Here is a 144,179-nt window from a genome sequence, read left to right as displayed (position 1 = left end):
ACAAAAGTAAGATAAAGGAAGCAAAATGAGTTTACTTACCAGGTTGAAAAAGAGGGATCTGATGATGGGAAAGTGGCAGCCAAATCAGTCTTCAGAAGCAACGAGAGAACAGCAAGAAAACAGAGAGAGAAGATGAAGAATGGAAGGTGAATGATTCAAGAAACAGAAAGGTTATTTTGTGAAAGAGGAGAGAGAAAAAAGCGGCAAAAAGGGGCGGGACTGTTCAAAAAGTTCGAAGTACGAAGGCGGCGTGATAACAGCTCACAGCCTATGGGGGCGTGCCACGTGTATACAGAAAGGGAAGCGTTACAGTCGTGATTGAAGAGACGTTTTAACCAAGCAAAGTGAAGCCTGAAGTAAAATTAGCTCGGCTTGAGTGCCCGAGAGTTTTTTGCTCGGCTGGAGAGGCTAAAGGATTTTTAGCTCGGCTGGAAAGGCTTAATCGACTCTAGCTCGGCCAGTAGACTGGTAATCTCAATCATGTTGTGCAGATGAAATTAAGGGGCAATTGAGAAGGTAATTTTTGGGAAAAATTGGGCCGAGCTGCAAGTTGGGCTCTGTGGCCCAAAGTGTGAAGGGCCCAGAGAAAGCCGTAATGTGATTTCGGCCCAGTAGAGGTATAACTACTCCGGCTCAGGAGAGGTATAATTATTTCGGTTCAAGAAGATGTAGAGTTACTTCGGTCCGAAAGCAACTTGAAGTTAGACCGGTCTTGGAGTTATACCGGTCTTAGAATTATACCGGTCGCGAATCGTTAGTTCGGTCCAGACATACCACGGGTTGAACAGGAGAAAACCGAGGTAAGGAGTAGAGGGAGAGCCGAACTAAGTATGGCTCGGCCTACTCTATGGCTCAACATAGCCAGTTTTACTTCGGTCAAGTAGTAGTTCGGTCAAAGTGAAAACCATCCCACTTGGTTTAAGCAGTGAGGGAGGGTGTAAAAGGATAAGCATTATCCTTAGGAGTATGAATCCTAGGAGGACTCTGCATGGAGAAATAAGAGTCCCACTGGGATTGTGCCACTCGAAATCTATAAAAGCCCACAAGCAACACCTTGGAGGGGGTAATTCAATTTTACTTTCTGAGAACCTAGAGCTTTGTCTATTTGTCAAGCTTACTGACTTTGGCATCGGAGAGGTTTCCGGCACACACCCGCCGGCTAGCTCACGTTTGTGTTTTCAGGTGACAAAGCGACGTCGTACGGAGGAGCGTGGACTTAGTCAACAGGATTATACGAGGAGAATTATTTCATAATATTTGTAAATATGACTTTTAAATAATTGACTCAAAAAAATTCAAAGACCCATTTACAAAAATATCTGAATTTAGGACAAAAACAAGTAACTTATACATATGTGCATGATCAATCTGAACAAATAGAAATTGAAACAGACTTTGGAAACCTGAGAGTGACACCTCCAAGACTGACGAAGCTGAAGGACATACTTACCTAATCACATTAAAGACAACCAGAAAACTACCTATCTGTATTCATTTGTTGCCTGCAAACTATATTCCAAAGATTTTTATTTATATTTAGGAGTGGTTTGGGAACAAGATTTTTTTTGGTGATTTTTTAATCTGAAAATTTTACTTATATCACAATTTTATTTTTTTACATCTATTTTCTCATTACACTGTTAAAAAATAATTAAAATCCTCATTACATCTTTTATAATACCAAAACTAACCCTAAATTAAACATTTTCAAAACTCCTAAAGATTTTTCTTATTACATCTATTCCTTTTGAATTATTTCGATGTTATGTTACTAAACAAACTATATTTGTCCAGACATCTTTTGTCGCACATTTACAATTTTACTTTCCTTAAAACATCAAGCATCCATAAAAATATGAAATGTACAAACATTTATAAAATTTGTCAATACAAATATCTTCAAATTTGTCAATATAAATATCTATAAAAACACACTGAGATGTTATCAAAATCCATTTATGTTGATAGTTTTGGTAATTACTACATTAAGGCTGACAATCGTACGCAATTGATCAATACAAATAGTACATGCTCTATCCCATCCATTAGCACATTGATAATGAAAACAAATCCAATTACCTATTTTTTGGAGGTACTAGATGAGTAGAAAGCATGTAAATCTAACAAACCATTAACCATGCATTACTAGCTTGCTATAATGAATAGAAGTATAATCTTTCAAAGTAAAAGAAAATAAATGTCCAAAAAACAAAACTGAAAATGTTTAGTAGTGAATTACCGGGCATGTACTTTTTGTTTGGTAATAGGTTACTGAACAAGTATTTTTTATTTGGCAATAGGTTACTGGATATGTCTTTTTTGTTCGGCAGTGTAGTTCCAGGCTATTTGATTTTGTTCGATTTTGGTACACCGAACAAAAGTCAAACAGTCCTCTTAAAAAAACAAAACAAGAACATAAAAACAAAGAAAAAAAAACTCACCATTTTCACTTTTTTGCTGGTCTTTCATCGCCATTTCTTCGTCCATTATTTATTTTTATTTTTTTATCAAAACATTATATACTTTTTAAAAGTAGATGTATAGTGGAGAAGAAGAAATGAGAAAGGAAGAAAAGAAATATGGATTGAAGTGTAATGGGTGTAAAGAAATAATCAAATCTGCAAAATCTAGAAATTCCCTAGATGTTGATTTGTGATTATGTATCAATTTTAAGCAGAATATAACAATCCCAATCAAACAATCAAGACAAAGAGACACAACGATTTTACGTGGAAAAAAACCACAATTGGACACCTCCAACTGTGATAAAAAAACCACGGGCAACAGCCACAAAAACAATCCACTAAGAAGAATTAAAGGAATTACACAGGTATACTCTCAATTACCTAGCGAATCCACGCCTAATTGAACCAACCTCTATGTGCCTCTTCCAACTCGTCTTCACCTCGGAATTGTCTTTACGATGAGCCACCTCGGAATCCACCAAAGCTTCAGGCTCGAATTCTTCAGAATCCACCGAAGAATAACTCTCTCTTTTGTAGAACAAAACACAACCTTTGATGTACTCTCTTTAAACCATGAGTTGAATACTCAATAAAACATCAAAGAAAACTCACAAAGTATTCCCAGGGATTCTCCGCTCGAGTGCGGGTATGTACGCTCGAGCGGACAGGCAATTTTGAATGCATTTTTGCATTTTGCTTCGGGGGCGCTGCCCCTCGACCCCGCCGCGGCGCTGCCCCGGACCCGCCAAGGGGCGCTGCCCCCTGGACCCCCGCGAGCTGACCGGGCAGCTCGATCCCCGTCATAATCAGCGAAGTGGCAATCTTGAAAGCATTAGCATCACAAACTTCTCTGAATGGCACAATTCGGGTTGGATTCGCATCTAAACACTCAGAGCCTCACTGAAATAAAAGTGCGAAAAGAAATACAACTGAAAGGAGTTTTGTCAAACGAGATTGCCAAGAATAAAACCTAACAATCTCCCCCTTTGGCAATGCCGTGACAAAACACACCTAACAAATAAAATCCTAAACACCCCAACCCATTACAGCCAACAAAAGCCAACTTCTTTCTCAAGGTCTTGATCTGCAAAACAGTTATTAGTGCCACAATCTCCAAAACAACTATTAGTCCCACAAGAGTATATGAAAAAGTAATAGACATATGACACGATTATCTTGAAGCATGAGATGGAAAACATGAATAGATGAAAACTAAGACTCATGAAAAACAACTCTCAAACAACAAAAGCAAGATCATAAACCACACAAGCAATGATATGACGATGTAAATACCATGAACATACAAGAAGGGCAAACAGTGCATAGTAACATGCAAAACATATAGCCAATCTCCCTTACCAAACATATCAACGTGTTCATGCTAAACAAACTCTTACAAGGATAAACCAAACTCCCTTACCAACCCAAAACAAGATAAACCAAACTCCCCCTTACTAAAAGCAACCACAAACACTGAAAACAGTGCAAAATAAAAAAAATAAAAAAATATGGTGGAGCAAGCAAAAAATCTCAGATTTGTACCTTAGAACACACAAGATTATCCAAGAAGCACAATTACCAATAAATACAATGTGCACAGTCTGTAGAAAATTTCTCATGAAAGAAAGTGATGCATTATGTGAAAAGCATAGATCCCATGATAAAAAGTGTGTGTGTGACTCTCGGAGTTTGACAAACACTAGATTCAATCCTAGTAGTGATCTGAAAGCTGGACCTCCGACAAGAGAATCTTAAGCACGACAAAGGAAAGTCAAACCACTAGGAATCAAGGGGTATTTGGTGAGTAAAGGCGGAGGCTCCCCCTCAATCAATGAATCTTTTTTTTTTTTTTTTTTTTTTTGCACATTTTTTCTTTCTTTTGCATATTTTGTCTTCTTCTCTTTCTATTGCTTTTTTTTTCTTTTTCTTTTTCTTTTTCTTTTTCTTTTGCACAATCATTGGGGGCTGACACGCTCAAGAGTATGGAAACCGAACCAGAGAAGCATGGATATAATAAGGATGGCCTGGTTGGTGACTCTGAGGTAGCCTTTTCCTCATGGCTAGACTGCAAAGAATTAAGGGGAAAGCCATGGAGATGCAAAAAAGATGGTAGGTGGTTAAGAGACTCAACATCACCCATGATATGCTAGTCTAGGTCAATTCCTCTAGAAACACAAAAGATCAATGACAGAAGTCCATAGAAAAAATAATCACTAGGGCGGAAGACTCCAGAATTTGCTAATCCAAGAATGTGTACAGAATGAGATATACTAATCAAAGAACACACACTCCAAAATGAGTAATGACCACAGAAAGCACACACATATTAACATGTAATGGATTTTCTCATCAATTCCAATATGTACCAAGGACCACTCAAAAATTTCAAGCTTGCAAAACCATACAAAGAAAATCTTTTTGGATTTTTTTTTTTTTTAATTTTTTTTTCTTAACCAAAGCAAGACAAAGAATAAACAAGCACACATTAAAAGACCCCAAAAAAAAAAAAAAACACACAAAAACCTATAAACTAAAACGACCAAACAAATTAACACAAGTCAACTTTTCTCACCCAAACCGCTTTAGTATGAACAAAGTTGTAAGAATTGCGGTTCTTGGGTGGTGTCTTGACATTGTGGTTCCTTTCCCCTGTAATAGGAACCCGTCTCGACATGGTTTCCAACTTCCAAGTTTTAGGTCTAGGCAAATACACCGTCCCATGCAACTTATAACAATAAGGGCGAATATGACCATGCATACCACAATGATGACAAATAAAAACAGGGTGTCCAGGGTGTACCTTTTTTTCTTTTACCTTACCAACTCTAGGAAGTTTGAGAAGTCCATCCTTATGTTGAAATTTTTGTTCCCTCCTCTTTCCTTGAGTTCTTGCATCATGAGATGTAGAAGCACTCTGTTTTTTGCTCTTTGTTATCACCAAAGCCAATGCCACTCTTGTCACAACTCATTTGTTGAGACCCAATGATATCCTCCAAAGTCTTTGATCCTTTGTTCCAAAGACCAATAGTAGCCATAGCACACTTGAGCTCTTTCTCTTTCTTGATCATTAGTTCTTCCAAAGCAACTTGTGATATCTCGAGAGATTCAATCTTTTCTTCATACATGGCATGGGTTTGCAGCAGCTCATTCCTCTCTGTCTCACAAGTCAACAATTTTGCACAAAGAACTTGTCGATCATCAGCTACCTTGATGGCATTAATCCTGGCCTCGGAAATCTCCTCATTTAGTTTGACATTCTCACTTTCACATGTTTTGAGTTTCTTTGTGATTTTGTCATTCAATTTGAACAGATTAAGAGACTCCTTGTACAACTTTTCATAAGCTTGCTCAAGCTCTTCATGATCACTCTTCGAGGATTCATCATCAGTGATATTCTCAACTGACATCTTCGGAGAATCTGTTTGTCCTTCAGCTTCGGAAGCCGCCATGAAAGCAAGAAATTGTTTATGACCCTCTTCGCCTTGATCTCCGTTGTCACTTTCATCTTTATCATATTCTGATTCATCATCCCAAGTGGTAGTGAGGGCTTTCTTCTTCCTCAACCGAGTGGGACATTCTTGAGCAAAGTGGCCAAATCCTTGGCATTCATAGCATTGGAGTCTTTCAGAGTTTCCTTGTATCTTTCCTTTTGTATCTTTCCTTTCTCCTTCTGCTATAGAATTAATTTTGAGTTTATCTTTGCCTTTAGATTTATGAGAATGAGTAGATTCCAAAAGATTAGGATTCTTTTTCAAAAAAGATTTTTTAAATTGTTTAACAAAAGCAGCCGTAATCTTGGAATCTATATCATAATCCTCATCAGAATCCTCTCTAACTTTATGAGCACTACTAAAAGCAATATCTTTTTGTTTCGTTTTGAAATTCCTGTGTGCCTCATAAGTTTGGAGATTTCCAACCAACTGATCCAGCTTGAGGTTGTCAACATCTTGAGCCTCCTCAATAGCCGTAACTTTTGGTTGAAACCGATCGGGCAAGGATCTCAAAATTTTTCCCACAACTTTGGATTCTGGAATTTTTTCACCTAAATTGAAGCTGGAATTTACAATGTCACTCAACTTCACATAAAATTCATCAAAGGTCTCACTATCTTTCATTGAAAGGTTTTCGAAACTAGATGTGAGCCTTTGAAGTTTTGAGCGTTTAACAGAAGGAGTGCCCTCATGAATAGTTTGTAAGATATCCCAAGCCTCTTTTGCGACTTCACAATTACAAATACGACTAAACTCTTCAGGTGTGACAGCGCAAAAGAGTGAATTGATAGCTTTACTATTCCAGCTACTATTTTGGTAATCAGTTGTGTCCCACTTATCAATTGGTTTGGGGATTGTAACTCCATCAACGGTAATTGTTGGTTCAGTCCACCCATTCATGATGGATTGCCAAACTTTTTCATCAATAGATTTTAAAAAAGATCTCATCCGAGCTTTCCAAAAAGAATAATTGGATCCGTCAAGTAGGGGTGGTCGAACCATAGAATTTCCTTCACGAATTGTATCCATTATCACAAATCAAACAAGATCTCGTTCTAAAAGAATATTTTTTTTAAAAAAAAAATAGAACGACCTGCTCTGATACCAATTGAAAAATCTAGAAATCCCCTAGATGTTGATTTGTGATTATGTATCAATTTTAAGCAGAATATAACAACCCCAATCAAACAATCAAACAATCAAGACAGAGACACAACGATTTTACGTGGAAAAAAACCACAATTGGACACCTCCAACTGTGATAAAAAAACCATGGGCAACAGCCACAAAAACAATCCACTAAGAAGAATTAAAGGAATTACACAGGTATACTCTCAATTACCTAGCGAATCCACGCCTAATTGAACCAACCTCTATGTGCCTCTTCCAACCCGTCTTCACCTCGGAATTGTCTTTACGATGAGCCACCTCGGAATCCACCAAAGCTTCAGGCTCGAATTCTTCAAAATCCACCGAAGAATAACTCTCTCTTTTGTAGAACAAAACACAACCTTTGATGTACTCTCTTTAAACCATGAGTTGAATACTCAATAAAACATCAAAGAAAACTCACAAAGATTTGAACTAATATATATATATATATATATGTGATAGGTTAGCGACGATTTGAACTAATATGTATATGCGATAGGTTAACCCATCACTAATAAAATGCAAGGAAATGATGATTAAATTAGCGACGGTTTATTATTGTCATACTAAAATTATTTTCATAAAATAAATATATATTTTATTAATTCATTCCATGTATAAATTATTAATATTTTCTAAAATAAAATACATCCACATCCACATCCACATTCACATTCACATTCACATTCACATTCACATTCACAAAATCATACAAATAATAATATATATGTACCTTGTAACAATTGTCAAACAAATATTCTTTACAAAATATCAATACTAATAATTTTTAATAATTCAAGAACTCAAATTTTTGTATCTAAAACAAAACAAAAATATCGACAATACAAATAAAAAAACATATATATTATGGCATGTTTTAATATCAATAGTAAGCTCCAATATCGATATGTGAAAATGTCATAACATACTCAAAAAGGTTGCATCTGCCCAAAAAAAAAAAAAAAAAAAAAATCATTTACAATACAATTAATTTCAAGCTTACAAAAAATGCAAAACATTTTAGATTTATTTCAAAAATAAATAAATAAATCAGATTGTAATTTTGTGAATTGTGAATTGAATTGAATCGAGAATCATTAAAATCATTACAAACTAAAAAAAAAATATATTAAAAAAAACTAATAAAGAAAATAAAGAAAATAAGATGTTAAGCAATCATATATATGAAACAGAATGAAATAAATTGATTTCGACATATGCTATGAAATAGTTCTTATGTAAGGACATAATTACATAGTTTAGTTAGGAAGACGTTACCTTCATAGCAAGAACTTTCAGTGTTCAATCTCTAACTCACCGTAAGTAAGGTTTGGGGTTGACAGACCGAAGCTTGCTAATGACTTCTAATACAGTGTTCAAAAAGGGAACTGAACCAATATAACCTACAGATACACTAGTCAGACTTGATAACACATAAAATGGATATGATAGAATCAAAACAGGAAAAAAAATGGACATACAACAAAAATGCCAGTTTGCAAGAAAAAAAATGCAGAAACTAATATAGAGGAGCAGATTCATCAAAGATTCAAAGTAAAACAAAAGGATTCTAAAGACAAGTACACTTAAGCTGAGTTTAATTGACAAAGAAAAAAAAAATTCATTCACAAAATGCACAAGTGGTTGTTGACAAAAGAAAGTGGGTCCTGCCATAAGTACTATTTTGAAGGAAAGATTTTCCCTCAAATTTGCCTTGCATTTTATACATGATTATGCATTGCAGGAAAGGGTAGTTTTATTTTCTCAAACTCTCCAGTAAACCAAATGAATGGGAGAGTGGAAGAATTACAGTAAGGCAAGGAGCAAATGCTTTGGATATGCAACCACTCTAATCAAAAGTTTGAGGGATTGGGACAAATGAGTGAAGGTTCGACATCAACTCAGTTTCCCCGAACCACATAATTACAAAACACGTTAGAAGATCCAAATCAAGCAAATAAAGCATATAAAAGAAAATCAAACCATTCTTGCAACTTGGGTATTTGTCTTGTATGGCAGATGAACTTGTAGAATGCAAGTATGGAAAAGGGTTTAGAAGCAATGTGATCCTTATTTAACCCATATATAGTGTACCATTTATTTTTGAGTAGGGAACATTCAAACTATTTAGAAGCAATGCAAGCAAAAAACAGTAAGCCGTCATTTTTTTTAGTCTTCCTCATTATCTAATCAATTAATAAACATCATAATAAATAATTAAAAAAATGATTGGTTGCTAAGAGAACATCATATCATGAAAAAGAAGAAATGCCGCAGCACCCAAAAAGGGGAAGAAAAAAAAAGAAGCATGGTCTCATTCAGAGTTTCAAATTCAAACAAATGGGAAAATTCGAACATACGAAAGTCTGGTGCTGAAAAATCTAATTTAGACTATGTGATCTCATTTAGACTATCTAGGGAAAAAGGATACTACTATTTAGATAAAGATAAAAAAAGGTTTGGGAGGCATCCATTGCCACTGGTGGCAACAACAATAGCAGGTAAGGAAGGGGTTGCAGCGGTAGTTGGGATACAGATGAGGCACTTGTGAGGTGGACAAAGTTGGTGATGGCTTAGGGTGAATAGCGGTGTTGTAGGCGTAGGGAAAAATGAGAGAGTCTCGATAGAAGATTGAAGAGGTATGGTGAGAAAGAAGAAATGGGAACAGTGAGAGAGTGAAAAAAATCTCAACCCTTCACTTTTTAGTTGGGATTATCTAAACCATTCTAACCAAACATAAGAGAGAAATATTTTCAAAATCTACTATAACTATAAACTGAACTAACTAAACAAAAATCACCTAAATGAACATCTATTAATCTAGAAACAATGAATTAAATGCAAAAGTTAAAAATCAAACTCATCAATAATGAAAATTTAGTGTTTGATTTTTCCTTGGACTTGCAAGTACCTTATTCACAAATCACAATGCCATTTTGATCTCATTGAAGATTTTGGGTCTCCAATGCATCCCATCGAAGTAGGGAATTTGGATATCTAAATATAACCAAGACATACTTATATGTGTTTCTTACTTATCATAGATGAAGATGTATAAGCATGTAAATTTCTAATAAAAATAAAAGAACCAATGAGTGAAAGAAGATTTTGACTAATAAGGAACAGATGCACATGGGTCACAATTGTAGGATTTTCTAATCATGACATGCAGTCACATAATAAGAAACACAAAAACAAAATCATTCGAAAATACAAAGTTTGGTGAATGCCAATGAACCTATATAAGACCAAACTTTTTTATCAGATCATTTGAACACAATTCTCAGAGTTCGTATTGAATGGATCTTGGATTGATTTTAGTCATTGGATTGATCTTAGTGTGTATATAGTCTATTAAAAATAAAAACTTTAAATTAAAGTATGAAATTAACAAAAAGGACCCCCTAATAGTTAGCTTCAAGGAGCTCTCACAAAATTATATTGAAAAATATTAAGCCATGACTATTTACGTGAAATAGATAAAATATGTTTGAATATAGATATCAAACTTTTCTCAAGTATACAAAGGTTCTAGAGTCCCAAATAGGAGACATGTTGCCTATGATAACACATCTGTCAGCAAATGATCCTTCTAACTAAGTCTTTTTATCAAGCATTTCATATGCAACCAGTTGTGGCTAATGCAAAACACATGGAAGGCCAACCGAATACAATAAAATAAAATAAAAAAAACATCATCAGGAGAATTGTAATTGTACGGGAAAGAAATAAACCTTCTCGTATAATCTTGTTGATCAAGTCTGCGCTCCTCTGTACGTCATCGCTTTATCACCTGAAAACGCAAACGTGAGCTAGCCGGCGGGTGTGTGCCGGAAACCCCTCCGATGCCTAAGTCAGTAAGCTTGACAAATAGACAAAAGCTCTGTGTATTTAGAAAGCAAAGTTGTGTGTTACCTCTCCAAAGGTGATGTTTGTGAGCTTTTATAGTTTTCGTGTGGCACAATCCTAGTAAGACTTCTACTTCTCCATGCAGAGTCCTTTTAGGATTCATACTACTGAAAGATAATGCTTATCCTTCAACACCCCCCTCATTGCTTAAACCAAGTGAGATGGTTTTTACCATGGCCGAACTCCAACATGACCGAAGTAATCATGGCTATGCTGAGCCGCAGAGTAGGCCGAACTATCCTTGGTTCGGTTCTTCTTTTCGCTACAACTTATCTTGGTTCTCTCATGTACGAACCATGGTGTGTTTAGACCGAGCTACCGAGTAGTAAGGTTCTGAACGTTCTAACCACAATACGCCATGACCGGACTAACTCTGAGACCGGTCTAACTCCAAGTCGATTCTGGACCGGAGTAACATTACATTTATCTCGGGTCGGAGTAATTTTGTACCTCTCTTGGGCCGGAGTAACTTTACGGCCTTTTTACTCAGCCCTTCGTATTATGGGCCATAATGACCATCTCCCAGCTCGGCCCAATGTTCACAAAAATTACCCTCTCAGTAATAGAAAAAAAGTAAAACTCACAAAGTTTTGAGGTTGGGAATCTGTGTTAATATTGAAGGGATAGGGCCATTCAATTGATTGTTCTTCAAATTCCTGCATTTACAGAACTTACTCAAGCCCTTGGTTGGTATAACAAAAAACTTATCTATCTTAAACAATCCAGCATACTTAGTTAATAGTACTTCACTTCAGGTATTAACTTACAATAATTCAAGCTGCTTAAGCTTGGATATTGAGATTGGTATATCTCCATACAGTAAATTATCGGATAAATCCCTGCATTACCCAACCATTAAAATAAAGACTAAAAATCTTAATCACCTAAGGACATAAGAAGATATTAACACATCCACATATATGTAAATAAAATCGCAATGAAGAAAGAAGATGAAATTTTACACCAGCATCAGAGAAACACAGTTGCCTATCTCATCAGGAATTTGACCAGTTAATTTGTTCCCCTGAAAATCCCTGAAAATATTTCAAATATAACATCTATGTTAACCTGGTTACAATGAGCAAGAACACCAAATCAACAGGATTAGCAAAGAAAACATACATGGACTGTAAATTCTTCAGGTCTCTAATGGCTGGTGAAATCTCCCCACCCAAGTTCAAATTTGACAAATTCCTTCAACAAACAAATATAATAAAATATATATATATATATATACATTAAAAATTAAAATTAAAAAAAAATTAAAAAACTCTAGTAGAATCAAATGGAAAAAGGAAAAAGAAAAATAAGCATGAATAGAAAACACATACAGAGAAACAATAGATAGGGTGACATTGTCACAGAAGACGCCACGCCATGAATAGAAATCATCGTTGTGAACAACATCCCAGTCCAGCAACACATTTGCTATGTTGCTAAACGACGCCTTAATCGACATCAATGCTTTGCCTGTGTGAAGAGAGCACCATTCTCTCATCATCACAATAGCTTTCTATTATGGTATGATTTGCTTCACAAATGAAGGGAAAGCAAATTCTCTCCCTAGTAGCAAAAAAAAAAATGTTGCTTTAAAAATCCAAGCAAATGGGGGAGAGAAAGACAAGAAAAACAACAATGTGAGCAGTGCTGCCAAATAAACCTTGGGCCTTGAATCATGTTTGCCAGTAAAAATTTTTGAGTGAAAAATGAAAAAACCTACACACCATAAAATACCATTAAACTAATGGAACACATACTTGAGTCTCAGTGGCATAAATCTGTCTCATAAACCATCATCAGGAGTGGCCGAACCTTTTTAGGCTTTGTTCTAATTCGCAGCAGTCTCAACACAAATCTAGCAAGCTCTCCATATAGAAATCCCGATCGATCCAACAGCTGCACATGATAACTCCACGAGTTATTTAATTAAACATACCTATCAAATTATAACGACCAGACTCAACAATTTTATCTTGCAAATAATCAAATGGGGACACAAGGAAATTAAAGCACTTGAAGAAGAGCAGTAATGAACATGTGGAATGCCTGTGTATTCTGGTCTATCAGTATTGCAACCCGACCAAAGAAGGTTACAACACCTTCCAACTGCAGTCATTGTAGAAAAAAAAAATATACATTATGGCTACGAGAAATAGCATCAGTTCCACAAGTTTGTTAGCTGATGGTTGTAGTATACCTTCAGGGAAGAATCTGTCTTAAAGAGGTATTTTGACAATAATTCTCAAACAATCAAACATATTCCTTCTACCCAAATGATAAATATGACTAAATAAAATAGAATAAAGATTGCCCAAAGATATAATGGTTGATAATAGCCCAAATTAGGGTGGATAAATTAATGCAAATGATGAGTATTCCTCGGAATTATCTATCACATGCCCAACAATTTGCTGGGTATTATAAATTCAATACCATAACAGTAGCCGTCAAGAGCTGAAACTATGAGGACCAAACTTCACAATGACAAGAATGTATTAGACTATTAGTATGTCGAGTGTGATAACAAGTCATATAGCGATCCTGGTTTTTCCTTTATTGTTTATTGTATTCCGGACTCGGTTCCGTGGTTGAGTGTTGTTGTTGTCTTTATTGCATTTCCTTTCTTTAACTCTTTGTATTTGAGTTTTGGGTTGTATTGGGTAGGTTTGAAACAGGTTGGTTGTATTTAGAAACAAATAGTTAATGCCCAGATTTTGGCCTTCACGCTCGAGCGGGGCTTTTTACGCTCGAGTGGGCCCTTTGCTTTTGCTCCTACGCTCGAGCGAGCAGTCTGACGCTCGAGCGGGATTCTTCAGTCTTCAGTATTTTTCCTGCAGGTCATCGGGCGCTCGAGCGTCCACTTTTACGCTCGAGCGGGACCTTCGTCTGCAGAACTTCTGGAAATGTGCATTCAACCCTCGAGCAGGGCGTTCCACGCTCGAGCGGACTGTGATGTATATCAGTCCGAGAGAAGCCATTTTTGAATCACTTTTCGGCCCTCTCTCTCTCTAGCTTTCCAAAACCCTAATTTGAGAGCTTCTCTCCCTAGAGTACATCTTCTCTCTACAAATACATCTAGCTCTAGTGATTTTCTACCCTAGTTCCTTTGTATAAAGTGTGGAGCTTGGTGTGATCTTCATTTTGATCCGAAAAAGTTGGTGTTTGGAGCATCTTGGGTTTTCATCTTCATCTCCTATGAGTCTCTTCACTTGAGGTAGGGATAACTACTCATATTTATGGCCTTTGACATAAACATGTAGTCATTTTGATTTAATGTTGAAGTTGGGAAATTTGGGGGTTAGGGTTTCAAAGCTTGAAATGTATAAAGAGGGGTTTTGTTCCTTTGAATTATACATGTGTATATGGGTCTTAAAATGAGGTTATTGATGTTTATTGATGGTATTTGGGCCTTTGGGTCAATGTTGAGAAAAATGGAGAAAATGCCTTAGTTGGGTTTAATCGGGTCATTGTGTAATAAATGAAATTTATTATGGAAATATGAAATTGGTTTGGAAGTAATGAAATTGGGAAATTATGTGATTGAATGGTGTAGTTGGATTGGTTTATCACTCACCTATGAGAATGTTGAGAAATTATCTATTTGATGAATTTATTATCCGTTTAGAAACAAATGTTTTGGGCTATCGGTGGAGGATAGTCTTGATTGTTGTAGACACTGCATGATGATTAGGTGAATTAAAACTAATCAATTGAGTATGTCATTGAATATGACTGTAGCTCGGCTTTCCGCACTCCCTTTCGGAAGAATGAAATAGCCCTTACAGTTCGGACTCCACTTGTGTTGGTTCTGAATCTAATTTCACAAGTGCAATGTGAAATAGTGGAAACACGAAAAGAGTCCAAATTCGACAATTGCTTTTGGAAAATCAATGTTTTGAATTAAATGCCAAAAATGGACTGCTTTGCCAGATATCAGAGTCGCCACCTAAATATTTATTTTGGGAAATTTAGGAAACCTGCGACTCGTGCCAAAGGCCATCAGTCTTTCATTACCAAAGTGACTTGGTTTGGGAACTTAGGTATGAGAGGGGAAGGTCAATAATGAGCACACCACTCACCCGATCAAAAATCGGCCTCTACTAATTATGATGTGATTCTTATGTACAGTATATGTTCTTATTTTATTTTTAACATACAAGTATAGACTAATTTCACTAGAAGTTATAACGTTTGATTTCATGTTTGTTTTGAAAAAGTGTTTTGAATATGTACCACTTGAAAAAGTGATCTCATATAAATACATTTAATCAAAGTATCCCAATTTCAGTGAATAGTCTTCATCCACAAGCATTCAAGCAGTTTAACAATTAAGCATTTAGCCTTATGGTAGTATGTTTGATATGACAGCAATCATACTTATGCAATATGCTAAAGCATAAAAACTTACCTCGTACTCCAAGCCAAAAAAGGAACTAGTTAGAAAAATGCATGATCCAACTATGTAATATGGCTAATGCAACACATACAATATGCAATTAATAAGATCGGCTACTAGAATGGCATGAGCCAATTCAAGGCGTGTGATAGCGCACGTATTCAAGTAAAGAGTTTGAATTTGACATTTGAATAATATGATGAGCCGAACTTTTATGCATGCAATACAAATGGATGCAAACATGAGTATGCTAAATTAAACATGATGTCCTTAAACTAACCATCATAAGTTGGTAAATAAAAGGGAGAAAGATATGGGGTTGGAAGACATACACATTATTACATATTTGTCCTCGCAAAGGAGGGTCCGAATGTCCAAGTGTCTGAATAAATAAATATTACAAATCCGAATGAATAATAATGAAAAGGGGCTGTCTAATTTATTACAACAAATAATATGTAATGATCGCGCGATGCTCTTCAGGAATTACTCTGTCTGCCTTATTTAGATTTGTTCTGTTTCACCTTATCATTGCTTTTGACCAAAAGTATATATTTATTGGAGCCTTGCCGACTCAAAACAAGACTTAGTCGAGCCCCAAATAAATCCAAGCATACCTTGTTTTCTTTGCAGAAATCTTTTTTTTTTTTTTTTTTTTTTTTTTGTGCCTGAGGTGAAACAATGCAAACATGCAGACAGGGTATTCCTAGCCATATTTGTCTCTTCTACTCTTCTCTATCATGGAAAATACTCAAGAGAGGAGCGAACTCGGTTCCCAAACCATCTATGGTTGCAAGTTGGTTTGCAAGATGATTTTGGACACGATAGGACAAAGATCAATAAATGTAATGCATAATGACCACCCCTCCCCTCCTATCATGAAACAAATTCAAGAAAGGAAGTAGAGACGCTTCAAGATTCATCAAAACATTATGGACTAATGTAAGACAAGCCTTGACACAATAAACTCGGTATAACGTCCGACCGAATTCAATCAATCATATTGGTTCTTTATGTTGGTTGATTCATTTTAAGCTCAATTTTATTAGCCTCTTTTATATTATCTTTCCTTTTCTTTAATCCATTAAGTCCACGGTGATATTTACATCCACTAAGTCCGAAATGCAATAAAGGAAAATAAGTGTCGACTTAACCCGAGGAAATAAACCTTATTTTATTCGGGAAAATTACAAAGGAAGAGTCAAACTCATTTACAAGCGATAAGGGATTTCAAGTCAAACTCAAGATGCGCAACAAGGACTAGCCAAACTCAAAAGAGTGATAATGACTTAGAAAAACCCACCGTAAGTGATAATGACTTGAAATCCAAACCTGATAATAAGTGATAATGACACTTTCCTTGGTGATTTTCAAGGGTCAATTAATCCCTTAAAAGTAAACACACTGATGATAAATTCTTCGAGGGAAATTACAAAAGAAGAGTTAAACTCATTTACAAGCAATAAGGGGTTTCAAGTCAAACCCACGATACGCAACAAGGACTAGTCAAACTCAAAAGAGTAATAATGACTTAGAAAAACCCACAGTGAGTGATAATGACTTGAAATCCAAACTTGATAATAAGTGATAATGACACTTTCCTTAGTGATTTCCAAGGGTCAATTAATCCCTTAAAAGTAAACACACTGATGATAAAGAGAACTGGAAAATAAATGATCGTGCTTTAGTATAAGAAAGTTTTTATGCCTTTAATAGTGAACCTCCAAAGAGATTAAACCATTAAGCATGAGAAAAATTTATTTCTTGTACTTGAACCACAATCTTAATTTTTCATAACTCTTTAATCAAAATAATCAAAGAATGGAGGGAGGTTGCAGAGATAATTATGTAGAATTGATTAATTGGTTAATATAACACAACATAATATTTAAAACAAAATTATTGAAATAAATTAAACAACCCCCCTGTAGACACCCCATTTTTGACCGACCTTAAGACTCAGACGTCATCGATTGAGCGCTCGGTGATGGCGCATGTTGTGCTCGTTCTGAGGCTTTAGAGTTTCAGCTGAGAACCTTATCCCCGGACCTCGGGACCCTTTTGTGCTTTGCCTCGGTTTGCGGACTAGGTCTTGCTTTCTCTTCCCAGAGGGAGGGAGAGGTCTTGTAGACCATCTCTCAGTGGTCGTCGGCTACTTTTCATGGTCGTAGGCCAATTTTTCCGTTTGGAACTTTCTCCGTTTGGCACGATTTTTGGCACACACCTTGTTTCCTCTCTCTAGAGGGACACTGTGGCCCGGGAGACCACCTTCGTGGTCGCACGCCACTCTCGATGCTTAACATCCTGTTTTCGGGGCACCTGGCTACGCGTTTTAACCCCCAAACCTTCGTTTTGCATCCGTATTGGTTCATTTTTGGCATGGACCTTGTTTTCATTGTTTGGGAGGTGGTACAAGCGTGGGAGACCACTTTTCTCTAGCCAGTCGATTTTCTTGACAGGAAGCTGGTCTCCCTGGTCTTTGAGCCACATTTACTGGTCTCCCACCATATCACTAGCTTACATTCAGTTGGGAGACCACCAAATGGGCTGGCCGACCACCTTTCTTTGAGTTGACCCTTTTGAATTGGTCGGCCGACCAAGGGAAGTGGTCGGCCAACCACCTGAACTGGTCAGCCTGCCTCCCTCAGTCTTGTCTCTGTGAGTTGTTTCCAGCTGTGCCAGCTGGAAGGCACAGATTGCATCCTCCACACACGTGTATGGAGGATCTTTGGCCTTGGTTTGTAGCCTCTTTGAGAAGCTTTGGCCTTGTATCTCTATAAGAGAGGCCCTTCTCTTCCTTGTAAAAGGTTCTGAATTTGGCAGAAGCATACACACATACATCCCCCCCTTGTCTCTATATTTTGTGTTCAAAAGTGCTAAGTTCTTGCCCCTTTGCACACTACCTCTTAGCCTAACACCTCTAAAACCAACCTAAGCTTCTTGGAGGGTCTTGAGAGGTCCTAAGGAGCTGCATTTTTGGTCCATAAGCTACTAGAGTTGCTGAGCTACAAGGGTAACACCCTATTTCCTCTTTTGAGTTTTATTTTGCTCCATCTTTTAGCCATACTTGAAAGGATTTTTGAGCTTTGGTGTAAACTGAAAAAAGTCTTATTTTGAGGTCCTTAACATGTTTGTTTAAGATCATTTTTCTGTTGGGGGTCATCTACCCCAGTGCATGCTACATTTCACCTTGTTTTGAGCCATGCATATAGGCCTTTGTTTTGAGCTTTGTTTTCCCTTTTGACCACTGAAATCCAGCGGATCTTCAGTGGTTATTATGTGTTTTTGAGAGCTAAAATCAGAGAGGGGTGACCCTCTCTCTCCTTGTTTTGATTTCTAGCATATTTGGCCTAACAAAGAAGCCCTTATTTGCATGCTTCCAAGCCATGTTTCAGGCCATTTTTGATGAGTTTTAGGACCTGTATAGGCTCTTTCCAGAGCTTGTTTTTCCATATCGGATGTCCATCTTGCATGTGTAGAATAACCCTCTTCATAGCATTTCAAAGGAGCATCTCATTCTTGCATGCATTAACAATGTTTCAATGGATTTTTAGGCTTTATTTGGCATGTCATACTTCTAACTTTTGCTGGTTTAGTGGCCTCTTGATTGCCTCACATGCTTGTAGTGCAAATCCTCTTTACTAGCTTACATTGCATGCTATTTTGGCCTTTGATTCTAGCACTTTTTGGTCGTGCCTTAAACTGATTTTGTACATATTTTGAACTGGCTTAGCTCTGTTTTGGGGCCTCATGGTTGAATGATGTTTGCTATGCATGGTTGTAGTTCAATACCCTTGCCTAGTTTTGAAGTCTATTGCATGCGTATTTTGAGGTGTTTCCATGTCTTGGCATCATTGTGAATCATATTTCAGAGCTTATATGTATGCCATATTTCCATATTTTTCACTCTTTAAATGTGTTTGAGAGTTATGCATGAATACCTCATTTTTGGGCCATTGCATGAGCTTCATTTCCATGCTTGGCGAGCCATCATTTTTAGTCCATATTTGCTATTGTTTTGGCCTGCATAGGGACTGTTTAAGGCTGGTTTGGCCATTTGAGTATTGCTTTGCATGCCTATAGTGTAATCCACTTCACTAGTTTCGGTATTTCGGCCATCTAGTATGCATTGTGTGAGGTGTTTGCATGATTCGGGACCATCTTGCATGTCATTTCAGAGCTGGAAAATGTGTGATTGTATGTGTAGACACCCCATTTTTGACCGACTTTAAGACTCAGACGTCACTGATTGAGCGCTTGGTGATGTTGCATAATGTGCTTGTTCAGAAGTCTCAGAGTTGCGGCCGTGAGCCCTACCTCCGGACTTCTGAACCCTCTTTTGTACTTTGCCTCGGTTTGCGAACCAAGCTCGATTTTCTTTGTTTCTTTCCCTGAGGGAAGGGAGAGGTCCCGTAGATCATCTCTCAATGTCCGTAGGCTACTTTTCGTGGTCGTAGGCCATTTTGCCCATTTCGGAGTCCGGTTTCCGGTTTTTCGGAATCGTTGGCCGTGCGCCTCTGTTCGGGACCGCCTAACCATCTCCGTTTGTTCTGATTTTTGGCATACTTCCTATTTTCTCCCTTTTGAGGGACACTGGGGTCTGAGGAACCCACTTCGTGGCCGGATGCCACTTTCGGTGCTTAACAGCCCATTTTTGGGACCTCGAACTGCGCGTTTTGGCCCCCGAACATTCGTTTTGCAACGGTTTTCGTTCATTTTTGGCAGGTACCTCTGTTTTATCACTGGGAAGGTCACTGAAGGGTGGGAGGCCAGTAATTGTTGCAGCAACCAGTTGAACATCCTCCGACGCCCTCCGGCGCCCGTTTTTCACACTTCCGGGCTAATGTTGAACACCTTGGGGCCACTTTCTTGAACTTTGAACCACATATTTGTGATGTACACACATGAGAGGACCCTAAAAGTTCATGGCCGGCCAGTAATTCCACCTGACCCTTTTGAACCCCTCCTTTCGGGCCAATGTTGAACACCTTGGGCCACTTTCTTGAACTTTGAACCACATATTTGTGTTGTACACACATGAGAGGACCCTAAAAGTTCATGGCCGGCCACTAATGTTGCTTGACCCTTTTGAACCCCTCTTTCCGGGCTAATGTTGAACACCCTGGGCCCTTTTTCTTGAACTTTCAACCACATATTTGTGATGTACACACATGGGAGGACACCATCATGTGGTGGCCGGCCACTAATTATTCTTGACCCTTTTGACCTCTAGCCGGCCGGCTAGGGGGTGTGGCCGGCCGGCCACCTGCAACCAAAATAACTGGCCGGCCGAGATCCTTGCACTGTTCACTTTACAGCTGTATAGCTTTATCCCCCAGAAAATATCAATATCCGGGGGATATTTTGTGGGGGAAAGTTGCCCTCCTTTTCCCCCACCTTTACAACCCCTTTTTGGCCCTTATAACCAGCAAGCTATATCACATTTAGGGGTTAGAAATTTTGTTCTTCAAGCCTCAAGATCCATATCTCCCTCCATCCTTCTCATTTTCCTAAAAATCCTTAAGTCCTACACCTTGTGTTCTTCATCACCACCAAGCTCTACCATCACCACCTCATTTCCAGCAACAAGGAGAGCTTCTCAAAGGCTAAAGGAGCTGCAAATTGGTCTAAGAAGCAACAAAAGCTTTGGTCTTCAAGGGTGAGTGACATTTCTCCTCTTTTGTCCCTTTTTCTTGATCCATTTGTAAGCCCTATATGCTTTTTGTTTCCAGCTCCGGCCCTAACTGAAAGCGGCCCTCTTTTGAGCTCATTTTCACTTTTTATTAAGGGCTCAACCCTGTTTGAGCCCTCCATGATGCACTTGCTTCATTGATCCTCTTATATGTCATAATCTTGCATGCTATTTTTGGCCCATGAGTAATCTGTTTTTGAGCATGATGTAATCTGTGAATATGCTTATTTTTGGCCCTTCTTCAACATTGTTGAAGGGCCCCTCACCATTTGATGCCTCCATGTTATACTTGCCTTTATACTCCCTTTTTGGTCCCATTTTTGCATGCTATGGCAGCCTGTTGTGCTTTGGTTTTTGGCCATTTTACAGTTCTAGAAATAGCCTTATTTTGGTCCATTCTTCATGTTTTGTTTAGGGTCTTTCATGGTTTGGGACCTCCATAAGCCACTTCATGTTATATCTCACTTTCGGTCCGTTTTCTTGCATGTTTTGTTAGCCTACCATGCTTTTGTTTTTGGCCATTTTACAGTTCTAGAAATAGTCTTGTTTTGGACCATTCTACATGTTTTATTAAGGGTCTTTGGCCGTTTGTAGATTATTTTGCATACCTCGTGTTATAGCCTCTTTTGAGCCTTATTTTGCATTGCATTTCTAGCATATTTTTATACTGTTTTGGCCATTTTACAGTTCTGGAAATATGCTTATTTTTGGTCCCTCTTCAATGTTGTAGAAGGGAATTTTTCAGTTTGGGCTTTGCATATACCACTCGCTTCTTTGGCCATCTTTTAGTCCGCTTTCTTGCATGATTTGTTAGCCTACCATGCTTTTGTTTTTGAGGTTTTTACAGTTCTGTGAAAGTGCTTATTTTTGGTCCCTCTTCAATGTTGTTGAAGGGTCCTAACCTGTTTGAGGACAGCAGCTATGAGTTACTTCTTAATCCCATGTTTAGGGCCATTTTCGCATGCTAATTTTGCCCTATCTTTGCTTGCTTTTTGGCCATGTTTTGTACTAGTAAAATGCTTATTTTGGGGCTGCCTTGCTTCTGCCTTTTCATTCCATGTGCCAATTATGCATGCTTTGTATAGCTGTAGTTCATTCTATGCGCCTAATTTGCATTTCGGGAGAGATTCCATGCATCGGGTGTGTTTTCGCCTCATTTCGGGGCTGTTTTCCCCCACATTTCAGTGCTTAAACTCCATTTTGCATTTTATATGCCATTTTAGCCATATTGCATTGCGTATGCCATTGCCTCGGTTTGCGTGCCCGTGTGCACGCGTTTCGAGGCACTTCATTTTTCATCCATCGGCCTCTTATGTGAGTGTGGCTGAGGCTCTCTCATGTTAGTATAAGTCCATGTTGCATTCTATATGCCATTTCCATGCCATTGCATTGCGTATGCCATTGTCTCGGTTTGCGTGCCCATGTGCACGCATTTCGAGGCACTTCATTTTCATCCATCGGCCTCTTATGTGAGTGTGGCTGAGGCTCTCTCATGTTAGTATAAGTCCATGTTGCATTCTATATGCCATTTCCATGCCATTGCATTGCGTATGCCATTGCCTCGGTTTGTGTGCCCGTGTGCACGCGTTTCGAGGCAATTCATTTTTCATCCATCGGCCTCTTACGTGAGTGTGGCTGAGGCTCTCTCATGTTAGTATAAGTCCATGTTGCATTCTATATGCCTTTTCATGCTATTGCATTGCGTATGCCATTGCCTCGGTTTGCGTGCCCGTTTGCACGCATTTCGAGGCATTTCATTTTCATCCATCGGCCTCTTATGTGAGTGTGGCTGAGGCTCTCTCATGTTAGTGTAAGCCCATATCATATTTCCATGTCATTTGCATTGCGTATGTCATTTTCTCGGTTTGCGTGCCCGTGTGCACGCATTTCGAGGCATCTCATTTTCATAGCATTGTGCATGCTAGGCTGTATCTTAGTTGCATTCATGCATATCATGCATATTGCATCGTGTTCGGAACAGGAGTTAGCCCGGGCACGGGAAATGAGGTGCGTTTCGTACTCCGAGTGACGGAACGCGTCTCAATTCCCCAGTCACCGACACTCCGGATTACCCATGATGGAGTTAGGTTTTGTTATGTTTATACGTACATTCATTCTACATTGAGTTGCACAATTCGATTCCTCTGCCATCATGCATCGATATGCGTGATTGGTGGCACGAGGATCGAGGCATGCATATATTTGTGAAATACATTGCTATGCCCCTTTCCTGCTCTCTGTTGCAGCAAAATGAAGAATCAGCAACTTTTCGGAGTCTGGCACGCTTTACAAGAATAACTGCTAAACAGAGGCTAATTGGGGCATCCCGGTGGATTTCCGCGCAAGGCAGCCCAGACATGCCTCATTCATCAGAAGCAAGGCAGTCTCTGGCTTGCATGCCAGTTTATTTAATTTCTTAGTTAAATTGATTAATTAATTAAAAATTTGTATATTATTCGGAATGTAATATTTGGACTGTAATATTCTTTTATTCGGGACTGTATTATTTATTCGGACCCTCTGCGCGAGGGCACAACTGTAATAAGTGTGGGTGAGTGTGATGTATGTCTTCCAACCCCACGTCTTTCTTCCCTTTTATTTACCTGCTTATGATGGTTAGATTAGGGCATGTTTCAATTAGCATACAGTATGATAGCATGTTTGCATTCATTCATCGGTTTTGCATGCACCGGGCTCGGCGCATCATACTAACTGCATTGTATTTTCAATTTCAAATTGAATACATGTTAGCTGTAGCATTTCATATGCCATGTTTAGAATAGCCGAGCCTGCTATAGTTGCATTCTTGCATGTGTTGCATTAGGCATTTCTGTATATTTAGGATCATGCATGATTTCTAACATAATCTCTTTTTTGGCTTGGAGTACTCGGTAAGCTTTATGCTTTAGCATCCTTACATGCGTGTGAGTGACTGCCATGAATAGCATGCTTACCATGAGGCTATTTGCTTATGTGATATATCTGCCTGAATGCCTGTGGGTGAAGGTTGGGTTATCTGAATTGGAATAATTCATCAAATGTTTTGTTCCAATTTGGGCGGCCCGGTCTATACTTATATGCTGTGTGCATCACATAGTAACCTAGGCTAATAACCGGAATAAGAATACACAATGTTTTCAAAAATTGATATCATGGTTAGTAGAGGCCGATCTTTGATCGGGCGAGCGGGGGTGCTCACGAAGTGACCTTCCCCAATCGTACCCAAGTTCCCGAGCCGAGGCAACTTTGGTGATGACGGACACGTGGCCTTTGGCACCGAGTCAGGGTTTCCTAAATTTCCCATTAAAAAAACATTTAGGTGGCGACTCTGTATCTGGCAAAGCAGTCCATGTTTGGCACTTCTTTCAAAATCTATTTTCTTAAAACGATTTGCCGGATTTGGACTCTTTGGTTCAGACTTAGAACCGTGACACAAATCGAGTCCGAGCTGTAGCGAGGTCCCCCGCGGACTTGTTACAGTATGCCATATTTCATCCCTTGCCATGCTTTGGTAAAGTTGCATTTGGTGCCTTAGGTTTGGTCCCTTGCATTTGTGCATGGTTGCATGTGTGTTGTTGCTTCATTTTCATCATGTATGGCCACTGATTTGAGTGTGGCTGAGGCCCATTCATTTTAGTTTAAGTCCATCTTGTATTGTGTATGCCATGTCCATGTTGTCCCATGCTTGATCGTCGCATTGCGTATACCTTGATTATGCCTTTGTGTATGTCCATCGTCATATGTGCATTGTGTATACTATATAGCGTCATGTGCATTGAGTATGCCATTCATAGTTCATAGCATTGCGTATGCTAGTTGCACCTTTGCATGTCATTCCTTGCATGTTTGCATGTCTTAGTTACATTTCGTTTAGGATTGCATGCTAGTTGTTGCATTTGTATATGCTATGCCATATTATTTGTTGCATTGTGTTCGGGATAGGAGTTAGTCCGAACACGGGAAACGAGGGATGTTTCGTACTCAAAGTGACGAAACGTGCCTCGATTCCCGGGTCGCCGACACGTTTGACTACCCATGATAGAGTTGTTGGCTTTAGGTGCTTACATGTGCATTTATTTCACATTGAGTCGTGCAATTCGACTCCTTGGCCATCATGCATCGAGATGCGTGATTAGTGGCACGAGGATCGATGACTACACTCCCTAGAGCTTGTGCAATGATGGAGAGAGTGGTCATGCACACATATGTTGAAAATACTTTGCCATGCCCCTTTCTCGCTCTCTGTTGCAGCAAATCGGAAACCAGCAACAAAAACTGGTCAGCAGCCTTCTGGAGCTTTGGACAGTGTTCTGAGACCAGTTGCAAACAGAGGCAAATCGGGACATCGCGATGGATTTCCCGACAAGGCGACTTGAGCATGCATGCATCCCTATCATTCGGAACAGAGTTGAAGCAGTCCATTTCATCTAGCTTGCATGCCAATTTATTTGCTTCCTTAGTTTAATTTCTTAATTAACTAATGCTGTGTAATATTTAGCTGTAATTCGTTATTCATTTCGGTTGTGTAATAACTAGTTTAATTAGCTTTGATTAGCTAGTTGGTTCTGTATTATTTATTTGGACCCTCCGCGAGAGAGCGAACTTTGTAATAAGTGTGCGTGTGTGTGATGCATGTCTTCCAACCCCACGTCTTTCTCCCTTTTATTTACCAGCTTATGATGGTTAGTTTAGGGCACGTTTCAATTAGCATACTTATGCTCGCATGTTTGCATCCATTTATCTGTCTTGCATGCGCCGGGCTCGGCGCATCATACTAACTGCATTGTATTTCAATTCCGAGTTGAATACGTGTATCAGCTGTTGCATTTCATATGCCATTTTAGAATAGTCAAGCCTATCTTAGTTGCATTTCTGCATGTGTTGCGTTAGGCATCTCAGTATAGTTAGGATTCATTCATGTTTTCTAATTAGCTTCTTTCTTTGGCTCGGAGTGCTCGGTAAGTGTTTATGCTTTAGCATCCTTGCATGTGTGTGAGTGACTGCCATGATAACATGCTTGCCATGAGGCTAACTGCTTACGTGATATACCTGCCTGAATGCCTGTGGGTGAAGGTTGGATTATTTGAATAGGAACAATTCATTGATTGCGAGTTTTAAGCCCACTTGAGAGTGGCAAAATCATATTTTCCTAAGCCCACTTGAGGGTGGCAAATCCACATCTTAGCCTACTTGCGAGTAGCACCATCAAACCATCTTTCAAATAAACAACACATGAAATGTTTTGTTCCAACTCAAACGATCTAGTCTATACTTGTATGTTGTGTGCATCACATAGTAATTCTAGGCTAATAACTGGAATAAGAGCACATAATGTTTTCAAAACTCGATATCACGGTTAGTAGAGGCCGATCTTTGATCGGGCGAGCGGGGGTGCTCACGAAGTGACCTTTCCCAATCATACCCAAGTTTCCCAACCGAGGCAACTTTGGTGATGACGGACACGTGGCCTTAGGCACGAGTCAGGGTTTCCTAAATTCCCCCAAAATAAAATATTTAGGTGGCGACTCTGTATCTGGCAAAGCACTCCATGTTTGGCACTTCTTTCTAAAAATCAGTTTTTCAAAACGATTTGTCGGATTTGGACTCTTTGGTGATTTATCAATCTCGTATTGCATTTTGCGAAATCAGATTAAGAACCGTGACATTTGAGTCCGAACTGTAGTGAGCCCAATGAACAAAACGGGATTTCCCTCCCGAGACGTTCGAACTATAAACACAGTTTAGTAAATACAGTTCGGACTCAAATCCCGTTTTGTTCATTGGGCTCACTATAGTTCGGACTCAAATGTCACGGTTCTTAATCTGATCTCGCAAAGTGCAATATGAGATTGATAAATCACCAAAGAGTCCAAATCCGGCAAATCGTTTTGAAAAACTAATTTTTAGAAAGAAGTGCCAAACATGGACTGCTTTGCCAGATACAGAGTCGCCACCTAAATATTTTATTTTGGGGGAATTTAGGAAACCCTGACTCGTGTTTAAGGCCACATGTCCATCATCACCAAAGTTGTCTCGGCTCGGGAACTTAGGTACGATTGGGGAAGGTCACTTCGTGAGCACCCCCGCTCGCCCGATCAAAGATCGGCCTCTACTAACCGTGATATCGAGTTTTGAAAACATTATGTGCTCTTATTCTGGTTATTAGCCTAGAATTACTATATGATGCACACAACATACAAGTATAGACTAGATCGTTTGAGTTGGAACAAAACATTTCATGTTTGTTTATTTGAAAGATGGTTTGATGGTGCTACTCGCAAGTAGGCTAAGACGTGAATTTGCCACCCTCAAGTGGGCTTAGGAAAATATGATTTTGCCACTCTCGAGTGGGCTTAAAACTTGCAGTCAATGAATTGTTCCTATTCAAATAATCCAACCTTCACCCACAGACATTCAGGCAGGTATATCACGTAAGCAGTTAGCCTCATGACAAGCATGCTATCATGGCAGTCACTCACACACATGCAAGGATGCTAAAGCATAAACACTTACCGAGTACTCCAAGCCAAAGAAAGAAGCTAATTAGAAAACATGAATGAATCCTAACTATACTGAGATGCCTAACGCAACACATGCAGAAATGCAACTAAGATAGGCTCGGCTATTCTAAAATGGCATATGAAATGCAACAGCTGATACACGTATTCAACTCGGAATTGAAATACAATGCAGTTAGTATGATGCGCCGAGCCCGGTGCATGCAAGACAGATAAATGGATGCAAACATGCGAGCATAAGTATGCTAATTGAAACATGCCTTAAACTAACCATCATAAGCTGGTAAATAAAAGGGAGAAAGACGTGGGGTTGGAAGACATGCATCACACACACGCACACTTATTACAAAGTTCGCTCTCTCGCCGGAGGGTCCAAATAAATAATACAGAACCAACTAGCTAATCTAAGCTAATTAAACTAGTTATTACACAACCGATATGAATAACGAATTACAGCTAAATATTACACAGCATTAGTTAATTAACAAATTAAACTAAGGAAGCAAATAAATTAGCATGCAAGCTAGACGAAATGGACTGCTTCAGCTCTGTTCCGAATGATAGGGATGTATGCATGCTCAAGTCGCCTTGTCGGGAAATCCATCGCGATGCCTCGATTTGCCTCTGTTTGCAACTAGTCTCAGAACACTGTACAAAGCTCCAGAAGGCTGCTAACCAGTTTTTGCTGCTAGTTTTCGGTTTGCTGCAACAGAGAGCGAGAAAGGGACATGGCAAAGTATTTTCAACATATGTGTGCATGACCACTCTCCCCATCATTGCACAAGCTCCAAGGAGTGTAGTCATCGATCCTCGTGCCACCAATCACGCATCTCGATGCATGATGGCCAAGGAGTCGGATTGCACGACTCAATGTGAAATGAATGCACATGTAAACACCTAAAGCCAACAACTCTATCATGGGTAGTCAAAAGTGTCGGTGACCTGGGAATCGAGGCACGTTTCGTCACTTTGAGTACGAAACATCCCTCGTTTCCCGTGTTTGGACTAACTTCTATCCCGAACACAATGCAACAAATAATATGGCATGGCATATACAAATGCAACAACTAGCATGCAATCCTAAACGAAATGTAACTAAGACATGCAAACATGCAAGGAATGACATGCAAAGGTGCAACTAGCATACGCAATGCTATGAACTACGAATGGCGTACTCAATGCACATGACGCTATATAGCATACACAACGCACATATGACGATGGACATACACAAAGGCATAATCAAGGCATACACAATGCGACGATCAAGCATGCGACAACATGGACATGGCATACACAATGCAAGATGGACTTAAACTAAAATGAATAGGCCTCAGCCACACTCAAATCAGTGGCCATACATGATGAAAATGAAGCAACAACACACATGCAACCATGCACAAATGTAAGGGACCAAACCTAAGGCACCAAATGCAACTCTACCAAAGCATGGCAAGGGATGAAATATGGCATACAATCACACATTTTCCAGCTCTGAATTGACATGCAAGATGGTCCCGAATCATGCAAACACCTCACACAATGCATGCTAGATGGCCTAAATACCGAAACTAGTGAAGTGGATTACACTCTAGGCATGCAAAGCAATACTCAAATGGCCAAACCAGCCTTAAACAGTCCCTATGCAGGCCAAAACAATAGCAAATATGGACTAAAAATGATGGCTCGCCAAGCATGGAAATGAAGCTCATGCAATGGCCCAAAAATGAGATATTCATGCATAACTCTCAAACACATTTAAAGAGTGAAAAATATGGGAATATGGCATACATATAAGCTCTGAAATATGATTCACAATGATGCCAAGACATGGAAACACCTCAAAATACGCATGCAATAGACTTCAAAACTCAAAGCTAGGCAAGGGTATTGAACTACAACCATGCATAGCAAACATCATTCAACCATGAGGCCTCAAAACAGAGCTAAGCCAGTCCAAAATATGTACAAAATCAGTTTAAGGCATGGCCAAAAAGTGCTAGAATCAAAGGCCAAAATAGCATGCAATGTAAGCTAGTAAAGAGGATTTGCACTACAAGCATGTGAGGCAATCAAGAGGCCACTAAACCAGCAAAAGTCAGAGGTATGACATGCCAAATAAAGCCCAAAAATCCATTGAAACATTGTTAATGCATGCAAGAATGAGATGCTCCTTTGAAATGCTATGAAGAGGGTTATTCTACACATGCAAGATGGACATCCGATATGGAAAAACAAGCTCTGGAAAGAGCCTATTCAGGTCCTAAAACTCATCAAAAATGGCCTGAAACATGGCTTGAAAGCATGCAAATAAGGGCTTCTTTGTTAGGCCAAATATGCTAGAAATCAAAACAAGGAGAGAGAGGGTCACCCCTCTCTGATTTTAGCTCTCAAAAACACATTCAGTGGTCAAAAGGGAAAACAAAGCTCAAAACAAAGGCCTATATGCATGGCTCAAAACAAGGTGAAATGTAGCATGCACTGGGGTAGATGACCCCCAATAGAAAAATGATCTTAAACAAACATGTTAAGGACCTCAAAATAAGACTTTTTTCAGTTTACACCAAAGCTCAAAAATCCTTTCAAGTATGGCTAAAAGATGGAGCAAAATAAAACTCAAAAGAGGAAATAGGGTGTTACCCTTATAGCTCAGCAACTCTAGTAGCTTATGGACCAAAAATGCAGCTCCTTAGGACCTCTCAAGACCCTCCAAGAAGCTTAGGTTGGTGTTATAGGTGTTAGGCTAAGAGGTAGTGTGCAAAGGGGCAAGAACTTAGCACTTTTGAACACAAAATATAGAGACAATGGGGGGATGTATGTGTGTATGCTTCTGCCAAATTCAGAACCTTTTACAAGGAAGAGAAGGGCCTCTCTTATAGAGATACAAGGCCAAAGCTTCTCAAAGAGGCTACAAACCAAGGCCAAAGATCCTCCAACGTGTATGGAGGATGCAGTCTGTGCCTTCCAGCTGGCGACAACTCACAGAGACAAGACTGAGGGAGGCAGGCCGACCAGTTCAGGTGGTCGGCTGACCACTTCCCCTGGTCGGCCGACCAGTTCAAAAGGGTCAACTCAAAGAAAGGTGGTTGGCTAGCCCATTTGGTGGTCTCCCAACTGAATGCAAGCTAGTGGTATGGTAGGAGACCAGTAAATGTGGCTCAAAGACCAGGGAGACCAGCTTCTTGTCAAGAAAACCAGCTGGCGGGAGAAAGTGGTCTCCAAGGAGAAAAGGTGGTCTCCCACCCTTGTACCACCTCCCAAACAATGAAAACAAGGTCCATGCCAAAAATGAACCAAGAAGGATGCAAAACGAGGGTTCGGGGGTCAAAACGCGCTGCCGGGTGCCCCGAAAACAGGCTGTTAAGCATCGAGAGTGGCGTGTGACCACGAAGGTGGTCTCCCGTGCCACAGTGTCTCTCTAGAGAGAGGAAACAAGGTGCGTGCCAAAAACCGTGCCAAACGGAGAAAGTTAAGCGGTCCCGAACCGAAGCGCACGGCCGACGACTCCGAAAACCAGAAACTGGTCTCCAAATGGGAAAAGTGGCCTACGATCACGAAAAGTAGCCTATGACCACTGAGAGATGGTCTACAAGACCTCTCCCTCCCTCCGGGAAAAGAAAGCAAGACCTAGTCCGCAAACCGAGGCAAAGCACAAAAGGGTCCCGAGGTCCGGGGGTAAGGCTCTCAGCCGAAACTCTGAAACCTCAAAACGAGCACAACATGCACCATCACCGAGCGCTCAATCGATGACGTCTGAGTCTTAAGGTCGGTCAAAAATGGGTGTCTACACCCCCTAAATAGCATAAAATAGTGTTGAAATTAAGCTAACAAAAGTGAACAACTATGAATAGATTAAAGCTAGTGAACAAGTTTAAGGAAGGGTGGCTAACCCCTCCACTTTTGGGACTTCTAAACCATATTTTAGCCTCTGAAAATAGTCCAAAAACAGCCCCAAAACAGTGTATAAAACAAGAAAAAGAGAGGACAAGAGTAAGAGAAAATTGTACTTTTGAAAGAGAGGTAAGCTCTTAATTAACAAACTTGATTCCAACACCCTCAAGCTTCTTCGAAGGAAAGATAAACTCCTTAGTTTACAAACTCCCTCTTGATCACCCTCAAGTGTAGGAAGTGTGTTCTCAAATCCTCACTAGCTATGGAAGTTTGGAAATATTTTGGCTCAAAATTGAAATGTAAACAAAATTAATCTCCTTTCTCTCAAACTCACTTGAATCCTCTCTTATCCTCCAAAAAAAATCCTCTCTTATAATCAAAAAACAAAAACCTCTCTTCTAATCAAAAAAACCTTCCCGGTGATTATCACCTTCCCCTCTTTATATAGCCAAAAATATAGAATATAATAATATATGCTTAATGTATAATAATATATCTTATATAATATATATATATATATAATAACATATATAATCCTAAGGTTTGATGTCAGCAGCCAAGGGCTGACTGACATCAAACAATTTTTTATTATTTTATTTTATAATATATATAATATAATATATATAAAATATATAATTTATACCAATTTATATAAAAACACCAAAAAATATATGAACAAACACATAAAATTATGCAAATTTTCAAAATACTAAACTAAAGAAATATTTAGTAGTTTAAAACAATTTGGCCATAATGGTAAAAGTTGGGATTCAAGTTCAAATTTTATCTCTCTTACTGAAGATTCTGTGAGAAATACATTCTAATTGTCATTATTTGGTAATAAAAAAAAGCGCCCAAGTTTAGGGCTGGTCAAAATGGGGTGTCTACAATGACGAATGGAATAACACGTTGAATATGTGCTATGCTTGATCATTGTATATGATAAGTGTTTAAATACATTGTATATGTATGTTGTTTGGGAGGAGATAAGGGATGTACTCCACGGTTTGGGAGGAGATAGGGGATGTACTCCTAAACCGGATTTGGGAGGAGATAGGGGATGGACTCCAGTGATAACTAAGTTGGCCAGAGCGTCCAGGGTGAAAGTCTCGAAATCCTAATTGTGTTTGTATAACGTAGATGAATTGAAGTATTGAAATGATGATAACATGAGTTGTAGTCTCATTATAAACTGTCTGGTTGAACAAAGAACCATAACCATAAATTGGTTTAGATAATGACATGGAAAGGAATTTAATGTATTTGTGAATAAGGATTGGTTATGAAAGGGATGTATGTTTGTTTATATGAGTTAAACATTTATCAAATGCTAATGTTTAGTTATTGCTCATATTATGTTTAGCATATCTCCACTGGGCGTTGGCTCACCCTATATGGGACAGCATTTTCAGGTGCAAGTGATATGCCGCCACCAAGGTTGTAGCTTGGGAGGTTGTAGAAGCTGAAGGCTTATTTTTGGTGTATTTATATTTGTATTACATGTAAATTCAAGCCAAGGGCTTAATGTGTTTTGAGTTAGCACTCTTTTTTTTTGTAACCAAGTGTTGACTTGAAAAGTTGTAAGCCCGTTAGGCATTTACTTTTGTTGTCAATATGTAATACTTTTGTAATGAATATTCTGATATATGGAAATATGCTTTATTTTCTTATGTCTATGGATGTCATAATAGTTGGGTTTATATGTATTATTTTGAGGGTGTTACAAGTCATTATTACATGTCAATATTAAGAAAACACCTTTATGCAGCATCAACTGTTCTTGGGACCAATTGACCAAATTCTAAGCTCAATTCCCCTCAATGCTTTCTGGAGGTGGTACCAGCATACCATAGGTAATTCCATTAACTCATCAAAGAAAGTTTGTAAATAAGTCATGGACTGCTAATTTGTTCTCATAGTAGAAAATCTAATCCACATCATGAGGAATGTGTATTTTTATTCCAACTATGACTCGTTTAGTAGTACTAAATGAACTTTCCTTTATCTTTCATATTAAATTAAAACATAATTCTGCAAAAGAAGATCCCTACAGGCTCAGTTTCTCCCTGTATTCCAGTCTGCCAATTTCCTATCAGTGCTGTAATTTTGATTTCGAACTGAATTCTTCATTTAATTGAATTGAATTAATTGATTCCTTAACCCAGTGAGTTTAACAAGTGCTGAGTACATGTAAATCACATGGGATTTCATTATATTTTCTTAAAATTTTCTGGTTTAGCAAAAATTGAAAAACATAAAAGATACATTACTAGAAAACAAAAAGATTTTTTTTTTTAATTTTTTTTTATAACTAGAGCATATGCTAAACATCAACTACACAATACATTAATTAAATATATTCTTAATCAAAATTATTCAATCAATTAAACCAATGAGAAGAGCAGAGGAGAAGACAGTCGAGGAGACTAGAGGAGAGAAGAGGAAAGTAGAGGAAAACTATACATAGATGCCGGAGGGAGAACTGGTGAAGAAGTTGAAGCCGTTCCAACTACAGACAATCTGTGAGGGTAACGCGAGAGTGAGAGAGAGATTGTGAGGGCCAGCGCGAGCGAGAGGGGGATTACTTGGACGAGCCCATGCTGTTGTTGTTGCTGCTACTACTGCGAGAGAGAGAGAGAGTGAGTGACGATCAACTGGCCGCGAGAAAGAGAGAGTGATTCTGTTCAAGTAAGGTCGTAAAACAAGATCTTGTTCAAGAGAGAGTGATATTAGGGAAGAAGATTGAACGGGTTTAAGATTTGCAACGATGTTAACGACCGTCACCATTGATTGAGTAAAAATAAAACATTTTGCGACAGACAAACAAAGAGCGTCGCAAAAAAAAATGAATTTTTTTTTTTGCCTCAGTTAAATAACCGTCGCATATAATTTTACTTTTTGCCACGGTCTTAGATTTTCTGTTGCAAAAAAAAATAATTTCGCCGCGGCTCTATTTGCCGTCACAAAAAACAAGCTTTTGCGACGATTTTTAAACCATCACAAAAGCTTCCGTACCTTATACCCCTTTTTCTAGTAGTGCCACCTCCATTACCACCCATTCATCTTCCCCAAATCCCACCCTCAAAACCTTGAGAACCCTCTAGCGGCAATGGTGGCAACCATTCAATTACACACTTCTCCAACAATGGTAATGAGTGGAAATTTTTTCGGCAATCACAACTTCATAAGACGAGAGGAGTATGACGATGTAAATTTAGAGGAGGTTCATAACTTTGAAGGTTTTTCTGACAACCATAACTTCATTAATAGGATTAGTTCATTTACCTAAAACTTCTGTACTTTTTAGAAAGTCAATGGTTTGAATTTTTCCACTTACAAGTGAATATTTTTTACCATCTATGTGTTGAGGGTTTCTCTCTTTTAATTTGGGAGTTTTTTTTATATTCATTATGTGTTGTTGTTGTTGTTGTTGTTATTATTATTATTATTATTATTCATTAGATTTTATTATAATATTATATAAAAATCAATTGTTTTGAAAAAAATTGGAGATGCAAGTTTGTGTTATAATATAAGTAAAAATTATATCATGACTTTATCGGAGCACATAACCCCCTTGTATCTCTACAATTTTGTAATTATTTTTATTTATTCTTCGTCATTTTTTTTTTTAAATTTTTAACTAGTATTAATAATATTGTCACATAACATCATTATTAGGAAGGTGTAACTCCTTGTGTGGTGGGATGCAACTCAAAGGCTGTGAGGGTTGCACCTCTCTATGTCTCTGTAATTTTTTTATTATCTTTTCACTGATATATAATCCTTCCAAATATATTTCATTAATGTGGAGTAGTGATAACAAATAACAAGAAAAAGTTAACTATCTTAAAAAATATAATCCTTAAATTTATTGTTAATGATATGATAGGTAGTTGGGTCTTAAAGTAGTTGATTTTTAAATCAATCAATAACTACTATAGTGTAGGCTTTTTTTTTCTTTTTTTTTTTTTGTGGTTAAATCTGCCTATCATCTTTTAAGAGCCTTAAAGTTTTGAGAAATGGTACGGACCTACAGTTTTAGTTTATAAATACATTCATAATGACAATCTATATAATTGAGTTTGTGACAAATGAAAAATTTATACATATCATGTCACATCACTGTAAGTAAAACTAAGGGAGCTCTTTTAAGGCCTAAAACATTTTCGTAAATAATGAGTGTAAAAGAAAATATGTTTAGGGGAATAACAATTTAGCATGTGTAATAAAAAATATCTACAAATTCATGACATTTTTGGGTAAGTCATTTCTTGCACTCGACACATTCCTACCAATTTGTAAATCTATAACCCATTTTAGTGGGTGGATTTAGATAGATGTTGATTTCAAATCAACGAATTTGATCTTAATTATTCAAAGAAAATAATTCAAATTTAGATATGATAATATATTTATTTTAAGATTAAATTAAATAGTTTTATCATGATGAATTTAAAATCACTATATAAACTAGTTATTTGAAACCAGAATTCTGTTTTTTACTTTAGGGATCCTACTAAAATATATATTTTCTATCTCAACAACTTGTTTAATTATTTTTATATCCATTTAACCTTAAATTTTTTAATTTAAAATTCACAACTACCCAAGCTTACCCAAAATGATATTTTCCCAATGGGAAAATGTTTGGGACCTCATTTGGGAATGACCCCCACACCCCCCAAAGTTATCTTGCCCTCCATGTATGTGTGAGGCCCACTCATGTATGTGTGGAGTCCACATCATGAGTGGTCTAAATTTGTAGAGATCTTGTAAGAGTGGGGTCTCAATCATTGCTCTTTCCCAATGTGTTTTGGGTTGGTGAATTCATCAAGAGGTTGTTGGGTGAAATTGAAGGATTGTATATTGAATGGTATCTTTTTCTTTCCACTTGAAGATGTTTTCATTTCTTCTCTTAATAAATTCTAAGCAAGTTGAATTTTTTCTTTTTTAAAACAAACCTATATCTATCTATCTATCTATCTATATCTATATCTATTTATACTATATATTAAGTAAAAGGAGATTTTTAACCCCCAAGGCGTGTGGGAGCTCCAATATCCCAATTTGAATTTTTAAAATTTTTTATTTAAAAAAAAAAACTCAGCATTTATTGATTTGGTTAAAATTCACTGATTATCATTTATTAACTTTTTTCAATCCACGTATCTTTCCACATGTCTGCATTTATTGGTTTGGTTTAAATCCACTGATCAACATTTAAAATTCCCTCATACAAATAATTATAGATACAACTCGTGCATAGTTATTGCAGTACCCTTTTTAATTTCTCTCTTACACTATGGTTAGTGATAAAATTGTTAAATTATTTTTATAAAAAATTTTAAAAAACATAATTTATATATTAAAAAAATCTAAAACAAAAATAAATATCTATAATTATCCCGTTGTTGGGTGAAATTGAAGGATTGTATAATGGTCATCTTTTTCTTTCCACTTGAAGATGTTTTCATTTCTTCTCTTAACAAATTCTAAGCAAGTTGAATTTTTTCTTTTTTAAAACAAATCTATATCTATCTATCTACCTATATCTATATCTCTATCTATATATTATATAAGGAAAATGAGGTTTTTAACCCATGAGCTTTGTGGGAGTTCCAATATTCCAATCTTAATTTTCTAATTTTTTGATTTAAAAAAAAAAAAATTAACCCCAGTATTTATTAACCTCTCTCAACCCATAAGCCTTTTTACTTCTCTTATAATTATTGTAGCACCTTTTTCAAAACAAATAATTTATATATTAAAAAAATATCTAAAACAAATATAAATATCTATATCTACATTTATCTATTTATATATTATATAAGGAAAAATGAGTTTCTAATGAAAAGCCTCTTAAGAGTTCCAAACTTTCATTCTAACATTATTGATTTTTCCATTTATAAAATAGATATTGGCTGATTTACTTATTTATTTATTTTAGAAATAATAATTATCCATTAATTTATGGATTTCAAATGGGAAGATAACAAAAATATTTCATAATCTCTCTCACCAATTTTCAAAAAAAAAAAAATATTAAAAATTGCATTCATTTTCTCTCATCCAAAAAAACAGATAATATTTTTTATGAAATTTGTAAAAATCTATCTATATAACAAAAAGAAAGAAAAACTAAAAATCAAATATACAAACAGATAAAATCAATAAATTTGATTTTTGTTTATTCAGTTAAAATATATCTTTTACATCTCAATATCCAATTTTGAATTTTAAAAATCTTTAAAGTTTATCTAAACAAATCTAATTTGAAAATATGTCCCACCATCGTACTTTAAATCAATAGAAACTCACATGTCTATCACATATCTAACTCACATTATAACTTACCTAAGTAATAATAATTAAAAACAAATAGAACCACAGATAAATTAAATTTTTTATATATATATAAAAAAAAGTAGAAACCCACAACTCCATCTTAAATAAATTGAAAAAAAAAATAGAAACCACAAAAAAATAAAAAAGATAACAATTTGGATATGGATCTCAAAAAAAAATGACAATATCTAAATTTGAATTATGATTTAGTAATATAATTATCTATATTTTCTGATGTATATCTATCAAAATTTTAAATCATTTAATGAGACAAATTAATCAATTTTCAAGTCTTACTTGAAGAATAATTTGATTAGGGCACTGGCAGATGAGCTAACAAATTGGGTTAGGTGAGGTCTAAGTTGTTGGAGGTAACATTCTCCCACACCATAAATTTTTTTATTTTTTATTTTTATTTTTTTCCCTGTGTGATCATCTTTTTCTGCTGTTAGTTTCAGTTTTAGTGAGGTTTATGTGTTTGTTTACATGTTTGCATAGTGGAGAAGAATTATTGGTGATTATGGTTGCAATCGAAGTATCTATGCCCGTTCTATGCCAAGGATTTTGATCGAATTTTATTTTTTTCAATGAAGACCATAAAATTGAAATAAAAAATATTAGTATCAATTTTTTTTTTATTGTCATTTTATTTTATAGAAAATATGAAAATTTATTAAAAATTCAAGATTTTACTATAACATTAGATGTTTGTATAATTAGATAAATTTAAAAATTTTAATATCATTGTGATCTTTATTTTTATCCTCTTTCTATTCTATTATATCATTACTGCTATTTGTTAGTTTCTTAATTATAATTCAATTAATTAAAAATGAAAACTTAATATAACTTTTCATATATATTATAATTAATTTGTTACGGCTATAGTTGTACATAATAGTATAATATATAGGGATAATTTTTAAGTATACTTTCTATTTTTTTTAATGTGATTAAATAGTCCATCTTAAATAATATATAGAAGAGTTAGATACTTTTATCTCTAAAAAATCTCAATCTTTTTTTTTTTTTTACCTTTTAATTTTTTAAATTGAAACGTCAATTGTTTATATCCATAAAACAAAACTGATAAATACATATCTAAAAGTTACACATTTTTTTTTTAATATGTAAGATATTTACAAATGAAAAATGTTTGACACCTCAAATTTTTTTTTTCATAATCTAACTTATAATGATGCAGTCATAAATGTCAATTTTTATACAAATATGAGAAGAAAATTAATTAAATTATATATTTCAACCAACCACATACTCAAACCTTAATTATTTCAAAATGTTATTTCACTATAATTTCAATTAAGAGAATTTTCAACCCTTAATTTTTTTTTTATCAAATTATAATTTGATAAAAATTTCAAAAGATGAAACATTGAAAATTATTTTTTTTTTCCATAAACTTGGTGAAACGACAAAAAAAAAAAAAAAAAAAAAATTAAGATAAGAATGAAAGTTCTTTTAAAAATTGGTAAAAATTTAATGAAAAAGTTAAAGTAATTCATATTAAATCAAAATTTTTATTCACTATTAAAATCAAATTAGATAAAAAAAAATTAAAAGAAAATGATGAAAGTTTGAAAATATTTTGAAACCTTCTTATTCTTAAAGACTAGAAATCCGTATGTGTATTATATTCATATTGTATTTTTAGTTATGAAATTGAAATTAAAAAAAATGTAACTTAAATTATTAGATTAATAATAGAAACATCATATTAATTATTGTTAAATATGATTTCACTTCACATTTAATAATAAAATTGTATATTTGTCTTAATTATAACTTTTAAATTTGTGTATTTTCATAACAAGAAGAGGTAAGTCATAACTCATTTAATCTCATCTTATTAGGTTTAACTTTTTTTTAATACAAATTATCAAAATTACACTAAATAGATTTATATATATGTTTTAATTTTTTAAAGTAATAATTTAAAAAGTTATAAATATAAAAGTTAACTTATAAATTTCATATATAACACAAGACAAAATATTAAATTACTTCAAGATAATTATAATTATTTTTTAAAAAATTTATAAAGTCCCGTGCATAACATGGGTTACCACTAGTTATGGTTATAGAAAAAGGGTAAATTATCCTACATAATTATACTAACATCCCTTAAGGTTTCCATTTACATAACAATTCTTTTTCATCAATAATTCGTTAGTCGTATGGAAAAAAAAATATTGTCATTTTTTATCTAATAAAATGTATATGTATCTTTATTTATTTGAATATTTGCTATGTGCATTAGTTTCAGTCAATTTACTCTTACAAAAGAGTGGTTTGTCTAATTATATAAAAAAATATAAAACTAACTATATTTTTCAGGTGAGTATAATTTACCCTACAAAAAATCACTCCTCCAAAAAGTCAAAATAAACTTAGTCATTATACTCTTTGAAAAATATATTGAAAATAAGAACATCGTTTCGTTCAACTCATTCAAGTACTTTCTCTTTTTTTTCTTTTCCCTACCATAAATTTTAACAATTGTTTTATTGGATCCTTTGACTCACTTTCTTTGGCATAACTGATCGAGTAGATAAATTTAGTTTCTCGTTATCTTATTTTTATGAAGAAATGTATTTTCACTCCAATCTCTATAAATACGTTTTAAAATTTGTCTTTTAAGGTGAATTAAGATTTATGTCACGCATACTTTATACAATAAAAACAAATTTTGATATGCATTTATAAGGAAGTGTATATAAATTTCAATTTTCAAGCACATGTCATGTGAGCTCACGAGTAGTTTGATTGGCCAGAACTTCTGTACCTTACTTGGAGATAAGCATGTAAATCTTTCCTCTTGTATTTATTGGGGTTTCATCTCCTACTTTAAGTGTGTTAATTCGCTCCCTATAGATCTTTTATCATGAATAAAAATATATTTTTGGTAAACTACTACCCCTTAAGAGTTTTTAGAGAGAAGATGATTATTACTGTTATGGTTGTTTTGGGGGCAAGGTTAATAGATTTGGTCTAATTTGGGACCACAACAATTATTAAATTGAACCAAATTCGAATATGTTGGATGTAAAATTGATATAATTAAAAATACATAGGTCTAATTGATTTTTTAAAAAATAATTTGAGGATACAAAGAAAAAAATTTCCAACAATATTAGAAACACCTCAATTTTTATAAAGGTGTGATTAAAAAATGAAAACAACAATGATTCATCCCCCCTTTTCCCCCCACCCCCTTTGACCCCCACTCTCTCTCATTGGTTACATCTTCTTTTTCTTTTCTTTTTTTTTCCTGCTCCTCCAATCACCACCCGCCACGTGGCAAAGGGGGGTCCCAAGTATTATTCAAATGAAAAATGCTTGGTGGCCCGAATGGCTCAAATGTGTCAAAACAGCGCCATTTTGAGACATTCGAGCCATTTGAGCCAAGAAAATTCGGGTCACCTAACATTGTTGTTAAAAAATTTTAATTTTTTTTTTATTCTAGATTTATCAAATTAACTGATATAGTTTCACTTTTCTATCTCAGCTAAATAATCATGGTGGATACTTAGGGTGCATTTGATTCGTTGGATTAGGGAGGGATTATCCACTGTTGGGATTGTAATTCAGGAAAAACTTTTTATCCGGCGTTTGTTTTTGTTTTTTTAGTCCTCCGGATATGGAGTCTGGCCGGACTCCTTATGCCCCATCTGTGGGATTATACTATCCGCCGGGGAGGGGGGAGGGACAATTTTCGTCAAACTTTTTATTGTCGGGATTGAGTGGTGAAATGATCATATTGACCCTCTACTATTTAATTATGTATTATATTTAGTAAAATTCAATAAGATTTAAATGTCTCAATTTTAAAATAAAATAATTTTATTTAACTTTTTATTGATGTTTTATTTATTTAATTTTTTGAAATAATTTACTGATGTTTTATTTTAAAATTTTGTTTATATTTTATTTAATTTCATTATTTAAATTTTAATAGATGTTTTATTTAATTTCATTATTTTTTATTATTATTTTTAAAAATAAATTTATTTAAATTTTAATTAAAAAAGTAACACATATTTTTATTGATATTTTATTTATTTAATTTTTAAAAAATAAATTTATTTAATTGTGTAAAAAAATAAAATAATTTTTATTTAATCTAGCTAAAAATAATTAAAATATTAAAGATATGTTTAATATTGCTATTACTTAGTAAACAATTAAAAAATGAAAAAATAGTCTTTTGCTCATTTATCATATCCAGTCCGTCTAACCAAACATTTGATTCATTAAAAATAATTCTTTCCCATGAGAAAACAAACACGAGAAACACATTTAATCCAACCAAATAGTCCGGAGGATTTACGGTTCCAGGATTTAAGTCCGATGGATTCTAATCCTCTTTATCCAATCTGTCCAATCAAACACACCCCTATGTTTGGAAATCTAAGAGAGAAAAGAAAAGAAATTATTACTTAAATTATAAGAGAAAAGAAAAGAAAAGAAATGATTGTGATTTCTCTCTTTTTTGTTTGGCTAAAAAAGAAATAAAAGAAAAGAAATTATTTTATGTTATATTACTAAAATACTTTTTTATACTTTCAATCATTTTATTCCTTTTATTTTTATGGGGACAAAATTGGCATTATGAAAATAGTGGTTTCTTTTCTCTCCCAATCTCTCCACTTTTGGAAAGATTGAAAATGAAGCTTATAAGATAAATGAGTTTCTCTTTATTTCTCTCAATTTCTTTCCATTTCTCTTCACTTAAGTTATCCAAACAAGTTGGAAAAATATATATCTCTCAATTTCTTTTCTTTTCTCTCCAAATCACTCAATCCAAACATATTCGAGCTTCACCACTGCATGATGCAACTTCTTTGTTCTATTTTTTCTATTGATTGTAAAAATAAAGACAAATTATACTTTGCATTATTATATTTTACACCTTATTTCATTTTGATCCCTAATTTATTAATTGTCTCAATCAATTCCCAGATTTCCAATCAAGTGGCGATTAGGTTCATTTAGATATCTCTATTTCGAAAACTAACAGACAACAATCATGTGGTAATATTAATTATATTTTGTTGTCCTGCACTTTTATTAAAATCTCTCTTTAGTCTTTAGTCATTAACACTCTTGTATTTTTATCAAATCTTCTTTAGTCTCTCCGTTAATTGTTGAAACAGCTTTATATGACTGAGTTTAAATGTAACTAGACTGGAAATTTAAGAAATTGATTGAGACAATTAAAAAATTAAGTAACAAAATAAGACTGAGTATAAAATACAAGAATAGAAAATGTAATTTATTCTAAAAATAATAATAAATTCAAGCATTATCACAATGCACCTGTTAGATTATTCTTTATCCATTGCAAAATTTTCAAACTTGAATTGTTAGTGGGATTATGATTTCACTATGCATTTGTCACTTGTGCTTGGGGTTCGCCATAAACAATTTCTTGCTATATGCCTTGGAGATGCTACTTTTGTCTTTCCCATGCTAAAGAGACAAAGCACCAATGGCATTTGTTCTATGTGGCAATGGTAATTTCAACTAGAACTATGATATAGTATAAAATAATTCAACGTGGCACTCAATTATGCTTTCTTCTTTTATTTTTCTTTTTGGGGCAACGTGGCACTAAATCCGACCCTTTTGTCTTTGTGTTTGGATTTTGTACTTATTTCGATTCATTTTGACCTTTCCTTGTTGAATTTGGACTTAGGAACACCTTGGGTTAGTTTGGAACAGCAACCCAATTTTTCTGCCTGAGCTTGTTCATGTTAGGGAAAATAGATGATTTTCTATAAGTAAATCAATTAATGACAATAAAAATTAATACAAAAAAATTAAATCAACAACAATACAAGAATTTTTATGTGGTTTCCTCAATATGAGGTACGTCTACAGGATTGAAATCCGAGTCTACTATCAACCAAAAGTTTTCAAACGATTACAAACAAGACATGAATAGTCTCACAAACCACTTTTAAGTGAATTTCAAATAATCACAAATAAACAAGAGGAAAGACCTCACCAAATAAATTAACAAAAGTCTTCAAAATAGAATTGTAGAAGATCCAAAATAATAACCCAAATCAGCTTCAAATCAGAAACAGCAACAGCAACAGCAACGAACCAAGCACAATGAACCCACTGAATTTGATCAGAAAAGCTGCTGCTACTCCACCAAGCCAAATGACTGCTCCACTTCTGAAAAAAAACAAAAAAAACAATACCAAATATATTGTAGACTTTTGGGCTTTTTTTTATCAAAACCCTAGCTATTACCAAACAGATTATTAAATGCCCATTGAGCCTCCAAAAGTTAGATATAATATATAAAAAATATATTATAACCAACACCAAACTAAATTTAATTCTTTTAATAAACCAATTGGGTCTCATACTCCAATAAGAAGGTATACCCAACAATTCTCCCCCTACTGACTTAGATGAAGGCATCAACCATACCCGCCAAAGTTCGACACTTTAAATATTTGTCTCTCGACAACGTATTAGTCAACATATCCGAAATATTATCATCTGTGTGAACCTTTTCAAGTTGCAACAATTTCGAATCTAACACATCACGAAACCAATGGTATCTCACATCAAAGTGTTTCGATCTCGAATGAACGGTGGAATTTTTACTCAAATTAATAGTACTTTGACTATCACAATTAAGCACATACATTTCTTGCTTCAAATCCAACTCTTACAAAAATTTCTACAACCATAACTTTTCTTTGCAAGCTTTTGTAATGGTTATAAATTCAGCTTCGGTAGTTAAGAGAGCAATACATTTTTGTAATTTAGATTGCCATGCCACACCTCTCCCTGCAAGAGTCATCAAATACCCTGAAGTAGATTTTCTAGAATCAACATCACTGGCCATGTCGGAATCTGTGAACCCATCAAGCATCAGCTTTCCATTCCCAAAATATAAACACACATTCGAAGTCCCTTGAAGATACCTTAGAATCCATTTTACCACTGCCCAATGTTCTTTACCCGGATTAGAAGGAAATTAACTCATCACACCAACAGCGTGAGCAATATCCGGCCTTGTACAAACCATGGCATACATCAAGGAACCAACCGCTGAAGCATAAGGAATTTTTAGCATCTTGTCCTTGTCTTTCTCACTTGTAAGACATTGGTTTGAACTAAGCTTGAAGTGACTCACAAGTGGACAACCAACTACCTTTGCTTTATCCATGTTGAACCTCTCAAGAATTTTCTCAATGTAGCTTTCTTGAGATAACCAAATTAGCCCTTTTTTGCAATCACGAACAATTTTCATACGAAGTATTTGCTTTGTCGATCCCAAGTCTTTTATAGCAAACGACTTGCTCAACTCTAATTTCAACATGTTAATCATAATATAATCTTGATCCACAATTAACATGTCATTAACATAAAGTAAAAGAATAATAAATTTTCTATCTGAAATTTTTTTCACAAACACACAATGATCTGAAGTGGTTTTAGAAAACTATTATTCATCATGAAAGAGTTAATTTTTCGCGTTGCTTGCTTGTGGCCATACAAATTTTTTTTGTTTCAATTTGCAAACAAATTTAACTTTCCCTTTTTCCACAAAACCTTCCGATTGCTCTATGTAAATTTCTTCTTCAAGATCACCATGAAGAAATGCAGTCTTCACATCCTGTTGTTCAACTTCAAGGTTCATACTTACAGCCATGCCAAGTACAACCCGAATAGAAGACACATTCACAACCAACGAGAAAATTTCATCAAAGTCAACACCTTTTTTTTGCCCAAAGCCTTTCACAACAAGACATGCCTTGTACCTTAGATTCTTGCCATTATTCTTCAATTTGAAGACCCACTTTATTTTTCATAATTTTCCTCCCCTTAGGCAACTTTACCAAATCATAAGTGTGGTTTTCAAGCAAGGAATTCATTTCATCTTTTATGGCCTTTTTCTAATCACTTTTCTTTGCATGCTCAATTGCTTCTTGGTAGCTCTCAGGCTCCCCTTGATTGGATATCAACACAAACTCATTGGGAGATTCTTTTTAGAAGGTTGTCGGTTTCTTGTAGATTTTCTCAACTCAAGTTGTGGTGGCGATTCTTGAGTTGAATGCTCTTCTTCAATTTCGGGCTCAACTTCATTAGGATTAGCATCATCCTCCTCATCTTCAATAGGTGGCTTCATATCTCTCCCATTTTCATCATCAACTGAAGATGAAGGAGATGGATCCAGGTCAATGAGATTACTAGTTTTTGACTCTGGTTGATCACCTTTGTCAAAGTCTTCAATTGTTTGGTCTTCAAGAAACACAACATCACGGCTCCGAATAACTTTCTTGTCGACCAAATCTCACAATCTATAACCAAACTCATCACGCCCATAGCCAAGAAAAATGCATTGTCTTAACTTGCTATCAAGTTTGGATCTCTCATCTTTTGGAATGGAATAAAGGTTCGACAACCAAACACTCTCAAGTGCTCATAAGACACATCTTTGCCAGTCCAAACTCTTCCTAGAACATCACCATTCAAAGGACAGGAGGGAGACAAATTGATCACATCAACCGCTGTCCTCATTGCCTCACCCCAAAAGGATCTTGGCAATTTAGCATGTGAAAGTAGATACTTTGTTCTTTCCACAATGGTACGGTTCATCCTCTCGGCAACACTATTTTGTTGATTAGTCTTCTTAACTGTCTTTCGATGACAAATACCTTGGCTGCAACAATACTCATCAAATGGCCTAATGTATTCACCACTATTGTTTGTTTGGATTCACTTCAATTTCTGCCCTATTTCTCTTTCAACCATGGCCTGAAAATGCTTAAACACGTTTAGAACTTGATCTTTAGTTTTTAGTGCAAAAGCCCAAATTTTCCTTGAATAATCATCAATGAAAGTAACAAAATTAAGTGCACCACTACGTGTTCTAACTTTTAAAGGACCATAAACATCCGAATGAATCAACTCCAAAACATTTTCTTTTCTAGAAGTAACGTTTTTATGACAAGAAACTCTATCTTGTTACCCACCAAGCAATGAACACAAGTTTTAAGATGTGTACCTTTCAAACCGGGTAGAAGCTCCTTCTTGAACAAACCTTGCAGCCCCTTTTCACTCATATGCCCAAGCCGTTTGTTCCATAATTCGGTAGAAGTATCATATTTAAGTGAATTGACAGCACCTTCACAAATTTTTCCTTGCATCGAATAAAGTTTGTGAGTCTTCTTGCACTTAGCCACTACCAAAGAACCATTTTGAACTTCAATTTTCCATCACCAAATTTGTTGTTGTAGCCTTCATCATCTAGCTTTCCAATAGAGATAAAATTGAGGCGAATGTCTGGAACATGCCTCCCATCTTTAAGCAACAACTTGAAGCCCAAATTTTTTTCCAAGAAAACATCACCCATGCCAAAAATCTTAGACAAACCTTCATTATTCATTCGAACACAACCATAATCTCCTTTTGGTGTAGGTAGTGAAGAAATCAAATCAAGAAGTCACATGAGAAGAGGCGCTGGAATCAATCACCCAATTGTTCTCTTAGCCCACAAAATTGACACAATCATCTTCTCAAACAACCATGAGATCACCATTGGTAGTAACTGCCGTTGTGTCTTCTTGCTTCTTATTCACACTTTTGTCACGCATTTTCTCCTTGTTGCTAAGCTTTCGGCATTCCCGCTTTATATGCCTTTTCTCGTGGCAATAATGGCACTCAATGTCTTTCTTTGAAAAAGAGCCATCTCTTGATTTGTCACGACTTTGATCACGACCATGAAGAGTCTTACTCCTCCTGCTTGTTTTGCTTCGACCTCTCACGACAAATACCTCTGAATGAGAAGATCCCATTGATTTTCTTTTAGTTTCTTCATTCAACAAGCTCCTAGTGACTTGGCTCATTGTGATAACTCCATCGAGCGCCAAATTACTAACCGTCACAACCCATGTCTCCCAACTTTCAGGCAAAGAACTAAGTAGCATCAAAGCCTGCAACTCATCATCAAAAACAATTTTCATAAAAGCAAGTTGGTTAACAATACTCTTTATTTCATTCAAATGTTTTGGAATGGAGCTGCCATCTTTATATTTTAAATTAACCAACTTTCAAAACAGAAAAGCTTTATTTGTGGCTGATTTTCTATCATAAAGACCTTCTAATTTATTCCATAAATCATGTGCCGAAGTTTAGTAGCAACATGATGAAACACACAGTTATCAATCCATTGACAGATAACACTAACGGCTTTTCGATTAAGACTCTTTCATTCATCATCTTTCATACCTTCGGGTTTGCCACTATCACCCTCAATAGGCCCATTCAAATCTTTACAAAATAATAAGTCCTCTATTTTAGTTTTCCAAGTTACCCAATTACTTCTATTAAAGCTAGACATACGACCCCGACTACCCTCCATTGATTTATACAAATAAATAAACTCAAATAAATCGTAAGCTCTGATACCAGTAGTTAGGGAAAATAAATAATTTTCTACAAGTAAATCAATCAATGGAAATAAAAACTGATGCAGAAAAATTAAATCAACAACGACACAAGAATTTTTACGTAGTTCCCTCAATGTGAGGTACGTCTATGGGATTGAAATTCGAGCCTACTATTAACCAAAAGTTTTCAAATGATTACAAACAAGACACAAATGGTCTCACAAACCACCTCTAGGTGAATTCTAAATAATCACAAATAAACAAGAGGAAAGACCTCACCAAATTAGATGGACAAAAGTCTTCAAAACAAAATTGTAGAGGATCCAAAATAATAACCCAAATCAGCTTCAAATCAAAGACAACAACAACAACAACGAACCAAGCACAATGAACCCACCAAATTTGATCAAAAAAGCTGCTGCTACTCCACCAAGCCAAACAGCTGCTCCACTTCCGAAAAAAACAATACCAAACATATCGTAGCCTCTTGGACTTTTTTATCAAAACCCTAGCTGTTACCAAACAAATTATTAAATACTCATTGGGCCTCAAAAAGTTAAATATAATATACAAAAAATATATTATATCCAACACCAAACTAAATTAAATTCTTTTAATAAACTAATTGGGTCTCATACTCCAATAAGGAGGTATACCCAACAGTTCACGCCAGTGGTCGTTGAGGTCATGCCCACGACCATGAACACTTCCTGGTATCTCCTTTGCGCAAACTCTGATGACCATGAGCACCGCCCATGATTAGACTAGTCACGCCCGTGACTGTTACATGGGTGCTCGCAGTGTGTTGCATCGCGCCCGCAATGGCTTGTCTATATAAGTCTATGTTTTTTTCCCTCTCTCTTCTCTCTCCTGTTTGCCATTTCCGATCTTTCTAGCTCTTTTACCATGGGTTCCATCTATTTTTATTCACTTTTGACCCCTAGTTCTCTATACCAAAACGTTTAGCTCAACGAGGGCTTCCTTTTAAGCTAAGCGGATTGTGTTTTCGTCAAAGTTGGATTTCCAGGTTTTTGCTCCTCTTCGCTTCAAGAGGTAGGAATTTATTTGCTTATTTTCAATGTTTTGCTATAGATAGATATGTGGTAATTTTTATTGTATCAAAAACATAATTTTGGAAAGTATTTTCGAAAAGCATTTAGATGAGGATTACGATTTGAAAGTGTGAAGGGGGACAAATTACGACATTGATTTAATCATTAAATTCGCCTCAGTTAGGCGAATAAGTATCATTAAATGAAAATGGTCAAAATCCAAGAGAAATGGGCCAATCAGAAGATCGAACCAAATCCGACCTGCTTGGGCCAAATGGGCCAAGAGCAAAAGTATCCAAGAGAACTTGCAGAGACACCACTTGCCAAGGCCTAGTTGCTGAGGAAAACTCCACCTCAGTGCCACCATTTTGTTGCGGTGCGACAACTCCAACTGCCACAACTATCTTCTATAGCGTAGGTGATAGTTGTGAGAACCCAAATATAAAAATAAAATAAATAATTAAATAATAATTATTTTACAAACCTCAAATATTTTACTTGTAAATCTTAAGCTGCAAATTAAATATTACTGAACAATTTTTTAATTAATTTTAAGCTATAAATAAATTTTTTATGGAAGTCCACAATTTGAAAGACTATAGATAATAATCTTAATAATAGTAACACTAATAATGATAAAATAGTCAGTAAGGGGTCATTTTGAAAATTTATTATAGAAGGATAAACCCTAATGGTGAGATATCAATTCTTTTCTAAACTACCCTAGCAGCAGTCGTGAGATATAGAGAAAAGTGAGGAGGGTGTCATTTGTGAAGGAAATTAAAGAAGGAAAAAGGAGTTGTACAGGTAAATATTTTTTTATATAAGCATGTATGTTGTTTTCTTTAATTAAGACCATCGTAATCATTGAGTTGCTGAAGTCATTGTTTTGTGTGGATGAAGGACGGTGGTTTGAAGCCAGGGGTTGGTGATGGGAAGTTTTGGGTTACAATGGTGGATGGAAATTTTTTATCCTAAAATCACAAACTTTAAAAATCAAGAAATCATATCAAATGGATGAATTTTGAATTTAAATTTTTACAGTAGATTAATTACATATTGAATTGCATATCATAATTTTCTCATAATTTTTGGGAGTCAAAATCCATATAAACTGATGTGTTCAAATCTGCCCAAAAAACAGGTGTAAAAAGTAACTTCGAAAGTGTCGTTCTCTTTGAGTATAAATCCAAAAATTCTCAAATTAGGATCATTAGAACTGGTTACAAGTCTAATTTCTTACATTTTTGGCCTTGCATTGATTGCTCATGTATACTAAGAGAACCATTAATTTCTTTAAAGTGCTGCAGAAAGCGACCTGTTTGGATATAATTAATAGCAAATAATTATTTTGATAAGCAAACCAAGTAAAACCAATTGGGTTTGAAACTTAGGATATATTAGTTAATATCTAGAGGGTTTTGCAATCTTTTGAACTACGTGGAGTGGGTTATGTAATTTTCAAAGTTAGCGAATAGATTGGGAAAACTTATTTAAAATTCTGTTTTATCTTAAAATTACTTTTAATGAACCCATGTCTTGGGTGATTTTAGACCTTGAAGAACATGAGCTTAGGTAATATTTACGAGTAACGGTGAGTTAGGTTAAGCCATGTTAGTGCGCTTTAGTTTGGGGTTACTTAGTTCTTATTCTTTAGTATTTTTAAATTAGTAGTAACGTATAGTTTTCATACTTGGTTCAGGGTACTTGTTGGACTTTTATACTCTATTCGAGGATTACATTATTCGGTTTTCAGGCAAGTAGTTGTATGCTACATATTTTAATAAATGTTCCCCTACCCTGAACTGTTGAAAAATTAAATTGTTGTTTCAAGACTAAACAGTTTTGATAAATTATTATAGTATCAATGGAATTAAATTATTTCTAAAATATGTGTAAACTTGGCATACGGTAAACTATTTGTTATGGTCTCATGTTTATATTGGTGAACTACCATGTTTTACGAAATTGAATTGTATTGATTATCGGGACCATCTGTATATTTTGGTCTAGGGAAATTATTCCACTATGTGTGGTGACTCTAGCCACTAGGGAACAGATTCGGGTTGGGCCGTGATGAGAAAAGGCCCAAGTTGCCACCCCAAGGATGACTCTTGGTTCGATATTGGATCCAATGGGCTTATTGCTTTGAGAACTGTAACGCCCTCAAAATAACACATTAAACCCATCAATAGAGACATGCATTGGTAATAACGATAAACATCCTTCTATTCTGTAGACACCCCATTTTTGACCAACCTTAAGACTCAGACGTCACCAATTGAGCGCTTGGTGATATTGCATATTGTGCTCGTTCAGAAGTTTCAGAGTCGCGGCCGTGAGCCCTGCCTCCGGACTTCCGAACCCTCTTTTGTGATTTGCCTCGGTTTGCGAACCAGGCTCGGTTTTCGCTATTTCTTTTCCTGAGAGAAGGGAGAGGTCCCTTAGACCATCTCTCAATGTCCGTAGGCTACATTTGGTGGTCGTAGGCCATTTTGCCCATTTCGGAGCCCGGTTCCCGGTTTTCGGAATCGTTGGCCGTGTGCCTCGGTTCGGGACCGCCTAACCATCTCCGTTTGCCCCGGTTTTTGGCATACCTCCTATTTACTCCCTTTGAGGGACACTGGGGTCTGAGAAACCCACTTCGTGGCCGAATGCCACTTTCGGTGCTTAACAGCCCATTTTCGGGGCCCCGAACTGCGCGTTTTGGCCCCCGAACATTCGTTTTGCGACGGTTTTCGTTCATTTTTGGCAGGTATCTTTGTTTTATCACCGAGAAGGTCACTGAAGGGTGGGAGGCCAGTAATTGTTGCAGCAACCAGTTATGTATCCTCCGACGCCCTCCGACGCCCGTTTTTCACACTTCCGGGCTAATGTTGAACAACCTGGACCCTTTTTCTTAAACTTTGAACCACATATTTGTGATGTACACACTTGGGAGGATCCTAAAAGTTGGTGGCCGGCCAGTAATTCCACCTGACCCTTTTGAACCCCTCCTTCTGGGCCAATGTTGAACCATCTGGACCCTTTTTCTTGAACTTTAAACCACATATCTGTGATGTACACACATGGGAGGACCCTAAAAAGTGGTGGCCGGCCACTATTTCAAATTGACCGTTTTGACCCCTAGCCGGCCGGCTAGTGGAGGTGGCCGGCCGGCCACCTGCAACAAAAATACCTGGCCGGGTATTCCTTGCACTGTTCACTTTACAGCTGTATAGCTTTATCCCCCAGAAAATATCAAGATCCGGGGGATATTTTGTGGGGAAAAGTTGGCCTCCTTTTCCCCCACCTTTACACCCCCCTTTTTGGTCCTTATAACCAGCAAGCCATATCACATTTAGGGGTTAGAAAAAATTGTCTTCAAGCCTCAAGATCCATATCTCCCTCCATCCTTCTCATTTTCCTAAAAATCCTTAAGTCCTACACCTTGTTTTCTTCATCACCACCAAGCTCTACCATCACCACTTCATTTCCAGCAACAAGGAGGGCTTCTAAAAGGCTAAAGGTGCTGCAAATTGGTCCAAGAAGCAACAAAAGACTTGTCTCCAAGGGTGAGTTGCCATTTTCTCTTTTTTGAGCTTTTCTTTGCAATATTTCTTAGCCTCTCCTTCTTATACATTTGAGCTCCGACCAAAACTGAAAGTACCTTTTTTTTGAGCTCATTTTCATGTCTCATTAAGGGCTCAACCCTGTTTGAGCCCTCCATCTTGCACTTGCTTCATTATCTCTCTAAAGTGTCATTTTCTTGCATGATATTTTTAGCTTGTGTGTGATCTGTTTTGGAGCATGACATAAACTGCAAATAGGCTTATTTTGAGCCCCTCTTCAACATTGAAGAAGGGCTCAACACTTTTTGGGACCTCCATGTTATACTTGCCTTTATATTCCCTTTTTGGTCCCATTTTTGCATGCTATGGCAGCCTATTGTGCTTTTGTTTTTGGCCATTTTACAGTTCTATAAATAGTCTTATTTTGGTCCATTCTTCATGTTTCATTTAGGTCCTTTCATGGTTTGGGACTTCCATATGCCACTTCATGTTTTATCTCACTTTTGGTCCGTTTTCTTGCATGTTTTGTTAACCTATCATACTTTTGTTTTTGACCATTTTACAGTTCTAGAAAAGGTCTTATTTTGGTCCATTCTACATGTCTTATTGAGGGTCTTTGGCCATTTGGTGAATTCTTTGCATACCTCATGTTATAGCCTCTTTTGAGCCTTATTTTGCATTGCATTTCTAGCATGTTTGTATACTGTTTTGGCCATTTTACAGTTCTGTGAAAGTGCTTATTTTTGGTCCCTCTTCAATGTTGTTGAAGGGTCCTAACCTGTTTGAGGACAGCAGCTATGAGTTGCTTTTTTAATCTCATGTTTAGGGCCATTTCTTACATGCTTGTTTTGCCCTATCTTGGTTTGCTGTTTGACCATGTTTTGTACTAGTAAAATGCTAATTTTGGGGCTGCCTTGCTTCTGTCTTTACATTCCATGTCCATATTGTGCACGCATTGCATAGCTATAGGCCATTTCGGGTGCCTAAATTCGCATTTCAGGACTATTCCATGCATTTGGTGTCATTTCGCCTCATTTCGGGACTGTTTTACCCCATATTTCATTGCTGAAAATCCATTAGCATGCTTGCATACCATTTTTGCCACATTTGCATTGCATATGTCATTGCCTCGGTTTGCGTGCCCGTGTGCACGCATTTCGAGGCACTTCATTTTCATCTACCGGCCTCTTATGTGAGTGCGGCTGAGGCTCTCTCATGTTAGTGTAAGTCCATGTTGCATTCTATATGCCATTTCCATGCCATTGCATTGCATATGTCATTGCCTCGGTTTGCGTGCCCGCGTGCACGCATTTCGAGGCACTTCATTTTCATCCATCGGCCTCTTATGTGAGTGCGGCTGAGGCTCTCTCATGTTAGTGCAAGCCCATATCATATTTTCATGACATTTGCATTGCGTATGCCATCTCCTTGGTTTGCGTGCCCGTGTGCACGCACTCCGAGGCATCTCATTTTCATAGTATTGTGCATACTAGGTTGTATCTTAGATCGCATTCATGCATTTCCTTGGTTTGCGTGCCCGTGTGCACGCACTCTGAGGCATCTCATTTTCATAGCATTGTGCATGCTAAGCTGTATCTTAGTTGCATTCATGCATATCATGCATATTGCATCGTGTCCGGGATAGGAGTTAGCTCGGGCACGGGAAACGAGGTACGTTTCATACTCCGAGTGACGGAACACGTCTCAATTCCCCAGTCACCGACACTCCGGATCATCCATGATGGAGTTAGGTTTTGTTGTGTTTATACATACATTCATTCTATATTGAGTTGCACATTTCGACCCCTCGGCCATCATGCATCGAGATGCGTGATTGGTGGCACGAGGATCGAGGCATGCATATATTTGTGAAATACATTGCTATGCCCCTTTCCTGCTCTCTGTTGCAGCAAAATGAAGAATCAGCAAACTTCCGGAGTTTGGCGCGCTTTCCAAGAAAAATCATAAAACAGAGGCTAATTGGGGCATCCCAATGGATTTCCGCGCAAGGCAGCCCAGACATGCATCATTCATCAGAAGCAAGGCAGTCCCTGGCTTGCACGCCAGTTTTACAGCTTTCTTAGTTAATTTGTTAATTAATTAGGAATTTGTACATTATTTGAACTGTATTCATTTGGACTGTAATATTCTTTTATTCGGGACTGTATTATTTATTCGGACCCTCTGCGCGAGGGCACAACTGTAATAAGTGTGCGTGAGTGTGATGTATGTCTTCCAACCCCACGTCTTTCTTCCCTTTTATTTACCTGCTTATGATGGTTAGATTAGGGCATATTTCAATTAGCATACAGTATGACAGCATGTTTGCATCATTCATCTGTTTTGCATGCACCTGACTCGGCGCATCACACTAACTGCATTGTATTTTCAATTCCAAATTGAATACATGTTAATTGTAGCATTTCATATGCCATATCTAGAATAGCCGAGCCTGCTATAGTTGCATTTTTTTGCATGTGTTGCATTAGGCATTTCTGTATAATTAGGATCATGCATGGATTTCTAATGAGCTTTTGTTTTGGCCTGGAGTACTCGGTGAGTTTTATGCTTTAGCATCCTTGCATGCGTGTGAGTGACTGCCATGAATAGCATGCTTACCATGAGGCTAATTGCTTATGTGACATAACGGCATGAATGCCTGTGGGTGAAGGTTGGGTTACTTAAATTGGAATAAATCATCCAATATTTGTTTTAAGCCCACTAGATAGTGGCAAAACCATCTTTTCTAAGCCCACCCGAGGGTGGCAAAATCTGCATTTTAAACCTACTTGCGAGTAGCAAACCATCTTTCAAAAAACAAACATGAAATGTTTTGTTCCAATCCAGGTGACCTGGTCTATACTTGTATGCTGTGCGCATCACATAGTAACCTAGGCTAATAACCAGAATAAGAACACACAAAGTTTTCAAAAATAGATATCATGGTTAGTAGAGGCCGGTCTATGACCGGGCGAGCGGGGGTGCTCACGAAGTGACCTTCCCCAATCGTACCCAAGTTCCCGAGCCGAGGCAACTTTGGTGATGACGGACACGTGGCCTTTGGCACCGAGTCAGGGTTTCCTAAATTTCCCATTAAAAAAATATTTAGGTGGCGACTCTGTATCTGGCAAAGCAGTCCATGTTTGGCACTTCTTTTCAAAAATCTGTTTCTCAAAACGATTTGCCGGATTTGGACTCTTTGGTTCAGACTTAGAACCGTGACACAAATCGAGAGTCCGAACTGTAGCGAGGTCCCCCGCGGACTTGTTACAGTTTCTGGCGACTCCGCTGGGGATTTAGAGAACTTGACTCGAACTCGTGATATCTGTTTTTGACTACACTTGTGTGATTCTTTGCATTGCATTTGCATTGGTGCGCCTAGAACACCGTGTTTGCCATCTGCTATTCCTGAACAGTTTGCCGGAGGCTTGTCTTGTCAAGGCATGTCCATAAGGCTGATCGGTTGTGGGCTCTGCCAGTATGGGAACACAAACCCCGGTTTTACCGGGGCACCCTCTTTGACCATTCGACCTAGTGCATATTCGGATCCATAGTGACCATTCCAAACTAGGACAGGTTACTTACCCGTTTATAGGTTGTTTGAAACCGCTCTGTGCGTAGTGAAACCCTAGCTCCTGACAAAATAGGACAGGGAAACCCTACCCCAACATAGGGGTGTTTTGGCTCTCACTTATCTGTTATGTGCTTTAGAGTGCGTCTCTACAGGAATGCATGTATCAGTTTGCAAATTTGGGCATCAGGCCTGCGGGCGCCAGTTCAGTATTTTGGGTATTGGGCTTGCGGGCACCAGTTCAGTATTTTCGGAAATCAGTTATATCTGCGGGTATCAGGTTCAGTTTTGGGGACAGAAGTTTTGGGAACAGTGATCAGTGGTCGAATGCAGTTATTCAGTTATATTCATGTCTGTATTAGTAAGATTGGGCTGAGATGCTGCATGTTTTCTCTTTCAGTTCAAAGACTCGGTTCAGAGCAACCAGTGTTCTCCTTTGCTGAGGCAAGACAAGAAAAGGCTCACCGGTTCTTCAGATTCATTAGTCACCAACCCGGTCCATCTGATCCGTCAGTCACCAGTCACATCACCTCTGTTCAGTTCAGCAAAACTCGTGATGGCGCAAAATTCGAAAGAAATTGTGGTTATGGCTGCCACATTCGACCAAGGAATCACATTGCAAGGTTATACCGATGGTGAAGTGCCGCACCCACCCAGGTCACCTGCCGCACATCCGATATGGGAACCCCAGTCATTTCAAACCCGCGAGCCCACCACATTTGAGTTAATGGGGATGATTGGTGACTTTCAAAGATCCGTGGCAGATCTAGCCTGCAGAATGTCGGTTCCGCCGCCAAATGCATCGTACGCTGGAAATTTCATACCGCAGGAGCCCCCGCTACTGGGACGAATTGTAATCGAACTTAGCCAACCTGAAGCCATCCTAAGTTTCGGCAATGGCATGCCGACAACAACGGGGCTCCGCTCTGATGTAGCAACTCAAACCTTCTACCAAGCCGAGGCGAGTGGTAAGAACAAGATGAAGGTGGACACCGATCCCTACGAACAACTCCTGTGGGCTGTTGAGGCTATGAAAGCCGGAGGATTGAATAAACAGCAGGTGTTCGCTGTTGCTGTAAAAACTGTAGATGACATCTTCCCCACTCAGGCCGAGAGCGGTTTAAGCCAGAGGGAAAATCAAGATGGGGACCGTCGTGCAAGAACAGTTCCTTCCAATCCTAACCCTGCACCTAGAAGAGATCAGAGAGCCAAGGCAACACCTGCCGACCCTTTTTCGAGTGCGTCCAGCGAAAGTCAGCAAGCCTCGAATCATCCGCCCCGAGGTCGCAGAGTCTTCCATGCCCTTTACATGCCTTTGTCTAAGGCCCTTCAAATCCTCGTCAAAAAGGGGCATCTCAAACCCCTCGAGCCTCGGCCTCTCCCGAGTCCTCTTCCAGCTAAGCATGATGGTACCCAGTACTGTGCATACCATCAGCAAACCGGTCACAGCACCGACAATTGCTTCCGTCTTCGCCACGAAGTGCAAGATTTGATTGATAATGAAGTTATCCTCCCTCCAAACTCGGCAAAGTCTGTCACCACCAGGTTGGTAGATTTCGAGGATAATGCAAGTATGTGATCAGGGGTTAGACCACCTGCGGGCGGCACGCGGTTTACCTCGGATGTGGCGTATAGCACGCACTATTTTGAGCATTGGCGAATGCTAGTTTTGTAGTTTCTGACTTGGGTGTTGAGTCAGTTTTGTTGTTTTGTTTTGAGTCCGTCTTTTTATTTTAAGTCAGTCTCTTTTTGTTCTAGGTCTATCTTATTGTATCGGGTCAGTCCTGTTGTACAAAGGTCAGGTGATTCCGGGCGTGTTACCTCGGGCATCACCATTTTATTTTGTGTCTGTCTTTTTGTTTTCTTTTGAGTCTGTTTCTGCTGGGGAGCTAGTAACACCAAAAGTTTTGAATGAAACAGCAGTGGTTTTTCACGCTCTTGTGTTTGCCTCGGCCATGTGCCAGTTGTGCCAGAAAGTTTGAATGAAACGGCAGTACTTTTCGCCTACTCTTCTGTACCCGAAAATCATTGCATCGACCTAAGTTTTTTAAAACTTTTTTTGAACACTGCGGTGAAAACGAAGAGGAAGGAATTCCTCGGGATTTGCAAAACTTTGATCATTTGAGAGAAAGAGAGGCGTACCAACCCCTTAATAAATGAAATCATGGTTGTTAGCGTGAGTACTGAGAAGGACCCTAGCTTGATCCAGACTGGTTTCATACTATCTTCAGCGCGAGCGATTTGTCGCTTTCTTGAAAACTTTCAAAAACAAAATGTTTTGCGCAGTCCTGTGAAGACTTGTGTGGAATCACTCTTGAGATTGTGCAGCCTAGGATCGTTCTCAGCCTCAAGATTCAATCCATTTGTTTTCAAACCTTGGACCCATTCAGAAGGTTCAACGGTCAACTACGATGTGAGGCCTGTGTGGCCGGATTTGAAGCAGCCCTCGAACAAGAGGCCAGGAAAGTCAGTCAAGAAGATCAGATCTCATCATAAGAAGCTTACGAAGCAAAACAGCAGCCATTCTCCTGGATTCAGATGACTTCAGGATCTCAAAACCATTTGACATGGACAAAGCTACACTTTTACCCTTGAGAGGCTCGCTGGGCCGAAAACCCGGAAGGGCGACCCAGGCAAAAGTTAGAGCAAGAGAAAAATACAAAAAAAAGAAGCAAAAAATGCAAAAAGCAAAAAAAAAAGAGAACAAAAAAGGAAAGATGCAAAGAAAAGAACAAAAAAAAGAAAATCAAAAAAAAGGGAAAAGAAATGAAAAGAATTGAAAAGAAAAGAAGAACAAAGCTCGCAAGGTCGAAAACACGCAACGGGCGCCTTGGCAAAAGTTAGAGCCTAAAAAGGAGAGGTTAATACCCGAGTGTACCTTAACCCCGAACTACGTGAGGCTTGATTCCCATCTTTGGGATACGTAGGCAACTTCATTCTGAAGTCCAGCCGTAAAACACTTCAAATTCGATTACGTCCATGCGATGGTTTTGGTCATCTTTGTCTTCTCTGTATCCGAGAGTTTGGTTGTGTTCGTCGCTCTGAGGACTGCCTACAATGCGCTGCAGTGCCATCCAAACAAGGGGCAACTTTTCGTTGCCATTCGATGCGCTGCGGGGCCATTCAGACAAGGGGCAACTTTCCGTTGCCATTCAAATGCGTCGCGGTGCCATCCAAACAAGGGGCAAATTTCGGTTGCCATTCGATACACTGCGGTGCCGTTCAAACAAGGGGCAACTTTCCGTTGCCATGCAGTCCCCCTCAAGCAACGGGCAATTTTCCTTCGAATCCGAGGTGCATCTCGAGAGTAGGTTCCGTACTCGTTGAACAGTGGTCATCTGCAAAAATAGTTTTTGAGAATTTTTACTAAGGTTGACTAATCTTCTCGAAAAGTATTCCTTTTTTTTTAAAAAAGCTGGACCATTTCTTGGACCCAAAAGAGGAAAATTTTCAGTGCTCACAGCCTAACTTGCATGATTTTAAATCAGAAAATCGAACAAGCGCGTTAATCTAACTCTCATTTTGGTCAAAATTTTTTAGGAGAAAACTAAAACAAAAATGGTCAAAATAATGAACTAAGGGCACAGTTGAGTCAGGCTTTCTGTCTTTTCCCCATTGTCAACATACTTGCCAGAAAAGGCACTCTACTTGCCAGAAAGGACACTCTACCCGCCAGAAAAGGGGATAACTGAAGTTAACAACAAAGGGTTGAAAGCTCTCTCATCCTCCAAGCAGCGAGGTATCAAGCCGAGTGCAAAGCACGAATTGGAATGGATCGAGATGCCCCATTCCCTCATCCGGCGCATCAACAGATGTCACCGAAGGAAATAGCCACGAGTTGATTATGTTGGGTGTGAGCCCGCAACTTCCTGTTCATCTGTCAACCACCCAAGGAAGGGATAAAAAAATGAGAGATTAAATAATAGAGAGATGTGCGCTGAGAGAAAAAGTGAGGAAAAGGGCTTTTTCAGCAAAAACAGAGCTTGAGGGCCGAGTGATGTGAGAATCACAACTGAGAAAGGGTGGGAAACAATACCCGAAGAAACTGGCTCCTCGCGTACTGAGAGGTCTCTCGTCTTTGTAACACGTCTGTGTGTCGTGTCTTTTGTTTTTGTTTGTCTCGATTCTGGCTTTGAGTCGTTCCGAGTGTGTCTCGATGCGTTTAGGTTGTTTACCTTTTCTTTTCCATTGTTCAATCTTTTTCGCTGTGTTCAGTCGTAGGCTCAATGCCCAGTTAAGAACGCGTTTCTTAATTTCAAAAAATTGTCTTGCGCTCATAGTGCCGTGTTGTTCTCCACATTGTGAAAAACAAGATTTTGTTCTTTCAAAAATCGCAGGGTTCAACCTGAGTCATGTGGGAACAGTAAAGCTAGAACCCATCTGAAGCTATATAGGTTCCAAACTTCGAAGCAAAAGGAAAAGAGGAAGAAGTCGGATATATGAGTTTGTTTCGACTCCTGCAAGTTCCGTTATCGCATCCTGTATGTTCAATCTGGGCTGCGTGTTCAGAAAATCAGAGTTAGGGCTGCGTGTTTTACTTTCAATCAGAGTGGGCTGCGTGTTCACCTTCAATTCGAGCTGCGTGTTCGGAAAATCAAAAGTTTGGGCTGCGTGTTCAACTTTCAATCAGAGTGGGCTGCGTGTTCACCATCAAATTCGAGCTGCGTGTTCGGAAAATCAAAAGTTTGGGCTGCGTGTTCAACTTTCAATCAGAGTGGGCTGCGTGTTCACCTTCAATTCGAGCTGCGTGTTCGGAAAATCAAAAGTTTGGGCTGCGTGTTCAACTTTCAATCGGAGTGGGCTGCGTGTTCACCTTCAATTCGAGCTGCGTGTCCGGAAAATCAAAAGTTTGGGCTGCGTGTTCAACTTTCAATCAGAGTGGGCTGCGTGTTCACCATCAAATTCGAGCTGCGTGTTCGGAAAATCAAAAGTTTGGGCTGCGTGTTCAACTTTCAATCAGAGTGGGCTGCGTGTTCACCTTCAATTCGAGCTGCGTGTTCGGAAAATCAAAAGTTTGGGCTGCGTGTTCAACTTTCAATCAGAGTGGGCTGCGTGTTCACCTTCAATTCGAGCTGCGTGTTCGGAAAATCAAAAGTTTGGGTTGCGTGTTCAACTTTCAATCAGAGTGGGCTGCGTGTTCACCATCAAATTCGAGCTGCGTGTTCGGAAAATCAAAAGTTTGGGCTGCGTGTTCAACTTTCAATCAGAGTGGGCTGCGTGTTCACCTTCAATTCGAGCTGCGTGTTCGGAAAATCAAAAGTTTGGGCTGCGTGTTCAACTTTCAATCAGAGTGGGCTGCGTGTTCACCTTCAATTCGAGCTGCGTGTTCGGAAAATCAAAAGTTTGGGCTGCGTGTTCAACTTTCAATCAGAGTGGGCTGCGTGTTCACCTTCAATTCGAGATGCGTGTTCAGAAAATCAAAAGTTTGGGCTGCGTGTTCAACTTTCAATCAGAGTGGGCTGCGTGTTCACCATCAATCTGGGCTGTGTGTTCAGAAAATTCAAAAGTTTGGGCTGCGTGTTCAACTTTCAATCAGAGTGGGCTGCGTGTTCACCTTCAATTCGAGCTGCGTGTTCGGAAAATCAAAAGTTTGGGCTGCGTGTTCAACTTTCAATCAGAGTGGGCTGCGTGTTCACCATCAAATTCGAGCTGCGTGTTCGGAAAATCAAAAGTTTGGGCTGCGTGTTCAACTTTCAATCAGAGTGGGCTGCGTGTTCACCTTCAATTTGAGCTGCGTGTTCGGAAAATCAAAAGTTTGTGCTGCGTGTTCAACTTTCAATCGGAGTGGGCTGCGTGTTCACCTTCAATTCGAGCTGTGTGTTCGGAAAATCAAAAGTTTGGGCTGCGTGTTCAACTTTCAATCAGAGTGGGCTGCGTGTTCACCATCAAATTCGAGCTGCGTGTTCGGAAAATCAAAAGTTTGGGCTGCGTGTTCAACTTTCAATCAGAGTGGGCTGCGTGTTCACCTTCAATTCGAGCTGCGTGTTCGGAAAATCAAAAGTTTGGGCTGCGTGTTCAACTTTCAATCAGAGTGGGCTGCGTGTTCACCATCAAATTCGAGCTGCGTGTTCAGAAAATCAAAAGTTTGGGTTGCGTGTTCAACTTTCAATCAGAGTGGGCTGCGTGTTCACCATCAAATTCGAGCTGCGTGTTCGGAAAATCAAAAGTTTGGGCTGCGTGTTCAACTTTCAATCAGAGTGGGCTGCATGTTCACCTTCAATTCGAGCTGCGTGTTCGGAAAATCAAAAGTTTGGGCTGCGTGTTCAACTTTCAATCAGAGTGGGCTGCGTGTTCACCTTCAATTCGAGCTGCGTGTTCGGAAAATCAAAAGTTTGGGCTGCGTGTTCAACTTTCAATCAGAGTGGGCTGCGTGTTCACCTTCAATTCGAGATGCGTGTTCAGAAAATCAAAAGTTTGGGCTGCGTGTTCAACTTTCAATCAGAGTGGGCTGCGTGTTCACCATCAATCTGGGCTGTGTGTTCAGAAAATTCAAAAGTTTGGGCTGCGTGTTCAACTTTCAATCAGAGTGGGCTGCGTGTTCACCTTCAATTCGAGCTGCGTGTTCGGAAAATCAAAAGTTTGGGCTGCGTGTTCAACTTTCAATCAGAGTGGGCTGCGTGTTCACCATCAAATTCGAGCTGCGTGTTCGGAAAATCAAAAGTTTGGGCTGCGTGTTCAACTTTCAATCAGAGTGGGATGCGTGTTCACCTTCAATTTGAGCTGCGTGTTCGGAAAATCAAAAGTTTGTGCTGCGTGTTCAACTTTCAATCGGAGTGGGCTGCGTGTTCACCTTCAATTCGAGCTGTGTGTTCGGAAAATCAAAAGTTTGGGCTGCGTGTTCAACTTTCAATCAGAGTGGGCTGCGTGTTCACCATCAAATTCGAGCTGCGTGTTCGGAAAATCAAAAGTTTGGGCTGCGTGTTCAACTTTCAATCAGAGTGGGCTGCGTGTTCACCTTCAATTCGAGCTGCGTGTTCGGAAAATCAAAAGTTTGGGCTGCGTGTTCAACTTTCAATCAGAGTGGGCTGCGTGTTCACCATCAAATTCGAGCTGCGTGTTCAGAAAATCAAAAGTTTGGGTTGCGTGTTCAACTTTCAATCAGAGTGGGCTGCGTGTTCACCATCAAATTCGAGCTGCGTGTTCGGAAAATCAAAAGTTTGGGCTGCGTGTTCAACTTTCAATCAGAGTGGCCTGCGTGTTCACCTTCAATTCGAGCTGCGTGTTCGGAAAATCAAAAGTTTGGGCTGCGTGTTCAACTTTCAATCAGAGTGGGCTGCGTGTTCACCTTCAATTCGAGATGCGTGTTCAGAAAATCAAAAGTTTGGGCTGCGTGTTCAACTTTCAATCAGAGTGGGCTGCGTGTTCACCATCAATCTGGGCTGTGTGTTCAGAAAATTCAAAAGTTTGGGCTGCGTGTTCAACTTTCAATCAGAGTGGGCTGCGTGTTCACCTTCAATTCGAGCTGCGTGTTCGGAAAATCAAAAGTTTGGGCTGCGTGTTCAACTTTCAATCAGAGTGGGCTGCGTGTTCACCTTCAATTCGAGCTGCGTGTTCGGAAAATCAAAAGTTTGGGCTGCGTGTTCAACTTTCAATCAGTGTGGGCTGCGTGTTCACCTTCAATTCGAGCTGCGTGTTCGGAAATTCAAAAGTTTGGGCTACGTGTTCAACTTTCAATCAGTTTGGGCTGTGTGTTCACCATCAATCTGGGCTGAGTGTTCAGAAAATTCCAAAGTTTGGGCTGCGTGTTCAACTTTCAATCAGGGTGTGCTGCGTGTTCACCTTCAATATGGACTGTGTGTTCAGAAAATCAATGTTTGGGCTGCGTATTCAACTCTCGATCAGTGTGGACTGCGTGATCACGACAAAGAGTATGAGCTGCGTGTTCAGAAATTCAAGTACTTAAGCTATGTGTTCAAAAATGCAAACCGAAAGGAGCTGTGTGCCCCAGAAATGAGCTGTGTGCCTAAAAATGAACTGTGTGCCCGAAAGAGCTGTGTGCCCAGACTAAACAAAGTATTGTGCTGTGAGCTGTGTGCCAATTGAATGGAATGCTGTGTTGCAAGTTGTGTGCTAAGTCTTGCATTGTGCATGCATCTCCTCGCGCTATCTTGCGCACCTTACCTGCATCGCACTATCTTGTGCACTCCCTGGTCTAGGAGACCTTAAATCCTCTAAAGGTGCAATTCCTTTGGTGCTTGTCATGCCCGAACGACTTCCGGCGGTCTGGTATAGCCACCTGCCTGTGTTCGCGGTGAGTTCCTAGGAGACCAACTGAGACGGTGGAAACTAGAGTTCGAATGGCTCATGCCTAGAACGCAAAGGTTCGGGATTTCCGAGATTAAAGTCTGGTTTAAATACCCAGAGGTGTGTCCTCGGCTTGAAATCTGTATGGAAGCCCCATAGGTTGAGATAGCGTGTATGCACCTCAATTCTGGATACTGAACCAACCTAGTCTGTCACCCTATTGGAGAATAGGGAAAGCTGCGACCATAGTCAGGGAGAAAAATAGTACCTGTGGTCCAACCAAGAAGAAGCGAAAGATCCGCGGCACTATCAGGCACGATATTGTATGTACGGTTCATTTGAGGCTGGTGCGACCAGACGAATCGCGCAGGTATCGTATCTTCTCCGTGTGAGTCGCGACGAGAATTAAGCAATTCTCCGCATTCTTAACTGCATAAATTGTAGTTGTTGCTTTGCATTCTTGCGTAAAACTGTTGCATCTATTTACGAATACTTGCTTCATTATAGCTTGCTGCATTCGCATGATCATGAGTGATGTTCGGCTTCGCGTAGCGTATAAGTCCAACTTTCAAAATCGGCTTCGCGTAGCGTATAAGTCCAACTTTCAAAACCGGCTTCGCGTAGCGTATAAGTCCAATCTTCAAAATCTTCTTGCATTGTTTTTCATTTTGCCCCTGCCTGCGGGCATGCCTACGGGCACGTATCTGTTTACTTTGTATGTTTGTCTAAGTCTTCGGCCTTGTCAAAAATGGGTCGTCTCTGGGCTTTGACATTCACTCCCGTCACTTGTGACTTCCGAGTTCTGTCAAAGAGGGGCAACTGTAGACACCCCATTTTTGACCAACCATAAGACTCAGACGTCACCAATTGAGCGCTTGGTGATATTGCATATTGTGCTCGTTCAGAAGTTTCAGAGTCGCGGCCGTGAGCCCTGCCTCCGGACTTCCGAACCCTCTTTTGTGATTTGCCTCGGTTTGCGAACCAGGCTCGGTTTTTGCTATTTCTTTTCCTGAGAGAAGGGAGAGGTCCCGCAGACCATCTCTCAATGTCCGTAGGCTACATTTGGTGGTCGTAGGCCATTTTGCCCATTTCGGAGCCCGGTTCCCGGTTTTCGGAATCGTTGGCCGTGTGCCTCAGTTCGGGACCGCCTAACCATCTCCGTTTGCCCCGGTTTTTGGCATACCTCCTATTTACTCCCTTTTGAGGGACACTGGGGTCTGAGAAACCCACTTCGTGGCCGAATGCCACTTTCGGTGCTTAACAGCCCATTTTCGGGGCCCCGAACTGCGCGTTTTGGCCCCCGAACATTCGTTTTGCGACGGTTTTCGTTCATTTTTGGCAGGTACCTCTGTTTTATCACTGAGAAGGTCACTGAAGGGTGGGAGGCCAGTAATTGTTGCAGCAACCAGTTATATATCCTCCGACGCCCTCCGACGCCCGTTTTTCACACTTCCGGGCTAATGTTGAACAACCTGGACCCTTTTTCTTGAACTTTGAACCACATATTTGTGATGTACACACTTGGGAGGATCCTAAAAGTTGGTGGCCGGCCAGTAATTCCACCTGACCCTTTTGAACCCCTCCTTCTGGGCCAATGTTGAACCATCTGGACCCTTTTTCTTGAACTTTAAACCACATATCTGTGATGTACACACATGGGAGGACCCTAAAAAGTGGTGGCCGGCCACTATTTCAAATTGACCGTTTTGACCCCTAGCCGACCGGCTAGTGGAGGTGGCCGGCCGGCCACCTGCAGCAAAAATACCTGGCCGGCCGTATTCCTTGCACTGTTCACTTTACAGCTGTATAGCTTTATCCCCCAGAAAATATCAAGATCCGGGGGATATTTTGTGGGGGAAAGTTGGCCTCCTTTTCCCCCACCTTTACACCCCCCTTTTGGTCCTTATAGCCAGCAAGCCATATCACATTTAGGGGTTAGAAAAAATTGTCTTCAAGCCTCAAGATCCATATCTCCCTCCATCCTTCTCATTTTCCTAAAAATCCTTAAGTCCTACACCTTGTTTTCTTCATCACCACCAAGCTCTACCATCACCACTTCATTTCCAGCAACAAGGAGGGCTTCTAAAAGGCTAAAGGAGCTGCAAATTGGTCCAAGAAGCAACAAAAGACTTGTCTCCAAGGGTGAGTTGCCATTTTCTCTTTTTTGAGCTTTTCTTTGCAATATTTCTTAGCCTCTCCTTCTTATACATTTGAGCTCCGACCAAAACTGAAAGTACCTTTTTTTTGAGCTCATTTTCATGTCTCATTAAGGGCTCAACCCTGTTTGAGCCCTCCATCTTGCACTTGCTTCATTATCTCTCTAAAGTGTCATTTTCTTGCATGATATTTTTAGCTTGTGTGTGATCTGTTTTGGAGCATGACATAAACTGCAAATAGGCTTATTTTGAGCCCCTCTTCAACATTGAAGAAGGGCTCAACACTTTTTGGGACCTCCATGTTATACTTGCCTTTATATTCCCTTTTTGGTCCCATTTTTGCATGCTATGGCAGCCTATTGTGCTTTTGTTTTTGGCCATTTTACAGTTCTATAAATAGTCTTATTTTGGTCCATTCTTCATGTTTCATTTAGGTCCTTTCATGGTTTGGGACTTCCATATGCCACTTCATGTTTTATCTCACTTTTGGTCCGTTTTCTTGCATGTTTTGTTAACCTATCATACTTTTGTTTTTGACCATTTTACAGTTCTAGAAAAGGTCTTATTTTGGTCCATTCTACATGTCTTATTGAGGGTCTTTGGCCATTTGGTGAATTCTTTGCATACCTCATGTTATAGCCTCTTTTGAGCCTTATTTTGCATTGCATTTCTAGCATGTTTGTATACTGTTTTGGCCATTTTACAGTTCTGTGAAAGTGCTTATTTTTGGTCCCTCTTCAATGTTGTTGAAGGGTCCTAACCTGTTTGAGGACAGCAGCTATGAGTTGCTTTTTTAATCTCATGTTTAGGGCCATTTCTTACATGCTTGTTTTGCCCTATCTTGGTTTGCTGTTTGACCATGTTTTGTACTAGTAAAATGCTAATTTTGGGGCTGCCTTGCTTCTGTCTTTACATTCCATGTCCATATTGTGCACGCATTGCATAGCTATAGGCCATTTCGGGTGCCTAAATTCGCATTTCGGGACTATTCCATGCATTTGGTGTCATTTCGCCTCATTTCGGGACTGTTTTACCCCATATTTCATTGCTGAAAATCCATTAGCATGCTTGCATACCATTTTTGCCACATTTGCATTGCATATGTCATTGCCTCGGTTTGCGTGCCCGTGTGCACGCATTTCGAGGCACTTCATTTTCATCTACCGGCCTCTTATGTGAGTGCGGCTGAGGCTCTCTCATGTTAGTGTAAGTCCATGTTGCATTCTATATGCCATTTCCATGCCATTGCATTGCATATGTCATTGCCTCGGTTTGCGTGCACGCGTGCACGCATTTCGAGGCACTTCATTTTCATCCATCGGCCTCTTATGTGAGTGCGGCTGAGGCTCTCTCATGTTAGTGCAAGCCCATATCATATTTCCATGACATTTACATTGCGTATGCCATCTCCTTGGTTTGCGTGCCCGTGTGCACGCACTCCGAGGCATCTCATTTTCATAGTATTGTGCATACTAGGTTGTATCTTAGATCGCATTCATGCATTTCCTTGGTTTGCGTGCCCGTGTGCACGCACTCCGAGGCATCTCATTTTCATAGCATTGTGCATGCTAAGCTGTATCTTAGTTGCATTCATGCATATCATGCATATTGCATCGTGTCCGGGATAGGAGTTAGCTCGGGCACGGGAAACGAGGTACGTTTCGTACTCCGAGTGACGGAACGCGTCTCAATTCCCCAGTCACCGACACTCCGGATCATCCATGATGGAGTTAGGTTTTGTTGTGTTTATACGTACATTCATTCTATATTGAGTTGCACATTTCGACCCCTCGGCCATCATGCATCGAGATGCGTGATTGGTGGCATGAGGATCGAGGTATGCATATATTTGTGAAATACATTGCTATGCCCCTTTCCTGCTCTCTGTTGCAGCAAAATGAAGAATCAGCAAACTTCCGGAGTTTGGCGCGCTTTCCAAGAAAAATCATAAAACAGAGGCTAATTGGGGCATCCCAATGGATTTCCGCGCAAGGCAGCCCAGACATGCATCATTCATCAGAAGCAAGGCAGTCCCTGGCTTGCACGCCAGTTTTACAGCTTTCTTAGTTAATTTGTTAATTAATTAGGAATTTGTACATTATTTGAACTGTATTCATTTGGACTGTAATATTCTTTTATTCGGGACTGTATTATTTATTCGGACCCTCTGCGCGAGGGCACAACTGTAATAAGTGTGCGTGAGTGTGATGTATGTCTTCCAACCCCACGTCTTTCTTCCCTTTTATTTACCTGCTTATGATGGTTAGATTAGGGCATATTTCAATTAGCATACAGTATGACAGCATGTTTGCATCATTCATCTGTTTTGCATGCACCTGACTCGGCGCATCATACTAACTGCATTGTATTTTCAATTCCAAATTGAATACATGTTAATTGTGGGCTGTTTATATCTCATAAGTTTAGATGGTATTGATTACGGTTGGTTTTGTCGTTTATACTTGTGGCACTGGATTCAGTTTGGTTATTTATTACTGGACTATTGTATAATTGTTCAATGTGATTATGGATTCGTGTTTAGGCTTACGTGTGCCTTAGGTTAAGGCCCTGTGGGCCATGATTGGTCATACCCAGGTTTGGGGTGTGACAATAGTAGCTTTTGAGGGAGACCTTATCTATATAATGTAACGAACAAATACTTGGATTTGATAGCAGGCTTCAGCTACGTATAGCTTGGCATTGATAGTAGGCCCCAACGATTACTGGTTGGAGCCGATAGTAGGCGCCAAAGATACTAGTATACCATGGTGACCCCGCGAAAATGAAAGTAAGGTAGCCCGAAAGCAAGGGACTCCCTTTTCTATTTATCCAAGTCAAGAACCTACCTTGGTTGCACAGGTAGAGGCAATGAAGCCACAATTGTGGCACTCCGTATGTCTTAGTATAATGGAATTATATTTGACTTTTTGATTATCATAGTTGGGAATCTTCTTAGTCGATATTTGAGCCTTGATTGAAGTGTTACCATAGTGTTGGGTAAGATTGGATCAAACACTCCAAATTCAAATAGTTGTTATTGAGTAGTATTCACTCCTTTATAATTTTCTCTTCTCACACTTTGAATCTTGATATGAGGTTAGAACCATTAGAAATTGTACTTCCGGGGCTTCAATTTGGACACAATAACAACCCTAAACGGAGCCTGGACGAGAGAGTTATGTTCGTTTGAAGTTTGCAAATCTAAATTGTGTGCACAGTTCGCTCGAGCTCAACTTTCACTGCTCGAGCGGTCCATAGACCCTTCCAGCTCTATTTTTCAAAATTTTCTAAGATACTGGAAGCCTCGAATCACCGCTCAAGTGCACTTTTGATTGCTCGAGCAGTTTGTCCAGAATCAAATCCTTAAAAGTCACTTTTTGGGTCGAATCTCTTCACTTTTCACTCTCTCTTCTCTATCTCTTTCTGTCACTTTTGAGTTTTCAAGCTCTTTAACCTTGATTTCATCTATTTCTAAACATCTTTGACCCCTAGTTCCATATACCAAAACGTAAAGCTTGGTGAGGGCTTCCATTTAATCTGAGCGGATCATTGTTTTATCAATGGTGATCTTTAGGTTGTCTCCTCTTCCCTTCAAGAGGTAGGGATTCTCTTGCTCCTCTTCAATACCTCATTATAGATAGATATGTAGTAGTTTTTGTTCCATTTAAAAATATTTTTGTTATGGGATTTTCCAAAAGCATGAAAAGAGATTTGGGGTTTCAGTGTTGGAAGTTGAAATTGTATGATTGTTGGTTAATTTGGCAGTTGGAAGGTAGTTAATCATATCTATGTTGATTGTGGCAAAAAGCCCTAATTTATTATTAAGAATTTATAAACAAAAAGGGGTAAAGTTAGGTGATAATTGGGTTATGTGTTATGAGATTTAACAAATGCTTGACGAGATTGAATTAATGCTTTGGTTGCTAAAAAGGATTAACTAGGCCTAGTAATTGCTTTGTTTGCATTGCATTGAATTGGGTTGAAGTTGTATATCTTAAAGAGGGTTCTATTAATGGAATAGAGGTTTTAACAAATGTGTTGGGGTTTTTGGAACAACTGGTTGGGCTTGATAACAAAACTATGTTGGTAATTCTTTTGGTTTAATGAAATGGAAATGGTTGATTTGAAATGGTAGAATTAGTTGTGAAATTGAGTTATAAGAGTCTTGTATTTGAATGTTAGAGGTTTTGTCCTTGGTTATCTATGGAGGATGACATTGTTGAATAGATTATGAGTATGTAATACACTTGTGTGGTAGCTATGTGATCTAGTATGTTGTGATGTGGTTGGAGGTCCGTTTCTCTCCAGTTACGCCAATAAAGCGTATCGCCTTGACAGAGGTTCCTTTCCCTTCTAGTTTGTGCCCTGTAAAGTGTGAAATTGAGGTCTGTTTCTCTTTGGGGGGGCCAGTAAAGCGTGGCGCCTTGAGATAGGTTCCTCTCTCTTTCGGTTTACTTCTGGTAAAGTGTGACCTTGCAATCGTTCCCCTCTGGGTGAGGCTGGTAAAGCGTTGTGTTATATGGGTTGTATCGTTTGCCATCTATGCTATAGGCCACTGGAAATGGAAGTATGAATTACATTCAGTTATTTAAATTTAGAAATAGATGTTTCTCGGTATCTTGTTAGAGGTGTTCTTTGCCCTTGGGCCTATGGCTAGGAACAATAATAGATGTGTTATTGTAAAAGTGTGTGTAATGGGTTGAGTTATAGGATTGGGTTTTGACTCGTATATGTGAACGTGATTTCAAAACAAATGTGGAGACAGAATTCTTTTATATTAACATGGAGGTTTAAATAACCAAGGTTGTGTTGTGAAGGAATACTTTTGGAACTAAACTAGATAATTGGAAAGAAAACAATTGTGGTGTTCAAATGGATGTTTTTCGAGAAAGTGTATTTATATAAGTATATTTTTAATATTAAACTATCCACATTATTTATATTGTACGTCATGATACATTCAAGATCATAGATATATGTATGTTGTTATTATTTAGGATCATGTTAGGATCTTTACTGGACTTTATGTTCATCCCACGTTGCTAATCATTTTTCAGGTGCAAGTCGAGAGATGATTCATGTTAGGATTTGATGTTTTTGTGGATACCTTATTGACTTTGTTGGATATATTTTGAGTATCTTATGCATAATTATTTATTCATGTGATTTTATGGCATAATTGATACTATTAGCACACATTGTATATGATGTCACTAGGCTTAGATCGGTCTTCTTACACTGGCGATCACCCTGGCGCTTACCTTGGCACTTGTAAAACGAGCGGGATGAGACATTAATTATCTTGGCGCTTAGAGAGCAAGCGAGGTATATGTTTTGTAACTTGAGAAGTAAACAAAACTGATTTATTAGTATAAGATATAGCCTTAGCATTAGCTAAGATGAGACTCTAAGTCAAACATGAAGTTATCTACAGCTTTATGAAGCCTGAATATAGCCAAATGTGAGGTCTTAGATAAGTGCTTGACGAGCAAATATGCTACGAAACTCAGGTTAGGCACTTGTATAGCGACTAGAATAAGATTCGTATGGCGTTAGAAAGTGGCAGACCCAATTTAGTGGGAGCTCCGTCGTAGCATACATATAATACTGTATGTGCTACTATCGACCACTTAAGGGAGTGGCTAGATGGGTCCCTGCTCTAGCACTGTGTGTGAAACCTGTTAGGCCAGTAATAGGCCTACTCTATACCCTTGAACCTGGAACTATGTCAGGTGCCACGTGCCTTTCGGTGAGAGACCGGTAAAGTGGTGAGGAAGTACCACATGTCTTCCGGTGAAAGATCAGTAAAGTGGGGTTTGGTAAAGCTTGTTAGGCCTACTTGTGAACACTAGTCTAGGGATTACCTGATTCGTATTTGCCACCTTGAAATTATATTGAAATTGTTGGATTAATGTGTTTTCAAATTGGCATTGTACACAAGATTTTCAAAAGATGAGAAAAATATTTTGAGCATGACATGGCATATGCATTCATCTCATAAGACTGTATAAAATGTATGTGATGCTTTGTTAGATGTCATTATGGATTGTTTAATTATTTGATTCAATTGACAATGGCATAATTGAATAAATTGAAAAGGATGTCCTGTTGCTATTGAAGCATGTTTATTTATTTAAGTTAACTAGTTGTGGTTAATTAAATAAATTTGATTTAAGATATTACGTAATAGAATGATATGGTTTTGACATGATATGATTTCACGTATATGTATGAGTATCTTTGTACTCGCATATCTTCTAATGTTACAATATGAGATTGTTGGGTGAGCTAGTGGTTGCTCATCCCCTACCTGTACATGTGTACAGGAAATGTTTTCAAATTTGAGGATCAAACAACTTGGCATGGTTATAAAGTGGTGATGAGCCATAGTGCTTTTTAAATTGTTTCTTTGGCTGAGTTCTATGCTTTGTAAAGGGCAACGCTCTCTTATTTATTATAACCCTTAGGGCATTTGTTTTGTTTATATGTAAATGTCACTGTTATATAACAAGAGAGAACATGTATATTTAATTATTCGTCATTTCATCAAAGAATGAATTGTCATTTGTAAATGGACTTAATTAATGAATATTGGTAATGTTAACTGGGTAATAAAATACGGGGCGTGACATGAAGTGATGACTTGATGTTGCTATTTTAGTATGTCATCCAAAGGTCATGATGAATACAATCCAGAGGACCATGTCTAGAAAAGCAGTCAAGTTTGAGTAAATTGACATGAGTGGCTAGCGAAGATTGTTGGAAATCATACTCTTGTATTGTAGTTCATTGCCCAAGTGATTGTGTCGCATTTGAGATCACGATATAATCATGAGTACAGATACAACGTTGAAGTCAAGCTTGTTTATGAGCTATGACTCGCAAGGGATTTTTAAAATGTTTGATATGGTGTGATCCAATGAATCTGGAGTGTAGACAAGTTATTTCAAGTGATGTGTTATGTTAGTTTATGGTGACTTAATGTAACAACCTCGAACTGTGATTAGTCGATAATCTATGATTAAGTATGCTTAATATGTAATTAAGAAGAAATTTCAGGATAATTACATGTGTATTGCATTATTTGTGTTTATATCTGTCTGCTGTAGGAATATCTGTTTGTGTTTCTGTTTTGGTTCTACGAATTGAAGGCCTTATCGGCATCCGATCACGAAATTGACTTGAATTATGTGTTAGTTGGAATTTTTAGAACATTATGGTAGGTTTAATTAAAATCCGATTCTGAACAATTAAATTAGAATAATCAATGTCCATTTGATTAGCTTTAATTAATCATCACTAATCAAGCCTATATAAGGCTCCTATATATGCCACTACTCATCTCTTTTCCTTAATCACACATTTGAGCCCACATACACACAACAAACGTGAGAGAGGGAGAGAAAGGAGAAGACTTGAGCTCAAGCTAAGGGATTGCTAGGAATAAAAAAGAATTGGACTTAGAGACTCAAGAATTAAGCCTCTAGCTCTCACCTTGGAAAGTCTAGGTAAGACTTTAACCCTTAGATTGTACAATTTTGATGCCTAAGCCATGAATTCAAGAGAATTAAATTGTGTAATACAAGAATTGAGCTAGAATTAGTGGAATTGAGTCCTACCATGCATGCATGCACTTTCATCACATTTTTTAGTTGAATTTCAAGTAATTTACTCATGCATGTCCTTGGTTCACCTTAGGTTTGGTAAGTCATCAAGTTTCATCTCGTTTTACCTTCATTGATCATGTTTTGAAAGCTTTGAAGACAAGAAATTTCATGCATGTTATGTTTCAAAGAACTAATTATTGTTTTGCACAATTGGCAAGCTTTTGGGCCTTGATTTTGTGAAATGATTTTGAATTCACCTTGATTTATCAGTTTATAAGTGTTTCCTCAAGCTTCCTCAAGTTTTTGGCCCAAAAGACTATGATTTGCAGCTTTGAATTTAAGTTTTGATTTAAGTTTTGAGCTTAGAAGAGCAATCTAGAAATTCCACATTTTGCCTCTTTGCTCGAGCGACAGATCCTGCGCTCAAGCGACCACTCTATGTTTTGCACCTCCGCTCGAGTGACCAAAAGTTGGCTCAAGCGTAAAATGCATGCTTTCAGAAGTTCATATGTTTTGCAGACCACTCGAGCGACAAGAGTTGTGCTCGAGCGAAGACCTCAGTCTTATGCTTGAGCAACTGTCGAGCGTGCGTCGAGTGGAAAAATCAAGCAACCAGTGGTTTTGCAAAGGTTACAGACTGCTCGAGCGAAGGATGTTGCGCTCGAGTAAGACCCCTGTTTCCAGCATATTTGACTAAGTGTTTTCAAGTACATTTTCACATCCTCATTGCATCCTAGGCATTCCTAAGCCAAGATTAAAACATAATAATTAGGATAAGACTTAGAAACACACTAAGAATGAAACCTAATGAGTTAAGTATATTTCGAGCGTGTGTTTCAATGTGTATCTGCTATGTATTTGTGTAGGCCATGTGCCATAACCTATTTGATTCATTTATCTGCCTTTGGAGCCATCTGTGAGTAATAACTCTGTAAAGTTATGTTTAACTTTAATTATTTTCTGATAATATGAAATGATCAGTTTTCTGAAATGTTATGTTTTGTATGAATGAATGATTGTCTAAGTTTTTGAAATGTATTCGTGGCATCCTTAGAATCATATGATACATATCCCTTCATGGGTCATTGAAATGCCTTTATGGCCGTCCCTTTATGGGTTATCAAAAACATCTCTATGCACATGAGTCATCGGAATGCCTTCATGGCCATCCCTTCATGGGTCATCGGATTTGTTAATGCTAATGGATGTATCACGTACTATCATGTGAAATGTAAGAACTTTGGATAAGAATGTGAATATGTATATGAATATGTTTCTGCTTTGACATCTGATTATGTACAAAACTTTGTTTCTGTATGGCAATCATTCAATAAAACCTTTACTCTGTTATTATTCACTGGGTTTCCGCTCACTATTTATATTATGTATCTTGGTGAGCAGGCGTGTGACCAGGCCTAAGCTGCTGCTTGGAGAGTTTTGCGTCAGTCAGCTACCGTGCCTCCCTGGGGAGGTTTCATTTAAGAAGTCAAGTTTTGTGAATCATGTAAAGGATGTTTTTGTTTTTTTTTTTTTTGTTTTTTTTGTCTAACTGTACATTGGGCTAAGTCCCTTATTATGCTATCTGTATAGTGATGCATGATGTATGGAAGTTTGACAACATATATTATATAAGTTTTAAATTTTTTGTCCCATGTATGTCTACATAGCTGTATGGACATTGCAATTTGTATATTTGCTTCTGTAGCCCATTATATTTTGTTATTCTGTTCAAAGGCCTTTGGTAATCCCAAGATTATTGGCCGGTTACGACGCTAAACCTGTAGGGACTGGTTTGGGTCGTGACACTTAATATAGCACTCCCACCTTATATCTTCTTATTAGGTCGCACACTCCATTTTTTCATATGAGGAGTGGATTGAATGAGAGATTGAGAAATGATGATTGAGCATATGACATACATGATGTGAATGTGTGGATGAGTGAGAGATTTTGGAAATCATAACTTGGAAACCATGTGGTACACCATGCGATACAAATGGTGTGGCCTAACATTGAAAGCCATATGGTACACATGGTCCATCCACACATGGCCTAACTATGAGGGACACATGGTTTGAAAAACCATGAGGGACACATGGTCTTAGATATGTGGTACACATGGTGTGGCCTAACCATGAGGTACACATGGTTTGCCATATATGTCTATATAAGGGCTCATGCACAACATTGTGTAGTCACACCAAAAATAATAAGTTCTCTCTCTATTCATTTATCTTGAGGCTACCATCTTGAAAGCCTAGGAATTTGGAGTGTGGATAAATATTGAGAAACACTAGCAGCTTCTCAATTGACTCGGGGAGGGGGGGGAGGGTTTCCAAACGATGCTCGTAATTCAAGCATCCAATCCAAACCGTTTCTGCATCAGGTAATATGATTACATGTATATTTTTCCTTTAAGTTTAATTTATGTACGCTATGAAGGAATGATAGAATGAAATAGTTTGCGATGAATTCGTGAAACGGCAACAATCATGGAATGACTGAACTCTAAACTAACTTGTTAAAAGCTCAAATTATTAGATATATAGCTTCATCCTCCGAAATTATTGGAATAATCGAAAAATGTAAAGGACATTAACTGCAACCATCCACATATTTTTGACACAATAATTAAATCCTCCCTTAATAATTTGAGCACAAATCATTCATCTACAAAATTTTAAATTTAACTTTCTACAATACTTTTAAATGAATGATGGAATGAGGAAAACTGTGAACATCTTGGTCATGTTTGGTTTGTATTTGTGAAATAATTTTGAAAAATACTTCTTTGGAAAGAGTTTACAAAATTTGAAAATTTGTTTGGTTATATGTTTTGAAAATAGCTTTGGAATTTTAGAATTTGAGATGATTTATTTATTTTTTTATAGTTGAATGGATGAATGCGAGAGAAAAAGTGATTGATTGATTTGTAATAGACAAAAAAATGATTTTGGATTTTTCTTTTCAAAAATTTTCAACTAAACAAATTTTTGAATTTTTTTTTCAACAATTGTCTCTCAAGAGACAAACCATACAAGGCCAGCAACTAAAATGGCAAAACCATCCTGTCACTTTTCCGAGAGTTGAGACTCCATATATTAAATTTCACAGACAAAAGAAAAATTCCAAAGACAAAACCCTTACAAAAAGCGCAGCTGCTTCAGAGATCCAAGTGTGCTAGGAATTAGACCACTGAAATCGCAACCAACCGGGATTCTGAGATGCAAGTACAAGCAATTGGTTTATTACAAGGTTATATATATCCATTTTAGTAATCAGCCACCATAAAAAAACAATTAAAATTTTCTTATAGGTTTGTTTGCTTCTTCAATTCTCTAATTGATGGAGGAAGAGATCCTGTGAAACCCTTATTGTATGATAGATCCCTATCAACAAAAACTAATAGTCGGAAATTATTTTATTAATTCTTACGAGGAAGTAACAAGTAAATAAAAATGGAGACAATTTCAAACAACCATAACTAATATTCTTAGAATTAATACTTGTCGCATGCACCAATTTTACCATTACAACTTTATAATTTAATGTTTTTAATAATGAAGTTTATTTATTCTAATTATAATTTAATTAGGAGTCCTATTAGAAGTCTTTGGTTTCTTATTTTATTAGGGATTTAGCTTCCAAATAATATTAGAATTTAGTTTCTTATTTTGAATTAGGGTTATTAGCCTATAAAAAATATGTTTTGTATTGTATTATTTAGATTTGGATTAATAATATTGAGTGTCTAGGCTTTGGCTTTTGTGATTAGGAATGTGGCCCTTGTGTTCTTCCTCTCTCACCTTTCCCTTTTCTTTCTTCTCCATGCTACATCAATTTGGTATCAGAGCTCAAGCTCAGAACACCTTTCTTCCATTCTCCCTCTTACATCAATTGCCTAATACCTTAGTAGCAAAAACTCCTATAAGGGGGTGGGCTCCTTGCTCTAAAACCCCACTCCCGCTCCCGTTCCAACCCCCGCTCCTATGCTCGTCCCACTCCCACTTCATGCAACTATGCTTACAAAAATTGGCCAAAAACCTTACCTCTTGGGGGCAACCAAAACCTTAGCCCAATCGTCATCACACTTCTGTTGTCGTCACACCTCATCTCTGTCACCTTCTGTAATTGCTAGGCCTCTTTTATGTCATCATGAGTTTTTGATATTGAGTCACCTTGTTATCACAACCCCGACCGTTGACCCTTCCTTTTCATCCTCTCTTCGTCATAATCCTTTAGTGGAACTCCTTTCCTCTTGCTTGCAGTTCTATTGAAGCCTTTTCTTGGAAGACAATTGAAACTAGGAAACTGACAAACCCTTCCAACCTAAGTTTAAAGTCCTAACCTGACACATAAAGACTTGTAACCTGACCTGCCCTTATAATTATAACCAAAATACCCAACTGCCACCCTATCACACAACATATCAGTCTCTTATAACCTTCTACCCAACCCTATAAGCCCAAATTCAAGCCAAAAAACCAGCCAACCCATAACTAAAACCAATCAGGTGATGCTCAAAATCAGTTGGCCAAAAAAATGAAAAGAAAAACCTCTTCTCTATATTCTTTTTTACTATCCTATTGACATACTACCAATCGGTTATCAAGTTCAAAACAATTGATTTTATTATTATTGAGAATTTTCTTTGTGTGCTCAATCCATACCTTGTAGACCTCATCAACAATTTGTGAATCAAGACTAGTTCAATTTGGAAAAAAAATAAAACAACTAGCATATTCGAAATATTTGATTTGTTGGCATGGACAAGTTCAATATTTAGACAAGAACTAAGAAATATTATTTTTCTCAGTCGAGAAAAATGATGCAGCATGAGCATGAACCAACTTTATTATTTCAATTTTATAATTTTATTCCTTTAATATTTATTTTAATTATAGTTCAATTAGGAGTCAAGTCTTTAGTTTCTTATTCTATGAGGGATTAAATTTTAGAATAATATTAGGATTTAATTTTGTATTTTGAATTATGTTATTACAAATATGAGGCTTTGTATTGTATTATATAGCTTTAGATTAATAATAGTGAGTGTTTAAGTTGTGGCCTTTGTCATTAGGGTTGTGGCCCTTGTTTTCCTTCATGAGAAAATGGAAGCGGTATTTTGATGTAATAAAGTATACATGTATGGCTGGACTATAACTAGAATTAGATCACTTGCCGGAGAAACAAGTGAATCCAATCAATATAAGACTACACCAAAGGTCAGCCTTAAGGAGGCTTTTCCCAATATAAGCCTTTTTTACATTGTATTTCCAAAACTAGGCCAACTCCTGACGGAATTCCAAAACTAAGCTAAAGCGCCATTACTATTCGCGCTTTTACTGTTAGGAGCGCAAAAGTAGATGAACAGGAAAATCGCTATTACAAATAGCGACTTTGATTAAGAAGTCACTGTTACTAATAGCGCTTCTAGGCTTAACTTTTTTTCCCAAGGAAAACGCTGTTAACAACAGCGCTTTTTACACAAAATTTTTTTGCGAAAAAAACGCTATTTCTAATAGCGATTTTAACAAAAATTGTTTGCAGAAAAAACGCTATTTCTAATAGCGATTTCATTTAAATGAAAACGCTTTTTCAATCAGCGTTTTTAACGCGCTCATATATACGAAGCCCCCCCCTCATTTGCATACGTTTCAGACTTAGGTTTTTCGGCCATCACTCGCTCTCAGCCTCTCCATCTGTCACCCTCCTCCATCTCAGCTCGCTCTCAGCTCACTCTCCATCTCTCAGCCTCTCCATCTGCCACCCTCCTCCATCTTAGCTCGCTCTCGCTCTCGCTCTCTGCTCTCGGTCTACTCTCTGTCTCTGCTCTCTCTCTCTCTCCGTGGTATGACATTAACCCTAATTTTATGTATTTAGTTTTTGTGTTTGTAAATGTGTTGTATTTTTCTGTCAATGTTAGGGTTTTACATGTGAATTATTAAATGTGTTAGGATTTTTATCATTGTGGTTATGAAATTAGGGTTTGGAATTTTTGGAAATTAGAAATGCGAATGGTTTTGAATTTGTGGAATTTTTTTGCTTTTAAATTTTTGGATGTTGCTTGTGAATTGAATATGGTTATGAATGTTTATGCTTTGTCAGTGTGGTTGTGGTGATGAAATTAGGGTGTCATTTTATTAGGATGAAATTAGGATGAAATTGTGGTGATGAAATTCAGATTGTTCACATTATTAGGATTGTTCAAATTAGGATGTCATTTTAGGGTTCACATTATTAAGGGTTGTAATGCTTTTGAATTTGTATGCTTTTGAATCATAAATCGGGTTTGGAATTTTTTTAATTTTTTGAATTTTTTAAATAAATCATAAATATGAGAATTGAGAATTGAAATTTGGAATGATGAAATTCGTAAATCATCAATTCATATAATTGATAATTGTTAATGTCATATTATGAAATTCATATAATTGAGAATTGAGAATTGAGAATTGAGAATTGAGAATTGAAATGACGAAATGTTTATATTTTTAAATTTGAAATCAGGAATTAGAATTTTGAAATTATGCTTGTGAATCAAAATGTCTATATTTTGAATATTGAATAAACCAACGTACATTTGTTGAATTGGAAATTGTTTTTTTTTTGCTTGTGAAGAGGAATTAAAAGGAAATTAGGGTTTTAAAAGTAATTTTTTTTAATTAAGAATTGTGATTAAAAAATTCGAAATTCATATAATTGATAATTGTTAATGTCATATTATGAAATTCATGTATTTGAGAATTGTTGATTTGAAATTATGAAATGTGTATATTTTGAAATTTGAAATTTGAAATCAGAAAATGGAATTTTGAAATGATGCTTGTGAGTTTTTTTTTTTTTTTGCTTGTTAACAGGAATTAAAAGGAAATTAGGGTTTCAAATTATGGTTTTAAAAGTAATTTTGTTTAATTAAGAATAAAAATAGTAAAAATTGTAATTCATATAATTCGTAATTGTTAATGTCATATTACGAAATTCATGTAATTGAGAATTGTTGAATTGGAATTATGAAATGTCTATATTTTGAAATTTGAAATCAGAAATTGGAATTTTGAAATTATGCTTGTGAATCAAAATGTCTACATTTTTTGAATCAAATTATGGTTCAGAAATTGTTAATGTCTAATTTCTACAAAATATAATTATTAAACAAAAAAATATTTAATTTTGAATGTATTTGATTAAAAAAAAATTTAATTTTCTCTCCATGAAAAGATCATGTTCTCTCAAATAAAAGATCATGTTCTCTGAAATATTTAATTTTGACTCTATTTGATTAAAAAGAAATATTTTTATTGGTTTCTCAAAATATTTGATTTTGACTCTATTTTATTAAAAAGAAATATTTTTATTGGTTTATCAAAATATGTAATTTTGACTCTATTTTATTGAAAAGAAATATTTTTATTGGTTTCTCAAAATATTTAAATTTGACTCTATTTGATTTTAAAAAAAAAAAATTTGGTTTAATTTCGTTTGGTTTATTTCACTATATTTGGGGTCAGGCAGCCAAAATATGATTAACAAATTTAATGAGCTGAATTTGTAATACATATAATAGTATTCTAGTACAAATTAAAATTTTCTGAGAAAACTGAAGAAAATTTGAAAAAGTTTTTGAAATGGGTATTGAACGAACTGACTTATCGCCTTTTTCACTTTGTGATTATCCACTACCATTGAAAAGGAAAATCTAAACATTATGTTTTAATAATGTTTATTCATGTTTGTATAATTAGAAGTCATTATTAGAGTAGTTACAATATATGCATGAAAAGAGTAATAAATTATTTTAATTAATAGTCCATAGCAATTTCGTACGTAAGAAGGGAAAAAAAAAAAATTGGCACTTTGATGGGTAAGCATGTGTTTTGTAATACCAAATAATTGTACGGATGGCCCGATAGATTCACATGGATAACTATCCAAAATGTAGTCCATACATTTAACCACCAACTTCAATTTAATTATCTCTAATTTTTGGCCATTATAAATTATCTCTGTAATTATTTTTTTGTTTTTGTATGTGTAAGAAAAAAAAGGAGTAAATAAATTTAATTTTTTTCTTACTTTTCAGAACGATCCAAAATGATCCAAAATCAGGTTTTCTTACTTTTCAGAACGATCCAAAATGATCCAAAATGATCCAACATGGAAACACTTCAAATAATTTTTCAGTTTCTAGTATCCAGGTTTCAACTTTCAGTGGCTCAATAACACCTAGAAAAGTCAGAGGTTTCATCTTGTTAAATTTCTGAGTCAACCCGATAATGTCATTAATTATCGGTTCCACTTGCACTGAAGAAGGCGAAAGAGGTAGTTGTTGTCTCTTTTGTTATCTCATGGACTCGGTTAAAGCTTCTAACATTCTTTCCATTCTGGCATCAAAGGATTCAATCACATCATCACTTCTTGTTCTCTCCATTTGCTATAGGTAAATAGAGCACTAATAAACATAGGCAAATAGCTCGTTTATAGTTTTGACAATGCTCAATTTCATTTCATGTCTAATTGTTTCAGACATGTCGTATAATTTCACATACACTAACACATGCTGATGTAATGCCCCTAATTCTTTCTAGGACATCTTGTAGCTTATATGGACTCATATGTACGGTATAACTCGTGCTCTGATACCACTCTACCACGACCCAAACCCGCTACTATAGGTATGACCGGCCAGTAATCCTAAGATTACCGAAGGCCACTTAAATAGAATTACAAAATTAGGGGTTGGCGGAAGCAAATATCATAATTATTCTGTCCATAGAGGTGTGCAGACATATATGCATGAAAAGAGTAATAAATTATTTTAATTAATAGTCCATAGCAATTTCGTACGTAAGAAGGGGAAAAAAAATTGGCACTTTGATGGGTAAGCATGTGTTTTGTAATACCAAATAATTGGTACGGATGGCCCGATAGATTCACATGGATAACTATCCAAAATGTAGTCTGTACATTTAACCACCAACTTCAATTTAATTATCTCTAATTTTTGGCCATTATAAATTATCTCTATAATTATTTTTTTGTTTTTGTATGTGTAAGAAAAAAAAGGAGTAAATAAATTTAATTTTTTTCTTACTTTTCAGAACGATCCAAAATGATCCAAAATCAGTTTGTTGTTTTAATTTTATAAGAAAGCCTCTATGCCCTTTACAAAATGGACGAGGGTTACTAGTTCACATAGGAAATAACTTTGTGATTAAGGTCCGTAATGGCACAAGTTGGAGCAAATCAAATTAACTTATATTTTCCATAAATCTGAACAATTACATCACCAGGTTAAAAAAATCTCTCTCAATGTTTGCACCCTGTATTTTATATTGTCCAAATCAATCGCGTCACCCTGTACTAAATATCTCTCAACCTATTTTATTTTTCGCCACTAATTCGAAAGAATTAAGACAACAAGTATACTTCTTGTTATGTGTTTTTTAGATTAAGACAATAGAGCAATGACAACAAAGAACATTCACGTTGAAAAGATAACAGTCTTCACATAGGAAGTAAATGAGACACAATCTATAACTCCACGTATAGATGAAATCTCAGCTGTTCTGTTATACGAATAAAAATAAGTGAAAAAAATGAGAAAATAAACAGTAATAATCAAGTTGAGACACAAATATATAGTTGACAAAATACAAATTGAATTAATGTTTCACCTCTACAGTTCCTTCAACCCTGGAAAATATAAATTGATAAAAAAATTAGAGGGTTGCTTTTATTTGTGGCTTCTGCAAATTTTAATGTTTATTTTACAAGTACAATTCGATATATGTATATTGTTGATATTTTAATATTTATTGTTTCATTGAAGCAAGTATATGGCAACTGTTCCAATTATCTTTTACTGGGGGGGAAACATAATTCGGGATCCCGATGAAGGTGTGTCATATGATGCTGAGCCGAAAGGGATATATATGGTGCAACTTGGCACCACACTTGGCAATTTGGAGGAGATGCTTATGTCCAAGGTCGCAAGTTACGGGGAAACAGTCCGATTGATCTTCAAATGTAAATATCCTTATCGCCAGTGACAAGCAACCAGCAAATACAAAATATTACCGATAAATGACGATGAGGCGTTGAACACCGTTTTAAGTATCGGTGGAAATTTCGAACCACCAAATTGTTTGGAAGTGTACATTCAGAAAGAGGTTGTACAGAATCTTCCGAATATAACACAGATGGATTCGCATCCGTTCACTACATTGCTGACACATGGGGTTGACACGACAGCATTTCAGTCTCCTATGTATGAATCAAATGAATGTTATGCAGCTGGCTACACACAACAGACATTTCATGGCCATGGTGGAGAATCAAGTTCACATGGTGGATACGAGACTGAATTTCACAATAACACCCAAGATGTGCCCACCTATAGCCATCATACGACTCCAGTTGAAGTTGCTGGTAATATGGCTGAAACGGTTAATTTTGTGCAGTTTGCTGACAGTGACATGTACGGTCCTGATGTCGCCCTAGACAATGATGAGAATGAAATGTGTGATGAAGAAAATTTATTGGGCGGATCAGATGATGATGATGATGAAGAAGATGATGTCGACGCTCCCGTTGATATTCAGAATGCCCCCATTCCACCTAGACCTGAAATCCCTTTCTTTGAAAACATTCACATGGGTGGTGATTTTGACATTAGTAACCGCGATGTCGTTCCCCGTAACCGAATCTGGAATGCTGAAAATCCAGAGTTGGACAAAGGGATGGTTTTCGTTGATAAGAAGCAACTCGTACATGCTGTGAAATTGTACCATGCAACAAATAATCGAGAGTATAAAGTCGTAACCTCCAAGCGAGACGTTTGGGTGTGTGCTTGCAAGCACGACTGTAGATGGTGGTTGCGTGCATCTCTTAGTAAGAGACATGGGCTTTTTGAAATAAAGCAGTATAGGGGTCCTCACCATTGTTTATATCCACAAACGAACAGGGACCACACAAATATTAGCTCCAGTTACATTGCTTCTCATCTTTTGGGACAAGTTGCGGTGAGTATACAAAATAAATGTTTACATTTATATACACATTGTTTATTTAAAGTGTTCACACCAAAATTGTGTCTTTAAAGTGTTCACACCAAAATAATCTGACTCATAGGTATTGTTGTATGCAGAACGAACCTGATATGCCCATTAAGAATGTCATCGAAGACATAAAAAAGTCCATGAACTATACTATACAGTACAAGAAGGCGTGGCATGCAAGGGCAAAGGCAATTAGAATGGTATTCGGAGATTGGGATGAATCATATATGATGTTGCCTAAATTCATGTATGCATTACAAACATCTAATCCTGGCACCATCGTGCAATGGAAGCATAGATATACCGGAAATACAACCATTATGCCCGTCTTCCACTTTGTTTTTTGGTCTTTCAAACCCGTCATTGATGGATTCAAACATTGTAGGCCTGTTATAACCATAGATGGTACATTCTTATACGGGAAATACACTGGTGTGTTGCTTGTAGCAACGATTGTCACCGCCAATGGCAAAGTACTACCGCTTGCATTTGCTGTTGTCGACAAGGAGAGTTTGGAGTCTTGGTCGTTCTTCATTTCAAATATCAAGGAACATATTGTCATGGACCGACAGGGAGTGACTTTGATATCCGATCGAGCTGAGAGTATTTTAGCTGCTGTGAGGCGGCATTGGTTGAATCCCTCGCTCCAATTTGTTGGATATCATCGGCACTCCCTTCGACATGTTTGTAGTAACTTTAACACTACGTTCAGAAATAAGGAGCTGAAACAACTTCTATGGAAAGCAGGAAGTGCTCATCAACGACGAAAGTGTAATGGTTACTTACAACAAATACAGGCTATTGACCAAGAAGCCATCACTTGGGTTTACAAGATGAATCCTGAGGAGTGGGCCCTTTCGTATGACGGTGGACATCGCTGGGGGGTATTGACTAGCAATGATGCAGAGTGCTTCAATAGCGTCTTGAAAGGTGCAAGGAACTTACCTATCTCAGCTATGGTTGAATTTACATTTTGGCGGCTTGTAAAATATTTTGACGAGATGGGAGCCCAAGCTGAACTAGATGTACGAAATGAGTTCCAATACCCTAGACAGATGCAAAAAACTATTGAGGATGGCATCGCAAGGGCAAATACTTTCAAGTTGATATCATATGACAGGTTAATTTGTAATATAAATTAAATTATTGTTATTATGTTGTCAATTTAACTACACCTAAAAACATGAACTTCATTAGTTTCTATTACAATTTTTTTATAGGCCACGCCGCGTGTTTGAGGTGCAAACATCTTTTCGCCATGGACGAGGTCGCAATACACAAATTGTGCGGATGAATCAACCCACGTGCAGTTGTGGGAAATATGAGATACGACACTATTCATGTTCTCATATGCTCGCTGTAATGTCTGAATGCGGTGACAATCCATTCGAGTACGTTGATCTAGTATATAGGCTTCCTGTATACATGAGGGTTTGGGAAACTAAATTCAATCCAATACCGCATCAAGATTATTGGGCTGATCCACAGTGGACTTTAATGCCTAATGTACTGCGTCTGCGACAAGTGAAACGGGGTCGTGCATCTATGTCTCGTATTCCGAATGAGATGGACATATCAGATAGGCGTTTGACCGCTCGTTGCAGTGAGTGCCAGCAGACAGGTCATGACAGGCGAACATGTCCGGCACGACTTGGTCGATGAAGACTATGTAATACTTACATATTGTAATAGATCTTTTTGTAATTCTTTATTTGTAATAGATCATTTTCTTTTCTTTTGTAATTCATTATTTGTAAACGGGGTCATACATTTAATAGAACATTTTTTATTTGTAATAGATCATTTCTGTTGTTTAATTCTTTATATATTGTAATTTTTTTATTTGCTTGACAAAATTTACAACTATCATAGTTTTTATTCTCTACTTCATTGAAAATGTTTATTACAGAATTTTATTTAAAATCACATAGTTCTTCTTTCATTTTAAGATTTTAATATTTCGACTGATTCAAGCATTTTGTACATTTAGAATTTATGAATTACATGTACGTAATTTACAAATTTTTTACTTTATTGCAAAACAAAAATTACAAAATCAATAATGAAGTTGTCGAATATGCCATAAATGTAACGAATTTTGTCAAATATGTCAAAATCAATAATGAGGTTATGTCAAATATGCCAAAATCAATAATGAAGTTTTGAAAAAAAAATGATCATTCCATTTTGTTTGTAAATATTGACATACAAAAACTATCCACATGTTATTGGTCATTATTAAGCTTATGTAACTGAGATCGTAAAATGACTTTGTAAAAGATTTTTATATTAGTCCGAAGCATAGATAACGATAGATTATGTTGAATTGCTTATCATATTTAATGGCACATAATATGCAAAATTTTGATTTTAGTTAATTGCTTCCATGTTAATGGCACACAAATTTATACTTTTAAAATAATCGACCACATTTATTTTCCAAGTCGTCATGTACATAATAATTTGAGCTTAATTGATATAGTTAAATTACATGCTCACCAATACAGTTTTTCAAAATGTATTTGTTTTTCAACTGTACAGGCTTCATGGCACATCTACCTGATGAGGTCCCCCTTTTGAGTCATCCACATCGGGCTGACAGTATATGGGAGGACCCGGTATGCAATAACGTTTGTTGGACTTTACGCGTACAATGAAAATACACTGCATTTTGTTTTTGATTTCCTTGCTAATGCTATAATTTAAAATACTCATTCTGTTATGCAGGACCAGTCACGCACCGTGGTGGCATGCCGACGGGGAGATTCCGGCCTCTGGGATCGTCCATTGGACCATAGAGTCTTGCAGTGTCTACTACGCGCGGGATTCTATGGTGTATATCGTATAGGCCATATCAAACTGGACCACCCACTCATTACTGCTCTCGTGGAGAGATGGCGCACAGAGACTCATACATTTCATTTCCCGACCGGTGAGGCCACCGTCACATTGCAGGACGTATCTGTCCTATACGGTCTACGGATTGATGGGCGAGCAGTTACTGGACTTGACCCATCATTGACGACGGAGCAGTGGATAGCGCTATGTGCTGAGCTATTGGGAGTAGCACCTACACTTGCAGACTTACAGGCAGGTAGAGCGAGGGTGAGGTACAGCAGCATGCGCGAGCATATATTCTGTGGCTTATTGGGGGGGTACTTCTCCCTGATAAGTCACAGAACCTGCTCAAGCTGATGTATTTGCCACTGTTGAGAGACATTGACGTCATCGGCCAGTACAGCTGGGGCGCCACGGCTTTGGCATGCTTGTATAGGATGTTATGTTGAGCCACTCAGGTGGGTGTGACTCAGATCGGAGGACCCCTTGTCTTGCTACAGGTTAGTAAGAATTTTATTACATGTCAATTCATATTGTATGGCATATATCAGTATTGTAATTGCGTTCAAACTATTGCAGATTTGGGCGTGGGAGAGATTGATTCGCATTGCCCCGTCTAGGCGGCAACTAGTTGCTCCTGGTGAGGTTCCCATCGGGCAGGGAGACATGCAGATGCCGGCCGGACCTCGAGGTAGCCGGTGGAGGGTTGACATGAGCCACGAGGTCGTATCGACCCACGTAGTGGTCGTGTATAGAGACCAGCTTGACCAGATGATAGACAGCGAGGTATCAAATTTAAATACCTAAATTTTAATTGTCATATGGACTGTATATGTTTATGAGCGATTTTTAATAGACTTGTTGTTATTGTAGTTTATCTGGCAGCCTTATGCTGATGTCCTCCAGACGCTCCCAGACTACTGCCGCCTAGGTGAGGATATATGGATGGCGAGAGTACCACTCATTTGTTTTGACGTGGTTGAGTGGCATCTCCCTGATCGTGTCCTCCGACAGTTTGGTCGGGTCCAGGCCGTGCCGGATCGATGTGACACCGAGTGGCGGTTGCATGCGACGGATAGACGTGGCCGAGCCAGCACTGACTGGAGTCAGCATCATATGCGATACATACAGTTGTGGGATGCCCGTCACGACACTATTGTACAGGCTGACTGGAGCGATGGGGTCCTCCCCTCTCCCGACCCTTACATGTTGTGGTATCGGCGACATACACACCTACTTGTCGGTAATCCGAGCCACCTGTCCGAGGCCGGATATCAGGGAGTTGGGCCTTCTCTCGAGTCATTGGTGAGTAGCGTACTATATCTCCGATAATTGTTAATATCATAATTGATTATTTTCAGTCAACTATAGCCTAATATATCTGATTTTTTTTCCAGGTGGTTCGAGCTGGGAGGTCATATCACTTGGCTGAGGACGCCATTTTCAGACGTGATGGACAGCTTGGTCTGCAGGCCCTTGTAGAGATCAGAGAGTTATTGTACGAGGGGATCCAGCATGCCCATCGGGTAGATCGTCTGCATTTTGGGGACTACGGTGTACACAGTGCAGCAGCTGCTCCAGACACATCAGTCCCGTCCACGTCAGTGCCTCCCAGTTCAGCGCCAGCCACAGCAGGTCCTTCGACTTCAGTCACCCCACCACATGATACCCCATACATTTCTCCATATTCCCCACACGTACATCTTACCCAGCATGCTGACCCTGACCCTGATTGGTCACCGCCCCGCTTCATGCATGATGTTATTACCCCACCCACCCACTTACAGCCTACTTTTCTGGGGAGTACTTCGACCGCGCCCCGGTTCATGCATGATGTTGCTACCCCACCCACCCAGTTACCACCTGCTTTTATGGGGACTACTTCGACCGCGCCCAGGAGTACACATGATGCAGTTCTCACTGACATCTCCCACATTGATGATGAGGCCCATATTGAGCCCCCCCTAGAGCGCGAGGGAGAGGTTATGGTCGTGGGGGACGTCGCGGCCGAGGTCGGGGTGTGGGCAGAGGCAGAGGTCGGGGTCCAGCTGCAGATCGTGATACAGTTGCACCAGACGAGGGAGTTGGAGTTTCACAGCTCACAGCAGTATCTGATCTATAGGCACAGGCAGCATCAGGGGCATCAGATGCAGGAGAGGGGGGGTCACACTCACACTCACAGGCTCCACAGGCAGTCAGTGGAGGGCCGCATGCAGGGGAGAGAGTGCCAGATATTCAGAGAGTCTACCGTAGGAGACCGAGGAGGGAGATCCACGGTCGGGGTTGTGGGACTAGGGGCAGGTTAGGGCATTAGCGGTTGCGATATGGACTATATAGGTTTTTTTTTTCTTTTTTTTGTTTGTATGTGTCAAACTTGTACAGCTGATGTAAGTGTCATACTTATTTATTCGCAATTATAATTTCACAATTTTTTATTCTTATTTATATTGATGAATCACACAAATCTGTTTCACATCTCTACCCCTCTCTCATTATCCGTAATTTAGGAGAACATAAATTACAAACGCGTTTGGTTTGAACAAAACGTGTAAAGAAGCTATAAAAAATATGTTTGTTCAAGGCTAAAAATAATTGAAATATCTCGCTTCATTGATAAGTCATGGATAAGCATTACAAATTGCATGCATTACAAAAATGCCCTGGGCGTTCATCCAAACAATTTCATTCATTATCATCATCATCTGACATATCAATATCAGATTCATACATAACATCCATGCTCCAGGCGTAGTACTGGTGTGCATCATCCATTAACCCATCTTCGGCACGCTCATTTGCGGTCTTCATTAGTCCGGACCTCTGCAAACGTTGGGTCATGCGATTAACCTCATCGCGGATACGATGCAATGCCCTTTGCAACAACTGTGGAGTGTCAGTTGGCATACGCATGGCTAACCGGCGAGGAAATTTAAGATTAACTTCACGGCATAGCTCAACGAGAACGTTTGCTCGAGTTTTGCAAAATTCCCACTCAGCTCTCATGGTATTGATGGTGGCACGTGAGTAACGCAAATTTGGATTTAATGGGTATTGAAATTCATCTCCATCTGCAACCCAATAGCGACCCATTGCTGAATATAGATCAACCACCGTATATGTCATGATGATATCACTAGAAATAGCTGTAAAACTTTTGTTGTGGTATGCTACGATATTTATACCATATATACACATGGTAGCTGTATGTATGCAATTTCCTGTTCGATCACATGCATGCCACTGACCTTATCCAGTGCATACGGCTGTCAGGACTCGACTTTGTGCAGTCATGAACGAATCAACGGCCTGTAGCATCGGCTATTGTGCCGCAGATGCAGTGATGCCTGTGACTTTGTGCATAATTCCAATGGGCACAGTACGTAGGAGGTATGTGACTTTGTGCAGCGATGCAGGGATGCATCTGACTTTGTGCAGTGATACAGTGATGCGTGTGACTTTGTGCATCACTGCATCACTGCATGTGACTTTGTGCAGTGATACAATGCTGCATGTCACTTTATGCAGTGATGCAGTAATGCATGTGACTTTCTTACTTTGCCATGCTTGTATACGTTGTGACTTTTTTCTTGACATTACGTGATGCATGTGACTTCTGCAGTGCAACTTACATGCTTTGTTTTTTCCGCACATTTCAGAATTCATCTAAGTCACATTATTACGACTGTGAAAAGAAGCAGAAAATACTATTATGTTGGTAAAAAAATATGATGGACGGTTGTGTAATGACAATAAAAATCGGATGACTGTGAAGTTCATTAACTGAAAATAAGATAAAATATAGGCACCAAAGTTCCAATCGTGTTACCTACCAGGTGACCATTTTATTATGTTGGTGAGAAAAACAATGATAGTTTATGAACAATATTACTTTAATATAAAAAAAATTTCATTTTTCGATTTCATTTATAATTTCTCGAAAACACCTATACATACTGAAATCGTCAATTCCAAGTGACTACTTATTGTATTACAAAAGTAAGCATGACAAAATAGTTTCATGTCGCGATGTGACAACTCACTGCATTTTGTTTTATTTGACAACGCACTGCTCGAATATGAAGGGATTGCATTGTGATTCTATGGTCTACAATTATGATTTTCTCTTACAACCACGTCCGTGACTACATCATAGGTACACAAAGTCACGGGTAATCAAAATTACATGAAATGAATAACATCAAATAATATCACGTGTATCACTTATTCCATAGTGCCCTAGCACCACTATGATGTCTATAAATACCCCAGTATGATGTTTGTTGAAGTCATAACAATAGTAATATATATACAATTACTATTATTATTATTTTTTTTAATTTTATTAACAATGTCTTCAAGAGGTGCAGGAAGTTCACGCCAGCAAATAAATCTGAAAGTGTGGCTGCTACCTCCATTTATGTATGACTACAAGAGCGAAAAGTACTCGAGTCCGAAGGATTATTATGCTGGTATCCGAGCAGAATGGGCGTTCAGGGTAACGGAGCAAGAAGGATTGTATAATGATCTACGTAACTTTGGGGCACCGATACCTCATCGTCGTTCATTGACCATGGCTAGACGAAATGTGAGTGACTATGAAAAAGCAGTTAGCAGAATTAAGAAGGAGAACAACAGGATGTTGATGCGGAGATGTCGACATTTCATGCTTCAGCTAGCCACTGAAATGGCAGAAGCAAGCAACAGAGATTTGACAATGGTTGAGCGAAATAATGTCTTAAACAATGAGAAATATCTCTCTGACTACTACATGTCAGATGAGGAATAAGAAATCAAACACCGTTATCTTTCATATGTTCGTTACTGAAGTGTAAGACAATGTTGTTGTTGGTCTAACGTACGGATGTATTTCAAGTATTTTTGTTATGAACCTGAAGTTTATGAAATAACTACATTTATAAGTACACATTTATGAGTTCATGACTTTCTTTATTGAATTGCAATTTGTTAATGAATGTTCTGGATTAATGAATGGATTAATGTATGTTCAATTATGTGAATACTTAAAACACATAACATAGATCAAGCAACTCGGAGAAAAGGTTCCCTTAACTGGGGCTGCTGAAATAGGGATGAAATTACAACGAATTTCAATCTCCATCGGGAAAGAAGAAAGAGTCACCTTCCAATTCTTGAAAGTCCAGTAAAAATGATGACTCCGGTAATGAATAAGGGGTTGACAAAAAACTAAACTCGGTGAATCGAACTACCGCCTTCAACAACACATAAAACATGACAGGTAGGTCGGTGAATAGCTTCCCAAATGACAAGAACAATTCAAATAGTCATACTTTTCAATGGAATACAAATAGCGGGTCGTAAGCTTCATAAGCTTCATTTTTTCACACATTGAGTAGTCAAATCGTGGAGAGACTTGTCAGTATATGCAGATAGATTGTGAAGTCATGTGACTTGGTGCAGAGGCTTTGGTTTTCTCGATTTTTTGCTCGATTTTTTTTATTACAGTGACAACTCATCTGTTATTGATATATGTGGGATTCTCAACTTAGAAAGTCACATGGCAACAGTGAATTCACTGATTTACCTTACAGTCAGCATGCCTTTATTTTGTCCTTATATGCAGATGGATTGTCAAGTCATGTGACTTGGTGCACATGCTTTGGTTTTCTCGATTTTTTGCTCGATTTTTTGTATTACAATGACGACTCATCTGTTATTGATATATGTGGGATTCTCAACTCAGAAAGTCACATGGCAACAGTGAATTCACTGATTTACCTTACAAACAGCATGCCTTTATTTTGTCCTTATATGCAGATGGATGGTCAAGTCATGTGAATTGGTGCACAGGCTTTGGTTTCCTCGATTTTTTTTATTACAGTGACAACTCATCTGTTATTGATATATGTGGGATTCTCAACTTAGAAAGTCACATGGCAACAGTGAATTCACTGATTTACCTTACAGTCAGCATGCCTTTATTTTGTCCTTATATGCAGATGGATTGTCAAGTCATGTGACTTGGTACACATGCTTTGGTTTTCTCGATTTTTTGCTCGATTTTTTGTATTACAATGACGACTCATCTGTTATTGATATATGTGGGATTCTCAACTCAGAAAGTCACATGGCAACAGTGAATTCACTGATTTACCTTACAAACAGCATGCCTTTATTTTGTCCTTATATGCAGATGGATGGTCAAGTCATGTGAATTGGTGCACAGGCTTTGGTTTCCTCGATTTTTTTTATTACAGTGACAACTCATCTGTTATTGATATATGTGGGATTCTCAACTTAGAAAGTCACATGGCAACAGTGAATTCACTGAATTACCTTACAGTCAGCATGCCCTTATTTTGTTCGTATATGCAGATGGATTGTGAAGTCATGTGACTTGGTGCACATGCTTTGGTTTTCTCCATTTTTTGCTCGACTTTTTTGTTACAGTGACAACTCATCTCGTATTGATATATGTGGGATTCTCAATTCAGAAAGTCACATGGCAACAGTGAATCCATTGATTTACCTTACAGTCAGCATGCATTTACCTTACAGTCAGCATGCATATATGTGGAATTCTCATTTATCCGTTCATAATCAACTATATAAACGAGTAAAGGTGAAGACACAACCTTACAACTCATTTCGCCCTACGAAATTATCATTCATTTGTTTTAAAAAATTAGCATGGCTACATGGTTCATAGGAGGGAGTGGGAGTCGCAGAGGTGGTAGGAACTTGCAAAGGGGTGAAAGTTCACGACGAGGAGGGGGAAGGGGAAGTGGCGATGCTGAAGATGAAACACCATTTCCTTTCTTGGATGCCTCTTGTGCTTATCATGATAGGTTTGGGAAGCGACATTTTGTCATGCCCAAGTACTATCGAGATCCATGTGGTTTGGTGGAGGATCCATCAGAAAATCAAACAGGATATGGTTATGCAAAGGCTAGACTTCTTAAGTGGCCCGCACTATTTATAGAGCGAGTGCAAAACGAAAGATTATGTCGGGAAAGACGACTGAAGGTGCCAAAAGCACGTTCTGTTGAGATCCAAAAGAAAGATCCTGATAATGTTGATCGACTATGTCAAACACTACAACGTGAGATTTCTCAAATGGGTCGTAGATTGGCCCGCGATATGCAGCTACTCATACTTAAGAAGGATGCCCAGAAGAACAAAACATAACCAAATGTTGCGGCTATCAAGGCTATCATGGAGGATCCTGAACTTGTCTCTGACGCTGAGCTTTCGGATTGTTCAGACTCTGAGCCACCTGTCGATTTAAGCGCGAATTAGGTGTTAATGTCTACACTTCGGCAATATAACAACTTGCATTAATATGTAATGTCCGTGTTAAAGTAAGTATAACTGTTATGTTATGTTATGTTATGTTTATGTTTAAGTTTATGTTTATGTATTGTGTCTGTCAAATGTTACGGCTATTAATATGCAATATTAGGTCATGAATTAGGTGTTTGTCTACCTAACTGTTATGTTTATGTATTGTGTGTTCAGTTAAGAGTGTCCAGGATGTATGTAATGTGTGTTCAGTTCATGGTGTCTATAATGTATTTTTGTGGGAGAATTATGTCTGTACTACCTATGTAACTGAAAACTATTACATTTGCAACTTCAGTTATGTTGTTTTCATGCCCGTATGAGTATTTTGTAAAGTACTGACTTCGTATATTATGTATTAAGTATTATTACAAAAATGTTGAGAAAATTTATTTTAGGAGCTCTCGCTGTGGCCTTTGTCTTCTTCGCCTACTCCGCGGTGGTCTTCGCGTCTCACCCTTCGTCGTTGCTCGTCGAGTTGCACAGTGTGTGGGTGTGCCTCGAACTGTACAGCATGCATATCACATTCTAACCCATAACAAAGACGATACAAAAAAATAAATTTTATAAATGATTTACTAAACTGGTTTACTAAACTGATTTTCTGAATTACATTCTCACCTTCTAACCCAAAACAAAAGAATAAATATATATGTATGTTTAAATGAAAACGGCTTTCGTAAAGCCAAAATAATTTTCTAAATAACACCTTCCAACCCAAAACAAAGACAAAAGAAAAAAAAAATTACATGAAAACGACTTTAGTAAAGCGAAAAAAAAATTATTAATTACATTATCACCTTCAAACCCAAAACAATAAGCAAAACAATAAGCAAAAAAAAAATTTACATGAAAACAACTTTAGTGAAGACAAAAAAAAAATTTTAATTACATTTTCTAAATCAAAACAAAGACAAAAGAAAAAATGAAAAATGTAACATGACAACGGCTTCAGTAAAGCCAAATAAATGAACATGATTGGCTTAATAATATCTACATGAATATGATTTTGAAATTATATATATGAAAAATAGTATGTAAAATTAATATATGAAAAGAGGTTTTTTTTTCATATTATGTAAAATTTATGAATTACACATTCTAAACAAAAACAAAAGAAAAAAAAAACATATTTTAACATGATAATGGCTTTAGTAAAGCCAAGTACTAAAATATATAGTGTAAATATATTTTTTTAAATATGTTTTATGTTTTTTTCTTTTGTTTTATCTTGAAAATAGCATTTTATTCCAACAAAGTTTATGTTAAAAACGCTGGGCGAAAAAAAAAAAATTCTGTTAAAATCGCTATTTGTAATAGCGTTTATTATGTTAAAATCGCTATTAGAAATAGCGTTTTTTCTGCAAACAATTTTTGTTAAAATCGCTATTAGAAATAGCGTTTTTTCGCAAAAACAATTTGTGTAAAAAGCGCTGTTGTTAACAGCGCTTTCCTTGGGAAAAAAGTTAAGCCTAGAAGCGCTATTAGTAACAGCGACTTCTTAATCAAAGTCGCTATTTGTAATAGCGATTTTCCTGTTCATCTACTTTTGCGCTCCTAACAGTAAAAGCGCGAATAGTAATGGCGCTTTAGCTTAGTTTTGGAATTCCGTCAGGAGTTGGCCTAGTTTTGGAAATACAATGTAAAAAAGGCTTATATTGGGAAAAGTCCCCAGCCTTAAGTCCTTTTCTGGTAGTCATGGATGAATTAACTGGATACATTTAGGATGAATATATGGAATTAACACTAAATTAGAAATTTGGAGAGATACTTGAGTCAAAAGAGTTTAAATAAGGACTAAATTTGAAAATATTGAGTGTAACTAATAATAATAGAAGTAGTGGATAAGTGAAGACCAAGAAACAATATACAAATGAATGAATAATTTTGTTATCTAGGTTCGATTATTTAAAAAGATGAAAAGTTTGGAGATGATGCAACTCAATAGAATCAAAGTAGGTTTGCTTAAGCAGAGGAATGCTTTCGCATATTATGCGATCAATGGATACCAACAAAACTGTAAATTATGCTTTTTGTCCCAATGAAATGGAGTCGACTACATTTTTTTTTTTTAAATTTCTTTTTTGGCATTCTGCTCTGTCAGACTTAATAATTTCATATCTTTTTTTTCTTCTTTTTACAGCCATAGCCTTTCCATTAACAGTGATCATATCACTCTTCCTTACTGTTACATCTACGGGTGTTTGTTGTATATGAATGTATCATCTCAACCTAGCTATACTCAGTTTTGTTGGTATCCATTAATCGCGTAATATGCAAAAGCATTCCTCTACTTGAGCAAACCTACTTTGATTCTATTGAGTTGCATCATCTCCAACCTTTTCATCTTTTTAAATAATCGAACCTAGATAACAAAATTGTTCATTCATTTGTATATTGGCTCTTGGTCTTCACTTATCCACTACTTCTATTATTATTAGTTATACTCAATATATTCAATTTTAGTCCTTATTTAAACTCTTTTGACTCAAGTATCTCTCCAAATTTCTAATTTAGTGTTAATTCCATATATTCATCCTAAATGTATCTCGTCAATTCATCCATGACTACCAAAAAAGGACTCAAGGCTGACCTTTGGTGTAGTCTTACATTGATTGGATTCACTTCTTTCTCCGACAGGTGATCTCATTCTAGTTATAGTCCAGCCATACATGTATACTTTATTGCATCAATATACTACTTTTCCCCTCCTTTGTTTTTTTTTTTTTAACAACTATCACATTATATCTCTTCTAATCTTTGTACTTTTCTATTAAGAACCTCAGTACGTATATCGCTTGCATTGTTGATCTACCAGGCTTAAATCCAAATTGATTCATTGACACTATTGTTGAAACTCTTAATCGAAGCTCATCACTCTCCCACATAATTTCATTGCATGGCTCATGAACTTAATACATCTATACTTGTTGTAATTTTGGATATTTACTTTATTTTATATGTATGTCCTGAAATATTTTTCTTGATTCATTAGTCATTTTCTTAGTCATTGTAATTTTATCAAATAATTTTGTTAACCAAGACTTCTCATCTAGGCATTTCCTAGCCTCAATTGGGGATACCATGTCATCCTAAAGCCTTACATGGTTTTTTCTTCTTCAATGCGTGTAAATCATAAAGCATTATAAATTAACCCAGCGGATAAAAATAATTCGGATCATACCTTAATGACACAACCTCGTGGGTAAATCACGTGCTTCCAAAATCTGATCAGTCAACAAACCCAGCAGTGGAGTGATACTACAAAATGAGTATCACCCACACATGTCACAGTGCAAAATGGCTTGATCGTTGTTTTCTGGGAGAGAGTCAGAGAGAGAGTATGGGAAAAAAGGTTATGGGTAAAAACCACATAACGTATATCTTTAGATTAACCATATAATCTGATATATAACCAATATCTATCTATCCATCTATCCATATCTATTGATATGATAGATATAGATATCCTGAATGGTTATCCAAATAAGTTTTGAATTCAAATTCAAACTTACATGGATAAGGTTCAAAAGGTTCAGGTTCAAAAAGTTCTAAGGGTCATGCCACATAGGCGCCCAATTTCTAACAATGCGATTTCCACTATTTCATCCTAAAGCCTTATATTCTCTTCTCTGATAAGATTCTAAATGATTTTCATTTAATAGTTTTTCAAATTTAGCTTTTCACATTTCCATAATCTCAACATCCTTCACTAACACTCACAAATCCTCACTTTTTTTATACATTTTACTTAATTGAAATCTCTTGTTTTTCTTTCTCTTAACTTAACAAGTTTGTAAATGTTCTCTTCTCCATCTTTATTGTCTAATTTATTGTAAAGATCGTCATAGGCTTTCAACTTAACATCTCCAACTATCCTTCAACCTCCTTGTTAGGCCATTTATATCTCTTAATTTTTTTATTTTTTTCATTTTTATCGTTTTACCACTTTTTAGAGCATTCATTTAATGTTTTTAATATGGTTTTATCTCAACACTCCACCACTAGAAATTTTTTTTTTTTTTTTATAGATATAGGCCATTTTTCTCTTCAACCCTCTGTGAACTTTTCTTTCAATCTATTTTTAAGGCATTTCATCAATTGTACTCCACATATTATTAGTGTCACTTTGAAATATCAAAATGCTTCTTCGAACATATTGTTAGAAACTTGTTTTGGAAATTTTGGAAAATAGAATTTTTCCTTAACTTTGGTCTATTATTTAGGTGGGACCCGTGTGCCAAAGTTGGTGGGTCTAAGTGGTAACGCGTTCTATGCCGCGTTGTGATTCACGTGGTATATTTGGTTGCTCAAAACCATTATCGGGTGAATAGGAAATTGAAGCCAAAGTGTGCTCCATGGAAATGAAGTTTTTGTGAAAATTCCTTAAGGTTTGTATAATGGTTTATCCTACATTGATTTGGTGGGAAGTTTTGAATGGGTTTATAAGGCTTGAAGTTGGAACTTGGGGTAGGCCCCAAGGGACACCCAAGTTTTGTAAAGAGGGAGATTATGGGCAAAATGGGCTAGACCCATTAGACCCAAAAATCACCACGCGCGCGCGCCGCCGCCCATCCGGGCAAGCTGGGCTAGGCCTGGGCGCGGGTGCGTGGTGTGAGGTTGGGTTGGGCTTGTCCAGCCCAATACTAATCTTTTTGGGCCAAAAACATTTGAATTTTATTTTATTTTTTGGTAAAATAAAATTTCTGTCCAGAATTCAAATTAATTCTGGAAATAATATGTTCTGATTTTTCCTTACATCCAAACAGGTCCATACGATTTTTATCTGTTCAAAATTTGAACCCAACAGATGCGTATCTGTTTATTCAAACTGAACAGGTATCGTACCTGTTCAAATAGGTTTTGCACCTGTTTAATTCAAATCTAACAGCCGTATATTCTTCTATAAATAGACAAGTCTCTCATTTGTTTCTTTCACTGAATTTTCGTCCTTAAATCTGCTACTGCTCTTTGCATTTTGCTGCATCTAAATTTTTATGAGGAAGAGTATAAACACTTAGTGTGTTCGTTGTACGAATAAATTGTAGTGTTGCATTTATTCGTTGATTGATCATTTTATCCTGAGAGATAGACGTCTATATTCTGAAAGCACCATGGAGAGGACGAATATCTCTTAAGGACACAGTGTCAAACACTGGACTTGATCAGAATATTGTTCAAGAATTTAATTAAGTTGTTTATTTATTTTCAGTTCTTTATTTATTTATATCAGATTTTGATTTTGTTTTTGTAACAAAATAAAATCTGTTTTTATTTATTTTAATTTTATTTCTAGTTTGATTTTCGTAATCAAACATTCTCTCTCCTTTCCTATTTTTCTTTTGTATTCTGTTTGTAGTTTAGTACACAAACATAATTTATTTATTTAAATACAGTGAAGATTGTCCAACACATTTAATCTCTAATTTCTCACATTTTAGATTCCACCATATATTTTTTGGGGCTTCTAATATCTTTGCTAGTTTGATATTGCCTCATTTTATATATATATATATATATATACACATCTAATATTGTTAGCTTTGGTTGTGATGTTGAACTCACTAGGAGGTCAATGATTTGAATCTCCCCACTAACAGGAGGGTTTTGTTTCCCTGTGTATTTATTGGGGTTTCTCTCTCCCACTTTGGGAGTTTCTTTGTATTGATTGTGTTGTATTTGATATATTTTATTGTGATTGTAATTCATTGAGCTTCATTGTAATATCATATATGAATAAATAAATAAATAAACACTTTTGTGGTAAAAGTTACAAATGTTTGTTGTAATATCATATATTGGAGAAATCTATGGTGTGCACCCCTAAAAAAGGCCTTACAATAAGAAACTTTTGTGGTAAAAGTTACAAATGTTTGTTGTGTGTTATGCCACTTTGTGGTAAATCTATTGTGTGCACCCCTAAAGTAATGTGGCATAAATGTTGCAAACCGTTTGTGGTGGGAAATGTTACGAATCATTTTGGTGAAAAAAGTTTTAATGACTTGTGGTGGTGTTTCTTACGGAACTTTGTGGTTATGTTACGTATATTGTGGATATGATATGCACCATTTTATAGGTGCACACCGTAGCAGCTCCCTTAAGTGATAGCACTCCAGCAAGAATAGTGGCCATAGAACAAGCCAAACAAGTACAATAATCAAGAATAAACAATGTTAACTGAATGATGCTTCATTAATTAGATCTATTATGGGAGAAAAGGGACAAAGAAAATAGAAGACCTACAGAATTTGTAATTCAGACAACAATTGAATGTCTCCAGAATTTGGTGCACCGAATTCCTTTCCAACCATCACCGCATGGATCCGGCCCTACCCAATTGGGTGATATGTTTTGCCAGATATCTTTGAGAGCATTTAGAGCAACAACTACATCATAAACAAAACAAATTTGCAGAGTTATATTGCCACAACTCAAAATCACTAACATAAACTCTCCAATCCATTCCTGGTAGATGAAAGAACATAGCAAGATAAATCATGAAAGAGTAGAACTAGATTTAAGTTTTTACCCAATTTTTTTTATTATGATTCAAAAAAACCGAAAAAATCAGGGGAAATGAGAACTCAACTGTGGCCAGAAATCCCAAAAAAAGAAAAACGAAATAGTATGCAGGCTCAAAACTTGATGCTAAACCAGACTTAAGGATTCTAGTTTCCAAAAGCAGTTGACCCGTAGTAGGAATGCAGTTATGTATTCCAGAGCTTGGATTCATAGCCTTACATTGTAGAAATTATTCCCAGTTCAATTAGACAACTCCACACAAAAATAGCTTCTCATAACCAAGTAAAGGACATACATCTAATCCTTTGAATGCTACAAGACTTGGGGTTAAATATTAAATATATATTTATAGATATTGAAACTTTGAATCTCAAATCTTTTGTCATTTGGAAACCAAGAAAAGACAATATCTAGCGGTAGAGATCATTTTAATTCTCAATATAAGAAACAACAAAACAGAAACAAAAAAAAAAATTATTTCATTTTGTTTCTTCTCCTTTTATCAGCGATCAACCCCCATAATAAATGAGGTGTGAGGATGCATTGGAAAAACTACGAACGGCTATTGGAGCTCTCTTATGCATGTATCATTAAACACTAACATAAATACTGATGTCAATAAAAACAACTTAGGCATAAGAATGGAACTTACAGGCTAGATTATTCGTCTGTGCTGCGACAAGTAAAATTTGGACGGAAACAAACAGCAGACATACATGAATTCTTGAACCCATAACTCAAGCAAGAACCATGTAGATTCTTCGAAACCACCTAATTCTTTCCTTCAGTTCCAGTTGTTCAATATAGCTCTTCAAGATAAGAAAGTTTCTTCATGACTATAGTCAACATATGCATAGCTACAATTAGAAACAATATGAAAGCACATGGACATAAAAATTATTTGTTCAAGTAATTAGAATACAACAACTGCACACCATGATCTCATTTCCTTCACAACAGAACAGAAAGAAAAAGAAATCCATTGGTGCACCAGAGTCAACATGAACTAATTGTAAATATGAAGGCGTTTGTAAGAGGAAACCTGCTAGTCTTGTAGATTCCTCAAGAAAAAGAAAGATCCAAGGCATTTACAAAATTAAAGACCCAATGGAGTCCATCCCCTTTCTTCTCCCAAACATAGAGTATATCCCCGTTCTCCTCCCAAACATCATACATATACAATGTATTAAAACACCGTCATATTCAATGACAACCAATAAGAGATTAGTTTCAATTCACCTAATCCTCATATAATTTCTACAACAATCATGGCTATCCTCCACCGATAGCCCAAAACAAATATTTCTAAACATATACACAATCTCTATAACAGATCAACTATCCAAATTTCCATAGATCGGAGATAACAAATATCCTACTCCACCATTTGCATGCATATCTATTCAATTTCATATTCCCCATACCAATTTCATTATTTATACAACATAACAATTTGAACTATTTTAGGGCAAAACCCCCTTTTTATTCCAAGGTCCACTCAGATATCAAAATCAATAGATTCACCACAACACAACTTCACATTTACTTCCATAACCATTTTTAACACATACATTCGAAAACCCCTCTTTTGATTTTAATCCAAAACCCTAGGTTTGTTCAAAATCACCTTAAGTTCTAAAGTTTCTTGCACATCAACAAATAACTAAGTTAAGAACCATATGAAAGTATAGAAAATCCCTACCTCAAGTTTGGAAAACCAATGGAGAAGTGAAGAAACTCCAAAGACGCCGAAACCAAGAATGATTCAGATCAAAATGTAGCTCTTGAGGTGCTCTACCTTTTTAACAATGGCACAATGGTGGAGAAATCACTAGATCTAGATGAAAAAGTAGAGAGAAAATATGTTTTAGAGAGAAATAGATCTAAAAAAATGATATAAAAAGTCATTTTCATGAATTGATATACGCACGGTCCGCTCGAGTACAAGAGTTGACGCACGAGCGTCAAACACAATAAGTTGTTCCGCTCGAGCGCAAGAAGTGACGCTCGAGCACCAAGACACAATGAAAAATGGCGGCGCCACTCAAGTGCAAGAAGTGACGCTTGAGCGCAAAATACACACTTCCAGTAGTTTTACGGACAAAAGAACATCGCTCGAGCGTAAGAAACGTCGTTCAAGCATAGAACATGCTCTCCCAGTAGTTTTGCAGACTTGCAAAAGTACTGAGAGTTCACAAAGCCCACTCGAGCACAAGAAATGATGCTTGAGCGGAAGAGCAAAAATCTAGATAACATAAGGTCTGAAAACCAGGCAATCAACTTGTTCCAAACATAACCACTGCAACCCAACAACCAACTTAAGCAAGAATAAGGGGGAAAAAGACAGGAACAACATTCAGAAATCATAAAACCCGAGTCCAGAATACAAGATGGGTCAGGTCAAAACTAGAATCGCTATATCTTAAATCTCTCTCACACTAATTTTTACTTTGATATTTCATTAGAGGTTAAAAAATATACATGTATTAACTATAGCGAAACGGAGCGGTTTGAAAGGCGGATTATAAATTTTAAAGTTTAAACTACGGTTAGCAGTTAGAGCATTATGTGAACATACTCCTACTTGACGCATTACCAAAATAACAAGAAGAGGTCATAATTAAGTCATAACTAAGCCTTCGTTTGGGATTAACTTTTTTAATCTGACTTTTTGGCTATTTTACTATTTTATAATTTGGATGTAGTATTTTGTCTTATTAGCTAAACTAACATATTTTGTCTTTTTTGACTAATTAGTCTCAAATTGTGTTTTAAAAAAAAAAAAAAGTGTCTCAAATTTGCATCCCAAACAAGTCATAATCAAAGACCATAAAAATTATAATTAAGACATATGGTAGTATGGTACACACTTTTTAAAGATATGTATTATAAAATTTTCCAATTATGTCTTATATTTAACACAAGTGAATCTCACTCTCAAGTAACACACATGTGAGTCGTAACACACTCTTTTTTTTTATTGAAATATTCATATATTTACTAAATTAACAAATATTTTATCATAGAAAATTAAGTCTCATTTTTACTATTAGTTGGATGCTATTAATTAATTCCTAATAGGGCAGATGGTGAACCGGTGGCATAAAGACCGGTTCGGAGTCAAATGGATATAATTCAAGCCGTATTCGTTGAAAACTTTATAAATAGCAACAAAATAAATGAAAATGATATCGAAGAAAATAAATGCATAAAATTCCAATTGGGGCAAAAATTCATCTACTGTTTGTACCTATTTTTAAGTTGCCTGTCGAAAGAAGTTTGGTGGCGATCTTGGCAAGTCTTGGGTTTCAAGTTGAAGCATGTGGGGCATGTGGGGGCAGAAAAAAGAGTTGAAAGCAATTATGGACAGTTATGAGCAGTTAAGAAAATGGCTAGAAAAAAGGAAATAATCTTTGAAAGAGTAAAGGAAAGTCGCTAAAAAGATGGGAACACGTGGACTTAAATAGGTAAAGAAAGTGCCTATAATAGTTGTTGAGCAATTGAAACTGTGGATAAAAAGCTTATAAATAGGCTCAAGGAGGAAGCAAGAGGGACATCAATCAAATCCAACAATTTTATATAAGTTTAACTAGGAGTAGATAGCTTCTAGCATAGGAATAGTTTATTCTTTTTAGGAGTCATTTTAATTTAATGGTTCTTGTAATCAATAAACTTTTTTCTGATTCTTTTGTATTTTTGTGTTTATTATTGTTCAAATCTTTGTAACAAGTAACAATTTCAGCAATACAATATCAGTTTTTAGTTTGTTTCTCTCTGTTGATAACCTCCAAACAAGTCCTTGAATCTATCAAGATATAGGACACCAACCACAATTACTTGATTTGTTTATTATTTGTGAAATTTTGGTTTTCCTGTCGAATCCATTTTGTTGATTTGATCGAAACCAGATTTTTGCTAGTAGAGGGGCATAATTAATGGTGATTGGTAAGAGAGTATGGCCACGTAATACTCCAGGACTGTTGTATAATTTACCTGTGTAGGTTTTACGAAATCATAAATAAATAAAAATGTGTGTTTATATATTTATTTAGACAAAATAAGGCCTCATTTGACGAAAATAGTCAAAATATTAAAAAGTCATTACAAATTGTCACATTAATCTTCTTATTTTTTATGCACATCTTAAAAAGTTAAAAAGCTAATTAAAATAGTTAATTCTCAAACCAACCCTTAGTGAAAAGCTCCTAATGTAAAAGGCATAAACTCTTCTGAAATAAGTTTTGATGTATGGTAAATTACACTTTTTATCCTTGAATTTTCATTCACATTTTTACTTTTTATTCTTTCTTTTATAATTGTAACAATTAAGTTTTCAAATTTCAACATGTATTTTAATATGGACCTTTTTTTATTCCACCGTTTGAAATTTGAGTGAAAATTAAAACAAGAGGACTCAAATAAAATTTTAATGAAAGCTAAAAGATGAACGATGGAATTTTTCATACATTTTTTTCCTTTTTAATGTCCCTAAGATGCGCTCGTGTAGCTCTTGCATGATCACTTTACACTCAATTTTTAAAGACAATTTAAAATTCGAGGAATTAATTATACTGAAAGACTAAAGTAAAATTTAAGTAAAAAATTAAGGATAAAAATTATAGGCTATGGTTTCTCTCCAGTCCTCCATCGACTTGGAGAGGTATTGTTGGGCCTTGTGGGCCCACTTTCGATGATCTGAACTGTTCACATTTTAGGATTCGTCGAACACATCATCTTTTTAAAAAAAATCAAGTCGATCAGATAATGGCAAGCATATGTTGAGATCAGTTTTGTATGGAAAAAAATGGGCAGTGAAAAAATAAATGGCTCATACAAAATTGATCCGAACACATGATTTCTGCTATCCGATTGACTAGTTTTTTGCAGGAATGATATACTCGGCGAATCCCAAAATTTGAACAATTCAGATTATTGAAATGTGACCTAAAAGTGGACCCACTAGATCGGACTGAACAATCTAATCCCATTACAGACCGGAGACAGTCGAATCCCAAAACTATAATCAATCCTTTAATGTATCACATCACTCATTTTAGTTTTCTTAAAACCTCAATGACAAGCGAACTAATGGAGCATCTAAATGCATCCCAAAATAATGGGAGCTTCTATTTGCACACACTCAATCCACTCTGTGCACACACTTAATGATAATTATTTTTATTTCAATTTTATTCCCAAGTGAAATTACTACTATGGGCATCACACACAACTCAAATAAACACATTCGGAAGTTGAATGTTGAAACAAAAAATTCAAAATTCTACTGTCGAAATAAATGATAATTTTTGGAATTCTACTTCCGAACAAGTTGTTTATTTTCGAAAAGCTACTTTCGAACAAGTTATTTATTGAGAAGGATGTATAGAGTGTAATGGGTGTGTGCAAATAGAAGCTCCCCAAAATAATTGTTCGATACCTTATTTTTTAACACCATTTTACCCTTAAGTTAAATGATGAAAATTGACAAAACCCTAGTTATAACCAATTTCTTGAGAGTGTTGCTATTAATACCCCATCAATTATTTTGAACATCTCATTTCTTTGGACTCCCACTTATAAATTGTAAAGCACTTAAAATTTATTTTCTCCTCCCAAGTAATATCAAAATTATCCTTGTAAAAACATTTCACCCATTCAAATACACACCTCCAACACCCTAAAAAGCCTCTCTCCCAAAACCCTAACAGAACCTACGAGGGTGGAACCTACCCAAATCAGTGGAAAAAATTGCGGTGATTAAAAAGTTTTTTCTCTGCTTCATTACGAGGTTTGTTAATCTGTTTATTTTTTTTTTCTATTACTTTTTTTCACACACACAACACAATCCATTTTCATGCTGTCTGGTTGATTTTTTGTCATTTATCTATGGTTTCGATGTACTTGTATGCTCTCTGTATAACCAAAACTGGGTAGGATTTCACCCATCTGTCGATCGACCAAGGGTGGTCCAACCTCCTTTGTTTGCCTGCTTCTGCTACTACTTCAGTTATCTATTCCTGAACAAATAAGAAATGTTTGGTTACCTGTTCCTGAATAAATGAACAATGTTCAGGACTGTGTTCCTGAATTTCGATCATATGTTCGGGAGTTCAGTCCCGAAAAAATTATCAAACAATTTTTATTATTTTTGTCATTTTTTTCAAGAAACTTACTCTTACAAAACCAATCTTCTCTGAACTAAGAACATCATCAAAGGTATGAATCTCTTCTGAGTTTTTATTGTTATACTCCTCTCGTTTCATGGAGTTGTCGTTGCCGGAAAAACTTCCACTCATTATCAATGTTGGAAAAGTGTATGCAATTAAATTGTTGCCACCGTTGCCACCGGAATATTGCTGCCAAAGGAGTTTTCAAGGTTTTTAGGGTGGGTAGGTTTTGAAGGTGGGATTTGGGAAAGATGGATGGGTAGTGGTGGAGGTGGTGCTCTCATAAATCCTAACTCATGATGTAGTGGGTGTGTGGCTTTAATTGTGAGATGGGGTGTCCCAAAATTATTGATGTCCTTTTTAGTAATTTCATTTGAGGTTATTATCGTAATAAATAAATAAATAAAGAGCAATGCTATTAACCCCTACCTCTCTTCTTAGAACTCCCACCTCATTCATTTTTTTTAATTCCAATTTGTCCCAATCAAAAATTTCACTTTTACCCTCATTCCTAATCTTCTAAACCTAATTTTCCAAACTCTAACCTAACCCTAATCACTTCCGGCAATACCACCATCTCCGACCACCTCTTACCGCCACAACCACACCATCTCTAACCAACCCTTATCATTACAACCTCTACCATCTCTGACCACTCCTCACCATCACAACTATCACTCCCTCTGTCGCAATCAGCCATCATCTCCATCGACAAGCACCTTCATTCCCTATTGCAGATCTAAATTAGAGAAGAGAGATCAACCCATTCAGCACTATGTTATCGAACTAAAAGGATTTGCTCAGCACTTTGTTTCCGAACATTCAGGATTCGTTCAACACTGTGTTGCCGAACATTTAGGATTTGTTCAACAATGTATTGCCGAACCCACTCTGCCATTGTGACCTCCTTATCCATTGCGAAAGAGAATGAACGAGAGAGAGAGAGAGAGAGAGAGAGATGAAAACCTAAGGTTTTCAAAAGAAGATGAAGAAGAAAAGAGAGAAGAGGGAGAAAGAATGCAAGAAATCACTCACCATAGCCTGAGAGAGAGAGAGAGAGAGATGAAAACCTAAGGTTTTCAAAAGAAGATGAAGAAGAAAAGAGAGAAGAGGGAGAAAGAATGCAAGAAATCACTCGCCATAGCCTATGATAGAGGTTTTAATGGTGGCCATTGTTGATGGGCCTTTCTCTTGCTCTATCTCTCACTCATACTTGATTTGAATGCAAGAAAACAAAGAAAACAAAAAGAGAATCCAGATTAGAGAGAGAAGTGGAATGGGTTAGGGTTAGGGTTAGGGTTAGGGTTAGGGTTTGGGTTTAGGTTTGGTTTTAGGATTAGGGGTATAGTTGGTATTAAGTTGGGAGTTTAAAGAAAAAAATGTAAGGGTTTCATTTTGCTGATTGGGGGTTTAAAGAAGTGGGTGGGCTAAAGTAATTAGGTGGGGTTAAATATCAGCCCTCTAAATAAAAGCAACCCGATCAATTATTTTGGACTCCCATTTTTTAGCTTTTTTTTATTACAATAACAATCTCAAATAAAATTACTAAAAAGGATATCAATCAGTGTGTTTGGTTTGAATTTTCTGAATTAAGTTTTTTAAAAATTGACTTTTTTGATTTTCGTGTTTTTTTGTTTTTAGTGAATATTTTTTAAATTTTAAACATTTTTTTATACTTTTTTAGATGCACCTTACTTAGATGTATCTAAAAAGTAAAAAAATTGTGAAAAAATATTGTAAAAAATTAATAAATACATAAAAATACAAAAAATGTACTGAATTCTTGTATTTTTTTTTTGTATTTTTGGTATTTAGTGAATTTTTAAAAGATTTTTTTTACAATTTTTCTTACTTTTTAGGTGTATTTATGTTAGGTGTGTCTAAAAAGTAAAAAAATTGCTTAAAATATTAAAAAAATTTAGTAAAAACAAAAAAATACGGAAAATAAGAAAGTAGAATTTTCTGAAAAGTGTTTTTCGAAAAGTGGAAACAAGCAAGGTGAATAATTTTGGGACACCCTATCTCACAATTAAGACTACACATCCATTACATCATGAATTAGGATTTATGAGAGCACCCACCACCATCACCACCCATCCATCTTCTCCAAATGCCACTTTCAAAACCTATCCACCCTCAAAACTTTAAAAATCATTTGGAGGCAATATTCCGACCGTAATAGTGGCAACCATTTGATTACTTACACTTATCGGGCAATGATAATGAGTGAAATTTTTTTCGGCAACTACAATTCCATGAAACAAGATGAGTACGTACAACAATAAAAGTTCAGAAAAGGTTCATAATTTTGATGGTGTTCTTAACTCAGAAGAGATTGGTCTTGTAAGGGTAATTAAGTTTCTAGGGAAAAAATGGCAAAAATAATAAAATTTGGTCATCATTTTTTCAGAATTGAACTCCTAAACAGATGATCGAAATTCGGGAACACAGACCTAAACATTGTTTATTTGTTCAGGAACAGGTAATCGAACATTTCTTGTTCGTTCGGGAACAGATAACCTTTGACAATGGTCAAATCGAAGAAAAGGATGAGGCGGCAAAGATCATAACCCAAGCCAGTCTTGTTAGGGCAATTAACACTTGGCTCTTCTTCTTCTTTCTCAAGCACAAAAATCCCAACCCAATTTCTTGCTGATATATTTTAAGGATTGAAGATTAAAAATTTTATATTTATTTTCTCACTATAAGGTCATGAACAAGTATGTGGAGATGAAGTAGTAATCACCTTCGTGGGTTTTGTTATGATTTTTGGGAGAGAGGTTTTTTGAGGTGAGGGGGTGTGCATTCAATTGAATGGGTGAAATGTTTTCACAAAGATAATTTTGGTATTATTTAGGGGGAGAAAATAAATTTTAAAGGTTTTAACATTTATAAGTGAGGGTCCAAAGAAATGGAGATCCAAAAGAATTGATGGGGTGCTAAGTACTCCTAAAATATGGAGAGTCCAAAATAATTGATAATATGCTAATAGCAACACTCATTCCTTGGTTATGACCAAACTCTCCCCAATTCCAGCCAGTGCTTCCCACTCTCTAGTACCAGCCTCAATCCCTTTTCACCCTTCGGTGCCACCCCCAACCTTTTTCACTCTTCCACCCAACCTTCTAGTGCCATTAAGGGAAGGGAAAGCAGCAACAGAGGTCACTGGGTTGGGAAGGTGGGTGGAGTGGATTGGGGTAGGGTTAGAATTAATTGGGCTGTTCAAAAATAAAAAAACGAAAGTAGAATGTCTTAAGAAAATAGGGTGTGCAACAAATTTCTTAAAGTGCATTTAGAGAGAATTACAAGTGGGAGCAAATTGTAGAAATGATTTTACTTTTTTTGTGTCATACAAAGTATCATTGCTGCACTGTTGTTTTCTTGCTTAGAAGGGGAATGAGTCGTTCTTTAAATTTTTAAAACAAAAATTTTGATGAAAAGTTTCCTAATTTTAATTTTTTTTTAAATTTTTATAATCTCTGATGAAACTTCCAATAAATTTTAATAGACAAACGTCTTGATTCAAATTTTTTTTTTTTTTTGGAATTTAAATGACATATATTCAGCTAATTTAAATATTATAAACAAATTTAGCCATCAAATCCTACTACATTGAACTTTCACAACTCTAAAAAACTATCCCAGCACTCAAAGCAATGGTGGCACTAAATTTAAAAAGAAAGTTTTGCTAAGGCACTTCAAGTATGAAAACCGACATAGAGTTTGGTTAATGGGTTTGGTAAAAAAAAAACAGAGTGCTACTATTAGCACCTCGTAAATTATTTTGGACTTTTCAATTTTTAGCTTTTTTTTTATTACAATAATAACCTCAAATAAAATTACTACAAAGGACATCATTAATTTTAGGACACCCCATCTCACAATTAAACCTACACACCCACTACATCATGAATTAGAGTTTATGAGAGTACCTACCTCCATCACCAACCATCCATTTTTCCCAAATCCCACCTTCAAAACCTACCCACCCTCAAAACCATAAAAATCCTTTGGTGGGAATATTCCGACGGTAACAGTGGCAACCATTTGATTACCTACATTGAACGGTCAAAACATGAAAATTTCTTAACACATTGAACGGTCCAAATTGTTAACGATTGCAGAAGTTTTCATTTTTTCAAGTGCAGAAATATAGGCCCGAACATTACTTATTTGTTCGGGAAGATGTTTCCGAACAAATAAGTAATATTCAATAATTTAGATTTGAACATGGAAGTTTCTTAACACATTGAACGGTCAAAATTGTTAACACTTGCAGAAGTTTTCATTTTTTCAAGTTCGGGAATACATGCCTAAACATTACTTATTTGTTCGTGAACACATTCCTGAACATAGATTATTTGTTTCAGAATGCGGGTCCGAACATGGAAATTTGTTAACACTTTCAATGATTAAAATTCTTAACACTTGCAAGAATTTTATTTTTTTCAAGTTCACTAGTTTCAGTTTTGAAGAAGCAATGTGTGTGTGTGAGAGAGAGAGAGAGAGAGAGAGAGAGAGAGAGAGAGAGAAACCGGCAAATGCAGTATTCTTCTTCTTCTTCTTCTTCTTCTTCTTCTTTGTGGGTTTGAAAAGGATGAGACTCTTCTTCTTCTTAGTGGGTTTTGTTAGGATTTTTTTGGAAAGTAGGTTTTTTTTGGGGTGTGGAGGTGTGGAGAATGTGCATTCAATGGGTGGAATGTTTAAGGATAATTTTGGTATTATTTGGGAGGGGGGAGAAATTTTAAGGATTTCAAAATTTGTAAGTGGGGGTCCAAAGAAATGAGGAGTCCAAAATAATTCATAAGGTGCTAATAACACCACTCTAAAAATATTCTCTATATTGTTAGAGGACTTTAGTTTGCAATATTTTTGAGGAAAATACTTGGGACTCCTATTTTGGAGGGCCTCATGACCTCAAATTATTGTAAATGGTCATGTGTGTTTTTGTTTTTTCTTTTTTTCTTTTTTTTTTTTTTCCTATCTCTCTGACACGTGTTGGGGGGGGGGGTCATGGATATGGGGTGTTTGTGTGTTTGTGGGGGTCTGTACCATTTCTGTTTTTTTTAAAGATAATTCTATTTACACACTACTCATTTACTCAATACTTATTGTTTCTCAATTTTTTTTATTACAATTGTGTCCCTCAGTTAAATTACTTTTTTTAGACAAATCCTAAACTCTAATTTCTCATACACATCTATACACCACTAATAGCCACCGCTGCAATCCACACACCTCTGGCTTCAAATCTGCGTCGGCGCCGCTCCTTTGCCCCTCTTCATTTTTCTTGCGACTTCACCTCCTTCATCATCAAGCCTTGTCGCGCCTTTAGTCTTCCACATCATTTGCCTCCTTCTTTTTCTTCTTCTTCTTCTTCTTCTTCATCGTGAAACCTTAGATTTGTCCCTCTGTCTCATGAGAGATCTCTCTCTTGCGGCCGTGGATCTCTCTCTCTCTCTCTCTCTCTCTCTCTCTCTCTCTCTTTCTTTCTCTCTCTCTCTCTCTCTCTCTCTCTCTCACAAAAGCGGATCTCTCCCTCTTTGTGATTTAGGGGAAGCGATGGATGAGGTTTGTGGCGGAGGTGCATCGCGATGGTGAAAAGCTACGAGGGCTACGATTTTGCTGGGAAAGCAGGTCGTGGTGGCTATGGCTGATGACGACAGTCGAAAGTAGAGAACAAGTGTAGACTTGAAAAAGAATGAGAAAGAAGAAGTGCTTGAGAAAAGTTATGACAAGAGGCGAAAGAGAGGCAACGGAAGGGGGTGGCGACCTGATGAGGGGGTTGGGTAAGAGTGGCGGCCAGTAGCTTTTGATTGCGGCGGTGACAACAGTAGTGGTGTAGGAGTGAGGTTAGGGTTATGGTTATGATTGGAGAAGATGTGGATATTTTGGAAATGAGTAATGATTGAGACCCCCACTCTCACAAAACCCTCACAAATCTGAACCACTCATGATTTGGACCCCACACATACATAGAGGGCCAAGATCATTTTGGGGGTGTGGGGGTCATCCCCAAAGGGGGTCCCAAACATTTCCCTTTGGAAATATTGGAAAATTGATGGTGTGTATTGAGTGAAAAATAGAAAATCAAAATTAGATGTGATGTGCAATGAGTAAATGGTGTGTACTGAAATAATTTGTGGTGTGTAAATAACATTTTATTTATTTATTTGTGCCCTTATCCCAATAAAAATCTTACAACAAGGGTGCATTGGCCAAATAATCTCCTTTTTAAAAAATGTTTTTAATTTAATGTTTTAAAAATACTTTTTATATTGCATCTCAAAAATTATATAAGACACTCGGTCCATAAATTCAAATTTAAATTTTGTTTGGCAAAAACTTCACACTTTAAAATACCTTGTCTATAAAGATAAGACTAGACAAAATGATCAAAATACCCATATGTATATATATAGTATCACTTTCTTTCACTGCTCGTCTCTCTCTATTTTCTTTGACACCAATCGATCGATCGTTGTTCGGATTTGATTTCTCTCTCTCTCTTACACTTCGCATCTCTACCTCCGACTCATCATCGTCTTCCATCCGCCTTCGCCGTTACTACAACCTAGGGTTTCGACTTAGGGTTTTTCGACAATGTCGAATCCCTTTACTTCGCTAGATATGGAGGTGGTGCAAATGGCTTCCGTTGTCCGCCGTCGTAAAGCCTTGAAGAAGAAGTAGATCTGAATCTTGAACAAATAACTAGTGGCTTCATGGAGGGTCAAATCTAAGTGCATTCGGTGGGATCTGACTCCGGCTCTTCCTCTCCCACCGATGCCTCCGTCACTCTACCGCCGCAAAGCTGCCGCTAATCGTGTACATCCACGGTAGCGACTTCATCGAGTATCGACTCACACTAGAGCATTGGCTTTCAACGGCCTACGACAATGCCATGGACGTGCTGTACTAGATTAGAGCTTCTGAAAATGAGTGGTTGCGTGAGTTTGCTTTGATCTATGTGTTTGTTAAACAAATAAGAAAGCTTTGATCTGTTTGATCTGTTGCTTGTGTGCGTTATTTATTTATTTATTTTTGTTGGTGGTGGTAGTTGGTTGGTTGGTTGTTGATGATGAAACAGATTGCAACAGATAGAAATGAACACACTCTTTTTCTGTGTATGGGGACTCTCAATGGCAACCTAAATTAACAGATAGAAAATAATTTGAACAGATAAAAAAAATAACATATAAGAATTTTGAACATATAAATTTCAACAGATATATTTTATTTGGACAAATATTTGAACAGATAAGGAAAATTTGAATTGAAAATATCAAAAAATTAAACAGGTAGGATAAAAAAATTGAATAAATGGGGGGAAAATTAAACAGATAGGGAAAAAATTTGAACAAATAGGGAAAATTTCTTAAACAAATAGACATAAATTTGAATAGGTAGTCAGAAAAAGTCAACAGACAAAAAAAATCACTAGAAAAATTAAGTAGTAAAATTGGAAATAAAATGTCCTTCAAAACAATAAAATGTACTTGTGAGCATAATATTTCACAAAGGGTGGATTTTTCATCAAAGAAAAATACTCATGCGACCTAATGCCTTATACTCTCCTTAAATTGAAATTTTTAACAATTTTCTCAATTAGATATATGTCCTTTTTATTATTTCTTTTTAAAAAAAAAATAAATTTGACACTATTGATTGGATCAAGCACATCAAATTTATGATTTATTTGCTTTACAAATAAATTTAAGAAAGCAATTCCTTTTAGAGGAAATATCATTTTACCCCAAAACTTTCACGCATTTTTCAATTTAACCCCCAGACTTCGATTAATATCAATTTGACACCTGAACTTTCGAAATTTTGATCAAATTTACCTCTATTGTCACATTCCGTCTACAATTAGATGGAATGTACTGACGTGGAATCAACATTCATTGGAAATTTTATTTTACCCCTCAAACTATATCTTTAAAATCAATTTTCCCCCCAAATTAAAAATCAATTTGTACCTCAAACTATACCTTAAAAATCAATTTGCCCCCACATCAGCATATTTCATCTAATTGTTGACGAAATGTGACGACAAGGGCCAAATTGATCAAAATTTTGAAAGTTTGGGTATAAAATTGATATTAATCGAAGTCTAAGGGTTAAATTGAAAAATGCATGAAAGTTTGGAGAGCGAAATGATATTTTCTCTTCCTTTTATTAAATACTTCGTTAGCATTTTTCAATTTTATGTGCGTTTCTTATAGCTTGAGATTTTATTGATTTAAATGTTAGGATGGTTTCTATTATAAATCATATGTATGATGTCAAAATAATTTTTAAATTTTGATAATTAATTTTTACACCAAACCAAATTAAACTAAGTCACGTGTCTCAAATTAATAATACTCAACAATTAGTCTTAGTCTTGTCCCTCCTTAGTTAAAATCTTAGTCTTGTCCCTAAATAATTATAACAGAGAATCATACACAGAATGCGAAAGAGAAGCCGATGTAGAGTTTCAAGTAAATGGTAGTAGAATTTTGCCACTCAATAGTCTCTGAGAAAGTTGCCTTGTTTGGTTTGTGTTTCTCAAAAAATTTTGGGAAAAATTTTCTACAAATAAGTTTTCAAAAGTAATCAAACTAAACAAATTTTTTTAAATTTTTTTTCCAAAACTTGTTTGGTTTACAAGTTTTCCAAACAAATCTCTCTCTCACACACATCAAATCAATCACTTTTTTCAAAACTCTCTTTCAAAATAATTTTTCAAAACATCTTTTGAAAAAAAAAACAAACCAAACAAATTTTCGTACTTTTTATCTCAAAATATGTTTCTCAAATACAACTTTAATGTGAAATTTTAGTGTTTTAAGGTTACCTTTCACTATTTTCATAAATTTTGCTTGGTAACATTAATGATGATTGTGAGTTTAGTGCTGGTTGTGAAATTTCACTTTTTGAAAATATTACCTGTAAAATTGGATTGTACTATATTAATCTTAATTATTATTTTTATTTTTAGATTGAATATGTTAATCTTAATTTGGACAGTAAAATTTCAATATGTTTTATTTAGAATTTCTATGTAATTTTAATAGATTTCGATAAAAGAATTCTAACCAAATCCATTTGAAACCGACATTTACATCAAACAATACGAGATTTTAAAGTATAAAATAAATTAAGAATATTTTGGTGTACTGTACTTTGTTGTTGGTGCGACAAAGTTAGGATCTTCTACCATAAGTATAATTTACTTAACACAAACATGCAAATGAGTTTTTGTGCCCATCCTACGAACTTGATCTATAATAATGATACATAATTTACAACGATATATATATATATATATATGTTATTTATAAATATAATAAACATGCGACAATGGTAATGTTATAATACACACTCCTCAAGAAGAAATGTATTATGTGCAAGTTATGATATTTTATGGTGGTAATACCACAATGTATCATAACCAAATGTCTTTCTGTCATAATGTAATGAATCATAATCAAACACCTTTTAGGCAAAACTAAAACCTATTCGGTCATAACCAAAAGTATAACCACATAAGTTATAACTAATAATAACTAACACCATAATGTATGATAATCAAATCATAATCAAATCGTAAATAACACCACAATAGATCAAAACCAAATATCACTTCAGGTGTAATAAAAATAGGGGGATTTGATGATAGACCCCTCACTGTCTAATTTGCCTTTTAAAAGGATAAGAATTATATAGGTACTTTCAAAACCCCCTAATATCTTAAAACTTGTTTCTTTTACTATATTAACCTCATATCTATTAGCTCTCATATTAAGCCATCTTCACAGTGTATTTTAGAATAAAATTTTACTTTGAATCATAGTAAACTTTACTCTGATTCAGAGTAAAATTTTACTCTGAATCAGGGTAAAGTTTACTATGATTCAAAGTAAAATTTTATATTCTTAAGCAAATCAACATGTTTTTAGCTAGAGTAAAATTTTACTCTGAATCAGAGTAAAATTTACTATGATTCAAAATAAAATTTTATATTGTTAAGCAAATCAACATAGTTTTAACCAGAGTAAAATTTTATTTTAATCATAGTAAACTTTATTTTAATTTAGAGTAAAATTTTACTCTGAAAGTACAATTTTACTATGATCTAAGGAGAGTATCCACTTTGAATCACACTAAGTGTCATGTATTAATAACCTTGTGTGTTTGGTTGATGCGAAAATCACATAAACATAACAAGAAAACCAAATATAGTTTGGTTGCTGAGAAAATCAACATGTTTTTTAACCAAAGTAAAATTTTAGAATAAAGTTTTACTTTGAATCATAGTAAAGTTTACTATGATTCAAAGTAAAATTTTATATTTTTAAGCAAATCAACATTTTTTAACCAGAGTAAAATTTTACTTTGATTCAGAGTAAACTTTACTCTGATTAGTAAAATCTCTGTGTGAAATTCTTATTAGAGAGATTCTTATCAGAGAGAGAGAGAGAGAGAGAGATAGAAATTGAATAGATCATCCATTTTAATAGATCGATCATCCATTGAACAAGCTGAGTATGAACAGATCAATTCAAAAACTAGTAAAAACACAAATCTATATTACAAGGATATATAACCACAAAACACACAAATCAAAAACTAAATAAAAACATCCAAATATCAACATAATCATAATCTGATTGAGGTGACCATTTCAGATAACACATCCAAATATCTCTCTATCTTTTGATTTCAAAGAATGCATGTGTTCAACAACACTCATACACACAAATATATATATATATATATATGTACATATACATATATATTCAAAATTCAAATATGTGTTTTAAAAAAATATTGCGTAATATAAATACATACACTCACTTACCGATATATATACATATACACATGTATGTATGAGTCATATATACATACATACATGCACACACATATATATAAATACATACATACACATATGCGTAGGAAGAGCAAATCAGCGGAGACGTGGCGGAGCTTGGCGTGTTTGCTGGAGGGAGCGGCGGAAGAGGATTGGACGCCGACAACATTGGTGAGGTCAATACAGGAGTTTCAAAGGCGGTAGCTGAGCTTCCATATCTGAAGCTTGAAGGAGTTAGGAAAGAGAGAGATGGAGAAGAGAGGGAGAGAAGGTGGGGAGAGAGTGGGTGAAGAATGTGAGAAAATTTAGTTGAGGGTATAATAGTCTAATAAAATATTTAAATAATAAATTTTATCCTTTATGCAAGATTTTATAACTATGAGGAGGTTTAGAAAGTATAATTTTTTTCTTAGTCCTTTTAACAATGAAAGGAATGTAAAGGGGGTTTATAGCCAAATTTCCCATAAAAATAATAATCACAATAGATCATAACTAGTCATAATTAAAACTATAATGAGTTAATTAATATTATAATGAGTTATAATTAGGTCATAATCAACACATAATGAGTCATAACAAAAGACCACAAAAGTCGTAAATTGGGCAAATGGTACACCCATTATTATAGAATTTCCTTGCAAACTAACAAACTAAATCTATGATAAGGACACATAATTTATAACCATATCCATGGTAAGAAACTCCAATATTGTCATCATGCAAACTAACAAACATTCCCAAGAAACTTACAACCAAGGACATGGGTGAGAATCCATGCCTCTTGAAATCTACTAATTGTTGCATATATAGAATTTTCATCAGAAATGAATCAGTAAATCACATTTTCTTTCCTCAATACAACAGAAAATTGAGGGATGATTACTTGGAATAGACAATAGTAGCTTATTTATAGAAAAATCACAAGACTTAGCCTAATATACACACAATATGTGCATCAATATTTTGATTTCATTTCACTTTTCTCTTTCTGTCTTCATAGTCTACCAGACAAGCAACACACCTAAGACCGTCCAACAAAAGAAAGAAAAGCCAAGAATTCATCACATGTTCTACACGAAAATGTTTAATAATACTTACCGGGGCACTAACATTTAACGTGTCAAGGTCCTGCTATACATAATGAGGCTTTCTTCGATGTAAGGATGGTTGCTAGTCTCTTCATAACAGACTGAAGTGGACACTGAGTCAGCATTAGGGTTCCAACTGGCAATTTGCATGATGTTCTCAATCTCTTTTACCACCTCACCCATTGTAGGCCTCGCAGCTCCTTCTTCTTCGACACACCTCATTGCCAAATCCACAAATTTCTCTAAACCTTTCAATGCGGTGCCCAAAATGTTTGGATCGATAATCTCATGAAGATCGTATAGATCCTTTGTCTCGTCTATTTTCTGCCTTACCTCTCTTACAATGTATTTGCCTTTCTCGATCGGCTGTTTCGCAGTTATCAGCTCAATCATTAGCACTCCAAAGCCATAAACGTCACTCTTCTCAGTCAACTGTTGAGTCATGCAATATTCAGGATCCAAGTAGCCCTACACCAATAAAAAAATCCCGCTTTTAGTCGAAAATACTAAGCAATATCAAGCTTCTTCAAAGAACTCAAAATATTACCTTCGTGGTTCACTACATAAATTTGTTTAAGATATTCTTTTCAGCAAAGATAAAATGGTGTGCATCCTTTTTGACAATGAATGAGACATCACATGATCCAACAAAATAAATAAATAAAGAGACATCCCACACACCAGTAGCATGTAGATAGCAGGTACTAGGTAGGCCTTATAAAATTTATTGGATCTCTACAACCTTGCCCGAAATAGGATTACTGATAGTTAAAAATATATATGTATATCTATATGTACAAATTTTCAAGTCATACTGAGCAATATTTTTTTGCCTTGAAGACCTACAAAAGTTGTATTTCATAATGAGAAAAATCCCCATTCTCTATTGTCCTACAGCTATTTTTCTTCAAGATACCATTCCATAAGGTAAGAGATGCAATACAGTAACGGTAGATGGTAGTGTTAGGGGAAGGGGTAAACTTAGATTAACGTGGATTAATGTAGTAAATAGAAATATGAATTTTCTTAATTTGACTAACGAAATGGCCTTGGATGGATAGAGTTGAGTGGAAAAGAAGGATTATGCAGTCGATCCCATTTGATGGGACTTAAGGCTTGGTTCAGTTTGGTTTGGTTTATACCATCCCATGCGATTTCTTCTTCTTTTTTTTTGTTTTTTTTTTCTACCTCAACCAGCTACCACCCATAATATAATGGGGAAAAAATTACACAACCTGCTTTAATTTTCTTCTCATCAAAACAAAATTGAGGGTTTTATTTATTTGATTCGGTTCTTTTACAAATGGAGGTCTATGACTACTTGAGACCAATTTCATGAGAACTTTTCTCATTACTGAGAACTGAGAACTTCAAGAACAAATAGATTTTAACTATGAATAAGATGCTTTGTAAATACTTCAACCAACTTCTAATTTATAGTAGTTTGCTGATATTTCAAAACCAGGGTTTAGAGGAAAATTTACTGACCATTGTCCCCTTGATTTGGGTGGTAATATGACAGATTTCAGGGTCACCAATACTCTTGGACAGGCCAAAATCAGAAACTTTTGCATTCAAGTATTCATCTAGTAAGATATTGTTTGATTTGATGTCCCTATGTATGATTGGAGGGTTGGCAAGCTCATGTAGATATTGCAAACCTCTTGCTGCTCCAAGGGCTATTCGAAGTCTCCTCATCCAATCCAGCCTGAGTCCAGATTTCCCTGCATAGGTAATATGCACTTTAATTGTTACTGTTTAGTCAAATGCATGTATTGCCTAAAAACATAAGTCTGGTAGTGCAGTTTACAAACTCTAGGGATTCCTTTTTTTATTATACTTTTTTCCTGTTCTTTTGGCTAGAGGAGATGCGTGAAACATTCAAGTTTCGACTGAGGTTAGAGAAAGATAAAACTACAGAAACATTTTTTTTTTCTACTTTACACTCTTGTGGTTTTAACCCCAGAGAACTTTACCTCTCTAACATTTAAATATATGCAAATAACTCTCACGAGATTTTTGACTAAAATGCAAAGTTAACTTTGTTAACAGAATGTACAAGATGACCTTATGCCTTCATTGTTTTCTTTTACTTATCTTCTCTTTCACCCTTATCTAACTTGAATCACATTTTAAACAAATCAAACCATATTAGCATAAATCAAACCGCATATTAACACAAATTTTCTTGCTTTTACTTAATTGCTAATTTAATTTTTAATCCATATATAATCACATATTAAATTACACACAGACATATGTATATAAGTATATGCATACGCTAAGAAGCATGGACACGGACATGCGACATGACACAGACACGCCAATTTTTAACAAATGCAAGACACGACACGTGGGGGATACGCATAAAATATATAATTTTATATATTTATTATATGTTATATATATGAATATATCATTTAAAGATAATAAAAAAAAATGCAATGTGACACTAATTCCTATAAATTTATATATTTTTGTATTATTATTGTATCTTAAGCTATTTTGTTCAAACTTATAATTAGTTTTACCTATGTCTAATCGATAGACACGTGTGTTTAAGCAATAGACATTTGTATCCTCCAAGTGTCCAAAGAGTGTTAGTGTCCGACACGGATATAACACGGATACGTCATCTTCTTAGAAGTGTTCGTGCTTCTTAGTGCATATGTATCTGTACTATAACGTCATAACCCACTTGTGCACTGCCTCGGCACATCAACCCACCCACTTCACCATAGATCTGTTCTACATGACCTTGCCAACAAACCCACCATGTGTTTTGCATCGATCTCAACTGTTTTATTTATTTATTTTATTTTTTATTTTTTAAATCTTGCATTGATTCAACAACACACCCATAGATTCAATCAGAAGGGGAGTATGAGGTGAAAAGAGGGGTCATGGGGCAACAGGAAGGAGGCGAGACAGGTGGTAGAGGTGGCGGGGATGGTGGTAGGTGACTGGCAAAGCAAGTGGGCGGAGGTGGGGAGGTGGAGGGAAGGCAAGTCAAGTCGGTGATGGTGGGGGTGGTAGGAATTGCAGACACGGGGACACGCCGTGGACACGTATGGGACACGCCAGATGGCGTGTCCCTTTAATTTAATGATTTTTTTGGAAGAGGACACGGCAGGGACACGGAGGGGACACGCGTGTCCATTTCTGGACACGCCATGGGACACGGCGGGGCTCGTTTTTGAATTTTTTATATTTATTTGGGGTCAAAGTATAATATTTATAAAGTAAAAAAAAAAAAAAAGAAAAACAAGCCCTAATCGAAACTGAGTAAAGGTGAAAAATCAAACCTGCCTTCTCTCTCTCAGTCGAAGCCCTCTCTCTCAGTCGAAGCCCTCCGAAGTTGATCGAAGCTCTGTCTCTCAGTCGCAGCCCTCCGACGTCGATCGCAGCCCTCTGACGTTGATCGAAGCCCTCCGACGTCGATCGAAGCCTCTGACATTGATCGCAGCCCTCTGACGTCAATCGCAGCCCTCAGTCTCTGCTTCAGTCGACCAGTCGTCTTCGAGGTAAGCCCCTCTCTCTGCGTCTCTCGCTCTCTCTCTTTCGCCTCTATCTCCTTCTCTTTCTCTCTCTCTCTCTCTCAGCTTTCGACTGAGATGAGAATGAGTTTTATTTTTATTTTTATTTTTATTTTTTTTACGTTTATATATGTTATATGTAACATACTATTTTTTTTATTTATTTTTTATTTTGATATATATTAATAAGCCTCTTTTTTTTTATTTTTTTATTTTGATATATATTATATGTAAGACTCTTTTTTATTTTTATTTTTATTTGTTTATATATTTATATATATATATATATGTAAGAACTTTTTTTTTTAATTATATGTTTATATATATATGTATATATATAAAACTGTATTTAAATTCTGTTTTTTTTATTTAAACTCTTTATTTAGATGAGGTTTTTTTTTTAATTATATGTTTAAATTCTGTTTTATTTAAATTCTATTTAAGCTCTTTTTTTTGTTTTTTTTTATTTTTTTATTTATCCTTTTAATGTTAATGTTAATTTATAGGAAAAATGTCTAGTTCAAATTCTGCCAATAACACACCATCTGCCTTTAGAATGAATGTAATCCGAAGCTACATAACACATAAAAATATATATATATATATATAAAAAAAAAATCGCCGTGTCCCCTGCCGTGTCCGTGTCCCCATTTTTTGAAAATTGCCGTGTCCCGTGTCCGTATCCGTGTCCGTGTCAGTGTCAGTGTCAGTGTCAGTGTCAGTGTCCGTGCTTCATAGGTAGTGGTGGCAGGGGGTAGGTGAGTTAATATTAGGATTTTTAAGTTAGGATTTTCAATTGGGGAAGAAGATTATGAATGGAAAAACAGTCTTTTTGTAATAAAATTTGATTGACATTTTATTTTTTTCATGCAACTTTCAAAATCTGTGCGACACAGTTTTTGTTAATTTGGATGTAATTAGTGACAGCAGGAAGGTAAAATGCATTTTACTTTCTTGATTTCTTTACTTATTTTCAGCTACATTCAAATCAGGCAAGGTATTTGCTTGAACAAATAGTTACGACAAACAAGAATACGTACACGTTAAAAATTGCCACTATATGCATCATTATAAAGTAAGCAACTGAAGAACAAGTATCAATATCCATATTGGTGGAGTGGAATAGGAAATAAGTGTCAAGTACCTGAAAGAGACTCCTTCAGTGTACCATTTGCAATATACTCATACACCAACATTTGTTCGTCTTGCTCAAAACAGAAACCCACAAGGCTGACAACATTCTTATGATGAACCCTGGATAGAAGCTCAAGCTCACTTTTAAATTCAAGATCACCCTGCGTAGATCCTTGTTTAGCCCTCTTGATGGCAACCAGTTGCTCACTGGGAAGAGTTCCTCTATATACCTGTAAATAAAACAAAGAACTGTGAATGTGCAAGTTGCACAGCACAAAGAAATACATTGCAAAAATATTCTAGGATGGATAAGAAACATGTTGAAGAGAAAAGATTAAAAAAAAAATGGAGGAACAATGCTCCATATTTAAACTAAATCAATATTTATTGAAAAGAAAAAACATAGGGTTGTTTTCTAGGAATTTTCAAAGCGAGTTTGCAAGCACACAAAAGTTCAATAATTACTAAATTTATCAATGATATTCCGGAAATAGTTCATACAATTTCAAAGATCAGTCACCTACTTCTCATTTCAAAAAAAAAAAAAAAAAAACTTCTTGTAATTGTACTCTTAAAAAAAGTTCAGAGACTTCTGTCACAGTTGAAAGGTCCAAAACTCAGTCTGTAAATAAGGAAACTAGTAATATATGAGCTATGTTGTACCAAGAAGAGAAAAGAATCACAAACAATCTATTCTCTAGCAAAAAGAATGTAACAATTAATCTTTCAACAATCTATTCTCTAGCTATAAGAATACAGAAGTCAACCTTTCCGTAGCCACCAACTCCAATACAGTTGGCATCTGAGAAAGTGTTTGTGTATTTCTTAAGCTCTTCAAATGAGAAACACCTAGCTCCTTTTAATTGAGGAGCACCACCATTGCTTTCATTTCGGTGCCAAGAAGCTGCATTGGTATGACATCGAAGCTATGACTAACACCCAAGATAAGACATGATTACCAGGAAATACATTGTCAAGATTAACTCCTAATTTTACCAAAAGGATTGTTCTGCTTATCAGAAATTTCAGCTCTTCTCTTTTGATGGAAAGCATAAATTCCTGCAAGGAGACACAATAACACAAGCAAAGAACAACCAACTGCCACTCCGATAATGCCAGCACTTGATGACTTCTTAGTTCCTGTAGATTCTTTTACATGAGAGAGAGAGACAGAGAGAGAGGGAGATTAGAATGGGAAATCACATGTATACATATACTTTATACCTGCAAAATATGAATATGGGTCTGCAATGAAAAACAAGGGCCCAAAAGGCTTCATAGGATGGAAAGTCATGTTGGACAGCACAAACGCAATCCCAGAAATTCCAGTTCGATCAAAATGCTCTACGCCATATGGAAAAACTTCTAAGCTTAGAATGATGAAAGAATCATCTGGATTTTTACTCAGAGAAACTGAATCCACAGGGAGTTGATAGGACTGAAAAGAACGCATCAGATAATTCTCGAGAGATGTGTAGATATTTGAGTTTCTAACGTTAAAGGAAGGAGCTCCGAGAATTAGCAAACCCGTATATGGATAAGCACATCTACAGTTGGGGCTGGATATTTGATGTGACTTGCATGTAACTTGCATACAAGTCTTTGGTTCTGTTGAATATGAGGAATTTGACTGTTGAATGATGCAGTATGGTTCTGTCCCTTGTGCGCCCTCGCAAACTGGATTTCCTACAAGTCTACAGAAAATAACAGAAAAGTACACCAATGAGGTTATAGAATGATAAACCAAAGAACAGTAAATAGATTGCATGTCCAGAAATGGAACTAGTTTTAGTTCTTTAACACCATCTTACTGATGGAATAGCCAAAACAGTCTTACTACTTACATTAACTCAGAGTTAAATCGCTTTCCCACCATATAGTCAGTTATGTAATTGTTCTGCAAATCTATAAGTTGCAGGTGGTTGCTATTGTTGGAGTTGACAACCAAAGTGCCATTAAGCTTGTTGTTCCTCAATACACTGACACAGCATGCCAAAACAAATTGCTTTGATTATAATGGGCATGACATAAGATAAACAACTAGAATCAATCATATTAGAACCCATGGAGGTTCCATTTTTTTTTTTTTTACTTTGTATTCTAGATGATTATATGAAATGCAGTATATGAGATTAAACTGATACTCACACTTCTCTTAACAGTGGAAGGCTGAAGAAGACATTTGGAATTTGACCTTCAAGTCCTGTGTCTTCCATCATTCTACAAGTACAATGTTAGCGGAAACATAATTGTAGTGCATTGAAACTTCTCATTTTAGCTGACAAGCTGTTTGCAAAATTGCAAGCACAAAATTGAAAGAGTAATGTCTACATCAATTTTAACATTTAGGAAGCTGACATCAACAAAGAAAATAAGTGAAGTAAACAGAAGAAAATAATAAATACTTGAAATTTTTTCTATGTACAATATTGAGTTATCCTAAGTCATGTCAGAAGTCATACTGACTCTAGCACAACTCAACAAGCTGTTGTTCCAATTACTTGGGGTTAGCTACATGAATTAATTTCCACTAGTTGGCTCCATTTGATGTCATATCATCAGTTAGGTTTATGGAAATCATCCTTTCATAACACCTCAATGCATGTTCTCCTTGCCATTATTTCTTTTAAAAGGATGTTGTGCAACTTGGTGTAAAGCAAAAGACAAATGTTCTTCATGTTCTCTATTGTATTCACCATATACATATAAAACTAAATCAGAAGGTTATAAGGTTATCGGGGTAGGCATGCATTATGGTTTAATAATTGTTAGATAGCTTGATATATATTGTTGGGCCCATTTCCTAACAACTTAGGCTTTTGGAAAAATTGATGACTTAACATGGTATCAGAGCTCTAGTTGAGAGAGGTTTTGGGTTCAAGTCTCCAAGTTAGCACTTGGTATTATATCCCCATTTGGTTTCTTCCGGGCTTGCACATGAGGGAGGGTGAGGCCATTTCCTAAAAGCTTAGGCTTTTGGAAAAATTGACTTAACAATAATGTTGGCGATCCGAAGCACATTTTATGCAATTTTCTTAGCTGAAATGCAATGTGCTTCAACGAATAAGTGGTAGAGAACAAAAGATTGATTGAAACTGTTAGACTTGTCCCACATTGTCTCTCTAAACCACCCAAGCTTGGTTAATATACTTGAGAGACCCCTCCACTCATTGCCAATTGATTTTGAGTTGGACCCTTTAACATGGTATCAAAGATGGGGCTTGGGTGGTCTTTGGTGGGTCAAGTCTAGGCCCAAAGTCTAATTTCTCCCCTCTCATCTCTCTGTCACCTCCACATGCTATCCGGGTTGCATGTGCGAGGAAGTGTTATCACACATCATCTCTCTCTAAACCACCCAAGCTTAGTTAACATACTTGAGAGGCCCCTATACTCATTGTCAATTGGTTTTGAGCTGGATGCTTTTCATTCACCCAAATTTGAGAACATTATATGATAATTGACTGCAATGTTTCAGTTGTCTGCAGCAAAGACCAAGGAAGCACCAAGGAATGAAATGTTTCAAGTTGCATGCGTGTTTGTTGAGAGAGAGAGAGAGAGAGAGAGAGACGTACAATGTTTCCAAAGACTGTAAGGTTCCAAGCCATGGAGGGAAATCTGACTTGTCAAAAGTATTATTGCTTAAATCCCTGCAAGTAATATTTTGGTCAATGTAGCATGTATTGAACATACTTATGAAAACAAGATGATAGTGGGAAAGGTGCATCAGCTTCGGAAGGAGGAAAACAAGGAATTAACAAGACATCCATTAATAAAATGCTTGAGAACCATGATGGGCTTTTTTCCTAAGCAAGATTGTTACTACTTACACGTGGTTGAGAGAATTCAAGCCAGTAAGATCTGGAAAGGGGCCAGTCAGTTGATTGTTTGACAAGAACCTGAAAGTGAAAAATCAAAAGCCTCTCATAGTAAAGTCTGTAAAGCTGAAAACCTAATGCAGGATAAGCTCAACTTCCTGGAAACAAGAATAAAGGTTTTTTTTTTTTTTTTTTACTAAGCTTAAAACGGAATTTTTTTTCTTTTTGTCTGCCTACAGCTCATTAAATGTACAAGGTGTTGAAGTTCAATGGGATAGGTCCACCAATGAGTTCCTATCCAGGCATCCGATGACAACACTATATACTCAAAAAATTTAATGTGTATTAACAGCTAGCATCTTATTATGATTTTGATTGGGTATGTGATAGAGATACTCACAATATCTCCAAAGTCTTCACTAGTCCTAGCGTTGAAGGAATCTTGCCACTGAGTTTGTTGTTACCAAAAAGCCTGCTCAAATTAATTCACAAGATAACATTGAAATTAGTACCCAGATTGAGAGAAATGGGCTGCCAAGAAATTTAAATCCAACATTCCTCATCATATTAAAAAAAAAAAAAAAAAGAGCCCTCTTTCTCTCTCCTTGAAATATATATATATATATATATTTGTGAAGGAGAAAAAAATCCCAGATTAAGATTTCAAGCTCGGCACAACAAAGCCACATCAAGGGGCAAAAGGTCTGCCCATATCAAAGGATGATTTCCAACAAACAAGCTCTCAACAGTGATACTTGCCATAAGGGTAAGCAAAATTGAGAGGGAGACTCATCATATTATGCTCGTAACATATGTTGTTCTCTTTTTCACCATGAAAGCTTGTTGCTTATACTTGCCATACGGGTAAGCAAACTGCATATATGCATAACCTATTGTTCTGTCATTCAAGTGCATACCAGAGACTCATGAATAAGTAGCTGGTTCAAAGGAACTCACACATGTATCAGAGACATATTTGCATTGAAAAGTTGAGATGGGATTTCACCAGAGAACTGATTTCTTCCACAATGACTGAATAATATAAAGAATCTAAGGTCATTAGTGTATGGAAATAAACAATAAATAGATCAAACTAGTTAGCTTAAATAGAGAGAGAGAGAGAGAGAGAGAGAGATTAGACATACAAGTGTTTTGCATTAACCAGCATATCCAGACCAGGTGAGACAGGGATAGTTCCAGAAAGCTTATTGACACTCAGATCCAGCCAATAAAGATTAGAGAGATTACCAATTGAAGGTGGAATTGGTCCACTGAAGCTGTTGGAAGTCAGAGACCTGTAGAATACATAATGAAATAATTGAAATATAGGCCAAGGCATGCAACTGCACAATAAAATGCCAAACTACATTCAGTACATGCACAATTCAGTAGAAAATTTCTGAAATGGAAACATCATGATATGAATTAAAAGATTGGAATTTTTTATGCAAGATTTAAAGGACCAAAAAATGGTTCCACGATCAAATTTTTCTCTTCTTTTAAAAGCATGAAGAGGGAGTAAGTAGGTTCACCTAGAGAAATCAGAGGGTGGGAGCATTTGTTCTTGAAAGATGCAATTATTAGGATTTTATAGGAAGCCCAAATAATACATATGACCTAAATAATTTGTGGAAAGGAATATAACAATTTGCAATACTATCAAATTATCAATCGAAAATTTTGTAAATGAAATATTTAAGATCAAATTATGTAAAGAGCAGTCAATCACTGTGTCAAAAGTATGTAAAAGGTTGTAGTTAATGCCCATCTCGTTTTACTGATCATGTCAATCACTTGAGAGCATTGTTGTCAAATTGCGAATCAAATAGTGAATTGTTTTGCTAAATTAGTAAATCGTGAATTGTAAGATTCACTTTATTTAGCATAATATATAATTTTAGATATGTATATACATATAAAAATACACATATAGTGTTTAAAATGAAATAAATATCAACATAACTAAATAGTATATATGTATATACATGTAAAACCACATATATCAATATAATTAGTTGATCTCTTTTTTTATTTTGTGAAAACGATGTCGTTTCATGCATTATGCAAGCAAAACTGAATCGCTTGAATAGCAATGAATCGCAATTGAATCGGAAGATTCACTCAAATTAAGGTTCAACTACACGAATCAAACTGTGAATTGTAAAATTCTAACAACCATGGACTAAACAATTTATCTGATAACTTGAACTTATACCGAATTAATTTAGATTTCTGACATTCCATCATTATGTCAAAGAATGGAATCATGTCACAAGGAATGTGAGCCTAATAATTGCTGATACTTCCATATTAAGGTTTCACATATATTGATTCTTACAGTAAACAGAAACAACAAAGTCCAAATCCTTACAAAATGCTCAGTTGCTGCAGAGATCCTATTGTCTCTGGAATTGGACCACTGAAACTGCAACCAACCAGGATTCTGAGAAGCAAGTAGAATTGGTTTGTAACGGGGTACTGACCTTAGTAATCAATAGATTAGGCATAGTATAACAACAATCAAAAAATTTCTTACAGGTTTGATAACTTAGTCAAATTTCCAATTGATCGAGGAAGAGATCCTGTCAAACCGTTGTTGTATGATAGATCCCTATATGCACAAGCTGATAGTCAGAGGTTACTTTTAACAATTCTTATGTGGAAGTAAAGAAAAGAATAAACAAAGACAATTCCAAACAGCTATTATCAATAAAGTAGGGAACACTGTCTAGGTAGTGTTTTATACCACATCAATCAGGCATTTAAGTGAAATATGAACTGTGACACCAATCTAGTCAGTGTCACCAAGCATTTGTTTGTGTGTGTGTGTGTGTGTGTGTGTGTGTGTGAGACAGAGAGAGAGAGAGAGAGAGAGAGAGTAGGCATTACAACAATGCAAGAAGACATATAATTATCATGTCATTATCTGTTTGGATACAAAATAATTCAGGTCCTAGCAAACATTTGCGAAGACCTGAAAATGAATTCCATTATGGGCAAGAAGCTCCTAAAGAATAAAAATGAAATATTGGAGTCATTTGTTAATGCTGTCATTTTCCTGTTTTTTGTTTACAAAATTTTTCTTTCTTTCTTTTTTTTTTTTTTTTTTTTTTGTGGTAAGAAAGAAAAACAAAAAAAAACTTGTTTGGTATACAAAAATGTTTTGAATACAAATAAAAACAAAATAGAGAAACATATTTGGTGAGTTGCCAGAGGTGGTGGCCGATGGTGGAGGGTGAATGGATGTGGTGCCTGGTGGTGGGGGGTGGCCGAACTTGATGGCTGGAGTGTGGCCAAAGGTCACGGGGTGGCTAGAGGGCCACCGAAAGGTTGCCGGAGGTCACGGTGGTGATCAGATGGTCTCTGTAGAGTCACTGAAAGCTTGCTGGAGCTCTCTGGCAGCAAGCTGCCCAGCAGTGGGGGGTGGCCCGAAGTGGTGGGAGAGAAAAAAGAAAACGAAAACTTGTTTTGAAAATAAGTGAAAACACCATTTTTTTGTTTCCAAATATTTTGGAATCATTTCATTTCTTTGAAAACGAAAACCATATACCAAACAAGTTTTCATTTTGAGTTTCCAAAAAAAAATGAATACAATTGCAGAAAACAGGAAACGGAAGTGTTAACAAATGACCATAATAGTCCACTACTCAATGGCCATGTTTGATTCACAAGACTAATAGTGAAGGTATTAATAATCCCATCAAATTAGTGTGGTATTCACTATCCAATTAGATTAGTAGGATAAATTATCCCATTGTCCATTGTTTGATTTGCATTGGATTAGTAGGTAAAAGAGTCATTTTATTTTATTTCCCAGCTTAGGATATATAATCTTACCCCTACCCCATTACTAATAATCTTACAAATTTGTTGGATTAATTATCCATTGGATTAATAATCCCGAAACAAAATTTCAAAACAAACATAGGATTATTAGGCGTACGGATTAATAATTTCAATCTCATGCTCTAGATAGAGCCTATGAGGAGCACTGTTCAATTATATAGAACAAGGGGAAAATTTCCCATTAGCACCTCGCATAGAATGAAGGTTTTCCCATTAGTCTTGAATGAATAACACTAACTGAATGATTCTCTGCAAAATTAATTGGAACTGGATCTATTCACGAGAGAATAGGGATAGAACAAATAGAAGACCTACAAAGTCCGTAATTCAGACAACCCTTGAATGTCTCCAGACAGCTGACCAGTCAATCCCATGCTGGCTAATGTTCTGGAATTGAAACTTAAAGTTAACCTCTTAATTCTCAAAAGTAGAATAAGCAACTCTCCATAAGCATTAAAGGTAAAACACAATAGGAACTTACATAGATGTCACACGTGAATTGGTGCAACGAATTCCTTCCCAACTGTCGCCACATGGATCCGATCCAACCCAATTGAGTGGTGTGTTGTTCCAGATTTCTTTGAGAGCATTTAGAGCAGCAACTGCGTCGGACATAAATTAACTTTACCCAAAATTTTTATCAGGATTAAGGAAAACCAATGCATGGAACATGAGAACCCAGCAGTGGCCAGTAATCCAGAAACAAAAGGAACAGCTAAAAGTACTCGTCTTATCATATTTTGTTTGATTAAGTACTTTCTAGTTCAAGGTACTATCTTGGCCATTTAATCAAGACCATTTGATACTTCAGTTAAAGAACTCAAACATCCAAGGCTAGCTTCTGAGTGACCACAAAACAGTATGCAGGATGAGAATTTGTTGCTAAACCAGATAAACACGGTAGTTGATAAAAAAAAAAATCACTTTGAAAGCAGTTAACACGCAGCAGATATGCAACTATGTATTCTAGAGATTTTATCTACAAAGATCTAGTCCTTTGCATGCTTAAATCCTTACGGGAAAAACCGTACTCAAACTTTGAATCTCAAATCTACTGTCATTTGGAAGCTAAGAAAAGACATCCACTAGTGAAAATCACTCAGAAACAACAAAAGACAAATATATATATATATATATATATGTATTTATATATTCATTTTCTATCATCGCCTTTTATCAGCAATCACCCCGAGAGTAAATAAGGTGTTGTGTGAAGAGAAAGAAACTAGAAAGAGGTCTAGCATATGCCATCGTACATTCAGTGCACAAATTATTTGTGTTTCTGGAGGATGCATTATCTAACAAGCAAGTCTGCATTTTTGTTTGTATTAATCAAGGCACAGAAAAACTAATAACATATATAACTAGTGAAATCAATTAAGTAAAAACTTGGACACAAGAATTGAACTTACAGTCCAGATTATTCATCTGTGCTCCTACGAGTAAATTTTGGACGGAAATAACCAGCAAACAGACCTGAATTCTTGATCCCATTATTCAACAAAGAACCATATAGACTCTTGATTAACTGAATTACAATGAACACATCAAAACCAGTCTTCTTTCATTCAGTTCCGCTGTTGATTATTAGAACTCTTCAAGAGACTTTTCCATGATAATGATACCCGTATACTCTCTTTAAACATATTCAAGATGCACATAATAACAATGTTTTCCATGATAATGATACCCGTATACTTATCCTCAAGTTTTCCAACTAAATATATCTAATATATCCCAAAAACACTATGAAAGCTGATAGATATACATTTAGTGGTTCAGATTAATTACAACGCAACTCCTATACACCAGGACCTATTTTTGACCATATAAGAAGAAGAAGAAGGAAAAAAAAAAAAAAAAAAAAAGGAAACAAAAAGAGCCAGGTGGGCTTATTGATTAATTGTTGACTCCAAAGTCAACAACATTAACTAATTTTAAATATATATATAAATAAATAAAATTAAGAGAAATCTACCAGTCTTGGTAGGCTTTCGATAAATGAGTTTTTTTCAAGAAGATGGCATTCGATATATTGATTGTTCATCAGAATAGTTAAGGAATTATTTTCAAGCATTCAATCAAGTTGTCAACTGTACATTCAACCAAGTTAAGGAATTATTTTCAAGTATTCAACCAAGTCAAGGAATTATTTTCTTCTTGGGTCATTTTCTTTCAAGCATTCAAACAAGTTGGCAACTGTACATTGTCATAATCACAACATGCTAAAGACATTTTAAGGGATCGTAAATATAAAGTGAGTTGGTAAATGAGAGTGAAGTGTATATATCAGAATAGTTATATAGACATAATATATCTCTTAGACCATATCATATATACCGATTTGCATCTTTTTTTGTATTGATTATATGCTTCAATTCTTCTTCTTCTTCTTGAACATATTTTGTACTCTTACATTAACTTTTTGTATTGATTACATACTCCAGTAATTTTCTTTTTGGCTGATAAGAAGCCCCAAACTTTGGCCTCTTTGCCAATATGACACAATCCCACTAGCTACGTGGTCTGTAGTTTCAATGACATCTCAATAACCATAAAGGTGCATACCTTCTCAGTAACAATAAATGTGCAGCTTCCAATTTATCACATTCAGGATTACATTGGTTAGCTCCATTCTCTTTTCCATGATCAATCCAGTTCTCGAATAATTGCAGCACAAAATCGATCAGTAAAGAAGAATCACAACAAACATTGCAGTAATACTACATACCTAGAATAACTACCCCAAATATGAAATGTGCTAACAAGATTTAATTTAGTCTCAGTGTAGCCCACACCACTCTAAGTTTGAATCTATATCATGCACTTTATTTTCTGCATATTCTTTTGGGTGTGTACATTTTCCACAAACCTTTAGGCTATATTTGAATAATAAGTTCGGATAGGGATTTGTAAAGGGAAAGTAAATGGAGAGAAAACTATTAATGAAGTATAAACTAATTTTGTTCGGATAAACTCTCCTCCATACTTCATTTCTCCACAACAATTCATACCCCTCTTGCGGGCTCTAACCGGGTAAACACAGATGAGCCAAACCGTCTACTTCATAGGTCTCACAATAAAAATTATTCATGCAAAAAATAGCTTTATCGAACAATTATAAATACAGGAACAATCGCATTTTATCTTATAAAAAGGATGGTTTATGTTTTACAATCACCTTTATTATTCATTTTATAAAACAAAATGTGATTTGTTCCTATGTTTACATATGTCCAATGAAATTAATTTTTTGCATGAATGACCTTTGCAGAACCTACAAGGTAGATAGTTCGGGTCATACAAATGGGTCCGAATTTGGGCCCACAATAGGGGTATAGATGAAAATGAAGAAATGAAGTTATAAAGGGAAGCAAATCTCAATTTTATTTCACATTCCCCTCCCCTTTTCTTTCCCATCCACAAATCCGTAATCTAAACACAGCATTAAAAACCCACTAATGAAACTTCTTAATTTGGGATGAACTATACAATATACATTCCAATAAAGATTCAATGATCCAAACAAGAAAACACATAAATTGCAAGAATTGCAGCACTATGGCGCTGTTTGGGAAGTTGGGTTTTGGATTTTTTTTTTGTTTTTTCCACTAAAAGACAAATTGGCTACAAAACCAAAAAAACAAATCCAAACAAAATATCACATCAAATCCCATAATCATTTCACTTTTTCTCTCACAAACATCACATCCAATTACAAAAAAACCCAACTATCTTTCCAAACATAAAAAAAAATTTCTCCAACAATATCCTACAACTAAAAAAATCTACAAAAAAACCCACTTTCCAAACACCCACTATGTGAAACAGGAGGAAACAAATAAATATAGAAACATGGCCATATAAAAAGGTTGCATTCAAAATATTCATAAACCCTACCTGGGAAAAACTGTTATGAAGAATAACACACTATCATCCTTTTTGTCCCTCTGTAGGGTTTTAAAATGAAAAATAAAAAATAAAAAATTGATGGATTTACACACAAGTCCTAATTTATGAACTTATATTTTATTAAGTCCCAACTAAAATTTTTTGGGCGTTCAAGCCCATTAAAATTTTAATAGTCAGAATTACCCTTCAAATAATGATTGTTCATCATTTATGATTATTTTTAAAAGAATATAATAATTTGACATTTATTTTGATTTGCAAAACTTTAAAGCATCAACTTTCAAATTAAAAAAATAGGAAAAAATTATGTGCAAATATATATATATATATTTTGAAGAAAAAATAAAAGAACTGAATTATTTTTTGTGCAAAACTGAAAATTTTGTATTTATGAAGAAGTATGATGATGGAATATTGATGTGCAAAACTATAAAAAAAAATAAATAAATAAATAACTTTTAAAAATAAAAAATAAAACTAATAATGTTCTCAGTTTTAAACCTGGAAAAACTATTAATATTCTTAGTTTTATTGGATAGTTGAATTAAAACAATAAGTGGAAGGGAAAAAACTCTTAATCTCTCTTTTTTTTTTTATACAATTATTTAGAACATTTATAAAATTAATATTATTCTTAATTTTAAAAATTGAGAAATTTGTTTAAAAAATCATAAATAAGATCTCATCTACCATTACATTTGTAAATAAGATTTTTAAGTAATTAATTCAAAAAAAAATTCAGAGACCCATTCACAAAAATATCTGAATTTAGGACAAAAACAAGTGACGTATACATATGTGCACGATCAATCTGAGCAAATAGAAATTGAAACAGACCCTGGAAACCAGAGAGTGACACCTGCAAGACTGACGAAGCTGAACCACATACTTACCTAATCACATTAAAGACAACCAGACAGCTACCTGCCCGTACTCATTTTTATTTATATTCAAGACAAGTCTAGATTCTCTGCAGTGATTATAGTACTCCTTCCGTCCCATAATATTAGTCCCTTATTTCATTTTTCATTGTCCCAAAATATTAGTCCCTCTTCAAAAATCAAGTACAAAAATAATATAAATTTCCCATTTTGCCCTTCTTTTAAATTCATAAATAATATAAAAAGTACAATTATGACATTAATATTCTCAAAAAAGTGTACTATCAAAGGGTAATTTTGGAAAACCAACTTTTTAAAAGTACAATAATTGTACTACCAAAAAAAGTTGGATTCTCCAAAAGGAACCATTATTTTGGGACGGAGGGAGTAATGTTTTGGGACACTTAGAACCACCGCAGAAAATCCAGACTTATCTTCAATATAAATAAACCCGAAAGAAAAAAATTCTGAAAAATAAGAATTAGAAGCAGAAGCAGAGCCCTTTCCCCTTCCACTTCGGCGAGAAGACTTGCAACAATTGATTCAAGCCACTAAACACCACTGAAATTTCTTGATTATTTATCTCTCTCTCTCTCTTCATTTTTCAGATTGTTGAATGTTGGACCAACAATGCAAATTTCAATTCAAACAAATTAAGGCCATTAATGAATAATTAAGGTATTATTATGTTGATTCAGGAATCTCAACCCAAAACAATCCAAGTTTTTCTGGGTTTGGTAATAATCTGAAGCAGCGTTGGCCTCGTTTTGTTTGGTGTGATTTTGAAATCGAATTTAAGCCAAACCCGTTTCGTCACTATCAATTTCAAGCACACCTCTGGAGTTTTGAGAAGTTCATCTCATTCACAGACATGAGTCCATGTACCTGTGGTGGTAGCGGCTTTGAGCTCTAATGGCCGACCAGCAGAGAGAAACGCGACCCTGTTGATGGAGACTACTCTAAAGGAGATGAGAGATGGCTCTACGGCGGTCGAGGTGGACCCCAAATCCATCGTCGGCGATCGAGGCCGCCTCGCAACAACCTTTCCGCCGCGCAACTGCTCTTCCTCCTACTCCTCCCTATGCCGTCGTCTACTCTCGCACAACCGCCAGTGCTTCAAACCCACTGTTAAAAAATAATTAAAATTCAATTTAAATTAATTTTTTGTCAAAACCTTAAAGATTTTTCTTATTACGTCTATTCTTTTTGAATTATTTTGATATTAGGTTACTAAACAAACTATATTTACCCACATATTTCTTAAAACATCAAACATTCATAAAAATATGAAGTATACAAACATTTATAAAATTTGTCAATACATATATATCTTCAAATTTGTCAATACAAATATATATGTTAGTTTTTTTGGCTTTTAAAAGTTATTATTTAATTATGAGCAATCAGTCCTTGCAGAAAATTAATTACCAACTAATTATCAGACGATTGTGTTTGAGTTCTTTCAGCCTCAATGAAGAGGACTTTTACTAGTGGCTTGATTTAAGAGAATTAAGCAAATGACAATCAAATGAAGAGCAATTGAAGCATTTTATTAAAATGAAAACTTACAATGATCCAATTCAGCCTCGTAGAGGTTTACAGCAACAATCTACTTGAAACTACTCCTATGAACGAAGTGTAGTGCAGGAATTAAAGTATAGGAATGTAAAGAATAGAAAATGTAAAAACTAGAAAGAAAATAAAGTAGAGTAAGTGTGTTTGGTTTGAGTTTTCTAAATTAAGTTTTTTGAAAATTGAGTTTTTTAGTTTTCGTATTCTTTTGTTTTTAGTGAATATTTTTAAAATTTTAAACATTTTTTTTACTTTTTTAGATACACCTTAGTTAAATGTATCTAAAAAGTAAAAATTTTGTGAAAAAATATTTTTAAAAATTAATAAATACATAAAAATAAAAAAAAATATACTGAATTCTTGTATTTTTTTTTTATATATTTTTGGTATTTAGTGAATTTTTAAAAGATTTTTTTTTATAATTTTTTTACTTTTTACGTGTATTTATATTAGGTGTGTCTAAAAAGTAAAAAAATTGCTTAAAATACTAAAAAAATTCAGTAAAAATAAAAAAACATGAAAAATAAGAAAGTAGAATTTTCTGAAAAGTGTTTTCTGAAAAATAAAAACAAGCAAACTGAGGTTTTTTGGATCTGAGTTTGGGGGCTTTTCTGGGGCCTTCTCTGCTATTTATACTGCTCAAGGATGACCATCGAACTGCACTTCCAACCGTCGAATCGCTCCTCCATGATCGCTGATCATGTTGCCTTATAGTTAGCTCTACTATGCCATCACTTGCAGTTAGACTTCCCTCTTAATTTTGAATTTGAATGTGAGTAACCGTTGAAGCCACATCACTTTATATCTCTTTATTGATCCAATACTACGCAGATCTCGTAAAACCAATACTGACTACCACGTGTTCGATCATGATTGAAAACTTGAACAGTCTTCCTGTATTGCCTTTATTTTGCCACGCGTTAAATTGTAATTGGCTTATACAAAATATGTAGCCAACAATATATAAAAATACATTAAGATGTTATCAAAATCCATCTATGTTGATAGTTTTGGTAATTACTACATCAGGATTGACAAGCGTACGTAATTGATTAATACAAATATTATATGCTTTATCTCATCCAATTGCACACGGATAATGAAAACAAATCTAATTACTTATTTTCGGAGGTACTGTATGAGTAGAAATCATATAAATCTAACAAATCATTAACAATGCACTACTAGCTTATTGTAATGAATAGAAGCATAATCTTTCAAAGTAAAATAAAATAAAATAAATGTCAAAAAAACAAAACTAAAAATGTTTAGCAGCGCGTTACTAGGCATGTACTTTTTGTTTGGCAGTAGGTTACTGAACAAGTATTTTTTATTTGGCAGTAAGTTATTGGATATGTATTTTTTATTCGACAGTATAATTCCAGGCTATTTGATTTTGTTCGTTTTGGTACACCGAACAAAAGCCAAACAATTCTCTTAAAAACCGAAATGAAAACATAAAAAACAAAGGAAAAAAAATCGCCATTTTCACTTTTTTACTGGTCCTTCATCACCCTTTCATTGTCCATTATTTTTCTTTTATGATCAAAACATTATATACTTTTTAAAAGTAGATATAGTGTGGAGAAGAAAAAATGAGAAAGGAAGAAAGAAATATGGATTGAAGTGTAATGGGTGTAAAGAGATAATCAAATCTATTTAATTTTTATTTTTTGTCCTTAAATATAATTCCACACGTGGATAAAATTGAAATATATATATATATATATCAAATGAATGGTGTAAAGAGGTAAACGTGTTATGTGAATAGATTTTTCTTTTAATTTTTTGTTAAAATATGAGTTGAAAAAAATGTTGCTATTAACATCCTATTTATTATTTTGGTATATTATTTATTTATTTTTTATAATAACCTTAAATGAATTTACTGAAGAGGACATTAATAATTTTGGGACATTCTATCTCATAATTAAGTCCACACACCCAATAAATCATGAGATAGGGTTTATTAGAGCACCTACCTCTATTACCACTCATCCATCTTTTTCAAATCTCATCCTCAAAACCCACTCATCCTCAAAACCTTGAGAACCCTCCAGCGACAATGGTGGCAATCATTCAATTACACAATTCTCCAACAATGGTAATGAATGGAAGTTTTTTTGGCAACCATAACTTTATGAGACGAGAGGAATACGATAATGTAAGTTTAGAGAAGGTTCATAACTTTTATGGTTTTTCGACAACCACAACTTCATTAATAGGATTGGTTTATTCACCCAGAACTTCTGTACTTTTTTAGAAATCAGTGGTTTGAATTTTTCCACTTACATGTGAGTATTTTTTACCATCTATGTATTGAGGGTTTCTCTCTTCTAATTTGTGAGTTTTTTTATTAATTATGTGTTATATTATTATTATTATTATTAGTCAATAGATTTTATTATACTGTTATATAATAATCAATTGTTTTTAAACAAATTGGAGATGCAAGTTTGTGCTATGGTATAAGTAAAAATTATATCATGACTTTATGGTAGCACATAACCCCCTTGTATCTCCACATTTTTGTAATTATTTTTATTTATTCTCCGTAATTTTTTATGGTATTAATAATATGGCCTTGTATCTCCATATTTTTGTAATTATTTTTATTTATTCTCCGTAATTTTTTATGGTATTAATAATATGGGAATGGCTTCTGTCTAGTCCTTAATCGGACTGGACCATGCCGTTGGGCCCGTGGAGGCCCACCACGAGTCCCATTTTGATAATCTGAACCGTTCAATGTGTAGAATTCGTCGAGTACTATATGTCTGTAAAAAATCACGTTGATCGGATATCGATAACTATGTGATTATCAAAACGGATATCGTCGGTTCAGATTATCAAAACGGGACCAGTGGTAAGCCCCCACGGGGCCAACAGCACGGTCCAATCCGATTAAGGACTAGACAAAAGCCATGCCCTAATAATATTGTCACGTAATATAATTATTAGGAAAGTGTAACTCCTTGTGTGGTGGGATGCAATTCAAAGGCTATGGGGGTTGCACCTCTCCGTGTCTCTGTAATTTTTTTTACTTGTTTCGCTGGGATATAATTCTTCCAAATATATTTCATTAATGTGGAGTACTGATAACAAATAACAAAAAAATTTTAAGTATCTTAAAAAATATAATCCTCAAATTTATTCTTAATGATATGATAGGTAGTTGGGTTTTAAGTAGTTGATTTTTAAATCAATCAATAAATAATGTAGTGTAGGGTTTTTTTTTTTTTTTTTTTTGGGTGGTTAAATCTTCCTATCATATTTTAAGATCCTTAAACTTTTGAGAAATGGCACGGACCTACAGTTTTAGTTTATAAATACATTCATAATGACAATTTATATTATTGAGTATGTGACAAATTAAAAATTTATACATATCATGTCACATCACTGTAGGTAAAATTAAGGGAACTCTTTCAAGGCCTAAAACATTTTCATACATAACGAGGGTAAAAGAAAATATGTTTAGAGGAATAACAGTTTAGCATGTATAATAAAAAATATCTACAAATTGATGACATTTTTGGGTAAAGCATGACTTGCACTCGAAAACAATCCTACCAATTTGTAAATCTATAACGCATTTTAGTGGGTGGATTTAGATAGATGTTGATTTCAAATCAACGAATTTGATCTTAATTATTCAAAGAAAATAATTCAAATTTAGATATGATAATATACTTATATTAAGATTAAATTAAACAGTTTTATCATGATGAATTTAAAATCACTATATAAACTAGTTATTTGAAACCAGAATTTTGTTTTTTACTTTAGGGATCCTACTAAAATATATATATTCTATCTCAACAACTTGTTTAATTATTTTTATATCCATTTAACCTTAAATTCCTTAATTTAAAATTCATAACTATCCAAGCTTACCTAAAATGATATTTTCCCAATTGTTTTGGGTTGGTGAATTCATCAAGAGGTTGTTGGGTGAAATTGAAGGATTCTAGATTGAATGGTCATCTTTTTCTTTCCACTTGAAGATGTTTTCATTTCTTCTCTTAATAAATTCAAATCAAGTTGATTATTTCTTTTTTAAAACAAATTATAGTTACAAAAAAAGGGTAAATTATTTCACCTCCCCTAAAGTTTGAAAAAAATATAATTAGTCCTACATTTTTGACATAATTACACTAACATCCCTTAAGGTTTCCATTTACATAACAAATTTTTTTCATCAATAATTCGTTAGTCGTTTGAAAAAAAAATATTGTCACCTTTTATCTAATAAAATGTATATGTATCTTTATTTATTTGAATATTTGCCCACTATGTGCATTAGTTTCTGTCAATTTAGTCTTACAAAAGAATGATTTGTGTAATTATATAAAAAAATATGGAACTAACTATATTTTTCTCAAACCTCAGAGAAGATGAGTATAATTTACCCTGCAAAAAATCACTCCTCCAAAAAGTCAAAATAAACTTAGCTATTTTACTTTTTGAAAAATATATTGAAAATAAGAACCTCATTTCGTTCAACTCATTCAAGTACTTTCATTTTTTCTTCTTTTCCCTACCATAAATTCTAACAATTGCTTTATTGGGTCCTTTGACTCACTTTAGTTGGCATAACTGATTGAGTAGCTAATTTTAGTTTCTCGTTATCTTATTTTTATGAAGAAATGTATTTTCACTCCAATCTTTGAAAATACATTTTAAAATTTGTCTTTTAATGTGAATTAAGATTATGCCACGCATATTTTATACAATAAAAACAAATAGTAATATGCATTCAAAAAAGTGTATATAAGGTGATGTTTGGTTATCCTTTTTGGCTAAATAATCACAAAATGACAAAAAAAAGTCAAAAAATCACAAAAAGACAAAAAAAAATTCACTATTCCAAAGCTAAAAAGCCAATCAAGAATACCAAACGAACAAAAAAGTCTCAAGCTAAAAAAGTCAAAAAAACCAAAAAGCTAACTAAAAAAGTCATTGCCTAACGAAGGCTAAATTTCAATTTTCAAGCACATGTAATGTGAACTCACGAGTAGTTTGATTAGTCAGAACTTCATAACTCACTTGGAGGTAAGTATGTGAATCTTATTCCCCTTATATTTATTGGGGCTTCATCTCCTACTTTAAGTGAGCTAATTCGCTCCCTATAGATCTTTTATCATGAAT

At 36.2% G+C, this 144,179-nt stretch overlaps 3 protein-coding genes across 16 annotated transcripts; 1 reads left to right on the top strand and 2 right to left on the bottom strand.

Moving 5' to 3' along the window:
- Positions 1–11,597: 11,597 nt before the first annotated feature.
- Positions 11,598–12,912, bottom strand: LOC114273032 (LRR receptor-like serine/threonine-protein kinase ERL1). Its single transcript, XM_082868097.1, has 5 exons — positions 12,775–12,912; positions 12,349–12,580; positions 12,140–12,211; positions 11,980–12,051; positions 11,598–11,673 (listed from the first exon to the last, which is right to left on the bottom strand). The coding sequence occupies exons 2-5, from the start codon at positions 12,516–12,518 to the stop codon at positions 11,598–11,600; spliced, it is 390 nt and encodes a 129-aa protein (XP_082724223.1). The 5' UTR covers positions 12,519–12,580; positions 12,775–12,912.
- A 76,345-nt stretch (positions 12,913–89,257) lies between these two features.
- On the top strand, positions 89,258–90,825 carry LOC145790548 (uncharacterized). The gene is made up of 2 exons (XM_082868616.1): positions 89,258–89,685; positions 89,778–90,825. The coding sequence occupies exons 1-2, from the start codon at positions 89,326–89,328 to the stop codon at positions 90,684–90,686; spliced, it is 1,269 nt and encodes a 422-aa protein (XP_082724742.1). The 5' UTR covers positions 89,258–89,325; the 3' UTR covers positions 90,687–90,825.
- Positions 90,826–120,127: 29,302 nt separating this feature from the next.
- Positions 120,128–138,614, bottom strand: LOC114272985 (leucine-rich repeat receptor protein kinase HPCA1). Of its 14 annotated transcripts, none has more exons than XM_028214717.2 (18): positions 138,342–138,614; positions 133,145–133,265; positions 132,979–133,050; positions 131,354–131,428; positions 131,189–131,260; positions 129,963–130,112; positions 129,775–129,849; positions 129,218–129,289; positions 128,830–128,898; positions 128,575–128,649; positions 127,151–127,222; positions 126,847–126,981; positions 126,227–126,696; positions 125,999–126,142; positions 125,770–125,906; positions 125,013–125,232; positions 121,821–122,056; positions 120,128–120,800 (listed from the first exon to the last, which is right to left on the bottom strand). In XM_028214717.2, exons 1-18 carry the CDS (start codon positions 138,466–138,468, stop codon positions 120,357–120,359), a joined length of 2,766 nt encoding a protein of 921 aa, XP_028070518.2. In that variant the 5' UTR covers positions 138,469–138,614; the 3' UTR covers positions 120,128–120,356. The 14 variants fall into 14 exon arrangements, with proteins under 14 accessions (XP_028070518.2, XP_028070519.2, XP_028070520.2 ...); XM_028214718.2 differs by having other exon boundaries at positions 131,189–131,242; positions 138,342–138,568; XM_028214719.2 differs by lacking the exon at positions 138,342–138,614 and adding an exon at positions 134,076–134,687.
- Positions 138,615–144,179: the final 5,565 nt, after the last annotated feature.

Source organism: Camellia sinensis, chromosome 5, assembly GCF_055761805.1.
Source record: "Camellia sinensis isolate YWXY chromosome 5, ASM5576180v1, whole genome shotgun sequence".
NCBI classification, from domain to species: domain Eukaryota; kingdom Viridiplantae; phylum Streptophyta; class Magnoliopsida; order Ericales; family Theaceae; genus Camellia; species Camellia sinensis.
Note: the sequence above shows the minus strand (reverse complement) of the source record. Positions and strands in the feature narration are given on the sequence as shown.

Coding starts and splice junctions, on each gene's coding strand:
- LOC114273032 (XM_082868097.1), bottom strand. CDS start 12,518: ATGATGAGAGAATGGTGCTCTCTTCACACAGGCAAAGCATTGATGTCG. Junction 12,212..12,348: donor ACCCTATCTATTGTTTCTCT/GTATGTGTTTTC, acceptor TGTTTGTTGAAG/GAATTTGTCAAATTTGAACT. Junction 12,052..12,139: donor CTGAAGAATTTACAGTCCAT/GTATGTTTTCTT, acceptor AAATATTTTCAG/GGATTTTCAGGGGAACAAAT.
- LOC145790548 (XM_082868616.1), top strand. CDS start 89,326: ATGGCGAGAGTACCACTCATTTGTTTTGACGTGGTTGAGTGGCATCTC. Junction 89,686..89,777: donor GGCCTTCTCTCGAGTCATTG/GTGAGTAGCGTA, acceptor TTTTTTTTCCAG/GTGGTTCGAGCTGGGAGGTC.
- LOC114272985 (XM_028214717.2), bottom strand. CDS start 138,468: ATGGATTTGGGGTCCACCTCGACCGCCGTAGAGCCATCTCTCATCTCC. Junction 127,223..128,574: donor TTACAGTCTTTGGAAACATT/GTACGTCTCTCT, acceptor TTGTACTTGTAG/AATGATGGAAGACACAGGAC. Junction 126,143..126,226: donor CCCATATTCATATTTTGCAG/GTATAAAGTATA, acceptor AAGAATCTACAG/GAACTAAGAAGTCATCAAGT.